The sequence below is a fragment of the Cheilinus undulatus genome, linkage group 13 (assembly GCF_018320785.1).
Source record: "Cheilinus undulatus linkage group 13, ASM1832078v1, whole genome shotgun sequence".
NCBI classification, from domain to species: Eukaryota; Metazoa; Chordata; class Actinopteri; order Labriformes; family Labridae; genus Cheilinus; species Cheilinus undulatus.
In genome coordinates, this window is record NC_054877.1 from 42,901,324 (window position 1) to 43,037,739 (window position 136,416).

General features: G+C 38.1%; 3 protein-coding genes across 6 annotated transcripts in view; all 3 read left to right on the top strand.

Annotated features, from left to right (window-relative positions):
• The window catches only part of LOC121520674 (proenkephalin-A-like), a 16,748-nt gene extending 4,174 nt beyond the window's left edge, over positions 1-12,574 (top strand). Inside the window, exon 3 of the mRNA XM_041804237.1 lies at positions 11,784-12,574. Coding sequence (XP_041660171.1) covers positions 11,784-12,383 — 600 coding nt within the window. The 3' untranslated portion in view covers positions 12,384-12,574. The remainder of the gene's footprint in view (positions 1-11,783) is intronic.
• A 19,790-nt stretch (positions 12,575-32,364) lies between these two features.
• LOC121520026 (epidermal retinol dehydrogenase 2-like) lies at positions 32,365-75,335 on the top strand. 3 transcript variants are annotated; one of them, XM_041803234.1, is made up of 7 exons: positions 32,365-32,479; positions 34,871-35,198; positions 41,028-41,159; positions 42,949-43,048; positions 44,952-45,096; positions 50,435-50,560; positions 53,559-55,255. In XM_041803234.1, the coding sequence occupies exons 2-7, from the start codon at positions 34,878-34,880 to the stop codon at positions 53,659-53,661; spliced, it is 927 nt and encodes a 308-aa protein (XP_041659168.1). In that variant the 5' UTR covers positions 32,365-32,479; positions 34,871-34,877; the 3' UTR covers positions 53,662-55,255. The 3 variants fall into 3 exon arrangements, with proteins under 3 accessions (XP_041659168.1, XP_041659167.1, XP_041659169.1); XM_041803233.1 differs by lacking the exon at positions 32,365-32,479 and adding an exon at positions 32,537-32,678 and having other exon boundaries at positions 53,559-55,258; XM_041803235.1 differs by lacking the exons at positions 32,365-32,479; positions 53,559-55,255 and adding exons at positions 32,539-32,678; positions 70,683-75,335.
• A 4,656-nt stretch (positions 75,336-79,991) lies between these two features.
• Positions 79,992-116,016, top strand: LOC121519666 (choline transporter-like protein 5-A). Of its 2 annotated transcripts, XM_041802468.1 has the most exons (22): positions 79,992-80,195; positions 91,855-91,903; positions 92,302-92,375; positions 98,383-98,467; positions 100,529-100,613; positions 101,794-101,922; positions 102,243-102,303; positions 103,308-103,431; positions 103,665-103,748; positions 104,071-104,183; positions 105,831-105,962; positions 106,187-106,286; positions 107,751-107,843; positions 108,066-108,153; positions 109,319-109,587; positions 111,073-111,167; positions 111,311-111,414; positions 111,500-111,573; positions 112,127-112,197; positions 113,168-113,256; positions 114,811-114,895; positions 115,218-116,016. In XM_041802468.1, the coding sequence occupies exons 1-22, from the start codon at positions 80,105-80,107 to the stop codon at positions 115,313-115,315; spliced, it is 2,193 nt and encodes a 730-aa protein (XP_041658402.1). In that variant the 5' UTR covers positions 79,992-80,104; the 3' UTR covers positions 115,316-116,016. The 2 variants fall into 2 exon arrangements, 1 of the variants encoding a protein (XP_041658402.1); XR_005992729.1 differs by lacking the exon at positions 115,218-116,016 and having other exon boundaries at positions 111,500-111,568; positions 114,811-114,861.
• The last annotated feature ends 20,400 nt before the right edge of the window (positions 116,017-136,416 follow it).

A 136,416-nucleotide genomic window follows, 5' to 3' on the forward strand; every position in this document is an offset into this window, starting at 1 on the left:
TATTGTGAAGAAACGTAGGAACTGGGGGACCGTCATTAGGAGTGAATGAGAATGGAGGAATATTGATACTTTACACAATCCTGACGTTTAACAAAAGTGGATTTTTTTCCGTAGTTTACGAAATTTATCTGGCGTGGTGGAGGTGGAGGAGGAGGTGATCAATTTCCTAAATTACTCAGTCCTACAGATCTTGTAGTGTCTAGCTAGATGAAGAGTCATGAGGAGTCTTGTATTGAGCTAAGAGTCTAGCTGAGCCCCTTTAATGTTTAAAAAGTTCCTTTTTTGTCACAAACATGCTTTTAATTGAAACGGTTATATACTGTCAACAGAATAAACCTTGTGGGGTGAACAACCAAGTACTGATGTGCTGTTCACAAACTGTCTTCTTTGTTTAGTCTCGAGTGCCAGTTTCCTTTCCTCTCCATCCTTTGTCATTTTTTAATTCACATTTAAAAAGGTAAGAGCTGAGCCAAATGATCTGGATCTCTTAAAAGGGAAAGGATTTCCTGGACGAGACTTGACAGACATCGACTGAGGAATCATGGGCTAGATCAGATTTTAATGTTAAACCATGGCAAAACGGTGCTGAACCAAACCGGACCACTTTGTGGAAACAGACTGTACGTGAGTGTTGTGTGACACTGCTCGTCCATGCTTCAGTGTATGCTGCCGTTTCTGCTTTAGCATGGTTTTTTTGTTTTTTTTTTACCAAGAAATTTCACCACTTTCAGAAAACAAAAGTAGCTTAAAATTGTTTTAAAAAAGTGTTTATTTTCGCACTCTGAAGGCTTGGCATAGTCATAAACAGCACAAAACATGGCCTTTTTGATAGCGTTTCTCTATGCAGAATTCACTACTTGCCCCCACCTGTTTTTATAGATCTACATAGATAAATAAATAGATATTGATAAACATGGTTTGACTGATTTTGTTTTCTTCTGGGCTCGTACTGATACCAATCATTGGTAGTTAATGAGACTGATAACAAACGTTAAGAACCAATATACGATCAAAGTTAAAATGAGATATGAGATTTACAACATGAATCAGGACATAAACGCGTCATTGAACAGCTGGTTTACTACAGCTGCAGACAAAGGCTTTAGATTGTGTGCTCTAGAGGTAATTTAAGCTTTGATACAAGAGAAGGAGAAAAACAAGCTATAAAGAGAGAGGCTAACTGTTACAAGCTAAGCTAAAAGGGAATGAGTCAGGAACTATAGCCAGAGAAGTCTTCAAGATAACCTACATCTAAACATTAAAATTCAATATGCTCACTGTGTCAGGCCTTGATGTTGATTGGCTAATACTCAAGCGATGTCTAGCCAATCAGATGATGTCAAGGATGGGACAATAGGTGAGACTGTAGGGAGTTACAACAAAGCCAGTCTGCCCAGTAGTCATACTAAATCAGTGCAATGGTGCATCCCTAGAACATATACATATAAAAAATGTTTTCTATTTTTATATGTTTTTACTCTGTCCTTTTTGTGTCCCATCCTTTCTAATCTTTCTTTCCTCTTTCATTCCACTACGTCCTCTTTCCCATTTCTCGCTGCGTATCTTCAATCATCAGAGGCTGTAATTATGATAATTCTGCTCTGCAGAAGGTATTTCACTCTTCATGGATTTTTTTGTTCCAGGGGTTTTCACTCCTCCTCCTCCTCCTTCTGCTCCATTGTCTCCTCTCTACTCTCTTCTTCTCCTCCATCTCCTGTCGATGTGATTGTGCTGATATTGTTCTGGTCAATACTCCAAACTGCTTTTATTTTCTCCTTTTATTTCTACAGCCTTCTGTCTTTTGCTACTTTTCCATCTCTCCTTTCCCGTCCTCGTCTTTTTCTTTCATATTTGTCGACCATTTTAAATTTTTGTACTTTATTTTTCAGTCTCAACTTTTGTGTTTTTCTTGAATGAGCATGGGTATAAATGAATGGGTTAAATGAAAAAAGTTCAAAGATGCTTTTTAAGCTGAGGACAGACAACATGATCTTTTTGTCATGGCGGTGACGTTGTAAAGACGACACGTAGAAAAACAATCAAACCGTATTTACTATGGATGCTGGATTTTTGCTGGTATCTCAGATATAGAGTCCCAACATTCTATCACATACACACACATTGTAAAAGTCAAAAAGTATCATAAAAGTTAACAGTAAATATTAAACATCTGTTACAGATAGGAAAATAGTAAATAACTAAATAATTTGTCTGCTTTTTAAACCAAAATTAAAGTTGGTAGTAATTTTTAAGTTAGACTTAAAGTGCTTGTAAGTCAACTGAGATGATGCGTGTGTATGTGTAAGAATGTTGCTTTGATCTTTTAGTGAGATCAGAGCAAATGCCACCTGGATGGCATGGCAACAACGGGCAGAGCTAACATGATTGGTCCGTCCAGGACTTGTCTCTTATTGGTTGGTTCAGCTTTCCAAGAGCAAACGTACATTTAGAGCGCACAGAGAAAGTTTCGTACGCAAAAAGAGTGTACGTTTCACAAACAAGCAGGATCCTGAATGAGAGGAGAAAGGTTTGAGCACAAGTGCAGGAAATTTGAACAAAAAGGGGGGGAAGAAAAGAAGGAAGATTTGAGAGCAAGCAGAAATTTAGAGCACAAACAGAGAAAACCCATGCATAAGGTTGCAGTTTTGAGCACAGAGGCAGGTTTCTATGGAAAGTTGAGGTTGTCTCATGGCCCTCTTTCACAGCTTCACTCTTCTTTAACTGCATCATTTGGTTTGTTTTACACTTGTGACTTTAGCACATGCAGAGCGTTGTGTGCTCTCATTGGTCAACATCTCTGATGTGATGGAACAAATCATAGAAGGTAGACTTTCTTTTGGGAGGTCAGGATCTTGATTTGTCCTAGATGAGTCCATAGCTGTCATTCACTATGACAAACTACAAAAGATAAAGCAAAGGATGTTCCTAGGGGGCTATTTCCCTATTGGGCTAAATGCACATATAAATCAGGTTTAACCGATGAAGAGAAGAAGAGAAAGAAGAAAGAAAGAAGAGAAAATGCCTAGAAAACAGTCAAATTCAACACCGGGTCATTGTGTCAGCGGGATGAGTAGAGCGTGGCTAAAGTTAGCAGTTAGCTCTGTCACACTTTGTTCCTCTTTAATGTGGTTCTCTTCACTTTGGTTGAGTAGTTATGCATGAGTATAACCCTCAACAGTCTACATACAAGTATATTTCCAAATTCTGGGGGGGAGCTCTGGCAGGAAGGCAGCAGCCATTAAGTGAAGCTACAGCGCCCACTAGTGGCAGGAGTCTTCATTACGGTTTTAAAAGAACATTTGACCTGGATTTCAGGCCCATGTTTTTGAAAAATGATAGACAATGAATTTAACCGACTTGTAAATCCAGCATGGGCTAATTTAACACCTGTATTTAGCTGTCTAACTGTGTGGTAAAGCCATTGGCTGACAGGTCCTGAAACCCTGGATCAGGATATAATCATAGTTATAGCGTGTGGTCTGACCAAGTGCTGCACCTTGGCAACTCAACCCTCCAGTGTCATTCTAGACATTTTCTGTCCAAGAGGCAGAATTTATTTGTGCTAATTTTGTGTGTGTTGATGCAAATGGCATGGATAGGCCTTATGCACGCATCACTTCCGTGTTTGACATTAGGCCGCTCACAAACTTCCGGTCGGAAGATTGAGCGCAGAAGAGAACGGATTACAGATTCGTTGTGGTTTACTGCAGTTTAACTGCTGTTTTCAGGAGTAAAACACAAAGAATAAACACAAATGACCAACGAAAAAAACAAACAAAAAACCTAACAAACGCAGTGTAGGATGGTTTATGATGACATTAGGTTTGGTTTTGGCTAAGCACGTATCGTTGGGCGGAAAGTTGTCAGGCCGCCTAATTTTTCACTGGAAATACATCACGGCCTGCCTAGTATGGAGCTCACTGTTTGTAGGAAAGTTGTTTACTTGATAAATGTTTCAATTTATTTTTTTTAAGGGCCTAAAGTGTTCTCTGTTCAAATTTACTGCTATAATAAGCCATGTAGGACAAAAATGTAACTGTTAAAACATTGATTAAAAATGATATGCAATGAAATTTTGAAATGTTTATGAATTAACTCTTTACATCTACTTCAGTCCTGTCCAAAACTATAAAATATGTGAATATTTTGGGATATTTTAACCCTTTAAACGCCAGTTTGACTACATGAAATCGCTGTTATTTTCAACAGAAAAAATAATCACAAATAAAGAGCTGTTTTCTAAAAACTATATGTTGGGATCATCAAATGTTTTAAATTGTCAATTTGGATTTTTAAGTAATATTTTTACCTTTAAACTCACAATTTTGATTTATTTTTCTCATGTTTTTGACCTGTTTAGCTCAGACCTTTCACTTTTGTGTCATAATTTGGCCTTTTGTATACACACTATTAAATTTTAAGTAACATTTTAACCTGTAAAACCCCAAATTTAATTTTTCTCTCAGCTTTTGACATTTTTTAACAGATGATTTGGAAGTTTATCTCACGTTTTGAACATTAAAAAATATGATTTAAACTCTCTTTCTTGTATATTTGCCTTTTAAAAACATGGTTTTGACTTTAAATGCCTTTTGAGCTGGTAAGTTTGAATTTTTATCTTAGATTTTGAGCCTTTAAACTTACCAGTTTTACTGTTTTAAATCTCAGAATCATTTATCATGAAAGCTAAGATTTTTTCCTCCCATAATTCATTGCTGGTGAAAATGAGGTTGACAGCCCCTGTTGTGGTGAAGTTTCACATCTCTGGGCTAGAGGCTTTCCTGCACTCTGTTTTGTAAACCTTTACAGTACCACTGAATGCAAACATGATTGCAGCCTTTTCTACAATTATGTCATTGCACGGCCTTACATTGAGATTGTGATTGGATTAATTGTGCAGCACTAGTCTGACCTCGGTGTTAAAAGCATCAACAGCCGGTAGGACGGCTGTTGACGGTACTATGGCAGCATAGCAGTAGCCATTACCTGGAACTACAGTGGCTTACACTTTAGACCGAGTGTTTGACCAGATTGACGTCCATAAATCCTCTGCTCTGGTTTTTTCTCACTGACAGCTTGGCGAAATATTTTAGATTGTGTATAAAACTACACTTGAAGATATCATCTTGAACTTATACCATTTTCTGACATTTCAAACATCAAAAATGTATAATTTGATCCAGAAATTATAGGCAGGTTGATCAAATGAACATGACTGACCACCAAAATCTCCTGAATGAATATCCTTGTTTGAAGATTTAGAAACTCCTGACACTATTAATGTCAATTTCACCCCCTGAAATCGTCACATTGTGTTTTAACGTCATGTAGAAGCTGTAACAGAGTGATAAACACATTTATTCCTCTTAGAAACCTTAAATTGAATATTCTGTTCAAAGTTGCTCCCTACTGTCCTCTTTTCCCTTTTTAAGGATCGTGGCTTCTGTATACTTCTCATTACAGCCACCAGAGGGGGCTAATGCTCCCCCATTTCAGCCCCTCGGGTGCCAATAAGTCCTCAATTCAATTTTCCTCTTCATTAATTCCGTCTCTATAAGCCAGCGGCAGTGAAAGCTCAGCAAGAATCTCCTCCTCCTCCTGTCTTTAAAGTGGGCCTCTGACTGCTGAATGACTGAAATCCAATGACACATATGAAGGGGGGGGGGGGGTTTATTATCCTGAGCCCACCGGGCTGTGCAGATGACTCCAGTCGGAGGTTATGTGGTCTCATATAGTTATATTAGGGCTGGGGTACACTGCAACTGCCGCTTCACTGTTAAGACAAAAATATGTTGCAGCCTGATGCTACAGCCATTTCAATGAATTTTTATTCTCATTAATCTTCACTCAGTTGCCCATAATGACCAATTGAAAACAGAATTTTACAATTTTTGGTAAATTTCTTGAAAGTAAAAAACTGAAATACCACACTGACGTCAGTATTCAGACCCTTTACTCACTACTTGGTTGATGCACCTATGTCAGCAATTACAGCCTCGTGTTCACCTGGACTGGGCAATTTTCTGCCATTCTGTGACTATGGACAGTCATTTTCAGGTCTCCCCAGAGATGTTCGATAGGGTTCAAGTCAGGGCTGTGGCTGGGCCGCTCTAGGACATTCACAGAGTCGTCCCTAAGCCAGAGGCCCAATCTGAGGTCCTGAGAGCTGTGGAACATGTTTTCATCAAGGATATCTTTGTACTTTGCTCCATTCAACTTTCCATCAATCCTGACCAGTCTCCCAGTCCCCTCCTGAAAAACACCCCCACAGCATGATGCTGCCACCACCATGCTTCACCGTTGGGATGCTACTGGATTCCTCCAGAAATAACATTTAGAACTAAGGCCAAACAGTTCAGTCATGGTTTCATTAGACCAGATAATCTTGTTTCTCACAGTCTGAGAGTCCTTCAGGTGCTTTTTTTGCAAACTCCAAGTGGATTTTCATGTGTTTTGTGCTGAATAGAGGCTTCTGTCTACCCACTCCTCCCAGATTGGTGGAGGGCTGCAGTGATGGTTGTGTTTTCGTTATTTAGTTAGTCTTAGTTAACTACACGAACTTTAGCTGAACAGTAATTTCCAATATTTATCTGGATATTTTTTGGCAAATTGGTGATAAACTTTATAAAGGCCGCCCCACAAGGGGGAATAAAGGGTAAGGCTTATGGGGCCCTGAGTCATGAAGGGGCCCATGCAGGCTAGTAAAGAAATGCACATCCTAATCGAATATGTATTATAACATTGTAAAACAAGTAAAATTCTGCATTTTAATTCTTGTTGCGGGTTTTAAAATGTAACTCCCTTTTCTTAACGTGGTGTGCGTTTTTATCTTTGTAATATTAGCAGCATTAATGGTCCCCTTGCACACACAGCAATTCCAGGATGCAAAGTCAGACCTGCAATGATTTTTGTGTCTCAGCTGATTGGAGCAAAGCCCAAGAGGCTAATGTTAGCCAGGGGGCATGCACTGACACTACAGATCCAATATGCATGCAGTCATAATAGGGATGCACTAAATTGGACTTTTGCCGATGTCCGATACACCCATATTTCCAGTCTTAATTACCTCCGCCAAGGAGGTTATGTGATCGGCAGGGTTTATTAGTTAGTTTGGTAGTTTGTTTGTTAGCAATGTAACTCAAAGAGTTATAGGCAGATTTTGATGAAATTTTCAGGAAATATCAGAAATGGCATAAGGAAGAACTGATTCGATTTTGGGAGTGATCCGGATCATCGTCTGGATCCAGGAATTTTTTGATTCTTTACAATTGGGAGATAGGGCTAATGGCGGAGGTCTGCGCTCTCCGAGTGCGTTTCTAGTTGTTACTGTTATTGATACCAATTCATCCACAACTTCTCTTTTATGTATAAACAGCAGGTAGAACTGTCCTGTTATTGAAATTAATGGTTTGCTTCATGATTCTCTAAGACAACCCTGAAAAAGCGCTTAAATTAACACAATTAAAAGAAATTCTTCTGAACTTCAAAAAGTACACCAGCTGTAGTTCTGATCTAGAAAGTCAGTTCTTAGAGCACAAATTGAAGTTTTAGTATTAAAGAGTTAAACAGAAACTAAAGTTGGTCTGTTTGCTTCTATTTCTAAAACCTGCTGATTTGTACAGCCAAAATATCTGCTGTAAATATCAGCAGGTAATGTCTGCCTGTACTGATATTTTGCTGATGATGTTGTCTATCCCTTAATTATAATATAAATGACATCTGGGTAGGGCCTGTTTACCTGTAGGCCTGCACAATACAGTGCCTATAAAATGTACTCACCAGTTTGGAGGTTTTACCCTTTATTGATTTTATAAATCAATTAAAACAATTTTGCTTTTTTTAGTACAAAAAACTCTTTATTGTCAAAGGGAAAAAGGTAATGTCAATCAAAAAAAGAGTAAGGTTAAAATAAGTGACTGCATAATTATTTATTTAGTTTCATAGAGTTAGCAGTGTTTTTAAATCATTTCTGTGTAGCTTTCTCTGTATGCTTCAGCTCACTGTCTCGTTGGAAAATAAATCTGCTCCTGCTTCTATATTTTGCCGCATTTATTTTACCCTCTACCTTTACCAGCCTTCCAGGGCTGGCTGCTGAGAAGCATCCCCACAGCATGATGCTGCCACCACCGTGCTTCACAGTGGGAACAGTGTGTTTGTGGTGATGTGCAGTGTTTGGTGTCCACCAAATATAGCATCTTGTCTGGTTGGCCAAAAAAACACCATTTTGGTCTCAACAGACCAAAGAACTTTCTTCCACTTGACCATGGAGTCTCCTGTCTCCTGAAGCTTAACTCCCTCAGAACAGTCATAGGTGTCTTGGTGGCCTCTCTCTCTCTCTAGCTCTTGCATGGTCACTGAGTTTGTGAGGACAGCCTGATCTAGGCAGATTTACACGTGTGCCATGGCCCTTCCAGTTCTTGATGATGGATTTAACTGTCTTTAAAATTGTTTTCTATCCTTCCCCTGACTTTGACTTTTTAATAACCTTTTCTCTGAGTTGCTTGCAGTGTTCTTTTGACTTCATGGTGTATTGGTAGCCAGGATTACTGATTAACCAGTGACTGGAGCTTCCAGACACAAGTGTCTTTATACTACAATCACTTGAGACACAATGACTGCACTCAGGTGATCCCCATTTCTCTAATTGTGAGACTACTAGTACCAATTGGCTGGACCTCTGTTGAGTGATCTGTTTTTGATTAGACATTAATGTGTTTTCTGTACTTTTTGTCCATCTAAAAAGCCAAATTATATTGACCATGAGTGATTAATAAAATCATTGAAAGGGTAAAACATTGGAGGCTATATGATAAAAAATGGTTTAAAGGAAGGCTGGGATGCACCACCATTGGAGTTTATATGGTTTGATATGGCTATAGGATGGCTGGAGTACATTGCAGTTGGAGGTTATATGGTCTTGTCTGCTTACAGAAGGGCTGGATTTTGTGGTATCATGCTCTAGATGATCAGTTTCCATATGTCGGTGTTGGATGGGGTCCAGGACAGATGGTTTAAAGAACCAAATGTGTTTTTCTTGGATTGTTGAGGGAGTCAGATGGAGAAATAAGGGCTAAAACAAGCTGATGTGATCTCTCTAAACATCTGCTCTCATCTCCCTATCCTACAGTTTCTCTGTTTTGTTTGGTCTTTGTTTTTCCATCTGTGAGCACAAAGCTGGAGACGAACTCTCACTGGAGGATGGTGATGATGGTGAAGGTGGTGATGTTAATGACAGTAATGATGGTGAAAATGGTGATTTATTGTTGGGCCAATTAAGCATGTTTTTCTCATTACAGCAGCTCTTTTTGAAAAAAAAAAAAAAGGTTAAAAAAGAGACAAGATACATATTTGATTCAGTGCACTGTTTATAAATACTCCCATCAGGCAGCTCTCAATCTAAACAATAAGAACTGAGGTAAAAGGTGTGGTCACCATGCTGGACATTTCATTATTATGTGTTTTGTAAGCTTTAAAGGATGGCATCATCAAAGGCAGAGGATTGAATGTTTTATAGACATTAGAGGATGGCATCATCAAAGGCAGAGGATTGAATGTTTTATAGACATTAGAGGATGGCATCATCAAAGGCAGAGGATTGAATGTTTTATAAGCGTTTAAGGATGACATCATCTTAAAAAGGCAGAGGATGGAATGTTTTATAAGCATTAAAGGATGATATCATCTTAAAAAGGCAGAGGATTGAATGTTTTATAAGCATTAAAGGATGACATCATCTTAAAAGGCAGAGGATTGAATGTTTTATAAGCATTAAAGGATGACATCATCTTAAAAGGCAGAGGATTGAATGTTTTATAAGCGTTTAAGGATGACATCATCTTAAAAAGGCAGAGGATGGAATGTTTTATAAGCATTAAAGGATGATATCATCTTAAAAAGGCAGAGGATGGAATGTTTTATTAGCATTTAAGGATGACATCATCTTCAAAGGCAGAGGATAGAATTTTTTATAAATGTTTGAGGATGACATCATCTTTATGGCACAGGAGAGAATGTTTAAAAGCGTTTAAAGATGACATCATCTGTTGCCATAGCAACTTTTGGACATAGTGGATGGTCCTGCGTTGCACTGTGATTGACTGGTGATCAGTCTGGGATGTAACCTGCTTCTTGCCTAGGGGTGTGAATCTTTCCTTCCACGGTTTTAATACAAAACGATTCGGTTTGATTCGATATTTAGTACAAAGTGATTATTGAATCCAAACAAACATTTTGTTTTAACAAAAATGAGAAAAAGGGTGAAACAAGATCATTTCATAACAGTCTGTGCCTTTGACCTTATTTCTAAAAGACACTAAATCCCAGCCCTCCTGTGCAAACAGTATGACTTTATGTTTAAGAAATAAAGTTTTCATTACAATTATGCCAAGGTGTCTCACTTTGATAGCTGGGAGATAAATATTAAAATGAGTTTTTGCTGGTGCATTTATCTTTGTCCTTCTGTAATTCCCTGGCTTTATTAATCCTGATTACAGTAAAAACTGAATATCAAATTTGCCCTAGAAGCACAAATTAATAGACAGAGCTCTGTGTTTCAGCTGGTACAGGAGAAAAATGAGTAGAAACAATACTGAAAACAGTAAAACAAAAACAGCTCCCTATATATTTGGTATTCTCTTTTCATTATTCCTCTCAGTGAATGTTTAATCTACATGTCGACATAAATTCATCTCCTCTCTCTCTGTATCTGATCTGGCTTTTTTCCCCATTCTTGAGTTACCTTACTGGAGATAGACTGGACTCTAGTTTAGTGAAGTCCTCTGTTTATTATCATATCAGTGGGCTCAGGCCTATTGATTCTGTCACCAAATCAGTCACTCCAAACAACATGTTGTAAAAAGGGTTGCGGTCATGGTAAAAACTGAAGATTTCCCAGAGTTTGAACTAAGAAAAGTGTTTATTTTGGGTCTAATTGTGCTACGCTTAGTGTTAGCATCTAAGCTAAACTTAAGCTCTGCCATCTCAACAGTTGAGATTTACGTGTCACCCTTGTCCTGAGTCGCTTTACTCCAAAGCGTACCGATGGACAGACATTTCTAAAGCTATCCTTCCTTTTTATAAAGTCCACATGACTTGATTCCTGAGGAAGAGAATCTTAACTGTGGCAAAGACTGGTGACACACATCCAGCTAGCAAGCAGCTACGGCTAATGTAACTTTAAGTTAAAGGTAAAAGGATACCGCGGGTCGCATGAGATTAAAGACGCTGAGCCAGAGCATGGCAGAAGGGGCTATGACAAGCTGCAGAGGCTGACTGGACCATTCTCTAACATTAAAACCTGTCCAACGGCCGATTCATGCTACATTTTTTCAGATCCAGGGCTCTTCAGGTTGATGCACTCGGACCGTTGGCATATCAGTTTATTTATGCCCCTACTCGCATCCTATTGCAGCTGGGATTGGCTCCAGCCCACCCTTATCCTGAATGGGATATGCGGTGTAGAACTTGGATGGATGGATGGTCCTGCATTACTTTGTATTTTTGTACATTCAATCAAATAAAAGACTATTAATACAGTTGTATACCTTATCAAATGTTATTTCTTTCTCTTAACCCGGTATCTTGTCTCACACCCATCGAGATACATTAGAAATGTCTGATTCCATACTGTATATATCCATCCTTAATGCTGTCTGCATTCAGTGCTTTAGGAGAATCCTTAGAAAGTTTATTTGAATACTTTTTATTGATTTTTACAGTTTAGTTTTTTATTGATATTTTTGCAGTCCTTGATGTGACCTGTTGATTTTGATTTGTTTTTTCAGACATGCTCACTGGAGTGTAAGGGTGGGTTGGACAGCCAGAAGCTCCGTCTGTGCCGGGACTTCCTGTTGGAGGAGGAGAACCCTCTCAATCTGGACGCCGACCCCCACGAACAGCAAGAACAAGATACCGCTGGCGCCCTCTCAAACAACGACGAAGGTGCAACATCACCCGAACACCTGCTGGCCAAGAAGTATGGTGGCTTCATGAAGCGCTACGGCGGTTTCATGTCCCGCCGCTCCTCCTCTCCTGAGGGGGCGCTTGAGGAGCCTGGAAACCAGGATGAGGAAGAAAACATTCGCCTGGAGATCCTGAAGTTCCTGAACGCGGCCACAGAGCACGGCGGGGAGGGCGAGGGACAAGGGGGTGAGGAGGTGAAGAGGTACGGGGGATTCATGCGTCGGGGTGAAGAGGGGACAGCGCACAGCGACCTGCTAGAGGCGGTGCTGGGTAGGGGGTTGAAGAAGCGCTACGGAGGATTCATGAGGCGCGTGGGCCGGCCCGAGTGGCTTGTGGACAGCAGCAAGAGTGGGGGGGTGCTGAAAAGGGCGTGGGAGAGCAGCAGCGAGCTACAGAAGAGGTACGGGGGTTTCATGGACTAGGACGCCACAATTATGATCTTTCACACCCCTCCCCCCAACAGTCAAGCCCTGCCCCCCTCTCTTCAACCAATCATGTTGTAGTCTGGACTTGTTGCTGTTTAAATCAACGTTCTGCCGATCACGACTCATCATGGCTTCTATGACATGCCGCAGCCTTGTCCATCTGTTCAGTTATTGATGATGGCGATAAACGTCACTGTTCACGTGTGCTCCAATCATGTTTACTGTTTTTGGTTCTTGTGACCAAGATGATGATGATGTTATTTATTAAATGAATCTGTTGATCCGTGTTTGTGGCTCCAGTCTCTCTACTGTGTTTTTGTTCATATACCAGTCTGCATCGACGATTGACACCCTCAAAGGGATTTTGCCGTGGTCATGATAACAGACCGTATGAACACCATCGACATGTTTGATGATGTTTTCAGAATGGCAGAGCCCATGAACTTCTGTTGGAGATCTTTAATGTTTGTTTATATCTAGATAACTCCTCATCCATCCAGGTCCTTACCAGTACCACTCTTGATCCTTCCCACGTTTAACAGAAGTGGTCCAGGCTGGGTAGAGCTCGAGTAAAAATGTTAAAAAGGTCATGATTACATTTGGGTCAGTGTATTTCAAAGCCAACGGATTTTGAATTCAAAATGAGAAACTGTTTCCCTGTAGAGCTCAGCAGTGTGGCTCTGGAAAATCCTATTCATTTTCTCAATAGTGGATTTTATTATCAGCTATATTATCTGAAATATACAAGACAAACTTACCACAACCTACCTACAAGTATAAAACAATGGCATATGCTTAAGTCAGATATTAATCTCTGTTCAAGGAAAACTCAGCCAACAATACTACAGTAGCCACAACCCTAGAGTGACAGCAGTGTATCTAGCTGTGTTTGCATTATTTTTTTTTTTGCAAAATAAAAGCGATATTTAAATTCAACTAAGTACAATTACACTTTGCATGTGTTTCCATTGACGGGAGTTCTGGGCATGAGCCTCGCAATTCTTGTAAAATCTCATCTCACGAGACTCCGCTGCAAGGAAGATAATGCTCAAAAAAACCTGTTGCATGTTGGTACGGTTATTATTACATCTATAGCGGTTACCTTGACAATTTTGAACAAAAGATGAAGGCAACAGATGACAGTTCAGAGGCAAAGTCCATATGTAGGGCAAAAGCCATGTATAAGGGTATATGTATGATTTTAAGAGAATTCTCAGTCTCCTCTTTTCTACACATACCGCGACATGTTGTCTCAGACTGAACTAGTCATGTGACACCGTACATTATGTCCTGTGACGTGTAAATGCACAAAAAGTGTTTCCATTGCACTTTTGCAATATATTCTCTATGGAAACGTCTGAAAAGCCTCCTCATGAGAATGTAAAAACTTTTAAGCGATTTGAGAGGTTTTTCGAAATTCGTGTGTTCCCGTTACCAGTTTTCCATTGCACTATTTAAAATTTTGCTCAATTGTAAGGGTAATGGAAATGCAGTTACTGATTGGTGAAGTCTTGGGTTAAAATTTAAATGTCCACTGTGCCCGTGAACAATAGCTGGGTTTCCATTACAGTTTTTCTCAAAATAAAAGCAATATTCCTCAAATTCCGATTAAGTACAATTGCGCTTTGAATGCATTTCTATTGAAGGGAGTTTTGGGCATAGGCCTTGCAATTCTTGTAAAATCTAATCTTGCATGAATCTGCTGCAGGAAAGCTTGATGCTCAAAACCTGTTGAGTGTTGAGTGTTGGTACGGTTTTGGTTATATCTACGGCGGTTGCCTTGATAATTTTGAACAAAAGACGAAGGCAACGATGATAGTTCAGAGGTAAAATCCGTATGTATGGCAAAAGCCACGCATAAGGGTAGAAGTATGATGTTAAGAAAAGTCTCATCTCTTCTTCTGTCTACGCGTATCGCGCCATGTTTTCTCGGAGTGACTGATCACGTGACACCGCACGTCACGTCTCGTGACTTGTTAATTCGGAAAAAGTGTTTCCATTGCACTTTTGCAATATATTTCTATATCGAAACGCCTGAAAAACCTCTTCCTGAAAGCGTAAAAACTTTTTAGCGATATTTTAGGGGTTTTTCGAAATTCAGGTGTTTTCATTACCAGTTTTTATTGCGCTATTTCGATTTTGCGCATTTCCAAGTGTAATGGAAACCCAGCTAATGGCTGTAGGCTAGTGGTCACATCTGTTCGTGCCATCAAAGTATGAAGTGATAAATACTAAAACTAAAATTACTAAGAGCATTGTTTAAATTGTAAACTACAATTAAGATATGTGTGAAAAACTGTACTGAACAATGGACAAAATGAATCGCAATGGATATTGGGATTGGGACATCTTCAACATCTTAGAGAAATATGTACACAGTCTCGTACCTTAAATGCTTAAACACAGGTTTTGCACTGAAACAGCTCCTTTCTTGATTTTAGATTTTTCTTTTAAATCATGAAATACACAGACCCATCTGCGGTCCTGAAGAGGTCAGACTGCAGATGGCGCTGTCATCCTGCCCCTACTGGTAGGAAGACAGCGCCAAAACCTGTATAAATCAGCTGACGAGACACGTCACAGCAACATCACGTGACCACTCTGAGGAAGACTGCAAGTGAGCAGTGGAAACTGTCAGGTAAAAAAAGATAACACTCTGGTCTGTTAAAAGAAATTAAACGGAATTAATTCCAGTAGTTCAGAGATAAATCCCAATTATAATTCTTTATCATTTAAGAGCCATTATTCAAACACAACATTTCATTTACATTCTCCTAATAGTCATAAAACCGAGCTGACCTTGAACACATAATTATACAACCATCTGTCAGCTTGGTAATGAGCTATTTAACTTTTATTCTGCTCATATCAACACTGGATTATTATTTTTAACTTAATGCTGGCCACACAATGGTAGTTTCAAGCCTGACTTTAAACCAGATCTGACTTTTCTACAACAATTTATAGTCCAACAACTCTCAAGTGTGTGGATTATTTTACTACCTAAATAAATGAGGGAGACCAAACCCATCAGGGCAGCTTCAGCTGATTTTTTAACATAATCCTCTGAATGGACACTCTAGATGATTCAGGTAAAAACCTCACAGTGGAGGTTCCACAGACATGTAATCTTGCAGAAACTCACAGGATCAAACATGACTTCAGAAGAAAAACAAACATGGAGGACGATCAAAATCCTTAATGTGCATAACAGTTGCAGCAAAAATCAAACCCATGAGAATAATCAGGCTGTCTGAGATAAGGGGGAAAAATTGTGTTTACGTGTTTGAGCCGTAAAAGTAGAACAAACATCTGGATGATGTCATTACTCGTATGCTCGCTCTTATTGGTTGTTGTGAGTATTCAGTCAGGAGCATCCTTAACTAGACTCTTAAATATCAAACGTGTTTGATATTGTGATTTGAGGTCAGGGAGGCTCTGGACAGACCCTGGACTGGGTAATGTCCCTTACCAGATGTGTATTGAATCATTAACAGCAGGTGTGTAGTGTTACGGTTTAGGTGAACTGACCAGTGTGTGCATTATGAGGCTTTCCTGTGGACCACAGAGGAAAGGAGCCCTCCAGCTTGTTATCCTGGAACAGTTCAAAAGCCTGCATCTCTGATCATTCATGTTCTATTGTGAATAATATATGGGTTTATGAGATTTGACAATCATTGACTTCTGTTTTTATTTTTGTTTTACAAGGCAGCCCAACTTTATTGGAATTGGGGTTGTAAATTTTTCTCAATTATCAGGAAAAAAAGAGATCAAATGGAGTGAAAAAATTCCCGCCTGCTCCTTTAATTGATTAGATTTGATTAAACTTCATAAAGTTTGTAGCACTTGGCCTGGTCGTATGCTGCGTGTTAATGAGCTGTAGGACTGCTTCATTTTTTAATCTCTGCCACGGTCACGATGTTAATATCATCTAATTAAAATCATAATGAGGTCCTCAAGTTTGTGATAAGTCGTGCTGAGAGACAGAGGAAAATTGAATCAAAGAAAATGATCCATCTATATTCAGAGGACGGATGAGTTTCACAGAGAAACAAAGAATTGGAACGAGAGCCAACAACACTGGGTTTCAATAAATGTGAAATTAAAGATGATCTGAAAACAGCTTCCTCTCACTGGAAAGCCTTGGAGGCAGTATTTCCATCCATCTATCCATTCATCCATCATCTACACTGCTTATCCTATTCAGGGTCATGGCAGTACTTCCTTAAAGTAAAACTAAAGTCCAGTTCCAGCTGAGCTTCAACTACCCGTGAATTAAAAAAACGTCCTATATAACATCATGTCTTAAATGTCTTTATGATGTTGTAAAGGCTGGGAGGAAGATGGAAGTGGGCGCACTTTATTCTTACTCCAACTATCCCTTGTCAGCCACATTATTCAGTCATGCTGCTTTTTAGATTCCATTATCAGCCATGAAAACCTGCAATTATCTGACAATAGCTGCATTACCATCACAGTTTTTTTGCAAAATAAAAGTGACTTAAATTTTGACTAAGTACAATTGCGCTTTGAATGTGTTTCCACTGAAGGGAGTTTTGAGCGTGAGCCTCACAACTCTTGTAAATTCAAGGAGGCTGGACGTCCAAAACCTGTTGCGTATGGGTACGGTTACTATTACATCTACAGCTGTTGCCTTGACAATTTTGAACGAAAGACAAAGGCAACGGATGATAGTTCAGAGGCAAAGTCCGTATGTATGGCAAAAGCTACGTATAAAGGATTAAGTCTGATGTTAAGAAGTCTTGTCTCTTCTTCTTTCCACACATACCCCGCCATGTTGTCTTGGAATGAACTGGTCATGTGACACCGTACGTTCCATCCTGTGACATGTAAATGCAGAAAAGGTGTTTCCATTGCACTTTTGCAATATATTTCTGTAGCGAAACGTCTGAAAAACATCCTCATGAAAGCATAAAAACTTTGTAACGATATTTAAGAGATTTTTTGAAATTCAGGTGTTTCCATGACCAGTTTTTATTGCGCTATTTAGATTTTGCGCATTTCCAAGGGTAATGGAAACTCAGCCAATGTCTACCTCCACTGGCTACAATCCCTATATTTCACATAAAAGTGATTTTTACCACAGGTTAACTGATGTTCCTGGAGAGGAGGGGACTGATATCACAAATGACTAAGGCCTCCTATTACACGTCGGTACGGATGAAGGGGGTCTGGAGTCTAAAGGGGTATACAACTGAGCAAAGAGGGTTGGTGGGTTGATTTCACAGCTTTTCTCCCATGTTTTGTCATAGACACGCTCTCAATGACAAAGCTGATAAAATATTAAGACAATAAACTTTGGTGGTACTGGTGAGATTGGAATGACAAATGAGGGCCTAGACTGGCCTGCAGGAGACAAGGATGGAATGTTTGATAAACTTCAAAGGATGACATCATCTTTCCAAAGTCTATTAAAGGCCTCAAAGGATGACATCATCTTTGCAAAATCTATTTAAGGCTTCAAAGGATGACATCATCTTTAGAAAATCTATTAAAGGCTTCAAAGGATGACATCATCTTTAAAAAATCTATTAAAGGCTTCAAAGGATGACATCATCTTTAAAAAATCTATTAAAGGTTTCAAAGGATGACATCATCTTTACAAAATCTATTAAAGGCTTCAAAGGATGACATCATCTTTAAAAAATCTATTAAAGGTTTCAAAGGATGACATCATCTTTGCAAAATCTATTTAAGGCTTCAAAGGATGACATCATCTTTAGAAAATCTATTAAAGGCTTCAAAGGATGACATCATCTTTAAAAAATCTATTAAAGGCTTCAAAGGATGACATCATCTTTAAAAAATCTATTAAAGGTTTCAAAGGATGACATCATCTTTACAAAATCTATTAAAGGCCTCAAAGGATGACATCATCTTTACAAAATCTATTAAAGGCCTCAAAGGATGACATCATCTTTACAAAATCTATTAAAGGCCTCAAAGGATGACATCATCAAAGGCAGAGATGGAATGTTGGTGAAGCTGGGTGCTTTTTCCGTCCACATTCTGATTCATTCTGATGTTTTGTTCATGAACGAATTGATTCTTTGAGTGGGCCTTTCATATGAATGACAGGAGCTGGCTCCTGTTTGAGATCTAGTTTCTTAAATACCATTTTAGTTATGTAACCCACATTAAAAACATTCAGCTAGCACCAAATGAGGAGCCGTTGAAGAGCCAAAAGATGTCTCTTATTACCAAGCTAAGCCAAAAGATCCCAATCACTAAAAAAGATGGATTTCCCATTACAACAAGCGAGCTGGATGGACATCAGCAGTGGAAACACAAGGAAGATCAGGGTTAAATGTGACAAATTGGACTGACCCAAACTGCACCACTTGGTGGAAACAGGCCATATGTGAGTGTTGTCTGATTCCGCCCTTCTAGACTTAAGACGGAGGCTTTTAATCTGTGTCTGCCACGGTTTCTTCATTAGCTTTTTAAACTTTTTTCTTTTTCTTTTCTTGCTTCAATATGTCACTGCTTTTCAGACTGACATTTTAATAGCTCTTCTCCGTGCAGACATCACATCCTGTCCTCATCTGAAGTTCTTCACCGCAACATGATGCCATCTGCAAACAATCTATCCTAACTACTGTTACATAAACTTGTCACAGTAGGAGCACTGCTCACATAACCTTATAAAGGAGCCACATTTTAACTATATGGATGCACACAGGAATGTATGCAATGAAATAAAAGTATCACTTCATCCCTGAGTATCAGACGGCTTATTACCTCACTTGTCAGTAAAACAAGTTTACCGATGAAGAGGACGTTGTTATAAAGCAATAGTAGAAATAATGTGTTCTCTGTTATGAGAAGATAGAGATCGGATGGCAGCAAACAAACTGATTAGAAATGACGAGGCTGATTTAATAACAAAGATGAAGGATGGATGGAGGAGACGATCTGCCTCAAGAAAGTGAGACGCTTTAATTAACAAGTCGTTTAAAGATGATATTTTTCATTGGATTACAGTTCAGGAGAGAAAAACTAGTAAAATATAAACTTTTAGACTGAGAAGTCAACTTGGCTCAAGAATTAGGATTTGTTTTTCCCCCCTCAGACAGTGTGAAAGAAAATGAAATGTAAGATTATCTTGAAACTCATGGTATAAGAAAAATGATTCATTCCTATATTAAGACATACTTTATTTTCACTTAAAACGAGGATTGAGTCTTGTATAATGGAGGGACAAATAAACCAGTATGAAATATGAGACATGTACCGTGTTTGCAGCCAGGGCAGCAACAACAGTCTGTGACTGCTTCACTGCATAAAGCATCTTTTTAAGATGTGTCAGTTGCAGCCAACCTTTCAGCAATTAAGAGCTCTTTTTTACCACCATGTTTTAAACCTTCAGATGCCAGAGTAAACTACAGCTTCCCGTGTGGTAACATGGCTCTCTAAAACTCTAATTCAAGGTCTTTACACACTGGGTCCGTTATTTTTGGATGTGTTTTTTTTTCGGATCTGTAATCTGAAAAAACGTCATAATAAATGAGCAAACTTCGGTGGTTAAAGGGAGGTTTCAGGGCGAGAGAGAGGTATGAGGGGTCTGTTGGGGTTGAGCAAGCGAGGAGGAAGCAGCGAGCACTGTTTTGAACCATCACTCACCCATTTAAATGATTTAAACTGATGTGAAATTTTGCATAAAATCAAGCCTGTTCCAAAAAAAGAAAAAGTTGGATGCAAATTTTGGCATCAGTGTGCAACCTTGATTAGAACAATATGAGCTTGATTTTCTTCTTTAACGTGTGAAAAATTCAGACCAAATAATCAGATGTGCAAAGCCCTTAAGTGTTCTTTCACAAGTAATTTTTTTCCAGTGAGTTCTTTTACTTTTCCGAGTTGTTTGGTGAATGGTTACAGATGGCACCACATACATCACAGAGCACCAGATCAGCCAGGAGAAATCTTAAAAGAAAAATTCTGTTGTAGTAGACGATTTTAACCTGCAGAGGGCAGATGTTTAACACAAAATGTTGAATTTGAATATTTGTTCCAAAATGTCAAAATTTGAACCCTCAACATCACTGTTAAATGCACAGTGTTCTTTGAACTGTCTGACAGATGGAAACTTCGCAGAGGCCTGTAATTACCCAGAGATCTGTGGATCTCCTCTGGTTGTAGATGGGATCTAATCCAGAGAACAGACCAGGTCATGTCTCAGGGTCCTTAAGGCCAAATGTTTAGGAATGACTCTTTGTCCTCCTGCCCTCCCCCCGTGCATACCTAACCCTTCAGCTGACCACGACCCCCATGGCTGGAGCAGACGGAGGGCTGAGAGGGAACGAGTGTTTGAGCTTTGTGATCACCTTCAAAATCCAGAATGATGGCCTCTATTTTCTCTGTTTTTATGGAAGCATAATCAGTAAGTCCTGCTCTCAAAACAATAAAATGAGCACTTGAGTACACCTCTATATGGGACCCACATTTCTTGAAGTGTCAACCTTCAGCAGCTGTTTTTAATGAAAAATGTGTCAGGTTTGACTTGAGATGGATTGGTTGAAACAAAGAGATGGAAAAATATCCTTCAAAATAAAAGGTTTGTAGTAGACATTTTGTTGCAGTTCTTCCAGGCACTCACTGAAAATGGCATAAGACCCACTTCTTGAGTCCTGACCCACCAGTTGAGAACCAAGGATCTCAATAAACAATAGCCACACTTTTTTGGTTTTATGAACGGCTACAAACTAAAGTCCATGACATCTACTGCTTCTGAAATGTCCCTTTGCTCTTATGCATGGCTTAAAACCGAAGTCCATGAGCTCTACTGGTTCTGAAATGTCCTTCTGGTCTTGTGCAAGGCCAAGAACTAAAGTCCATGAGCTCTACTGGGTCTTAAATGTCCTTTGGTCTTAAGCATCTCTATAAACTGAAGTCCATGGTTTCTACTGGTGCTGAAAAAATCTTTTTGGTCTTGTGCATGGCCAAGATTTGAAGTCCATGGTTTCTCCTGATTCTGAAATGTCCTTTGGGTCTTATGCATGGCTAGGAACTGAAATCTCAGCCTTATATGGTCTCCCCTCATGTGCATCTCAACATGATGCCATTAGAAGTCACCAAAAATAGAAGATTTTTTAACACCTGTCTTTCCCCCCTGCTATTCACTGCTGGCTCCTGGTGTTTTCTCATTAGCAGAGTTGCTGCTGTTATGTGGAATTTGTAGAATTATTAGGTTGTTTTATGATCATGACATAAAGATGTGATCAGGAAAGGCTTTGCAACATAGATACCAAGTGACATCTCCTTCTCTTCAAAGCTTTCATTAAATGTCAACACTATATTTTTTCTTTGTGTTTAAACACCCCACAGAGGATCACGAGACAAGATGACAAATGTGACGATCTGGATGAACACTCGCCATAGCTCCTCTTGATCTCTTATGTGGATACGTCCTGGAAACATCATCAAACATGTGACAACTCATGAACTAGAAGCTTTCAGAAAGACTAAATATAAATATATATGTGTACACACACATACACACACACACACACATATATATATATATATGATTTTGTCCAAGATCTAACTTTTCTTTAAAATTCTGATAGAAAGTCGGAACTTATTGTCAGTATTCTGTCTTTAATCTCAGAATTCAAACTTCGGTCTCAGGATTCAGACTCTAATCTCCAAACTCTGACTTTGATCAAAATATTTTTACTTTGATCTCAGACTTCTAACACTGATCGTAGAATTCCGACTTTGATCTCAGATTTCAGATTTTAATTTCAGAATTTCATCTTAAATATCAGAACTCAGACTTTGATCTCAGAATTCCAACTTTAATCTTAGAATTCTGACTAATCCTAGAAGTTCACCTTTGATCTAAATCCTGACTTTGATAGCAGAATTGTGACATAGTTCTCAGAACTCTCAGATCTCAAAATCCCAGCTCTGATCTCAGATTTCTGACTTTGATCTCAAAATTTCAACGTTGATCAACGAATTCTGATTTAGATCCCAGAATAACAATTTTAATCACAGAACTCTGACTTTGATCTCAGAACTCTGACTTTGATCTCAGAACTCTGACTTTGATCTCAGAATTGTGACTTTAGACTCAGAATTCAAACTTTGATCTAAGAATTCTGATTTAGAGCTCAGAATTACAAGTTTTAGCTCAGAATTCTGACTTTAGTCTAAAAATACTGACTTCAATCTCAGAATTCCACCTTCAATCTCAGAACTGTGACTGTGATCTCAGAATTCTGACTTTAGTCTTGGGATTTGAATCTGATCATAGAATTCTGACTCACCAGATAGCACTTTTGTCTTTGCCCCAATAATAAGAGTAAACAACATTTGTGAGGAAAACCCTTATATCACTGTAATAAGATTTTAAACATCATGAAAGAAACACATAAATGAGACAGTGATATGATACAGAGTGTTCATGTAAGTGATAAAAGTACAAAATAAAGAGAATGATTTGCCCCATAATTGAAGATTTAGCATATATATATATATATATATATATATATATATATATATATGTGTGTGTGTGTGTGTGTGTGGGGGTGTGTGTGTGGGTGTGTGTGTGTGTGTGTGGGGTTTATTATTTAAACATTTAAGTCTGCCAGACTTAAATGTTTAAATAATAAACTGTTTAAGCTTACTTTATTTCCTTTGCTAAAAAATGAAACCATGAAACCGTATTGTCTCAGCTCTGCAGTTTATCATGGGACATGTTCAGCCTGCTGTTGTGATCTTTGATTGTTCAGTATGCTGGTGATGACAGATTAAGAAATACTGTAAAGTAGTGGCTAATAGCCACTCTTTCAGCTGGCCTTTGGTGGTCTTTACATGTTTGAATTTGGGTAATAAGCTCAGTAAAGCATTTTATCTGGCTCATCAGGGTTAATGAGGGTCTTTTGCTGAAAATCAAAGTAAGACATAAACATCACTAAATAGTTACTGGATCAAAAAATCCTAAATCTGGTGGCTCAGATTGTCACTTTTTATTAACAGCTTGAGCAGGAGGTTCTTGGTGTGCTTACCTCTTTGATTTTTTTGATTAATGAGGGTCTTTAAAATCTTGATCATGTCTTCGTCAGTCACTTTTAGTCCTTTTCTTGCTTCATCATTTAATGTTGGGTACTCCACAGCGGTACTGCCACTTTAACCCAAATATTACACTTCTTGAATTCTTTCAGAGCTACATACATTGTGTTACATTGTCTCCACTGTTTCTTCCTTGAGATCTGAATTCAACATTAAAATTAGTCTGTATATTCTCTTATGTTTAAAAGGCCGAAACATCCTATGACTCAAAGGTACACTACTGATGATGTGTCCCAAAGTTACATCTGTCCATATCCGAGGTGCACCTCAGATGGGGCTCTTAACATCCAGGAACCACCAAGAGGAACTACTAGGAGGATTCTGCTCTAGGTATTTTTGCACTGTAATCATGAGTGGCATCGTCACCACCTGGAGCTCGCATCAATGGAGCCTGGGTCTGTTGAAGGTGGCATGCTGTTGAGGCTGTATGGGCCATGTGATAAGATAGGTAAGAGGATGTCTGCGTGTTGGCATGGTGGGTCGTGAGAGCCGGCGTGGAGAGGGGTGGCTCTGGGACGCTAGAGATCACTGTTCAGCCCTCTGGAGGTGTCCGCTCTTAACATCAGGGAACCACCAGGAGGAACTACTAGGAGGACTCCCAGTCACTCTTAACATCAAGGAAACCCTCAGGTAAGTTAGGTGCATCTCCGGTGACGCTCTTGATGTTGGGAGCGTCATTGGAGGTGCACCTCCAGTGATGATCTTGGCATCGAGGAACCACCAGGAGGAGCCACCAGGAGGAATCACCAGGAAGACCCCTAATCACTCTTAACATTAAGGAAACCCTCAGGTAAAGTGCATAACACCTATTGGCACAACGGACAGTTTACAGTTTTTTTTTTTCGATTGCTTAAACACGATTATGAAAACAGGGCTCATTTTGTCAAAACACTACACACAATTCACACAACCACACACACAAGTAGCAGGACACCTCAGATCTGTTGCAAAATGAAACACTCTTGTAAAAACTATACACTAATTTATAAAAAACACATTTTGTTACCATATGAAACACACACATTTCATATGACTTAATTCTGTTTGAACCAGTTACACACTGCTGTTGCTAACCTAAAACACTTTTAGCAATTCTACTTCTGAGTGATTAGAGTACTGTAAGTGAAGTGCACAGAGAAAGTGCAAATATACAATAAATTCACCAAACATGACACCAGACCAATGCTGCAGGCTGATGAAAGTATAATTTATGTCTCTCCATTTACCCAAATCAGTCAACATGTCAGCATGGAGAATAACTACAAAACATGCCCCAGTTTTCATGCATGCTACTACAGTAGTGCGCATAACACTGTAAGCTAAGCAAATATCAGAAAACATAAAATACTGTATCCAGCACAGGTTACAATTACAGTAAAAAGAAAAAAAATCTGCGAAAAAAAAAATACAGAACAGAAAATACTAGACATTATCTCGTCACCTAGCTGGATCTGGCCAGAGAATTTCATAAGCATCACAGGCGATATTCTCATTGGCAAGACAACATGAAAGAACCGTCTTGAATGTCGAATCCATCCTTGCACAGCTGCGTCGTCGATTTGGTCTCAGGCCTCCTCCATGGCCTGAATGGGGGACACCTGAGCCTGGGGCCAGAGAACTGAACCCTCCACCACCATGCCGAGAAAAAGTCGATTGGGTTTAGATTTTTCTGATGAATTTGGTCCTCTTCTTCTTTGAGCATGTTCTCTTTTTGCTTCAGGTCTTCCTCTTTATTTGTAATATATACTCTTCTGCTAAAAATGCATCACATTAGCTGGGTGAGTTCTCCATCAGATAGATTTATTTTTTCAATATTATTCTTGTTTTTACATGGTGCTATTTTTGTTTTATATGGTGCTAAGTATGCACAGTAGAATGTGTCAGGTATAGCTGCACCAGATACATTTATTGTTCAATAAACGAATAAAAAAAGGCATGAAAATTTCTCTATTTTTGTATCGAAAAAGTATCAAACCGTGACAAAAACGTATCGAACTGAACCGAACCGTAAATTTGGTGTATCATTGCACCCCTAATGGATAGATAGATACATAGATAGATAGATAGATAGACCTATATTGTCCCCGAAGGGATATTCATTCTCACAGGCACTGTCAGGTACATAAAAATACACACATTAACATGGCATGTGATGCAATTGATGTAGGTGCGATTCAGGGATGGATAAGGCACTCAAGGCGCGTCTTCCTTCGATGTCTGGCAAGGGAAGATATTGCCTGTGATGTGGACGAGGCCTTGTGGCCAGACCCAGCTGTGCAGCAAGGTGCTGCCTAAGTATCTTTCTTGCCTCTTTTTTTTCTCTGTATTTTTTCTGCACATTTTTCCCGCAATTTTCTATTTCAGTTCACTGTTTTTTTTGTGAGCATGTTTTTGTTCACTCCGATGTAAATAAATCTGCTGTGCATATGTTGCACTTGACTTGTTTGATGAAAAATAGAAAAGTAAATGTTTCAACAGTATGTGTGTATCTGCAAATATTCCTGTGCATGTGAACAATCTGAAGAATTTTCTACAATTTGAACTATTTTAGTATTAAGGCAAGCATGCTAAAGATGAGAGTGCTTTCCATTGTGCCCAACAGTGTGTAGTTGGTTAGACAAAAATCTGGTAATATGAGTGAAGTGTGTGCCATTTGGTGTAAAAGTTTGATTTTGATATTGCTATATGTAGTTTTGGTTGCAGCGCTTCATTTTGCAGGATATATGAGGTATTTTGCAGTTTGAGCGTGTGGTTTGGTGAATTGTGTTAAGTATTTTGATAAAACCACACTAGTTTGCAAAATTGTGTTTTAGCAATTGGAAAAAACTGTAAACCTGATTGGTGTGTTTACAATTAAGCAATTGTGTGTTTGCACACCTGATGGCTGTGTTTAACCAATGACTCATGGGTGTGGTAATTTAACTGTCACTGCTTTGGAATAGCAAGGAAGTGACATCGGGATATATTTCTGTCTAATGTATACAAGTGTGTTTAGTGTTTTGCAAATCACTGTGTGTATTGTTTTGCAAAAAGTGTGAGGCTGATATTGTGCTTATAGTGGTGCAAATATGAGGCGATGTTCTGCTCCTTGAGTGTAAGGTTTTGATAATTGTGTAAGACTTTTGATTTTAGTGTTTATGCAGTCGAAAAAAACTGTAACATCACGTCCCGTGTTTCATGATTCACTGCTTTCTATTGGTGCTATTGATCAATGTAAAGTATGGCAGTGTTTCATACTGTGCCCAAGCACAGTATACAGGCAGTAGACAGATCTGTACTTTATCAATGCTGTGCTGTTACAAACCTCATCATTAGTTCTTTATGTAATGAGGCCAGTTTGCATTAAAGGAGTGGTTTTTTTTCTCCAAATAGCTGCATAATGGCTCAGCATCTCTGCCCGCTAGTGCGTATGTGGGGTGAAAGACCAACAACACAGAAAGGAGAGCATCAACACTGGCCCTGTTGACTTATTTACAAAGTTTTAGAGGGCACACTTAACAAGGAATTACACTGTTTGACTGCATAGAGACGGACACTCCAACATGTTTTCCCAGCACCATGAACTACAACCAAGAAATTACATCAAATAAACCGTGATCTCTGACACCAATGTGTGGCACATCTCCTGTGTTATCTTGTGTTTGCTTTAAAGAGGGCTTACTTTAATCAGCAGGTGTATCATCACATCCAGGTGTGCCAAATATGTTTCCTTGTGGGCGTGTTTCAACAGAATCCAGTTGTTGTCCAGCTCTGTCACTTTGTCTCCAATCATAAAGAAAAACTAGACTCATGAGCCCGCAGTAGTTTCCATCTTTTGTGTGCGTTTAAGAGTGACGGTCATCTCCTCTTCAACATTGTGTGGAGTGAGCTATACAGTGGAATTGAAAGGGGGATGGGATGATGAGGGGTGGGGGTAACTAAAGTAAAAGGTGCAACCATTTTGGATTTTATGGAAAATCTGTACATATTTATGGTTTTGCTATGGCACCAGTTTCAAACTAGTACACCCGAGAAATCTTCTGAGAGGTATTAAAGACAATTAGAACCAATGGTGTGGCGTGCAAATCGATACAGACAGACACACCGCCAGTTATAGTAGTAAGATATCTGAAATTTATTTAAAGTTTTGGCACCTTTTGGCACTATTGGACAACAAGACAATATGATACTGTATTCTCAGTCAGAGTGGTTGCCTCTTCTTCTTTCTACTTCCTGGTGGATTTGTGAACTAACTGTGCATACCGCCACCTACTGTATCAGACTGTGAACGTACACCAGTGTGCCTGAGCATGGAGCATGATCTGAAACAATCATGTTGAATGTGAAAAAGCCTCTAAACTTGAGTTTTGTATGAGATTTACAAACCAGAATCAAGGGATCTTTGACTGATACATGCACTTTTTTCCTGCAGAATGCCACTGATTTCTTGGTTGATTTAATCTTTGTTATATGTGCTGCGCTCACAGCCAGGACTCCTTTTTAAAGACTTTTCTGCATCCTAATGGAAACACTTCCACTTACAGTAAAATTTTGTATCGTTCAGTTGTGACTGTCATGATGCTAAAAGGTCAGCTTCCCTCCTGTGCACGATTTCATTAGAGGAAATTATGAAACAAACCACAAACAAAAGTTCATTTTCTCAGAAAATGAAACCAGTTTGATGCCTTATCAAGGTGTTTCATTTTAGAATAATCCCTCGGACGTAGAAGCCTTTATCATAGTTACACACGGTGGTATGGTCTGATAGTATCATAAATCAATCAGCTCCCTGTGCAGACCATCTGCAGGTTGAACTAAAGATTAATTATTCTCATTAAAAATGAACCAGTTCATATCTCGGCATCAGCTCTCAATCACGATGATAACATCAAACTTTTTTATTAAATATTCAATCTGATCAGGTCAGAAAGTCTCTATCTCCTTAAATAAACTTTCTGCAGAGCTGACATTGAGTCTGCAGAGACTTTATCTTCTGGTTTGAGGACATCTCCATCACCCAGGTCTCAGTGCTGAATACACAGAAAGTTTCCAACTTTATAATGAGGCTGTCATGACTAATTAGACCTTTAACATGGGAAATTTACATCTAATTTACTCTCCGCATGTTTCAATAAAAAGTTTTTCTTGTGTATTTAAACCTGTAATCCGTTCAAAATCTGAAACCTTTGGCTGTGACTAAATTATTTTAGGCCCAATTAAAGGGGCCGAGGCTCGTTTCAGCCAAGCAGTACCCTCTGTGGTCAAAAGATAAATGCACGTTCTGCATTGAGTACAACAGCATGGCTTCACAGTGAAACCAAAACTGGCCTGCATGCTGCGGGCAAGGAAGGATTGTTTAATAGGGATCATATCATCTTTCAAAGGCAAGGCTGGAATGTTTTATAAGGCTTCAGAGGATGGTATCATTTCCAAAGGCAAGAATGGATTGTTAAATTAGATTTAAATAATGACTTCGTCTTTCAAATGCAGGGATGGAATGTTTAATAGACTTTAAGGGGTCATATCATTAAATTAGCTTTAAATAATGACTATATTTTTTAAAAGCAAGGATGGATTGTTTAAAGGGCTAAAAGAATAAAATCATATTTCATTGGCATGGACAGAATGATTTTAAAGGTTTTAGAGGGTTACATAATTTTTAAAAGCCAATGATAAAATGTTTTAAGGGTTTTACAGGATGAAATCATGTGTAATGTCAGAGATGGAATGTGTTCCACACTTTAAAGGATGATATGATATTTCCCAATGGAAGGATTAAATGTTTTAAAGGTTAAGAGGTTGACTTCATCTTTCAAGGCAAGGATGGAATGTTTCATAAGCTTTCATGGATGAAATCATTTTTCAAAGGCATAGATGGATGTTTTTTAGACTTAACAGGATGACATCAGCTTTCAGAGTTAAATTATGGAATTTTTGATTAGCTTTAAAGGGCAAAACCATCTTTCAAGGGCAAGGATGGAATGTTTGAAATCCTCTTTTTAAATGTGTGTTTTTAATGTTTACTAGGCTTTAGAGGATGACATCTTTTAACAGCAAGCTTGGAATAATTAATAGATTTTAAAAAATGATATCATCTTTAAAAGGCAAGGATGGAATGTTATGTAGGCTTTAAAGAACAACTCAAATGAGAGAAGACAGATTTTTTTTCCTTATTTGGAGGATGAAATCATTTTCAAAGGCAGTGGTATTTTTTATAGGCATTAAAGGTCTACATTATCTTTCAACAGCAAGGATGGAATATATATAAAGGATGATATCTTTATAAAAGGCAAGAATGGAATATTTACTTGGCTTTAAAGGTTAACATTGTCTTCAAAGGGAGAGGACGGGATGTTTAAAGGCTTGTGAAGATAAAATCACCTGTCAAAGGCAAGGATACAATTTTTATAGACTTAAAAAGGATGACATCTTTCAAAGGCAAGGATGAAATGTTGGTGAAGCTGGGGACCCAGACAGCAAAAGACATTAATTCAATGTTGAATTTTGGTCATATTGGTTATTTTGGTTGAGGCTGAAAAATCTATGTTGTTTCAGTTACGATTTCAACGTCTGAAAAACTGTTGTTGAATCAGTGGAGTATAGATGATGATTTTTCAATGTTGAAATGCCCTACAATGAATTGACATCGTTTCAATGGTGATGATGGGGGGGGGAGGCATGTAGGCAGCTCACGAGACCAGCGAGATCTCACGGTTGAAAAGCGTTGAAATGACCCCATGTTTGGGGGGGGGGCAGTGGCTCAGTCTGGAAGGAGCTCAGCTGGAAGGAATTGGGCTGGAGCTCCGGTGGGAGCAGAGCCGCATCTGGGGATGAATAATGTACAACTTTACTTTACTTCGTAATAACATTGTTTCAATGTATAATGCAATGCATATATCTAGTTGAATCAAAGTTTATGCAATTCTACATTCTTTCAATGTTGATCATATCATAGTTGAATCGAGGTTGATTTATTGTCTGAACTGATTGGAAATTCAACGTTATTTCCATGTTGATCATAGTGAGCACTTTCAATGTTTTTTTCAATGTCTGACATCAGTGTTGATTGCAATCTTCAGCCTGACAGTATGACAATGTTGATTCAATCACTTTCTGCAATCTGGAGTTGTTAGGTGCTTTGACCCTTTATTTGCCAAATAGGCCATAGATGGCAGCTTTTGGAAAAGTGGGTGTAACTGGCAAGGGCTGAAAGTGAAGTGGTGCTTCAACACTCTGAAACAGTCGACGGCTTGTACCGTACAGAATGCTGCTCAGATGGATAATGTAGGAAATGCAGTTAACATCTCACTGCTCCGTAGAAGGACTAGCATGTGAGCGTTTCATCCTGTCGCATGCTGTGTCATCAGCTCCTGGCTTGGCATGGATACAACAGAATTAATCAGTGATTTTACAGATCTGTGCAGCAGTGTTTTTAGAACGATGGTGTCTGAACGTGAAACTTTGTTTTCAGAGAATCAAACTGTCGCTGCTGCTGTGACTGAGGAGAGTTTGAAGATGATTACACATGGTGTAAATGTTTGATTCTCCCATACAGTCTTCATCATTTTTATTTATTGTACATCAGTCCTTGTACTGTATCCTCTTTGTGTGCAGATGTTTGCTGCATGTGCTTCCTGCTGTATTTCCTCTCTCTCTCTCTCATATGGTCAGCTGGTCAGCTGGATCTACTCCAGTGCGGTCTGTTAGCTGTGAAGTTAATGGATGGATAGATTTCATCTTTATAATGAACACTCTGATGGAGACGAGGAGTCTGACAGCACACCAGGAGGCAAGAAAGATGAGTGGGATCTATGTAGGGAAGGATGAAAATATCAAGACAGTTCTTAGGGTGAAAGTACAAGGGATTGACGGGTCCAAAAAATGAAAAAAATAACCTTGATTCTTTATACTAAGTATGATTAAAATCTATTTAATAGCAATGCCTGGCATTTTTTCATATTTTGTCCACTCAGGAAGCACTAAAGGGCAAACTTTGTCATGCTGTCCACTCAGACTGTATTGAAAGGATAACTTGTCATATTTTGTCCACTCAAAGGACATGAAAGATGACAGTTTGTCAAATTTGTCCACTCAGGGGGATTTAAAGTTGGCAGTGTGTTAAATATTGTTCTGTCAGAGGGCAACTGAGGGCAAACGTGCCAATATTGCCCTCTTAGATCATTTGGCACATTTTATCCACTCACATGACATGTAAAGAGGAACTTGTCAAATTCTGTCCACTCAGATGACATTAAAAATGGAATCTGACAAATTTCGTCCACTAAGAGGGCACTAAAGAATGCAGTTTTTCAATTTTTGTCCACTCAGATGATACTAAAGTTAACGATTTGTTATTTTTTTTCGACTCATATGGTACTTAAGTTAACAATTTGTAAAATTTTGTCCCCTCAAGGGCACTGAAGTGGGCATTTGAGGAGTTTTTTCAAATGTGGGAATAGTAGGGGTAGAAAAATCCTTCTTATTATAGGCTACCTGAAATAGGTTCCAGTAAATAGGAATTTAATGTAAGACTAACAGTACATCTTATTTCATTTTCTTTTACTGCTTTAAAACAAAAACGGCTTGCTTTTTACAGTATTTTTCTTAAGAATTGAAAGATTAAAAAAAAATCAATGTCTTTGTTGAAAAACAGGTGATCTTTTATTTCATGATTATGAGTTACAAAAAATCTAATGTATTTTTCGCTTCAAGTCATGATTTTTTTTTTCAAATCGTCATGCTTGGCCCTTTTTTTCTTTCCGAAGTTGTCAAATTAACTCGTATGGAGTTAAAGTAGGGAAAGGGCACATACACTACACGTCCCAGAATGCCACACCGCACTGAGCAGCCTCATTGGACCATGATTGGTTGATTACTCGTCACGTGACTCAGTGGCGTTTGTTTAATGTGACATCCTGCTTCGTTTTCTTCTCCCGAGGCTACACGAACTCTGCCCGACAGAGACCGAGCCCTGCCCCGAGAAAAAGGCACCACTCATCGGATAAACTCCCAACAAGGTACGGTAACAGCTCCTGGGGCCTTTTTTTTATCTTTTTTAATCGTTTGTTGTTTTTTTTATCTTCGTGACCGATAAGAGCCCAGCCCGCTGTGTCGTAACGTTAGCCCGTGCACGGAGCAAAGGTCTCGGTCAGAGCTGACACACGGACTCGCTGTTTGATTCTCGGTGCTCCGTCTCTCAGCTCCGGTCTGTACTCGGTAAGTTAGAAGTTATTAAATGTATAAAATGTTGAAATATCAGACCGAGGCTGCTATACATGTGCCCGTTATGTACCGGTTTAATTCATACAGCGTTTAACTTGTGAAATGATAGTATTTAAAGAATGTTAGGGGTTTTAAACAAGTTTATAGACAAAGATAATCTCTTAAATATTTAAACTAACATGAAGTCAGGATTTTTCCACGTGTTTCTGTCATTCATTCCCATTGTAACCAACTTAAATGATGCTTTTCCATCATGACTGTTTTAATTGTCACTCTGGTATGAACTTTCTGTTAAAAAAGTCCATATAGTAACTTACAATTGGATTTACGTGTTTTTAATGACATTACAGCTATTTGCAAGAGAATGCTGATTCCTAAATATCATGCTGTAAAGAACAACATTGGGGAAACACAATATAATCAGTTAAGGTTGGTATTGGCAGATAATAGCTAAAAAGTTAATAATCGTATCAGTAGAAACAAAAATATATGACGATATGGACTCAGGCCTGTTGCCAGGCTAGAAGTTATTCCCAAAACGTGGACCTTACTGCAGTTTTCCCTCCATCCATTCATCCATGAGAAGTTTTTTAGCTTAATGAGTTACACATGTGTGCATCCTCCCTCAGTTTTGAAGATTTTTAGTGAAGTGAAGAATTGAGGACTAGATTGAGAGCGCAATGCAAATGTTGCAGAAATGTGGGGTATCATACAGGTTTTTAAACTGAGATGAGAAATCCAGGAGAGACTTGATTTAAGTTTGGATTTGTTGCCCAGCCTTTTCAAAAAACACATCCTACAAGAAGCAGGTCAGACCAAGCACTTGCCTACACGCTTGTCCAAGCACAGCAAGCTAAGCACATGCCTCTACAGGTCTTTCATTCAGTCCTTTTACAAAATGCTCACAGTTAAAGAAACCAAACAAAGAACACTTATTTCAGATAGAAATTTTTGTAAATATTGTTTATAGTTGCGCTGTGCAACAGTGGTGGGCTCAGTCCAACCACTTATGCAGGAAGATTTTGAAAAGTAGCAGAAGGCATTATCTCCCAGACCACAGCATGATGCCTTAACATGAATATCTATTCACCGTTATACCAGCATGTTTTTTTTCTTTGTTTTTTGTTTTTTTTAATGTGTTGTGTTTTTTTTTTTGCTATTCTTGGGAGGGGGCTTTTTGCCTTTATTGGTCCCAGGACCAGAGCGTCTAGGACTACAGTCTCTGTACTAACTAACTGAACTGAACCAAACCAGTACCTGAGCATGCTTGTTGTTTGACATATTAGCCCTCCATCATCAGTTTTAAATCTTAAGTTGCAGGAAGTGGTTCTGCTGGGAACAGACACATATTTTGGATGTATTATAAACATGAATTGATCACACAGCTCTGTCCTCATGACAATAGTTAAATTAATACTGTGGCTTTTTTTTAATAAACTAGGGATGTTCCGATACCATTTTTTCCATCCTGATACAATTCCAATACCAAGGTGTTGGGTATCGGCCAAAACCAAGTAGTGATCCGACACCAGTGTTTTAGACCTATTTGACTCAGAACATGGCTCAACAAATAGAGTCATAAAGTACAGCATCTCTGTGACCCTGAAGTATTTTTTTCTGCTGACTATTGAGTTTTACTGCTGGGAAAACAACATTTCAAAAATGGTAAAAATGGTAGCCCATGCATACAGTACTTTCTGGCAGCGAAGAAAAATTTATTTCAGGTTATAGCATGGCTAAATGACACCAAATATAAAGCTAAACCAAACGGTATCAGATCGGTGCATAAATTCTTGTGCTCAGGATACCAATACCTGCATTTTAAATAGTATTGGACATAAGTCCAATATTGGTATTGGAATTCAAACAACCCTATTAAAAACCCTAGGGAAAAAGTATTACTGTATTATTGCCCATCCCTATTTGAGTTCCAGAAAACAGACCAGCCCCTCTCTTTGACCCTTTCACTTTCCAAATATTATACTTAACGTCATCTAACCAGCAGGCAGTAGTTCTAGCTGAGAAATAAGTGAAGTCTAGACCTTCATAAATGAAAATATCAGCAGCAAAAAACAATGAAACACAGTATCAGTTATAATGTTTACAATCATAACACTGGGATGATTGTTAAACGTTATAAAATAACGAGTGTTATTTATCCTCCATATTTCCATCTTTCTCCACAGTTCCATCATGAACTTCCTCCTGGAAACCCTGCAGGTCCTCCTGCTGTCCCTCTGGTACAACATCGAGTCCTTCATATTCTTCTTTGTGCCCATGAAGAAGAAGAATGTGGCGGGGGAAGTGGTGCTGATCACAGGGGCGGGCAGCGGGATTGGCCGCCTCATGGCTCAGGAGTTTGCGGCGTTGGGGACGACGCTTGTGCTGTGGGACATTAACCAGGACGGCATGAAGGAGACGGCCCGGCTGGCAAAAGAGAGCGGAGCCATCAGGGTCCATTACTACCTGTGTGACTGCAGCGACAAGACCGAGGTGTACAGGGTGGCCGACCAGGTGAGCTCGCAACATGGGGACGGGGTAGAACAAGATACAGATGAAAATATTACAGTTCAAAACAATATGATCAGAAAATTTAAAAACCATACACTGCATTTCAACGATAAAAAGTAGGGCTGGGCAGTTAATTGCAAATTAGATTAAATACAAATCGCAGAAGTTGCAATATTTCTTTAACTTGAAATTTGTCAAAATACCAGTTTAATAAATCAGTTTTTTGCAGCGGCAGAGACTTCATGCACATTAATGCAAACATTCAAGTGTCAATTTTTTATAATGGTTTACAAAAATCCTCCTTTTTGTTTCTTTTATGTATGTTTTTCTTAATCAAAATGAGTGGCTTAAAAATAATAATGCCCTTAAACAAAGCAAATGACATCACATTTGCAATACAAGCAAAAATAGTTAGCCCATTATAGCTAAAACTGATGAAACCTAGTGTTACTTCACAAAAGTCTTACCCCTGACTGTGATCAGCTGGAAGCCAGCCTCACCTCCTCCACCCCAGCCTCCTCCTTTATAGCGTAAAGCTTGTTGCACCCCCATGATCAGATTCATGCTACTGTGGATTAATTGCTTTGGAAATAATTTCATTTTTTTCAATACACATGGTCTTATTTATGGATTAATTTTTTGCTTGAATTTTTTGAAAAATACTTAAGATTAACCCAAGAATAATCGCATATTCAATCACAGTCGCAATTTTTGGGAAAAAATTGCCATTAGATTATTTTTTTGCAAATCGTTCAGTCCTAATAAAAAGCATCAGAGTACCAAAACTTTAAAAAGTTGGATGTATTTAGAACAATCAGCTTAGACAATTCCAGTGGTGATTCAGTGTTGTAGAAAGGTTTGTGTAAAGCATCTTTAAAATGAATGACCCTAATGAATGCTACAACCTTAAACGTGTCTGTCTGATAAAGTTGTTCTCTAAACTCCAAGTATTGTTGAATTTTTCTGTTTCTTTTTCATCCTCCACAAACCTTGAAAGTTGGTGAAATCATGACAAAAATATTTTATTTGATTCCATGCATTAAAATCTAAAATGCTGCAGTAAATCTCACCGTCCCTGCATCCCTTGAAAGCACTGAATCTCTTCCTTAACAATCCACTGTGAACAACAATGTGCAATGTCCCCCTGCACCCTGCAAGACATACGCTGCACAATTAGCGGAAAGTTGTCAGGACTTCTAAGTGAGTTGTGTGAGTCAAAATTTGTGCCTAAATTTTTGGAAAATTGCACAGTGTATGGGGAAACAGATAAACAGAAACAGAAAACATTTTAATTTTTTTTCTTTTTTGATTCTCAATTTAAGATGAATTAGATAAGGGCATGTTTTTTCCCTATTTGTAAACAGTAAATTGGGAACAGCTTTTTTCTTGATTTTTGTTTTTCTCATTTCAAACTAAAAATCCCTTTACAGTAAATACTCCCACCATTTTAGCCTGTTTTGTAACCTGTTTTGTCACCAGTGAGTTCTCGGTTTCCAGAAATCACTTGAGACTTTATGGGGACTTGATTTGGATTCCAGTCCAGTCATAGAGGGCTGGGCTTGGAGGGATGAGTGGACTAGTTGGGATTCGGTAATTTCTCTTATTACAAAAAAAAAAAAAGAAAAAAGATATTATCAGAAAAACATATGCACAAATAATAACTGGCCAAACATGTATGGACTTAAAGAATGTAATGTGTTAAAAAGAAAATAAAGTTGCATATAAAATGCTGAAAACTTGTGACTCCCTGAGGACGTCCCTTGTTTCTGCATCAGATAAAGTTCATAAAGACTGGAGCGTGGTGTTTTTGTTTTTGCTGGAATATTATCATAAATCAAATATCTGCTGATTAAAAACCAAATGTTCATAAACCAGAGACACTGATGAATCTCATTGTTCTCTGTGACTTTGCTTTTTTATTAAAAATAAAGTTGATATTTATTTTTCTGATTGAATTTCTCATTAAATAAAATGCCAGAGAAGAGTCTAAGACTATATTGCCTGTGTCCTCGTCCTGTGGCTGATAATAAAACTCATCTTTTAAATATTTAATGAGAGATTATTGAGCTAAAACATCTCTCCACTCTCACCACATCCTCTTCAATTTCATTCATTATTGAAACATGACAGTGCACGTTTGTAGACGAGGACTGGGACAGTAAAAAGACTGATTAAAAACAGCTGAATATGGAGAGGAGTTTACCTCACAAACTGTTTACTGCTCACTATCACACATCCACCTATGTGGACATACACGCAGGCTTACACAGCCGACGGACGGATATTAATGTTTGACCATAAATGTGTTTTATCATCCGTGTAAAAAACATGCATGTGGGGGACCTGAATTTAAGTCTGTGGCCCCTTTCCCACATGTCTCTGACTTTTTTGTTCAGCCAGTCTATGACTAGTCTTATACCAGATTCAAGCATAGTCAGTGTATTTTTATGCTCAATAGTTTTTTTATATAAAATAAGAAATCTAGAACTGAGAAATGGACTATTTCCCGATTGTTTTAAAAATAGGTACACAAAAAATGAAACCTGCCCTTGGACGTTTCAGGCAGTTCATATTAAATTGGGAATCAAAACATGGAGAACAAGAAAATGAACCAGTTTCTCTTTTTTTAACCCAAAGAAATTAATTAAAAGAAGTTCATTTTTCATCTTATTGCTTTTTTCTGATCAAATAAGGAAGATCACAGTAAGGAACATGAGTATGTAACATTCTTTTTTCCTGTATGTAGCATGGCAGCAGTTGCCATTAAAAAAAACAAAAAAAAAACAAAAAAAAAAAACGCTTAAAAATAGGTACACAAAACTTGGAAAAGACCTACCTATGGGTCAGTGTTCTTTAAAGCAGTTCCTGGTTGCAACAGGCCTCAAAACAGGATAAACTCTTGTTTTGTTTTTTTCTTCCTTTTTTTCTTTTTGTTTTGAAAACACTTTTTTAAAAACATTTAAAGAGCTGTGTTCTTGATTTTTCATATCAATCATAAAAAACAGAAAACTAATATTAAACAAATGGGTCAATTTTTAAAATTCTCTTATTTAAGGTTTTTTTGATATAAAGACAGACTTGAAGAACAGGAAAATGTGACCAAAGGGAAAGGTAAACTTTTCAAAATCAAAGCCCTCATGTCAAAATAAAAGCCTTCATTGTCATCTATTGTGTTTTGCAGTATTATTACATGCCTTTTTGACTCGTACAATGTAATATAATTAATGTTTTTGGTACATGTACTGATTATTTAATGAGCAATATTATTACTAGAGGAAAAATAAACTAATATGAATCATTAGCCTGAACTGCTGGATGCATTTGTTCTAGTTTACAGCACATGGAACATTTTCCATTATTATGCAATAATTTAGACATGGAGGCTTTTATTTTGAAATGTTCACATTTCCCATCAGGTCACATGTCATTTTACTTTAAGTCTTTTATTGAAACAAGATCATCAAAAATGGAATAAAAAAAACGACCTATTTCTAAAATGTTGTTTTCTGTTTTTCAACTATTGTGAGTGAAAAGAAAACAATGGGCTGACAGCAAATTAAAAATGATAATAATAATAATAATCTGGAGTTAGTCTGGATTTTGGAGGCTTTTTTTAACCAGAAAATGAAACTGCCCCCTACAGCCCTTTTAAGGCAGTTCATTTTAAAAATGTAATCAGAAAAAAAAGAAAAACAAAAAACAAAATGTTTTCCTTTTTATAATTTTTGTTTTCCTTTTCTTTCTTTGTTTTCCAAAAAGATTTGAAAAATGAAAAAGATTTGTTTTTCATTGCTTTGTTTTTTTGCTTCGGTCGAAAAAGAAAGATTAAAGATCAGAACACTGGTGATGTAACATTCTCTTGCTCCCCTGTGTGACCTGCTGCAGGTGTTGTGGAAGAAAAGAATGTTCCAGCTCCAGTGTTCTGTTCTTTGATTTTCCTTTTTTTGATCACAACATAAAAACAATGAAAACAGCCTGTTGACTGAACTTCCACAGAGCTGACTCCTGATGACTGAGCACTGCACCATGCTGAGATAATTAACCTCTAATACAGTAAAGCTCAGTGTTTATGACTGATGGCTTATCTGCAGGTAAAGGAGCAGGGTCCACCTCCATGTTAATGTAAATAAGGGAGTAACCTGGAAAAGGTGAGCGCCCCAGAGGCAGGGAGGATGGATATTGTGTAAACAAGAGTTATTAGCCTCAAACACAACCGTAACGATGGCTCCCACTACATGCTATCTGGAAAGCTGAGTGTCTTTTTACTTCCATGATCAGTAATATAAAAAAAAGAAGAAGCCTGCATTAAAATGTCAACATAGAATTTTTCACATGTAAGTCAGCAGCCAGTATGAGCTGAGGAATCTCTACTAACACTAAAACACACCAACAGTCACATCTTACTGAGCCTCACACACACGAAAGGAGGAGAACCTGAGGGTGAAGAGATGCAGATTTTAGTTGAAGCTACAAGTCTGAGGCAACGCCCTGAGGAGTCATGCTTTGTGATGCAAATCATGCAACAGAACTAACTGCACTAAAGTCACGTTTAAACCTCCCATTAACAGCTGTTTCACTCTGTGTGGACACACCTTAATGTGTGCTTATAACGTCCTTATTTCTGATAATTCAGATGGCCTACAGAGGTAGTCTGGGATGTCTCTCGCTTGGTCTGGACTGATTGTGTAGAAGCTACATGTTCTGGCATGCATTAAAGGTTGCCCTGTCAGCTGATGTGATTAGCTTTTCTGCTAGTAAACAAAAACCATGGCTTTTATCGATGTCTGTCCGGTCTTGCTCTGAATCCTGGGAGTTGTGGCTCTTTTTAGGGACTGGGGTTGTCTCGGCTCTTTATTTGGTGCCATTTTGCTTCTTAAATATACATTGAATTGCAGAAAAAATGTAAAAAAAAAAAAAAAGAAAAGTGCACTGGCTCTTTGAATCAACAATGAAAATAGAAAGGAGGAAATTCACCAGCTGAGCTATAAAAAGTGACTTTTCATTTTAATCTAACCAGTACCAGATTTACTTGCAAGTCGAAATGAACGACATAATCATATCAGCATATCAGTATAGATAATAGCTTAAAAACCTTCTGATATTCACAGATTTGTTAATTTTCCCTGATATTAACAACAGAATATTGAACATTCTGTTACATACACACACATCATCTCAGCCTTATCACTCCACCTCAGTCCCTCCTACAGACTTTATTTTTGCTCTATAAAGTAGTGAAATTATTCCACTGCTTCTACTGAATTCACCTTTTTGCTATCTTTTGCAGATTTTTAATAATTCTGTTAATGTTTGATGAAAATGTTTTGCTTTCAGACTTTTGCAACGTGTGTGTATGTGATAGAATGTTGTGACTCTAGAGCAAATGTGATTGGTTCACCCTCTACCTGTTTCCTATTGGTCGAAAATCAAAGACTGGAAATGTATCATGAGTGTGAAGAGAAAGTTTCATATGCATGCTGAGAAAAAAACAAAGAGTGGCAGTTTCACAAACGAGCAGAATCAACTGGAATTGTTTGAGTAAGAGTGCAGGAAGGTTCAGCAAGCAGCTAAAGGTTTGAGAGCATCTAAGCACAAGGAGACGATTTAGAGCAAAAAAGCAATCTAGAAGGGATTTCTGAGCCCACAATCAATAAGTCATGCCCTCAGATCATTAGAATACAGTGCCTTTAAAAAGTTTTCACCCCCTTGGATGTTTCACCCTTTTATTGATTTTATAGATCAACCTTCTTGATGATAAATTTATCAAAGTAAATAACTATAATTAGATTTAATGCAACCTTATAGACAAGTATTTGTTTTTTTTCTCTGCAGGTGAAGAGAGAGGTCGGAGATGTCACCATCCTGGTGAACAACGCCGGCATCGTGACTGGGAAGAAGTTCATGGACGCTCCGGACTCTCTGATCGAGAAGACGATGGAGGTCAACACCATGGCTCACTTCTGGGTCAGTCACACTCTGCCGTACACCACAGTACACTAAAAGAACCAGACACTGGATCCTTTTGTAGACTTTGGTAGGGATGTAACACTGACTATTGTGACTAGGTGACAGTTTATTAAGGAGCTATTTCAGGATCAAATCTGCAGGAAAATTATGTGGGGTCGGCTGAATGTTAGCAGTAAGGATCCTGCAATCCATCACTTTAACATCAGTATCAGCTCATATAAGCTGTCTATACAAACAGTTTTATCCTGGCATATGATATACACTATATGGACAGAAGTATTTGGCTACACCTGTTAATGATTGAATTCAGATGTTTTGATCAGACCTGTTACCACAGATGTATAAACTCATCACCTAGCCATGCAGTCTCCATATACAAACATTACTAAATCGATAGTTCTGAAAAGCTCACTGACTTCAAGCATGCTACTGCGATGGATGCTACTTTTGCAATAAGATTGCAATAATTTCATTCTTTCTGGATATTTCACAGTCAACTGTGAGTGATATTAGAAAGTTGAAGCTTTCAGGAACAACAGCAACTCAGCCATTAAGTGGAGGACCTCATAATTTTGGTAGAGGAGGGATAATGGAATGAGGCTGTTTTTTAGGGCCCCTTATCTCTAGTGAAGGCCAGTCTTAATGCTTCAGCATACCAAGACATTTAGGACAATGCTATGCTTCCACCTTTGTGGCAACAGATTAGGGAAGGCCTTTTTATATTCCAGCATGACTGTACCCCAATGCACAAAGCAGGGACTATGAAAACATGGTCTGATGGAAGATCTTGACTAGCCCGCGCAGAGCCCTGACCTCAACCCCACTGAGCACCTTTGGGATGGACTGAAACAGCGATAGCGTGCCTAACCTCATAAATGCTGTACAGGATGAATGGGCACAAGTTCCCTCAGAAACACCAAAATCTTGTGGAAAGCCTTCCAAGAAGAGGGAAGGCTGTGATAGCTGCACAACTTCATATTAAAGAACTCATATTTGAATACAATGTCATTACAGCTAGGGATGCACCGATCCACCTTTTCTGGTCCCGAAACCGATTCCAATACCTGGGCTTTGGGTATCGACTGATACCAATACTGGTCCTTTATCAGTGTTAAAAGAATAACCTGCATGCCCTACTGTAAGATAAGACTGGTAATTGTTTTGGGTAAAAGGCAAAAAATGTGTACATATAGATTACTGAAGTTGATATTTATTTAAGCTGTAAAGTGTTTAAATGTTTACAGCAGTTTAGTAAAAACAATGCTTAAGAACTTACAGAAATGACTATTCAATTGTAAACTTTTATACCCTGTAGACTGGTAATGCAGCAAAAAACAAAGAAAGTGCATCAGAGGTAACACCCCAGTACTAAACTGTTACACAAGTGTTTTTAACCACAAACTGTAAACAAAGTGACAATTCCGTGAGAAAATAGTGCACTGTGCAACAACTGTGTAAAAAAGGTTTAGAGCTGGTTGCCTGGATCGGCACCACGGATCAGCCCTTTCCCATCGATACCTGATCCAGCTTTGAGGGGCTGGATCAGGCCGATACCCGATACCAGTATCGGTATCGGTGCATCCCTAATTACAGCCCCTGTTGGTGTCATGGTCGGGCGGCCAAATACTTTTGTCCATATAGTTTATCTCACAGCTGGGTTAATTAAGTATTTATTATGTTGAAATGCTTCAAGTTTGACACTAGCAGAAGTAATGAAAAACATCAGCATTGCCTATACTATTGTGTTTTCTACTTCCGTAATGTTTTTCCATGTGTGTCCTCTCAGACGTACAAAGCCTTCCTCCCCGCCATGATGGCCAACAACCACGGTCATCTGGTCAGCATCGCCAGCTCAGCAGGACTCATTGGAGTCAACGGACTGGCAGGTTTGTGTGGTTGACATCTAAATATAGTGAATATTTATTGAATATAACTTCATTTAATGTATCTCTTCACTATATCCCCAATTTGACCAAAAATCATTACCCTGATTGTTTTGATTGAGATTAAGATCATCAGTCATCCCTACTTATTGATTTTATGGTTTCTGTATCACCAGCATTTATTTACCTGAACACTCATGACCTTAACAGTCTGATCACGTTAAAGACAGAAAACATCTATCATCAGCTTTCATCCCCCGTCTGCTGCTGGCGTTGAGGCATAAAAAACTAGTGAATGAGGATTCAGCAGATTGGTCAACAAGAGGACATCATCAGATGAGGTCAGCCTTTTAGTTGTTGTTTCCTATCACCTCGTAGCGGTCGGGTCTGAAACGTGTCTGGGTCATTTAAGCGAGAGTTCAGCGATGTTATTCCAGCTGGTAGGACCAAACATTCACCGACCATTCTACGGCTGACATTGAAGACAAAGTACAGCTGGTTATATAACATGAGCAGAGAGGCGAGTCTGTAGGTGAGAGGTGAACCTGTGGCGTTTATTTCATCCAAGTTCATTCAGACGTCCTGACATCCCACGCTCTCAGAGGACAAAATGAAGGCGTGAAGAAAATATATATCTTTGTATTTGATAAAAAGTGTTGTTGGAGTGTTTCTGCAGCTTCTATCAGCACTGAGCTGCTCATAAACTTCAGCCTTGAGATAAATCCATAGCTCTTATCGACAATCATGGACCATCCTGTCCTAGAGTCCTAGAGTTTACTCTGTGGTTGTATAACATTAATACAGGGCTGTTTAACTTAAACTCAGAAAGGAACATTGAGAATATCTGGTTGTTTACAAAGCTCCTGTACTTTAATGTGTTGAGGATTTTAATTATAACAGGAAAAAAGTCATCCATGTTTTGTTTTTTTTTTCAGTTAAATGCACAGAGTAAACCCAAAGATCTGGGCTTATCATCTATCCCCAACTATTTTCAATGTATTTATTTTTCTGTGAGTGCTGAACTCGACAAGATTGATAACTCTCAGCGGAAATGTTCAGGCTGTAGAGATAATGGCATTCAAAGTTCATGTAAATCTTTGAAAAATGACGTTTTAAGATAAGATAACATTGATTTGAGATTTCTGCATCAATATTTAAAGACACACCCTCTCTAACAGATTTAATACGAATATTTTAAAGTAGTTTAAAGATCACATTAAACTGGAACTTTTTATATAATTGTCCTAATAGGCTGGTGTCTAAATAAATTATTTTACATCTGAAACACAGAACATCACTGGGTTTAATCCATTTGTCTAAAGTCAAGAAAACAGCTTAAGTTGAGCTCTATTTACTGTATTTCTGCTAGGGCTGGGCAATTAACCGTAAATGAGATTAAACTGCAATATGGCATGCTGCAATTTACAAATCGCAGACATTACAATATTGCTTTAACTTGTAACATGTCTAAATACCAGTTTATTACATTCATTTTTTACAGCAGAGATTTTATGCACATTTTGCAAACATTCAACTGTCCTTTTTTTATGAAACGGTGGTCCATGTAAGGATGATGTACTGCTCTCTAATCCCTGCTTGCAACAATGCTGCTGCATCACACTGCTGCTGGCAAAACTAGATTAGATAGATTTAGCCTCTTAATTTTGCTTTCAATGTGAACTAGATTGATTAACTTTTAACAAATTTTTCTCCCCCCAGCATAGTCTCCTAAAAATCTGTGTCTAAAAATAAAAAATGGAGTACTTCAAAAAGTGTTTCCTGAGCTGGCTAAGGGCTCAGTCATGGGCACGATCAGAATGGGAACACCTCTACTTCAATGTGAGCCAGGAAAATCCCTGTTCTGATTGATTCATTGATCAAATGAATCCCATGTCTTCCTCTTTAGATTACTGTGGCAGTAAGTTTGCCGCTGTGGGTTTTGCCGAGTCTGTGGGTCTGGAGATGTTGGCGCTGGGGAAGGACGGCGTGAAGACCACCATCGTGTGCCCGTACTTCATCAACACTGGGATGTTCGACGGATGCCAGACCAAGTATGATTCTTGATTTCATTCTGCTTTATAAAGCTTCAACTTAAGCCAGCTCACCATGTACATTATCAGTTAAACCGATGCAAGAGGATGTAACATGGCACCATACAGTATGATATTGTGTCTTATAGAGTCCTGAGCTTTTTAAGTTTTTCTTACTTATTTGGGATCAGTAGGACCTGATAACCCAAGCCTCGTCTTTGAACAGGAAGTAGTTTTTCAGCCACCCCTAACCAATGCTCACAAGCAGAAACGGTTGCAGTGGGCTCAGAAATACATGAAGACTCATTTTCAAACAGTCTTGTTGACTGATGAGTGCCGTGCAACCCTGGATGGTCCAGATGGAGGAGTAGTGGATGGCCGGTGGATGGCCACCATGTCCCAACAAGGCTGTGACATCAGCAAGGAGGGGGCGTAGTCATGTTTTGGGCCGGAATCATGAGGAGAGAGCTGGTAGGCCTCTTTAGGGTCCCTGAAGGTGTGAAAATGACCTCGGCAAAGTATCTAGAGTTTTTGACTGACCACTCTCTTCCATGGTACAAAAAGAAGAACCATGCCTTCTGTAGCAAAATGGTCTTCATGCATGACAATGCACCATCTCATGCTGCAAAGAAAACCTCTGTATCATTGGCTGCTATGGTCATAAAAGGAGGCCTAGGCTATGGCCTCTCTGACTTCAGCCCTATTGAGAACTTTTGAAGCATCCTCAAGCTAAAGATCTATGAGGGTGGGAGGCAGTTCACATCAAAACAGCAGCTCTGGGAGGATATTCTGACATCCTACCAAGAAATTCAAGCAGAAACTCTCCAAAAACTCACAAGTTCAATGGATGCAAGAATAGTGAAGGTGATATCAAAGAAGGGCTCCTACGTTAACATGGAACTTTGCCTGTTAAGATGTTTTTGATTGAAATAGCTTTTGATTTCAGTAAATATGACCCCCTAATGCTGTAAATTCAACAAATGACCATTTTCAGTTCTTTACAACCTCTAAAATGATTTAAAACTCTTTTGTGCATAAAAAATTTGAACAGTGCATTTTGAGTTTTTTTATTTTGAAAATAATAGTTATCATTGGGAGGTTTGTTCAATAAAAATTAAATTATGCACTAACGGTCGGTGACTTTAAAATTATACTGTCATTTGCATCGACTATTAAGAAAAATCAGAGAAACATAATTTGCATAATAATTTGGAACATGATGTAGAAATGCATGTATTCAGGCTATTTATTTGAAGCTTCATCTGTAGAAATTCTATTTACAGTTCGTGCTTTACAATGAAGTTCAAGGTGTTAAAATGAGCCTTATAAACACTAAAGTAGAATTAGAAACACAAAAGGGGACACAACAATAATTATGTTTGAGTGGTGCAGAAATTGGTGTCATTAGATAGATCAGAGCACAGGAATATAAAAGTTTGGAACTTGAATATATTGTGGGCCAAGACCTTGAGACTCCCTTACCTAATGGTGCCAACAATGAAATTTTAAAGTAAAATAATTGTAAAAATTTTTAAAGATTTACCAACAGGTTGGTGCAAAAGAAAAAGAAAAAAAATCTGATTTTTTGACACAGTATATATGCATTTGAAAAATTATAAAGGGCGAAATGCTGTTTTTCTTGTCATTAACTCACAAATTTGTCTTGAAAATTGAATGAAAAAATTGTAATAAAATATAAAATAAAAACATTTTTTTTTCCATATCCCCCACCCCTACTCCACATTAACTTCTATTATTTATGTCATATGACATGAAAAAAGACCATCTTAAACAGATGAGTAATGTTGTATTTGTAGTGTACTGTTTCACTGGCACCAGCCTAAAAGAAACGACATCAACTGTGGATCAGCTTTACTAAATCACCTCATTATTGCAGTTTTAAACTAGGTCTGACTCCCCTGTTTTCCTCTGAAAGTTTTGAGACTAAAATCTTTGTCAGAGCATCCGTCTGACGCCAACACATAGATGATAGGTGTGTAATATCTGATCTCTGAACTTTTCCACCCATACACTTTTCCAGCCTTTAACATCCTCATGGATCAGCTGTCAGTTATGATGACGGACAGCTGCTCCATGTTTAGCTGTTGACCAGGGTGCTTCATCTGTAAGCGCCATCTTTAACTCATCATCAGCAGATAGAGTGCATGGGGATGTTTGACAGCAGCCTGAGGGAGGATTAAACACCTTTAACCACAGCTGATAAAAAGATATCATCTTAAAATAACCCACAGCAATAAAAACGGCTCATTCTTTACTTCAGTGATTTAGGGGTGGTCCTTTCAAGCAAAGTCATCGTTCAAAATGGCAGCTATTTTTAATTTTAGTCTTAGTTTTAGTCTTCAAATGAAATGCATTTTAGTCCATAAAAAGTCCTCACATTTTAGTCTTTACTTTTAGTCCAAGCATTTATTTTCTTGCCTAAATCTGGTACCAAGTCATGGTTGTGTGTTCTATGCACCCTGCTAAACCTGGGGTCCCTGCTTTCTACAGCAGAAAAGCAGCTAGCCAGCTAGCTAGCTATAGCTGCATTGTTTTTGACAAATTTACCCACAGTGGAGAAATATCATGGATTTTGAATGTCCGACGAAAACGTCATTACATTTTAGTCTAGTGTTAGTTTTTAGTTTTTTTTAGTTTTTGTCAGTTTTAGTCATCACAGATCTATTTTTGTTAGTTTTAGTCTAGTTTTTGTCATGAATAAAAGGCTGTTGACGAACAGTTTTAGTCATGGTTTTAGTCGACGAAATGAACACTGGTTAGCCTTTAAATACACTAAAAATAACAGAACGTGTTGCAGTAATAAGCTCTATTTTATTTCACAACCACAGTTGTGACATCAAAGAACAAATGATGCATTTTTAAACTGTATATGACCTCAAAACACAACAAAAGTTCAGTACATTTTAGAACCAGTGGATTTTTCATTTGAAATCTAATATCAAGAAACAAACTGATCCTCCTTTTTTGGTCAGAAAAAAATTATGGAAAATTAAGAACGGTTTATTTTTGGTTTCTCAGTTTTATATGAACTAGGGCTGGGTATTGTTAAGAACCTCACGATTCAATTCGATTTCGATTCTTTAGGTTGAGATTCGATTCGATATCGATTCGATTCGATATTGATTTAAAAGCTTCAATGTTGATTCAGTAAAAAGTAGAAATACACAAATAACCTGTTGACAATTTTTTAGTAATTATTTTCATGACCACGTGCACATATTTGGTAAGTCACCTCACATTTTTGAGCAATAAAACATCTGAAAATAAAAATTTGCACAATAATAACTTATTTGTGCATAAGGAGTACAAAAGTAAAAAACATGACAGTTCTGTATAAACACTGAAAAAGTAAAGTGCATGTAAACTTAATATTTCTGTCCTTTTGGAAATTGTGATAAACCTCACATAACATGGTTATGGTTAGTTGTTGTTTGGTCGAATGCGGCCTCCGTCCATACAACGCAAATCACACGCACAGCGACCCCCACTGGCCAGGAGCTGAATCGATTCCGAGGATTTGCTGAACCGATATTTAATTGGGGGAGGAAATGTTGCGATGCATCGATTTATCGATATTTTTTACCCACCCCTAATATGAACTGTCTGGGACAGTTTTTTCTTTCCATGTTCTCATTTTAAATCAAATCCATTTTAAATCCATAAAATACTCCTTCCATTATAATAGGCAGTGCCTGTTTGACAGTCTGATGTCTGGTGTGATCTTAACATGGTCTTATCACATAATGTGTGAGTATGTGCCTATCTATAGACTGTTCATTACTTTGACAATCATCCTATTATTTATCTGTTTGAATACCTCAGTATATAGAATTACCATTAAAGCACCTAGTCCTATTTTAGAGGCGATAGTTTCTCAATAGTCCATGTTTATTAGTAGGGAATTAGCCTAGTTCTGACATGATGATGTCCAATCGTGTTTCAAATTGAACTGAATTACTGAGTGGCTCATTTTTATTGTGAATGCAGATCATTTCCAATTATCAGTCTCATGAAAATCAATTGACCCCTTGTCAAATTCATTCAATACTGCCCTTGGAAGATGATATTTTATAGAAAAATATGACCAGTGGTGGAGCTGGTGGTGTTAGGAAAGGCTTCAAAGATTTAAAAGACAGAAACAAAGCTTTTTATAAATTTAATTCAGCAGAAGCAGAAGCATGGCCACAGGTCTGGATGGTGTCTGATTGTGTCTTTCTTTGTTATGCCTCCTCCTGTTGTTTTTACCTGGGTGGATGTCCTGCAGTCGTGTTTTTGAGGTGTTTGTTGGCTCGTGTCCGTCTTTATTTTTGTCTCCTTGTGTTAATTCATCCTTTTGGCTCCTGTGAAGCCCTGCGGACATACGGCGAACGTCAGCACCTAAACACCTATCCTGTCTCTTCATGCTCCTCACCTCTCTACCTGAGGTCTTTTAAACAAACGTGTCATGCTTTTATTCATTCTGATCATGGTAATTTCTCAGTTCAGGTCTTTAAAAGGTTTTTAAATTAATAAAATGATTTTTAAAAGTGTAGCAATGCTGTATAGATACTCAGGTTATCTGTGTCTTTTTGGTGCTCCGGTCCAAATTAACAGTCCTTTGATTTTTATCCAAAGAGAGAGGGAATCCCTCGCCACTCTCTGGTGTTGCCTGAGACAACCCTATGTCACAGTCATCATCACCTCATGTACTAAAAATACCAGTTCACAGTAAAATTTGATCCACAGCCGAAAAGAGACAGATGAACATTTACACGTTCTCCCATGTCAGCGTTGGACAGCCAGACTCTGATTGTCTGATTGTTAGTGCGTCAGAGATGGCTCAGCCCAAGGCGGCTTGTTTTCGGGTTGTCTCCTCTCCTCATGTAAAGGCCACATCTCAAAAACACCTCAAACTCCTCACAGAAAGCTGCAGATTTAGATCAGATGTCCAAGTGGACCCGAAGATGAGCTGATGGGATTTAAAAAGGTTAAAGGTAACTGAAGGATAAGCTCCATCATGCTCATTAAACAGATATTTATATTACAAGTCTATTCATAGGTAGCTTGCAGGATGATTTTGGGACCAGGAACTGGCATAAAAGTCACACCAGTGCACAATATGTAATGCTCATGACTGAATGTATTGAACACAGATATAAACAAGGCTTCAGGCATCCTCTGACATGTCAGTACTTGAACATTGATGATGTACCTGTAGCTCATCCCAGGTGAACGATGAGAGCTGAATGACTGTCAGCGTCTCAGTGGTTACTGCGGGTGCAGTGGTAAGTGTTTCAGAGCTGAAAATGTCCTTTATCTCCTTGTTTTTAATCCTCTTCCTCATCCTCATCCTCATCAGGTGGCCGACTCTGCTGCCCATCCTTGATCCAAAGTACGTGGCGAAGAAGATCATCAATGCCGTGCTCACAGACCAGGTGTACCTGTTGCTGCCAAGGAGCATGTACCTGATCGCAGCGCTTAAGAAGTGAGTGTTCACCTTTTTCTCCCAACCTTACAGCCTTTTTTTGTCATGCAGTTGATTTGCATGAAATTAGTATTTTGTGAACATATAGCCAGTCAATGTAAGGTTTCTCCCCAGAAATGTCATTTCAGACTGAGCTCAAATATAGACACACACCTCTAACACCACATATTCATTACCATGCAGTACATATGAGCTTCAAGCATCTGCCCCTTTTCTATTCTTCAGTTAGTTCTTATATTTACACACTCTGATGTGCACTTTCATGGCAAATGTTCACAGGATGTTTAGAACCTGTGTTTACGCCACACAAATAAGGAGTGACTTAAAAGACATTGAGAGATTTGGACATCTGTAAAATAACTAATTTCATACTGGAAGGGAAATTATCTTTTAAGTGGTAGATCTCTTGAGACTCTAGTTTCAATGTAGTAGTCAAATTTTCTATTATTTTTTTCTGACGCCTGGTTGTAACTCAGTAGTACCACCAGACGTCGATATATCGATATATATATATCGATATATTTTAAGCCAAACAGAAATTTAATTTGAAATGAAAAATCCTAAATCAAGAATCAAGCCGTTTCCATGTTATTGTGAAAAATGAACTGCTCCAAACTGAAGAAATGTGCTATTTGCTCTTTGGAGCAGTTCATATTAAATGAGGAATTAAAAAACACAAACATAGAAATCAAACTGTTATTTGTTCATTTATTTGTTTACCATTCCTCTGTTTTCTTTTCCTAAAGAAAAATTGTGCGTTTTTCATCTTTTTGCCTTTGTTTTTGGATTAAAAAAAGTTCAAAGAACAGAGCACTGGATATATAACTTTTTTTTTCTTGTATGTGTGAAAATGTTATTAAAAAAATAATGTAACATCAAAGGTGTTCCATTCTTTGATCTTGCCTTTTTGATCCAACCACAAAAGCAATAAGATGAAAAACTAATTATTTCTTATTTATTTCTTTTTGGAAATAAACAGAAAAGATAACAAAAACAAACATACAAAAAAAAAAACAGAAAAGGAAGGCAAACAAACAAAAAAGTATCATTCTTCTTCTACTGTTTCTTGTTTCCCAGTTTAATTTGAACTACCTAAAAGAGCCAAGAGCAGATTTTTCCACGTTTTGCTCTTCTGATTTTGAACAATAATTGGGAAAGAGCTTTTTTTTTCAAATTTTGCATGTCACATTTTAAATTAACAATCTGGTGGCTGTAAGATAAACTGACCACCAGACAGTGGTAGTAGCTGTTTGCTGACATTGTTAACAACAAATGAAGAAAAAAGCAGTTTATTTACGGTAAGTCAGAACATGAATCGCTCAAGTGAGAGGATCGAATGTTTGATTAATTTTCAAGGATGACATCATCAAAGGTAGAGGACAGAATGTTTGATTAACTTTATAGAATGACATCATCAAAGGTAGAGAGCAGAATGTTTGATTAATTTTAAAGGAAGACATCATCAAAGGTAGAGTGCAGAATGTTTGATTAACTTTATAGAATGACATCATCAAAGGTAGAGGGCAGAATGTTTGATTAATTTTCAAGGAAGACATCATCAAAGGTAGAGGACAGAATGTTTGATTAACTTTATAGAATGACATCATCAAAGGTAGAGAGCAGAATGTTTGATTAATTTTCAAGGAAGACATCATCAAAGGTAGAGTGCAGAATGTTTGATTAACTTTATAGAATGACATCATCAAAGGTAGAGAGCAGAATGTTTGATTAATTTTAAAGGAAGACATCATCAAAGGTAGAGTGCAGAATGTTTGATTAACTTTATAGAATGACATCATCAAAGGTAGAGGGCAGAATGTTTGATTAACTTTATAGAATGACATCATCTAGAGGTAGAGGCAGAATGTTTGATTAATTTATAGAATGACATCATCAAAGGTAGAGAGCAGAAAAATAGAATAATTTTCAAGGAAGACATCAACAAAGGTAGAGAGCAGAATGTTTGATTAACTTTATAGAATGACATCATCAAAGGTAGAGTGCAGAATGTTTGATTAACTTTATAGAATGACATCATCAAAGGTAGAGGGCAGAATGTTTGATTAACTTTATAGAATGACATCATCAAAGGTAGAGGACGGGCAGAATGTTTGATTAACTTTATAGAATGACATCATCAAAGGTAGAGAGCAGAATGTTTGATTAATTTTAAAGGAAGACATCATCAAAGGTAGAGTGCAGAATGTTTGATTAACTTTATAGAATGACATCATCAAAGGTAGAGTGCAGAATGTTTGATTAACTTTATAGAATGACATCATCAAAGGTAGAGGGCAGAATGTTTGATTAACTTTATAGAATGACATCATCAAAGGTAGAGGACGGGCAGAATGTTTGATTAATTTTCAAGGATGACATCATCAAAGGTAGAGTGCAGAATGTTTGATTAACTTTATAGAATGACATCATCAAAGGTAGAGGACGAGATGTTAGTGAAGCTTGGGATGTTGGGGGCTTTTCTTCTCTGTTTTTGCCCCTTGGAAAAGAGGTTGGAACTGGAGGGAGACAGTTTCACTAAGGAAAACCATATGAGGAAAACATTGCTGAAATAAATGGGTTCTAAAAATAATAGAGAGATGAAGTAGTGGTTAGAATGAAATGACAGTTTAAGTCAATTACATTTTTCTGCCCTTATATTGACGAGATATTTGACCTCCCTGTGCTCCAAGTTAACCCATGACTCACTTTGTAAGTAGGTTAACTGTAACCTAGTGTTTTGAAGCAATTCCACAATGCAAAGTGTGACCAGGATGCATGGAAATGTTCTCTACATATACATTACAGAAGCCCCTCACTGCTGTCTGCTTCATCCCGCTGTACAATATTTGTGTATGAACACAGGTCAAGTTAAATGAAAAATACATTGTTGAATCAGAACAAAACAAACAAGCTAAAGGTGTAAAAACATCCTCAATCATTGTTTTTCAGAATAGTATATCCTTAATATATTGAAAATTTGTTCCCTCGCCCTCCTCAGAATTCTGCAATGGAAGATGTTTGTCCTCCTCTGCTCGTACCTCGGACTGTTGATCCAAGTAGACTGCCACAATAACCTCAGCCTGCACCACAAACTACACTAACACAACCACAACAACCTCAGCCTGCACCACAAACTACTCTAACACAACCACAACAACCTCAGCCTGCACCACAAACTACACTATCACAACCACAATAACCTTAGCCTGCAACACAGGGATGCACTCGTCTTTTACATGTGTTTCTGTCTTGCATGGCTGCAGTGGTGTTCATAGAAAGTCTGATTGTTTTGTCTTTTTTTTTTTGGTCTTGTGTGTGTTTGGAGGTCGCACACACGTCCATCAGTAACAAAACAGGAGAGATTTGAGAGAAAGGCAACATCTGTTCATCATAAAATCATTAAAAGAGTTTCTTTTAAATCCACTTTCCAAATGAAACTTGTCGATGTTTTGGTCCAAACAAAGGGGAACAATCATATTTCCTGTCATTTTAACAACAGATCAACCAGTTGGTTGATGCTAATGTCATTAAAAACTAAGGCTGATCAGTACTTGGTTATACTGGAAAATACTGTCATTGGGGTATCTTGTATAATACAATGAAAATGAAATAATTCCAAACAATAAGCCTATTTTATCTCTGGCCTGAAAATGCTGTGCAATAATATTGATTGGTATTGATATGAGGATAGAAAGTAAATAAACTTATAAAACAAAAAAATGCTTGTTTCTTTTCAAATCCTATTATAACAGTGATTGAAAAAACATTTTATGGACTGTATTCTGGCTGTGGCTGTTTTCCTGTTGCGTCACCCTTAAACCGTCAGGCTCAGAAACTCAGATGTTGCAATGAGCTGGTCAAAAATGTTTCTGGTTAGGCTAAATGTTAACTTCCCCAGTGCCCTTGACAGGCCAACCAGAGGGCCGAGGACGGCGATGAACTGGAGTCCAGGACCCCAGATTGAATGGTTAATGTTTACAGCCAGATTTTTAATTTGAAATGATAAATCCAAAATCAAGAAACAAGCCATGTCCCAATTACTGTTTAAAAATAGGAAAACAAAACATGGAAAAACCTGTCCTCTGCCCTTTCTGGCAGTTCATAATAAATTGGGATATGAAAAAAAAAAACAGAAAAAAAGGTTTCATTTTTTAAATTCTTTTGGTGAAAAAAAGAGTGAGAAACCAAAAACTCATTCAGGGGCAGGTTAAGATTAGAAATCCAAAATCAAAAATTGAGCTGTTTCCCAATTACTGTAAAAAATAGAAAAACAAAACTGCAAAAAAAGCTGCTCTCAGCTCTTCAGGCGGTTCATATTAAATATGGAACTAAAAAAAGGAAAACAAAAATAACTGAACCCTTTCTCTTTTTATCCTGTTTTCCAAAAGAAATGAATAAAATATATACGGTTAGTTTTTCATTGTAATGTTTTTGTGTGGTGATCAAAAAAGGAAGATCAAAGAAGGAAACACCGTTGATGTAACATTCTTTTTTTTCCTTAATGTGAGACTCACAGAAGGCATTATAAGAAAAGAATGTTATTCCCAGTGTTTTGTTATTTAAACTAACCTTTGGGTCAGAACATGAAAGCAGTAAGATGAAAAAAAAAAAAAAAGGTTTTTTTTTGGAACACAAAAGACAAGAATCAAAAAATAGTTACGTTTCTTGTTTTCCATTTTTTTAAATTCTAATTTCATTATTAAAAAGAACAGCCTGGGCCAAAGGTAGTTTTTTCCATGCTTTGTTTACCTATTTTAAACAGTGATTAAGAAACTGTTTGTTGGTTGGTTTGGGATTTTTTGTTTCAAACAAAAAATTAGTTTGCTGTAAATGCAAAGACCATAAAAGTACGGCCAACGGATTTTAATATAAAACGAGAAATAGAAAAATCAGGAAACCAGCTGTTTCCCAATATCATTAAAAAACAGGCACAAAAAAGCATGACCTTGGTGCTTTCAGACAGTTCATTAAAAAAAAAAAAAAAAACAGAGACATGAGTAAATGAAAAACAATTTTTTTTTTTTTTTTAATCTTTTTGTTTTTGGGATCAGGATCTAAAAAACCCTGAAGATCAAAGGATGGAACACTAGTTATGTAACATTCTTTTTTTCACAACACCTGCACCAAGTCACATGTATAGAAAAACAAGAATGTTATAAACCAGTGTTCAGTCCTTTGATCTTTCTTTTTGTATCAGAAAACAAAAACGATAAGATGAAAAAAAGCTGTGATGTAACTATTTTTTGGGGAAATGAAAAAAGAGAAACTGAAGACCTAAAACGTTTTGTGTTTCCTTTTCTGTTTTTTTTTTTAATCTAAACTTAATATGACCCACCTACAAAAAGATGAAGGCGGGTTGTTTTTTTTTTTTTTTACTCGTTTTGCTTGACTTTTTTAAACAGTAATTGGGAAACAGCATTATTTTATGACGGGATCACAGCAGAAGAAAGTCAGAAAGTGGCTAATGTTAGCAGAGCTAGCACCGCCATCCTTCGATGCAGGACTAGGTCACAATCCTTTGCTGAATATCATCAGTCACATTAATAAATATGTGAGTATAACCCTGCACAGCCTACGTTTAACTTTATCCCCTTTTTCTGGATGAAAATGGAGCTAAACCAGTCCGTTCATATGAGATGCTATCAGTGCTATCAGTTCACTGTTGTGTACATAAAGAGCATTAAGGCAGCACGTCAGCAGCCGGTAACTGGAGCTACAGTTGGCACTAGTGGCGGTTGGCTGTGTTACAGTTTAGATAAAGCACTGAAAGGGCGTAGTGGGCCTAGAATTTGAGGGATGTTACCTAAATACTAAGACACCAGGCATTTAATCCTTAGACCACCTATTCTGGTGTATTCCTGTTTCTAACATGAATAGTTTCAGTAGTTTGTTAGCATTAATGCATAAAGATATTTCTCTCAAAGTGAATAAAAAAGGCCCATGTTGATTTGTTTTCAGTGATGTTGCTTTGCTCAAAGATCCCAGAGTGATTTACACCAGTATCGTGTTGTTGTTGATGGATGTGAGGAGAAAATAAGCTGCACTGATGCACTTTGGAGAGCACTTTATGCTGCTGTTTGTGTCTCTGCTGGGTTTATTTGTCTTCATTGATTCACTGAGATGATTTGTTCTTCGTGTCAAAGAAACTAAAGATAATTTGACTTTAAACGGAGAGTATTTTCTGCTTTGTTAAGCACTGAATGGTGATGTCTATGATGGTGTTTGGGCCACATTTTCTCACGGTGTTGGGTGGTGTTTGGACATGTTTGGTGTCCATTTGAATCGATGTGTAATCTCTACACGCTGCTCTTTCTCAGGTTTTTATTGTTATTGTTGTACTTTGCTGTTTGGTGTCTGTATTATTATGATTGTGCCAATAAAAATTGTGTATTTTGGTATAAATGTGAATGCTGTGTGGTTGTAATAAAGTCAAACCAGCATGAAGCTTGGAGAGGGAGTGTGGAGTCGTCAGATTTACCTTTTTTGTATACATTTATCTTTCTTTCTATTTGAATCCTATGAAATTGTAAAATCCGGGCGCTATGGTTGTGCAATAATGTGGTAATACAGATGTTTGTCAGATTCTAGCAGCATCACCACTGCTTCTGTTTACCTTCAGGCATCACTGGGGACATTTTTGTCCATTTGGGCAAATTATTCCTCTTTCTCTGCTCACCATTTTGGCTGTTAGTCCATATGGTGTAATTTTCTGTAACAAAGTTTCTTTCTTGGCAAATTTTCAAATTCAAATTTCAGTTGCTCTAATAGGTCAGGGAAACAATGAGAAACAAATTTACTACCCTTTAAAGCCAATAAGGACAAAAAATGTCCACTTTCAAAAAACTGCTATAAAAACTTAACAGATTAATCTTTTTTTTCTGCTTTTTTGCATAAATCTCTTAAACAACTTCAGCTGTGCTCAAAACTACCAAACATTCAATCATTTTGAGGATTTTAACCCTTTAAATGCCAGTTGGATTACTTAAAGTCAATGTTGTTTTTTGTGAAAAAAACAAAGAAAATGTGATATCTTCCTCAAACCAAATGTTGGATGGCTGCAGTATTATTTCTAAATCCAGCGTGGACATGTCAATGATTAGCCAAAATATTGACTTTGATGCATTATTAATTTTTGTGTAGCATCCGATTTAAAATTTACCACCCTTTTGAGTCAATAGGGACAAAAACATCCACTTCCAAAAATGGCAGTAAAAATAGTATACATTTTAGTCAGATCTTTTAATCAACTTCAGTTCTGATCAAAACAAATACTGAAAAATTTTCAGGATTTTAACCCTTTAACCACCAGTTTAATTACAGGATGGTAATATTTTTTCTAAAAACCCCCCACAAAACAGTAAATATTTTTCAGAAAACTAATGTTGGGGGTGGGGTGTGTTTTTTTAAAATCGGTCCTGAGTATGTCAAACATCAGTCAAAATATTGACTTTGATGCGTTATTAGTTTTTGTGTAGCATCTGATTTAAAATGTACAACCCTTTCGATTCAGTGATGGCTGAGGGTTAATAATCCACAGATGAGGGCGAAATTATCAGCCCCTCCAACATCTTTCGGCTGAATTTTTTTTAAGAGTGACTAAACCCTCAGAGCCCTTTTTCAGACGTAAACCGCTGTGTGTTTTTTTTTTTTTTTTTTTTTTTTTTTAGTTTTAGGGATAAGTACTGATCCTGGTACCAATGTGGCACCAATGCCAACACATCTGATGAGTGAAAGCACAGATTTCAGTGCTCCTTTTTGGGACCATCCCAACAAGACCCCTGCCGCTCAAATGACAGGCACAAAATACCATCTGGAGTTAATGCAGTTTATTTCAGCAGAGCATGAACGTCTTTTGTTCATTCTTCAGTTTTTGTTGACATACAGTTAAAAGAGATGTTTTTACTAGAGTCATGTTGAAGTTTTGAAATGCTCTACACGGTGAATACTCGGCTGACATCCAAAAGCCCACATTGTGCTTTAAACAAAGACGGTGACATGTGGGCAGCAGTGATAAAAACAGACCCTGATTGTTTCCCCATCACTGAATCACTGAGCCATTCTTAAAGCTTCGTCTGCTCTCACATCACTTTCAAACATCTCTACATGCACTATTTTTAAACACAAAACATTCACTGTGTTTATGATGTGATGTTACTCACAGATCTAGTCCATTATGATTATGAGAACCGGCTTTATTCACAAACTGAGGCTCACTAAGACAAGACGCTTAGAGAAGAGTAAAGACTCACTCAGAATGAATGAAAAATTAGAGGGACCAACAATAAGATCCTGATACTGAGGTCAAGGAATGGGCCGTAAATATGAACAATTAATGAGGGAACATTGGGAGGAACTAAAGGACATTCTGACCAAGGTTTCACAGGGCTGAGGCCAGGGTAGTCTGCTCAGAGCATATTGGTGCCCCTGTCACCCTTAAGCTGGCCTATGATATGCTACCTAAAGAAAGTATTCACCCCTTGAATGTTTAATCCTTCCATTAATTATATACAAATTTGATTTGGCTTTTTTGACAAAATAAAGATAAAAAAGCTCTTGAATGTCAAAGTGAAAACGGATTTCTACAAAGTAATGTCCGTTAAATAAAAATATGTCATGTAAAAGAATTGCCAGCATAAATAGTTACACCCCTCAAGTCAGTCTTTAGTAAAAGCAGCACTGAGTCCATGTGGATAGGTCTCAGTTAGGCTTTCACATCTGGAAACAGCAGTTTTACTCCATTCTTCTCTGCAAAACTGTTCAAGCTCTGTCAGGTTTTACAGGGACCAGGTATGAACAGCCCTTTTCAAGTCCAGCTACAAATTCTCTATTGGATTGAGGTCTGGGCTTTGACTCTGCCCCTCCAGAACATTCACCTTGTTGTCTTTGTAGCTTTCCCTGTATGTCTAGGGTCATAGTCTTGTTCGGAAATAAATGTTCTCCCAAGCCGTAGTTCTCTTGCGGACTGCAATAGATTGTCCTCCAAAATGTTCCTATAATTTGCTGCATTCATTTTACCCTCTATCTTTACAAGCCTGTCAGGGCCGGCTGCTGAAGCATGAAGAAGCATCCTGACAGCATGATACTGCCACCACCGTGCTTCACAGTGTGTTTGTGGCGATGTGCGTCTTGTCTGATGGTCAAAAAGCACCATTTTGGTCTCATCAGACCAAAGAACTTTCTTCCACTTGACCGTGGAGTCTCCCACATGACTTTTGGAGAACTCAACTCAGATTAAATCTCGACTATTCTTCAGCAGTGTCTTTCTCTTTGCCACTCTCCCATAAAGCTTTGACTGGTGAAGAACCTGGCCAACAGTTGTCTGCAGAGTCTCTCCCATCTCAGCTCCTGAAGCTTTTAACTCCTTCAGAATTGTCATAGGTGTCTTGGTGGTCTCTCTCACTAGTCTCCTTGCACGGTCACTCAGTTTGTGAGGATGTCCTGATGTGCCATATTCCTTCCATTCCTTGATGATGGATTTAACTGAACTCTGGGGGATGTTCAGTGCCTTGGAAATGTTTTTGTATTCATCCCCTGGCTTGTACTTTTCAATCATCTTTTCTCTGAGATGCTCTGAGTGTTCTTTTGTCTTCATGGTGTAATGGTGGACAGGAATACTGGTTAACCAGTGACTGGACCTTCCAGATACAGGTGTCTTTATACTACAGTCATTTGAGACACATTCACTGCTCTCAGGTAAAAACACCATGAGACTGCTAGCACCAGCTGGTTGGATCTCTGCTGAACTAGGTTAGTAACTTCAAAGGAGGTGAATATTTATGCAGTCGTGTATTTTTGAAATCGGTTTTCACTTTGACTGTGTTGATGACTATCAACATGTGTATCAGCTAAAATGAATCTGTAAATGTTTGCAAAAGTCCACCATCATGTATCCCTCATCACTTACATGAATTGTCTGACTGACTGAAATATTTTTGGGTATTGATGGAGGGAAGGTAGGAGTTGGAGCTGAATGTTCTGGTTGTTTTCTACATCTTAAATTTCACACATTAAACTCAACAGTAATCAGTAAAGACTCGTCATGCCTTAATGTTTTCACCCAATAGCAGAGAGAAATGTGATGAATGACTCCATAAAATCAGGGCCGCGTTTCAAAGAGCCAGGGAACTCGACAAACTGAGACGTAATAAAGAAGTAAATCAGGTGTCTGATACGTCCCTATGTGACTTTATGAGCTTCAGACAGAGCCAGAGGACGGCTTTGAGCTGCTCGTACATGCACGCCATTCATTTTATGGAATCGCAGTGATCGTACGAGGCAGCAGACACAGGAACATCGGAGCAGAAATGTAAGTGATGAGGTGTGAAAATGATGGTGTCAGGAGAGATATGATAACTCCACAAAGGAGAGACTGAATCTGCTGCTGAGTAGTTTTACATTTCATGGAGGATTAACCTTATAAAGAGCCTGTGAGGAGTAATTACTTCACTCCATGGACGTTTTACTGCTGATTATCGTCTGTTCATCTCCAAATAACATCTGTGAGAGAAAAGCATGGCCTTGTTTCAATATATAATATACATTCATTAAAACAACTCAAAAATACAAAAGTTTACAAATGCTTCCAGTAGGTTTATTTGGGCTTTAACATCTGCAACTTCATCCTTGATGGATAGACAAGCGGTCGCCAAAGTTCAGGAGAGGAATGAAGCCAAGGTGGGTTCTTAGTGAGTCGTGTGGCGACATTACAGAGAGGATCCTGCAGAGACGGAGCTTTTTGTTCAAGACGAAGGAGGAAGAAATAGAATCTAATGGTGGAGTCTTGTGCGTCTGTTTCATTCTGAGGTATCAGAACTTTTCTGTGACGTCCGTTAAAGACGTCTAACACTCCCGTAAGGTAAGCTTTTATTTTGGTAGCAAACGTAAGCGTGCGCCGTCACGTTAGGAGCTGTTGTGTTTGCAGGTTTCACTTTGTTAATGTATTTACTTCAACGTGTTGATATTAAGGACGACTGTGACGCGTGAGAGTTGTCAGGTTTGATTACCTGCAGCCAGAGATCATAACCAGAAATTAAAACACTACATGACAGAGAAATTATAACACAAGAGGAGAAACAGCACAGTACACACTGACGTTCAATGCAATAATGAGAAAGTATCTGCCCCTTCCTGATTTCTTACTTTTGTGCATATTTGTCACTCAAATGTTTTAGATCATTAAACAAAATTTAATGAAAATAGACAAGGATAACCAGAGTAAATACAAAATGCAGTTTTTAAAATGATGATTTCATTTATTAAGGGAAAAAGCCATCCAAACCTACCTTTTTGGAAAGCTTAGTTCATTTTTATCATCCACACTCAGATCTGATTACTTCCAAAACCTGTTGAATCCAGAAATCCTCTAAACAGAACCTGTTTGACGAAGTGAAGTAGGCTAGAAGATTGCAAAAAGTAACACATCGTGGCACCATCTACAGAAATTCATGAATACTGTCAGATAAGAAACAAAGTCACTGACATCTGCCCGCCTGGAAAGTGTTACCAAGACATTTCTAAGGCTTTTGGACTCCAACCAACTGTGTTGAGAGCCATTATCTACAAACGGAGAAAACTTGGAAAAGTGGTAAACCTTCTCAGGAGTGACAGGCCAACTAAAATGACTCCAAGAGTACATTGACTCATCCAGGAGGTCCCAAAGAACCTAGAACAACATCTAAAGAACGGCAGGCCTCACTTGACTCAGTTAAGGTCAGAGTTCATGCTTCAACCATAAGAAATGACAATGAGCAAAAATGGCATCCATAGGAGAGTTCTAAGATCAAAACCACTGCTGACAAAAAAGAACACAAAGGCTTGTCTCACATTGTTTTTTTTAAAGATTTATTTTTGGCCTTTATTTTGATAGGACAGTGGATAGAGTCGGAAACAGGGGAAAGAGCAGGGAGAGACATGCAGGAAATAGTGCCACGGGCCGGATTCGAACCCGGGTCGCCTGCGTATATGGCATGCACCTTAACCACTCGTCTACTGGCGTGCCAGGCTTGTCTCACATTTGCCAAGAAACAACACCTTGATGATCCCCAAGACTTTTGGAGAAATTTTCTGTGGACTGACGAGCCAAACATTGAACTTTCTGGAAGGTTTGCTGTCCGTTACACCTGGAGTAAAAATAGCATTTGATAGAAAGAACATCATGCTAACAGTCAAACATGGTGGTGGCAGTGTGATGGTCTGGGGCTGCTTTGCTGTTTCAGGACCTGGACCACTTGCTGTGATTGACGGAACAATGAATTCTGCTGTCTACCAGAAAATCCTGAAGGCGAATGTCCGGCCATCAGTTTGTGACCTCAAGCTCAAGCGCTCTTGGGTTATGCAGCAGGACAATGATCCCAAACACACCATGAAGTCCACCTCTGAATGTCTTAAAAAGCAAATGAAGTTTTTAGGGTGATCTAGTCACAGTCTGGACTTAAATCAGATAGAAGTGCTGTGGCATGAACTTAAACAGGCCATTCATGCTGGAAACCCTCCAATGTGGCTGAATTAAAACAATTCTGTGGACCAGAATTCCTCCAAGGTGATGTGAAAGACTCATTGCCAGTTTTTACAAAAACTTTTTTTGTGGTTGTAGCCTCCAAGGGTGGAACAACCAGTTATTAGGTTAAGGGGGGCAGTTACTTTTTCACATTTGACCAAGTAGGTTTGGATGTCTTTTTCCCGTAATAAATGATATCATCATTTCAAAACTGCTTTTTGCGTTTACTCACATTATCCTTGTCTAATATTAAAATGTGTTTGATGATCTGAAATATTAAAGTGTGATGAATGTGCAACAAAAGGAAACAGTATGGGACATGTCTCACATCCATCTGGGTAAAACCTCATAGACAAGTGATAATCAAGTGGAGGCCTGGGGGCCACATAAGGCCCCCCACAACTTCCCATCCGGCCTCCAGGAGTATTAAATACCTTAATACCCCTTAAAACCTTAAATAAAATTTCAAAGGCAAAAATATGGCATGCTATGGTGTAACTTTTTTTCTTTAATTTTAAAGAAAAAATTCAACCTAGCAGCTTATCAGACTAGAAGCACATCAGAATTTCTGTAATGTGGCATCATAAACAAACACTTATTATAGTTATCTTGACTAAAGTTGCAGTTTTCTGCAATAATATTCCACATAAGGCTATTTGAGAGAGTCTTCACAAATCTGTTTCCTGTTTGTGTTTTTGGCCAATCACAACACAGCATGTTAGCATCAAACTCAGTGATAAACATCTAGAGAAGAAAGAAATGCGTAAAATGCCTCAATCGCCCCCTTGTGGCTGGCTGCAGTATACGTGAAAGGAACTGATCTCACTGTTAAAGGCTTAAAGTTCCATTAATTTTGGAAGGAAATAATATTTTTATAAGAAAATTTTAATTAGACATAAGTATGGATTTTATTTCAGTTGATTTCAATGTCTGGTCCCCACGGCGTCAGTCAGGAAAAAGCAGGCCCTTGTGAAAATGGAGTTGATGACCCCTGCCATAGACGGTGTTTGGGAAGGGAAGAACCTTTCAAAATAAAACTTTGAAGGTGATGGGATGAATGTTTTTGCTACCACATCTATTACAGGCCAAGATGTCGTAGGTGTGCACAGCCCCCAAAAGTAAAAAACAACATAAGTTGATGTCGACATTAATCCAGGATTCTTCATTAGCTTGGAGCTTGTTGGGAAATTAAACTGTTGCTGAAGCCGGTCAGGAGAAGAGCAACAACGTCTCTTCCACCAGGAAAATCTTTTGGTGGTTCTTCGCACTTCTTTCAATAAAGAAATGTCCAGTTCTGATGAAATTGCTGCTATAGCTGCATCCATGCTATTCTCTAAACTGGCCGCCATTGTTTACAGGTTTGCAGTCACTTCAACTAAACCACGCTCTCAAATAATGCTGATTGGTCCTCTGATTGGGACAAGCCAATCAGTTGTAAGCTTTTAAGATGTATACCCCTGATGACGGACATGAGTCTGGATCAGCTCTGTGTCGCTAATCAAAAGTTTAAATCAGACTGAAGTTTAAAGAACAGTCCTAGTCAGGCAGTCGTCGTTATCTCTCAGGTAGAAACCTTTAACATCTGTATCATACATGTGACATGAATCATGTGAAAGCATGTCTCTGTGTGGTGTTGGAGTATCTCATTATCTCTGACACAATCATCCCTCCATCCGTCATGCTGCTCTCTCTGCAGGTGAAGGTGTTAGACATGATGTGTGTGTGTAACCTCCTCACCTCTTCATCATCAGAGCACAATTTCCTATTCATGAACGAAGAGCTGCTGATTTCTGGTCCAGTTTCAGACATCTGCTGGAGATCTATGATGGAGACGATCACAGATTGGCTCTTTTTAGTCTGCACATTCTCCTTACTCACCTCTGCTCTTCTTCATCATCTTTTTATTTTGCTCCTTTTTGTTTCCATATTCTGAATCCATTCAAAATGTTTAGAGTTATTAAAACATACTTGCATAAGTACATACTCAATAATTATTATTAGCATTGCTAGGACTATTAATGGACTTTTTCCCCTGTTTTTTAAGATGTATTTTTGGGCTTTTTGGTGCCTCTATGATAGAGATAGAGTTGGAAAAGTACAGGTACTTTGGTTAAAAATGACTTCAGTAAAGGTACTGGTCTATAAATCTACTCTAATAACTAACTAAAGATTGAATTTAAAATGTATTTTAAGTCCTGAGTAGATACTGAGGAGTTGTGCTGCGGAGTGGGGTTTTAATACACCTAGTGGTAATGTCTGTCTACTGTCTACTCTGGTAGACTTTGGGGAAGTTTGACTCTTCTTCACCTTCTCTGTTTAGAGCATAGACAGAATTGGACAAAGCCTGTGGGACCTTGATTATTATAGGCAGACTCAAACAGCTTTTGAAGCCGATCCGTGGCGGCCTCCATATTGAAATGGCTGCCTCAACCGAACTTTGGATCAACCTAACAGCAGACTAGAGCCTGCCCACTGAGCTTGACTTCCTGTCAGCTAAGCTAACACTAAGGCTAGCCTTCTGGTGGTAGCATCTGGCTGTCGAGCGACCTGTCAATCAAATGAGATGTGCCAATCAGTGTGCTGTGAGGTTTATCCTTGATATGTATGTGGTACAAAAAAATTCACCCCACTACCATGAGAGGACATGAAGACATTAGCTAATGAGACACGTTTGATTTTTCAACCGGGCTGTAAACCAGTTTATTTCTAGTGTAAAAACAGCTTTTTAACATATATTAGGGCTGTTAACATTAACGCGTTAACGCTTGTGATTAATAATGCAATTTAATCATATGACTAAGTTTGACCACAGTTTGCTCCTGTAGTCCTCCAGCGCAGATGTTTACGTGCCTGGAGGTGAAGAGGTGAGAGGGTCAGACACAGCCAGCAGCGATGAGTGAGGAGACAGACCCAGGTCTGCTTAACAGCAATTTTCTTTTTAAAAAGCCAGCGAATGCTAGTTAACATAAAACCATGCTGCAGTGATTAACTGTCTTTACACCGAAGCACGAGTCTGAAGTTCCACCTTCAGGCAAATGTTAGCGAAGACGCTAACAACAACACAGGATCAAGCCATGGTCATAACGCTCTCTTCAGCTGCTTCGGGACAGTTTTCTTCATCGGCTGCTCAGATAAATGCTGAAAAGTGCAGTTTGTTAACAATATTTATCCAGTGTAGAAATCTGCGGTGGAATTGGCAAAACTGAAGTTATTTGGCAAACTTTATTAACTAAAGACAGAAAATATGATGCGTTCAGGTAACCTCAGTAAATTAGACAACTGTATTCTATATATTATGATGTGTTCAAATATCACATAAAAATGGGAAAATGTTGTTTTTGATGAGAAGCTTCCATAATTACAGTGTGAATATGTGTTTATTTTTGAGGGATATAAGATAGTTGTGACAGACTGAATCATAGCTTTTTAACTTAAACACTACTCAGCTCAGACCACTTGTAGTTAAAATATTTGTCCTCATTTTGTCTTTCCACCAAACTAAAGAAAGTACTGATAGTGGTATCAATAAGGACTATATAACTTTATATATATATTAGAGCTGGGTAATTTATCGAAATTTAGATTAAATCCCAACATGGCCTCCTACAACTTTCAAATCACAGAAGGTGCATTATTTCTTTTACCTGAAATGTGTGTCAAAATACCAGTTTAAAACTTTTTTTTACAGCAGAGACATTATGCCCCACACATCAGGCATTCACTCTGGTTTTATGATTTTTAGAATAGCTTAAAAAAGTCCTACTTTCCTTTCCTACTTTAAGTTAATATACGTTTTTCTTAACCTAAATGAGAATGACATAAAAATGTTAATTCCCTGCAATACAGCAATTCATATTAAACTTGTTTTATTAGTCAAAATAATCACAATAAGATTTTTTTTGCAAAATTGTACACCCATAGTTTAATCTGTTGTGTTGGTTATATTATTAAATGATTATTGCTTATGTTTATTGACAAATACATAAAATGGGGAACTTACAAAATATCACAATTAGATTATTTTTCCAAATCCTGATACTTACCACATCGCCAGATACTTGCCAATGCACAGTTCTAATGCTTCTAATAAAAAGTGCAGAGAATCGAGATAGTTTTTGAGTATTTCTGAACTCAAAACATGCAAATATTAAGAAGCATAATTAATACAAACCCTGATTTTTTATTAGTGCTTTCAAAGTAACTTTAAAAAGTTTTTCCTCTTTTAGAAATAAAGGTACTTCTACAAAGTTCAATGGTGGCACTATTATGAACCTGAAGGCATTTCTGCAGCCATTTTAGTAAACCTGCATAGTACTACTGAATAGTAAAATAACTGCAGCTTTTATTGCAGTTATGTAAATACACAGTTCAACATTCTGATTGATAATAGATTAATTGTGCAGTCCTAATAGACAGTTATTACTTTATGATTCCCCTCCCAGACAGTTTGGATTCCTCCCAGCATACTCTCCTTAAATCCTGAGTGATTCACTTCTGACAGTTTCAAAGCAAACCATAAACAATACAAAAACTCCTTTAAATGAGTAATTGTGATTATTGTGATAACAACAACCCTAAGCTGTATTATCTCTGCTAGAAGGAGGCCAGCGTTCATCACTTGACCTAAATGACCAACAGCAGTCTGATATCAGTAATAAACTGATCTTTAAGTCTGATGAGTGAAAGCCTCCATGTTTTATCCTCCGACGCTCTGAGAATCGAACGAGCTGTTTGTCTGATTATTCTCTACCACAAAGCGTCTGCTCTGTCACCTCCATTTATCCGACACAAAAGCTTTTGTCCTCCATGTTGGAATAATGAGCCGGATTATCAGCTTTGTCTCTGCTCATTCTTTTGTCGGGCAGATGATTATTAGTCCTTCACGAGACGCCAACACGTGCTGAAGGCCTCATTCTGATTCATACTACTTTCAACAAAGCCTGTTTACGTTCGCACTAAGACGGCTCATCAGCTCACATTTAAGACCAGAAACCATGAAATGTTCGTCTACGTTTGAAGCTGTAATACAGCCGTCACTGTTGATTCAGAAGAAATTATGTCGAAGATTCTTTGGCCTGGCCAAGCTGTGTTGGAAAATTATCACATTTCCCATTTCAGTGTAACCTGACACGCCAGATGGATGTGTTTCACACATCCATCTGGGAAACCTTCAGTACTAAGCATTTGGGAAAGGGCAGAGGATTTGAAAAAAAAAAAAACTTGGGAGTGTGACTACCCGATGCGTAGCTCTAGTGAGACACGAAGAAGAGGTAACAATGGCGGACGTTTTTGAGGAAAAGTTGTGCTAATTGGCTTCCTACAATGCTGCCTCCATTTTTGTCTTTTATGCAAGAGGTACATTATCAATACCTCCTCCACAGTCGCTATGCTTGTTCTTTAAGTTTGTTGTTGTCATAAACTTTTGACTCTGGGCTGCTCCCAGAGCAGGGTTTAACTGTATTGATGATTATTGATTTATAAAAACTATATAAGGGTAAAACATCCAAGGGGGTGAATACTTTTTATTGGCGCTGTAGCACACAATGTAATGTGTCCAAAGTTTGTAAGTGTTTCAAGTTCTGGTACTTTTTAATCAGGTCATTAAAATAACAGAATGTATTGTTGTAAGTAGACTGAATCTGCCAGTGTTGGTCGTGATGCCGTAGTTTTGATATTTTCATCAGTTTGATTTAGTAGAAATCCAACAGTACTAAAAGCTGACTGAGACCACAGAGAAGAAAGCTTAAGTCCTAGATGCCTCATGCAGAGCATAAAGGGTCGTTTCTTCTTTTTAATCACCAGAAATGCAGGCAGACCTCCAACATGTCGACATTACACAAACACGGTACACTGACAACTTTTGTACACATGGCTGAAGCTGGAGAATAAGAGAGAGGGCTTCACACCGCTCTGCTGATGTTTGTGTAGAATTATGGTGGTTTCCTTGTTAGAAGATGAAGAGCAGAAACCGTTATCTCAGCTGGAGCTCGACATGGCAGATGGAAAATGTTTGAGGACAGAAACAACACAAAAGAACATCCACAAGACACCCACAAAATCAAGGAAGAAGTTGTTTCCCAATAATTGTTTGAAAACAGGAAAGCAAGATATGGAAATCCCTGTCCTTGACTCTGAGTAAGTTTGATTTTAAATTCAGAATCACGTTTTATTTTTCTTAGTTTCTCTGTTTTTGTTTTCCAAAAAGAAATAAGTGAGTGAAAAATGGTTAGTTTTCCATTTTCTTGTTTTTAATTTCAGATCAAAAGGGAAGATCAAAGAATGGAACGCTGGGGCTGTAACATTCTTTTTATCCTATTTGGGTGAATACGTTTTTTGCAGATGACACCACTCAGCAGTGGAGAACATTCTTAATTTTTAAGCTACTTTTGTGTCCTGAAAGTGGTGAAATATTCAGGCAAAAATAAAAAACTAAAACTTACAGGGAAACAGCAGGAGACAGGAGTTAGAAAGCCTCCATTTAAAGCCTTTTTACAAAGTGGCCTGGTTTGGTTCAGCCCAGTTTTGCCATGGTTTAGCACCTTAAACTCTTGATGTCTGCCCCACCAACCTCCAGCCTTGATTGTTGTGACAGGAAATCAGTCTCTTTTAAGAGATCTAGATCATTTGGCTCAGCTCAGCTGGTTGTTTGGCTCCCAAATGGCTCTTCATCTGGTACCAGTTTGGCTTTTTTAAATGTGGATTAGATAACAGCAAAGGATGGAGGAAAGGAAACTGGCACTCAAACAGGAGCTAGCTACCGTGGCTCACGTAGCACAGGCTCATTTGTGAACGGCCTTTCTTCACTCCATCTTATACTCTGTATTATGGCCATCTTATTTTAATATTTGTTCACCCACCAAACAAATGCAGATGTAAAAAAAGGCATATTAATATAACTTAACACTCAATGTATTAACATCTTCTGATGTACCTCACATACATAACATATCAAATTTGGATTTTGTTGTAGCCCCCATGAAGAAAAATGCACCGTCCGCCACTGGTATGTAGTATTTTTCTGATGATAGTTGCAGTATACATGCCCATTTAAAGCTTTAAAGTACTAACTTTCCTCTATTTCCATTCATTCCTAATGGTGGTCTCCAACTTCGTGACCCCTAACGGACATTTACGTATCATCAGAATCACATGACTGCAAAGAACCTAATGGAAAAGAATGTTACATCATCAGTCGTCCATTCTTTGATCTGAGCATTAAAACGATAGCATGAAAAATTAACTGTTTCTCACTTATTCTGTCTTTTATGGGGGAAAAAAAGAAAAACAAAAAAATAGAAATAGAAAATATAAAACAAGATTCTTAATCCAATATCAACAGCCTGAACGGACCAAGGAGAGGTTGTTCCATATTTTTCTTTCTAATTTTAAACAATAATTGAAAAACAGATTTTCTCTCGGTTTAATATTACTTATTTCAAAACAAAAATTGGTTGCCTGGACTTAAAAAGAAAAAAAAACACTGGACAACTATGAATATCACCAGTATCGCCCATTTGTTAAACACAGGACACACTTCATTACTTGTCTAACCCGTCAACAGCTGCAGGTATAAAGGTGTTGAGGAACCTGCATTAACATTCTACCTGTGTATTTTTGTCTCCTCAGCATACTCCCCATGAAACAGGGCATCCTGCTGGGTCAGTACCTCGGAGCCTTCAACCTCATGGACACATTCAGGGGACACTCCAGAGGGAAACAGGAGTGAAGATGACGACGTGGACAAGGAGTGAAGGATAACTGAAAGAAACCACACAAACACCTGTTCTAATCTTAAGTTTAAGCATAAATCAGTCTAATAAATATGTAGGGTCTAACAGTCGTAGCACAGGGTTGGTTTGTGCCACTGTGATGTAAGCTGCATTTCAGAGGTTCAGACTTGAATACTAATCAAAACAGGAGGGCACAGTTGATAAGAAATGTCTATGGTGCTAACTTCAGTAGCCATTAATCAGTTAATTCTATTCAAAACTACCTGAAAAACAATGTTAAAGACTCGTGAAAGTCTTCACTGTACGCCTCCGTCAGCCCACAAACAAGGATTAGTCCAGTCATTAAACTAGCTCTAACATTCTTTTAAAGAACCAACCAACATGAAAGAGATCCAATCATGTTAGCTCTTCCCGATGTCGCTGTGCTGTTCTCCATTTCCTTTGATCTCACTGAGACAGTCCCAACATTCTGTCACATACACACACATCTTCGTTGACTTACAAGTTCTATAAATCCAACTCATTTCCTTCTACATACTTAATTTCGCTTTAAGATGATTTTACAGATTGTTAAAGTTTGATGGGGATTTTTGGCTCTCAGACTTTTACAATGAGTGTGTATGAGATAGAATGTTGGGACTCTCTTAGTGAGATCAAAGCAAATGTCTTCCTGAGAGCAGCACAGCAACAACAGGCAGAGCTAACATGATTGGTCAATCCTCTCTACCTGTTTCCTATTGGTTGGTTCATCAAAAAGATCCAAGAGCAAAAAAATGTTTTTAATTGTGCAGAGAAAGTTTTATACGCGCACAGAGAAAGTTCTGTGTCAATTTCAAAACACTCAGAATCAACCTGGAAAAGAGGAGAATGAATAAGTGCAGGAAATTTGAGCAAGCAACTAAAGTTAAAGAGCAAGCGATTATTTAGAGCACAAACAGAGAAAATCTAAGAACAATGAGGCAGTTCAGAGCACAAAGGCATGTTTAAACTAAAGTTGTAGTCATGCGCTTAAAGCGTTGAACAGTGCTCTTGAGTTTTGCAGCAGTAACGCCTCTAAATAACATTCCTAATCATCATTGTAACATTATCTAAGCTTATATTAAAATGTAATCCATAAATAGAGCTAACACTGCTCTGTGTGGGTGCTGAGGCAGTAGAAGGACCCCTCCTGGTGGATCATGTTAACGCTTTAGCGTTGGTGTCATGAATATGAAACATGCTTATAAGGACCTCTCAGGACCGCCCACTGCCGCTCTTTGAGGACCAACAGTGATGATGTAACCATGTGTCATCAGTCCGAGACAAAACCATGAGTCAAACACTTAAAAACCCAGAAAATAGCACAAACCCAAATATAATGTTTTTATTATTCTGAGTTATATAATCTAGTATATATTCAGTATAAACACAAACGCTGTATCAGTCTTAGGCTGAGTTATGATTTCATACCAACTTGGTGCTGGTGTTTAAGAGTGTTTATTTTTTGACTTTGGCCCTTATTTTCCCATATTTTAGGATTTCACAACCATCAGAAATGTGAAGAAGGTCTCCAGTAGATTGATTGATCCTACAGCAATCATACAGGCTGTAATAGAGCCAACATCATGGTCACTGGCAACATTTGGACTGTGTTTTTGTGCAGTTAAGACAATACGCAGAAGTTTGTCTGCAATTTTTGTTGGTAAAAAAAAATTGTTTGGGATGCATGATATTGGCAGGACACTGGTATCAGCAGATATTTGGTTAAAATGTTAACTTTTGGTTCTGGCAGATATATGAACATTTCTGCCAATATTTACAACTGACATATTGGCTTAAAATATGAGCCTATATCAAGTATAAATATCGTCCTCAGCTACAATAAGCTGTAAATATTGGCCTATATTGGCTGTAAATATTATTCATTCTCAGAATCTACCCAGTATCATATTTTTTAATACGCTGGTATTCAAGGTATGATGGCAATTCTAAAGTAGGGGGGAACAGGAGACATAAATGTCCAAGAACAAAAAAAAATGTAGGAGAATCGGCCTAAAAGCCTTTAAAACACCAGGGATTTTCAGTCAGTCATATTTTAACAAACAGACTCCAAGAACACCGTCTAGATTGCACAAAAACATTGGCAATATTTGGAGAGTAAAGTGGAGCTAGGCCTTTTTATTTTTTATTTTTTTGTAGAAAAACAATTCTTATAATTGTTTTCACTGCAAAAACATGTGAAAATAAGAGCACAAGTACCTAAATTCTTCTATATGTTATCTTCCTCATTATGACAGCTGAATTATAATTTAGCTGTGATTTTATAGCACTCTGTGTAATGTTCACTTATGTTTTACATTCCTCGTTATTTCTTTTTAAAGAGTAACTGAAGCTCTGTTCTATCCGAATTGAAAGAAATGTCATTTTGACATTGCATATCTATGTTTTTATCATCTAGTCTATACTATATTTTAGTTTGTTCATTAGCCATCATGTCACAACCATTCCAGGTAGGCTTACCATGAGCAACAAGAGTGAAAAACAATAATATATACAGGATCCTGGTCAACAACACTGGTCACAGCAAGGTCTCTGACAGGTGGAGCCATGAATTTCAGCTGTGTGCTGCTACTAATAAAGTTAACAGTCGTTGAAAAAAGTGGGTGGTAACTGGTAAGCTCTGTGGTGATGACAGATGATGCCACATACATCACAGGGCACCAGATCAGCCAAAAAAATTCAGTTGTATTAGACCGTTTCCACCTGTAGAGGGCAGCTGTACGCACATTTTAAAAACAAATACAAATACACTAATATACACACAGATACATAGGTTTTCATCTGAAGAGAAGGGCTCTTGGGGTTAAGTAACTCTTTAAATACAGAAAGTGCCAGAGATAATGCTCACGCTCAGGGAAAATAAAACCACGTGTTTTTATTTCAAGTCCAGTTAAAAAAAATAATGTAAGGTCCAAATGAATTTTCATGTTGTGTTGTTAAAGGTACTCAATCACTTTTCCAGCCATCTTTACTAGCACTGACAATGTTAGTCACTGAAGTTGTTAGCTATTGCATCATGCTAGCCTGCTAGCTTTTTTCATTACTAGAATGAGTAGATCGATAGCATTAATATGTCTTAACAGCACAAGAGTGTATAATAATACGCAGCATCAGGCGCTCTCTGTTTACACTGCTTCCATTAAATCTGCACCTCTATTTTCTGATAAATTACTGAATATAGTCATTATATTCCTCAAGTAGACACTACATATATGAAAGTGATATTCAGAAAAAAATGAAGTTATTTTTATGAAGTAATCGTATGTTTAACTGAATGCGTTCATTTATTTAGATTTTAAGGTCAGATTATTATCACACAGAAAAAGCACATTTATCAGCATGAAACGGTCCGAGGCATTTCAGTTAAATGAATTGTTTATAGTCATGTGATCACAGTGTATATCAGATGGAGGACAGGAAGTGAAGAACAGCAGTTAGGAATCAATGTAAAGGAAGGAAAGTTAGTCTGTTAAAGCATTAAAGGATGACATCATCTTCAAAGGCAAAAATTGAATGTTTTATAATCTTCAAAGGATGACATCATCTTTCTGAAGTTTATTTAAGACATCAAAGGATGACCTCATCAAAGGCAGAGGATGGAATGATGGTAAAGCTCGGTGCTGTTTGCCTTCATTTATGCCAAATAGTCCTGGCGAGGAGTGAAACCCTCAATCCTTGCCAGGTCTGCCCACTTTTCCAAAAGTTGCCAACAAAGGATACTCAACAGAAGGGGACAGGGACCAAAGGAAGAGACGTATGGGTGCCAAAAGGCCGGCTCTTATTACTGAGCTGAGCAAAATGGTCCAAATCTCTTAAAAGGGACGCATTTCCCATCACGACAGTAAGGGTTTACTGGACTGGACAAACCAGACTGCTTGGTGGGAACAGACCATATGTGAGCGTTTCCTGACTCCACCCCTCCAGACTTTAGACTCCAGGCTTTTGATCCATGTATGCCACTATTTTGCCTGAGAGTGTCACGACTTTCAGGACTAATAAGCTGTTTTTTCCCCTTTTCATTTAGTCCGCACATTTCTTAACAGCACAAAACGTCATTTTGATAGCACTTCTCTATGCAGAATTCACTTCCTGCCTCCTTCTGAAGTTCAACCCTGTGATGGGACAAACATCCTGTAACCATGTACCTGAGAACATATGTAACACTGCTTTATATGGAGCAACAGAAGCCCTAAGTAGACATGTATCCATAGGTTTAGTTTAACTCAACAGTCCTGTAAATGTTTGAGGCTGGCAAAGGTCATTTATCTTAACCTGAAAAAAACACAGTTTTTCTTGTGAAATCATCTTTATTTCTTGAGCTCAAGCTAAATTTAAGTCATGATCACAGGTACACAGAGTAAATCAAACATTTGCATAGATGTCTGCATAGGGTGGTTTGTAAAAAAGTGTTATTAATTCATGTGTCATTTAATTTTGTAGCTGATCTTGTATGAGAATGTTCACTTGTTGCCTTAAACATATTGACTCATAAAGAAAGTTCTGGATAAGATCAGAGAGTTGTGTTTTTATTTCATTTAATTCTTGGTGTGATGTTTTATATTTTTACCATTTTCACATCAAGTATGATTTTTCTTTTTTTTTACCATGCAGAGTGTGATTGCCCACGGCTGCTCTGCGTTCATGTTAGTAACATCTTTCCATGCCTGGAATTCTGCTGCTTGTTGTCCAGTCCTATGTAACAGTATATAGTGTGACATATTGTTATATTCAATCATGTAAAAGTTCATTTTTTTCCTGCTGATTTACTTCAGAAAGCTAAACTTCTATAAATTCTACATTCATCTCGTACAAATGGAATTATTCCAAGACTTTTTTGTTTAAATCTTGATTCTTAGAGCTTACAGCTCATGAAAATCAAAAATCCAGAAGACATTCACTGACCCCTCCACAAGGATGGTAAGCCACAGAAGGTCACTGCTGAAAGGGCAGACTGTTCTCAGAGGCTCTATCAAAGTAGATTCATAGAAAGTTGACTGGAAGAGAGAACTGGTAAGAAAAAGTACTCAAGAAACAATTAGCTCATCCTTCAGAGGATTGTCAAACAAAGAATTTAATGAACTTAGGGGAGCTTCACAAGGAGTGGACTGAGACTGGAGTCAGTGGATCAAGAGACACCACACAGACGGGTCCAGGAAATGAATATTTGTGTTCTTAAAGTCACGCCAATCCTGAATCACAGGCTTAGAAATCAAGGTCCTAGAGCCGGAAGGAGGATCAGAGAGGCACAGAATCCAAGTTGCTTGAAGTCCAGTGTTTGCAAATTCCACGGTCAGTGATGGTTTTAGGTACCATGACATCTGCTGCTGTTGGTCCACCGTGCTTTCTCAAGTCCAGAGTCAACGCTGTCCGCCGTCAACCAGGAGACTTTAGAGTCCTTAATACTTCCATTTGCTGAGATTCTGATTTCCTTTTCCAGCAGGACTTGGCACCTGTTCACAGTGAAGCCAAACTACAAGAAACTGGTTTACTGACCATGGTCTGACCTGAATCCCATAGAGAATCTCTGGTGAAATGTCAAGAGGAAGATGAGCGACACCAGACTCAACAATACAGACGATCTGAAGGCTGCTATCAGAGCAACCTGAGCTTCATAACACCCCAGCAGTGCCACAGACTGATCGCCCCCATGACACGCCACATAAATGCAGTTATTTGTGTAAAAGGAGCTCCAACCAATTACTGAGTGCATAAATGAAAATAATTTTCCAGAAGGCCAATATTTCTGTATTATAAATCCTTTCTGGACTGATTTTTTGTGATGTTCTGATATTTCAAGATAGTGGATTTTTGACATTTTTTTCCTTTTTTTGTGAGCTGTAAACCGTAACAGTTAAGATTTGAAAAGAAATCTTTAAATATTAATAAAAAAATAAAAAAATAAATTTAGAACATATGGAAGTTTCACTTCTTGAAACAGGTCAGATTTTAGTATTAAGTATGAATCCTTAAAGACCAAATGTGCATCTACAAGCTCTCTGAACTATAAAGAAATGGTTAAAACTTCACTTTACAAAACAATTCAACATAAATGTAGTTTCACTGTACAGCCACTGTCTGAGCTCTTACTGCCATCTTGTGGGTGTTCTTTGACAACAACCAAGACACTTAAAGTGTTTTACCTTTTTACTGCTTTATAAATCAGTCATGGCCAATATATTTTGGCTTTTTTGATGCAAAAAAAAAAAAAAAGATTCAAAAACCCTCTACAATGTGAAAGTGAAACAGATTCCTACAAAGTAATGTCAATTAAGCAAAAATATGAAAGATAAATAAGTGATTGCATGGATATAAAGTGTGTTTCAAACAAATGCAGCAATGTTTATCCATGCAGTGAACCCTTTAAGCTTTAAGTTTGTACCTTTAAAATGTCATTTAACCTTTAATTAGCCTGAAGTATTGGCACTGAGGTACAGAAATCTCTTTCATGAAGGAGTTCTTGCAGCAGGTTCCTTCCATGTGATAAACAGTTATGTGTTAACTAACACAGGTTACATCAATCATCAAACCAGCAGCTTTCAGCTGAATAACGTGCATAAACTGGTAAAACATGATGAATCCATAAAATGGAAGGTTAAACCTACAAACATGTTTTGGAGTCTGTAGAGAACAGAAATAAGAAGAAAATTCATGGAAAAAAACTCATAAAGATAAAGCAATGACCCGTCCTTCTGTTGTATGACAGAAACCAACCACCTTCTCTAACAGACGTACAGTAATGATGGGGACCAAAGTTCAGACACAAGGCAGCAGGAAACACTGAGCCCAACATCATCAGAGAGAATGACTTAAAACTATTTGACTCTGTCCTGGTTTATTTTGGCTTAGTTTATTCTATTTGACTCTGTCCTGGTTTATTTTGGCTTAGTTTATTCTATTTGACTCTGTCCTGGTTTATTTTGGCTTAGTTTATTCTATTTGACTCTTATCTGGTTTATTTTGGCTTAGTTTATTCTATTTGACTCTGTCCTGGTTTATTTTGGCTTAGTTTATTCTATTAGACTCTGTCCTGGTTTATTTTGGCTTAGTTTATTCTATTTGACTCTGTCCTGGTTTATTTTGGCTTAGTTTATTCTATTTGACTCTGTCCTGGTTTATTTTGGCTTAGTTTATTCTATTTGACTCTTATCTGGTTTATTTTGGCTTAGTTTATTCTATTTGACTCTGTCCTGGTTTATTTTGGCTTAGTTTATTCTATTTGACTCTGTCCTGGTTTATTTTGGCTTAGTTTATTCTATTTGACTCTTATCTGGTTTATTTTGGCTTAGTTTATTCTATTTGACTCTGTCCTGGTTTATTTTGGCTTAGTTTATTCTATTTGACTCTTATCTGGTTTATTTTGGCTTAGTTTATTCTATTTGACTCTTATCTGGTTTATTTTGGCTTAGTTTATTCTATTTGACTCTGTCCTGGTTTATTTTGGCTTAGTTTATTCTATTTTACTCTGTCCTGGTTTATTTTCTATGACTTTACTTCACTTTGCTTTCTTTTCCTTTACTTTACATTTTTTTATTTCACTTTATTTTATTTCATTTTTGGATAATCTTATTTTGCCTTACTCTATTTTGTTTTATTTTACTGCATTTTTTCCACTTAACTTCCCTTTCCATAATTATCTTTTTTTAATTTCATTTACTTAATTTTACTTTTCTTATTTAACTTTACTACAGTTTATTCTAGTTTTCTAAACTTTATTTATTTATTTCACTCTCTTTATTCTTTTTCAAATTTCATTTAGCTTTCCTTTTTTATTTTAATCAGTTTTCTTCTTTAATTTTCTGTTGTTTTACTCTACCTCCCTCTTATTTAATTCACTTAATTTTATTTCTCTTTATCTATTATAATTTAATTTAATTTTGTTTCGCTTTATGTTATTTATCTTTATTTCATTTTATTTCACTTTGTTTTATTTCTTTTTACTTTACTCAATTTCATTTCCCTTCATTCAATTTAATTTAATTTTATTTCACTCTACTGAATTTCATATTACTTTATTCAGTTTTATTTCACTTAATTTTATTTCATTTCACTTCATTTTATTTTATTTTATTTTGACTAACTCCATTTTAATTTACTTCTACTTAATTTATTCGATTATATTTCATTTTATTTCTCTACTCTTTTTTAAAGTTCCTTTGTTTTATTTCCCTTTATTAAATTTTATTTCACTTCATGTTATTCTGTTTTATTTCACTCCTTCTATTTCAATGTACTCTGTGTTTTTCCATTTTATTTCACTTTTCTCTGCTTTATTTTACTTTAATATATCTTATTTAATTTAACTTCACTTTACACTCTTTTGTTCCTCTTTGTTCTTATTTATTTAATTTCATTTCTTTTTACTCTCTAATTCAATTCAATTTTATTTTATTTGCCCTATTTTTTTCTTTTTTTTACTTTGTTTTATTCCATTTTATTCTATTGTTGTGTATTTTCTTTTCTTTTCTTTTCTTTTCTTTTCTTTTCTTTTCTTTTCTTTTCTTTTCTTTTCTTTTCTTTTCTTTTCTTTTCTTTTCTCATGTTATTGTGAACAGGTCTTGACCCCGTCTCAGCTCGTCTGTCCTCGTTCTTCCGGTTTAAGCCCCGGTCAGAGCAGTGATTGGCTCTGGCTGTCAGTGACTGTGATTCATGTGTTCAGCCAGCAGGTGGCGGTGTTACAGCGTCAGTCAGACCCACAGAGCTCAGACAGGAAACTGTGATGATAACCAGACTTTGTGCAGAATTTATAAATTCAAACGTGAGAAACATTTTAGAAAATAAAGATTGAATCAAAAACGGAAGATGATGTTTGTAGTGAACATGAGGAAACAGGATTAAAATGACCAGATTAAACGATCAGATTACAATTTGAATAATCATTTTATGCTGGTTTGATGCCAAAATATGCATCTTAACACTTGATTATGTACATTTTATTCTCATATCGAGCTCCTAAATCCTCCAAACACGAGTGGTGGTTTAATAGTTCATTGTTAGTCCATGTCAGTGTTTTATACGTAAACAAAAGGCCAACATAAAGGCACCTGCAGGTTTTTACAGGTGTAGTCTGCTCAGCAAAATACGACCTGGAGTGACGTCACCCACAGAGCGCACGTGTCGCTCCACTTAAATCAGGAGAGAGAGAGAGAGAGAGAGAGAGAGCGCAGCGTAAATCTCCTCAGCCGTCTCGTCTTCATTCATCTTTTCTTTGTGCTCACACAGCTCTACTCCTCTCCTCCTCTTCTCCTTCCTCTCCTCCCCTCCTCCTCCTCCTCTTCCATCATGCTCTCCTACCGCCGGTACTCCCCACGCTCCTCCACCGCCGTTCGGAGTGAGACCTCCGGCTCTGCTGCTCCGCGTGCTTCGCTGTACGGTAAGAACCGGGACTGAACCGAACATGACCAAACATCCACACGCTGACAGGACAGCTAGTTTTTAACTTTGTTTTAACCTTTAAATGTCTGATAATGAGCACAGGATGAAGGCTATTTAGGATAATATAGAGCTATTTATCTTTATGAATATGTTAAAAGACCATCAATACAGGATATGACATATTTATTATAAACTGTTGATTCTCTGGTGATTGAATCTTCCACTCCTCCATACAGACTTAACTTCTGAATTATTTACCCTTTTCAATATTAGATACTAAAATATTCCAAAGCCATCCAGAAAACCTTGCTTATGCACCTAAAAGCAGACTAGGGCTGCTCTACTATGGGGAATATCATGTTAAGGATATTTTGATTGATGTTAAAATATTTCTGAGATTATTGATTACAATCTACATGTGTGCAGTCAAGATTGGGCTTCTCAAAGCCAAACTGGCTCCAAATTTCTGAGGTAATTTTTTTGTGGGCCATGGCCGCCTGTCTGCTCTCTTCAGAGTAACCAGAGTTTGTACCATGACTCCCTCTGCTCCTCACTTAAATAAAGTGAGAGCTGTTTTCAAACTGAACAGTATGATGTACCTGAGCTTATTATTATCACTGATTAGCCAATCAGAAACCCCCGATGTATTCAGTATATGATAGTGATAGAATTGATCAAATGTAGGGGAGACCAGGACCGGCTGGAACGTTACTGCTTTTTTTAACGACAGTCTGGCTGCACGCTGTGCTCTCAGGAGCTCCCTCTTGCAGGCTGCTCACGTGATTCACAGTCCCTGTCAAAACGAAAGTGACATAAAATGTATTTCCAGTGTTACATTTTCTTTAAAATTCAACTTTATTCATAAAAAAGTCTGGTAGTTACATTCATGAAACAACTACATAGCAAACATGACAGACTAAGCAACATCTATGAAATAAAACAGAAAAAAAAAACAAAAAATCAGAGGTCTAACCCAAGAGTAAATTATGTATGGACCCGTTTTAGCTTTGTTAGCTTACACAGATCTAGCTTTAGCATATGTAGCATAATCTAATGTAGTTTCATTTGCTTTTTCTTCTAGCTATTTTATGTACCTTTATTTACAGAGCCAACATAGCTTTAATAGCATTAGATTTAGCTACGCAGCTATTTAACCTATTTAGCTCATGTAGCTTCCTTAGCATTACATTCAGCTATGTTAGATATATAGCTACCTAAACTACATAGCCTAAGTAGCTAGATAACGCTAACCAAACCACACAGATAACATAAATAATGTAGCTACATGACTAAAGTATCTAAAACTAAAGCAACTAAACCTATGTTAGGTAATGCTATGTTTTCTAAAGCTAGGCCCCCCCACTGGCACACTAACAAAGGTGACGCACCCACAAAGCTAAAGCAACACCACATCCGTCAGAATGGAACAACACCCTAAAACTTAAAAATTAAAATTGGATAAACTTTCTGTTAGGTTAGAGTGAAGGTTAAGATTACAAAGTCTTGTAGCTAAATTCATGGAATAACCACATAGCAACCATTACAGACTAAGCCACCTCTATAAAATAAATCAGAAAAATAAACAGAAGTCTAAAATTGGGAGTAAATTATGTATAAACCTGTTTTAGCTTTGTTAGCTAAAATGGATCTAGCTTTAGCATATGTAGCATACTCTAACATAGTTTCATTTGCTTTAGCTTTAGCTATTTTATGTACCTTTGTTATTTACACAGCCAATGTAGCTTTGTTAGCTTTGGGTTTAGCTACATAGCTACTTAACCTTTTTAGCTTATGTAGCTAATCTAGCTTCCTTAGCATTTCATTCAACTATGTTCAATGTACAGCTTCATTAACTACATAGCTTTAGTAGCTACATAAAGCTAACCAAACCACACAGATAACGTAAGTAATGTAGCTACATAGCTTAACTGAAGTAGCCAAAAACAAAGCAAGCAAGCCCATTTAAGTTAATGCTATGTTTTCTGAAACTAGCACCCTAACAAAGGTTACACGCTCACAAAGCTAAAGCAACGCCACATCTGTCACAGTGGAACAACACCCTAAAACTTAAAAAAAAAAAATGCATAAACTTTCTGTTAGGTTAGAGTGAGGGTTAAGATAAGGGTCTGGATACCAAATGTTAAATACTAAAATCCTGACCAGCAAAACCTGAAATGTTTAATAAAGCTGAGTAAACATTGTGCTTGCAGGAAAAAAAGCTTTTTCTCCATGAAAACATTCTAAGGCTACATTCACACCGCAGGCCTTAATGCTCAATTCTGATCTTTTCTCAGATCAGATTTTTTTGTTTGCCTGTTCACACTGCAGTCAACTTCCAAAAGATCAGACACGTATCTGATTTTGAACCACATTCGAAAGTGGCCTGATTCTGATTTGAAAAGGTCAGGGTCATTGTGACTTGCGCTGTTCACACTGTCAGAAAAAAAATCAGATACGAGTCTCATGTGAGCAAGAAAATCTAATTCAGGTCACTTTTAACTGCAGTGTGAACGTAGCCTAATATAGCAAACGTAGCTTACGTAGTTTTGTTAGCTTGTGAAGCCATGTAGATAACATAGCTAAAGCTAAGGCTCACTAGGCTAATGTTAGCTACATAAGCTATGTTATCTACATGGCTTACTTAGCTCCATAAATTGTTTAAGATACATGGATTATAGCTATATTGTGTAAACCAACTTCACATTGGTAACCCACTGCTGATATAATCCCATCCTAAAAACATTCTTAGTTTTCTTTGTGTTTTCTTGACTTTGGTCAACTTGCAATTATGATTTGCGTATAACTGGATGTAAAGGTATTTTATCTTGAAATTACTGGTTAAAAGTAACTTTAGCTTAAGCGATAGAATATGCAGCTGATGTCAGATTAACCAGGTCCATCACAAATAAGCAGCACCAAACATGAATGAAGTACAGCAACAGAACAGCAGCTTCCAGTAGCAGTTCACACTTCCTATGTAGCGGTCTTTGACATGCAGCATATCCACTGCAACAATATCATGTTCTGTAATAACAGCTCTGTCGTGGCAGCCAACCCCATCAGATGCCTGGTATTACATTCCTGAAATGGAAAGATGTCTCTGGCTTTGAAAACTGTTGGAAATACTTCAGGTCATATCAGAGCTCATAGTTTCATCCCACAGCAACAACCTCACTGTGCCAAGTGCACTGTGCTCTGATTGGTCAACATCACTGATGTGAAGGAGCAGGCAGTAAGAAAAATCAAACCTGATAGACTTTCTGTCAGGATGTCATTAGGAGTCCCTAATAAGGCCCTAATTATCGTTCACTGTGACACTCTACACAGGATAAAACCATCGACATTCACCACCAGTGAGAGCTGAAACTCTACGACTGCTGGATCAGGACATAACCATGGTTATATGGTGCAGTCTGACCTTGCCATAAGGATGTCAGTTGTTGTTGTTTTGACTCCCGATTATTCCCTAGCAATGGACCAATCAGACTCATGTTTTTAAGTGTTGCAACAGTAAACCAATTTACTTGCGTGCAAGTCTGAAATACACTTAGTCTGATTAAAGACAGCCTAGTGGGGCTATCATGACAAGAGAATAAAGATCAAACCCTAATAGTACCTGTTTGTTACAACACTGACATAAATGTGAGTCCTGGATAACTCATAGGGAATCATTTATTGTCTTTTATAACCTAATATGATTCAGTCACAGCTCTCCTTCTCTACCGGTGACTGAATAACCAGACACTCGGTAAATTCGTCTTTATAATGATGGGACAAGCTGACGCTAGATAATCAATCATCAAGGTTAGTCTAAGAAACATCACAAGGTTCAATCTAGTAATACAATCATGACCTCCAAACTCCTCAGAATCATCAGGTCCAAAGTACTAAAACTCTCTCTTGGTAAAAAGCTGCTAAAACAGTCTTTGGGTCCAAACTAGTAAAACCATCATCAGGTCCAGAACTAGTAGAACCATCATCAGGTCCAGAACTAGTAGAACCATCATCAGGTCCAGAACAAGTAGAACCATCATCAGGGTCCAGAACAAGTAGAACCATCATCAGGTCCAGAACTAGTAGAACCATCATCAGGGTCCAGAACTAGTAGAACCATCATCAGGGTCCAGAACAAGTAGAACCATCATCAGGTCTAGAACTAGTAGAACCATCATCAGGGTCCAGAACTAGCAGAACCATCTTCAGGGTCCAGAACAAGTAGAACCATCATCAGGTCCAGAACAAGTAGAACCATCATCAGGTCCAGAATGAGTAGAACCATCATCAGGTCCAGAACTAGTAGAACCATCATCAGGTCCAGAATGAGTAGAACCATCATCAGATCCAGAACTAGTAGAACCATCATCAGGTCCAGAACTAGCAAAAACAAAATTGAAATGGATGACGGTTTTCGTAGTTTTGACCTCATGATGGTTTTGATGGTTTGGACATGATGATGCTTCTTGTAGCTCTGGACCTGATGATGGTTTTAATAGTTTGGACCTGGTGATGGTTTTGATGGTTTGGACCTGGTGATGGTTTGATAGACCGGATCTGATGATGGTTTTGATAGTTTGGACCTAATAATGGTTTTGATGGTTTGGACCTGATGATGGTTTTAATAGTTTGGACCTAATAATGGTTTTGATGGTTTGGACCTGATGATGGTTTTGGTCATCTGGACTTAGAGATGGTTTTAGAAGTTTGGACCTGATGAGGGCTAAAGTAGTTTATATCAGATGACCGTCTGCTGAATGGAGTCCTTTGGTCCAGTTGGCTGTTGAGGTGTTCCGTTGGAGTCTGGCGGGTCTCAGGATCTCCTGTCAGTGAAGGTGTTGTTTCTTTGTGTGAGCAGACTGAGGATATTCTGGTCTCAGAGGGATTAAGATTACCGAGCATTACTGTCCTCTAATACCATCAGCTGACCACTCACACATAAACACACACGGTTAGAGCGTCATTAACTTCATCAACAGACAACGGTTTAAAGGGACGATACGTGGAGTTTTCTCATTGACATTTCTAAATTAATTAAAACAATGGTAAACCTGTTTAATGCTGTTTTTTAGTGGAGTTCTTACATTACCTCAATTATTTCCACAAGTTATCAAATTTTTTGAGTATTTTCATCACAGTGATGTCATGACAGAGCCACAGTGATAAAACACAAATGGGGGCATGAAAGCCCAGTGTTACATCTTGGAAAAAAGGTTAAAAATATGCTTTGTTATGTGCAGAGGGAAATAGAAGTAAAAAAGCCACAGAATCCATCAAAACAAAGGACCAAACAACAAAACAACCAACAGCATCTCTGCATAATCTCTGCATGTACTGTTTCTGATGGCCATCCTCCAGGCCTCTCCAGGCCCACATCTCTCTGGGTATCCGTCCAGCTGACCCCTTCATGGTGAGCATGGCTGCCCAAAAGGCCTGGTTTCAGTATACCTTGTCTTAGGCACCCTGTATTTGGTGAGCTGGATCAGGACATGGAAGGTGCACCAGGTGCCCATAAAAGTGCCTTTTCCACCCTTCCCATTCCCGGTCCTCTGAGTTTGTTAGCGTTAGACACACGGCCTTACAACGCTATCAAAAAATGTGCAAAAGTCATCACAAAACGTCTCTGTCCATCATTCAGCATCCAGACCTCACAAGAGGATAGTCAGAACGGGAGGACCAAGGACCCAAAGACTCTGACCCTGGTCCACATGTTCGGATATCATGTTGCCCAGCAACCACAGCCTGTAGCTGACCTCAATCGTGGAAACAGCATAAAAAATACAAAAAAAGAAAACATTAAGAAGAGATAAAAACATTTGAAATACACATAGACATTCATCACTGAGAATCATTTTAAACATCCTCCTACCTGATGAACACATTTAATGATTAACTCGAGGAGCCTTGGACACAAGGCCCCAGGTACTTTCCCATGGTAAAACCAGCATGCATCAGTCAATACTTGTTTATCCTTGCTGGTATGAAGACTGTAGTTTATTTAAATATTGGTATAGACATATATCCATAGCTTGACTTCTCTGTGAAGGTAAACATACTGATTATTTTTTCTCGTCTGAGAACTCCTTCACTGCCTCAGGACTCCTCTAAAATCTGAATATATTTACATCTCATCTCCTCCTCTGTTTCATCTCTCTCTGACTCTGTGGAGTCTGACAGCGATCCTCCGGGCTCTCTGCGATGTTTCCGTCTCGTCTCCTTCCTCTGCGGAGAAAAACTCACTCTGATAAATAGATGTGTGTTTTTTTTTTACCTGATATGGTCCCAGTAAAATATCTGTGCGATTGGATGACTCCATGTTAGAACCATAACCTGTATGAACTTTTGGATGAAGTCTGAGTGGCAGGGTTAAGGACGTTTTGAGCATTTTTATTAAAAGTTTGACATCCCAAGCAAATAGTTGACATGATGATATGAATAAGAGGGGTTTTCGGCACTCTAACACTGAAGGTGTTACGGTCTAATTTATGACCATGTTAACTGATATTGAATTCAAATACTTATACTTTAATATGGAGTTTACCCCCCCCCCCCCCCGGCTCAGTGGGGTTGAGGTCAGGGCTCTGTGCTCATGTCTTATAGTCCTTGCTTTGTGCACTGGGGCACAGTCATGCTGGAATATAAAAGGGCCTCCCCAAACTGTTGCCAGTTTGTTATTGGAAGCATAGTATTGTCCAAGATGTCCTGTTAGGCTGAAGCATTAAGATTGGCCTTCACTGGAGATAAGGGGCCTAGTCCAAACCCTGATAAACAGCCCCATACCATTATCCCTCCAGCAAATTTAACATTTTACATGATGCAGACAGGCAGGTTACTTTCAGTTCCAGTACTTTACACCACTTCATCCGACTCTTGGCATTGGACCAAGTGCTGCACAGTTTTAGTGTTTACATTAATGCCAGTGGAAGTTCAGAACTCTTCAGATCAGCAGGGCGTTGGTGACTTTAACACACCATGCTCCTTAGCAGTCGTTGCCCCCGCTCTGTGATTTTACGTGGTCTTCTGCTTTGTGGCTGAGTTGCTGTTGTTCCTAAACGCTTCCACTTTCTAATAATGTCACTTACAGTTGACTGTTGAATATCCAGCAAGGATAAAACCTCGTAAACTGTCTTATTGCAAAGATAGCATCCATCACAGTACCATGTTTGAAGTCACTGCGCTCTTCAGAACGACCCCTTTAGTATCATAAATGTGTGTAAATGGAGACTGCATAGGTGCTTGATTTTATACACCTGTGGCAACAGGTCTGATAAAACAGCTGAATTCAATAATAAACCGGGATGACCAAATACTTTTGTCCATGTAAGATATCTATGATTTGATATTATAATGAATAATGAAAAACAAGGATCTTTGGGTACTCTTGGCGTTTTCAAGATCAGTAGGAGTGTAAATCACCAGTTTCATCACAGTAAGATAGGATGTTAATTCTAAGGACAAAAATTTCCCAAATCACAAAGTTTGAGAAAAAGGTGGTTTCAAATGAAGTCATTATTTTTGCAAAACTTAAAAGCACATTTTAACGTTTTGAGATCATGATTTTCGGGCTCAGATTTTCTCTGTGCTCTTAATGTCTGCTTGCTCTCAAATCTTTAGTTACTTGCACAAATTTCCAGCGCTCGCTTACCATCCTGAAGCCATTCAGAAACTCCTATTGGTGTACAAAACGTTCTCTGATCAATAAATAATCATGATTACGACATGTTTTCTGACCTTGGCATGAACATCTTTTTATCGTGTTTATGATAACACACTCTCTATGCCCATCTATTCAGTATCACTGGTGTTTGTTGCTCTGTTGGAGCTGTCTCAGTCTGTTGACATCTGTGTCATCTGCAGACACATTGTAATCCCTGTGGACTCGTCTGTGTCTCCCAGCCATCCCCCTTGAGGTCTTCAGCCCCCACCTCCAAACTTCCCCCACCATCTACTCCCTCCATATCCCTCTTCCTCCCAGCATCCTTCTGGTCCCACGTCTCCACCTCACCCATCTTTCCTTCTCCATATATGAACCAGAACATTTCTGTTGTTCCTCTGTCTGGTTGTATAACTGTGGGAGCTCTGCCCCTCCTTCTATTTATCTCTTTGTTCCTCTGTTTTTGTAAACCGTCACACTTTATTTTCTAAGGTCTGATATAGATGTCCACATGTTCTTTCCCTGTTCTACGTCTCCTGTTTTTGTCTGTTTCATGGTGGATTCATGTTTCTAAAATTGATGGAGTGTATGATTTATTCCTGATGTATTTTGAATGGAAAGAGTCTAGAAAGTAATGTTACAGCTAGGGTGATAGTGAGCTGGTCGGCTGTATTTTTTAATGCATTAATTGGCTTGTTGATTAGTTGGTTGGTTTGTTCATAAGTAAATCGATTGGCTGGTGGATTGCTGGTCTGGTGGATCAATAGTTGGCTTATCTAAATGATTGAGAAATGTGGATAAATAGTTGTACATTGGTTGATTTGTTGGGTGGTTTGTAAATTAACTTGATAGTTGTTGGGTGGATGTTCCTCGATTTTTAGGTTGGTTGGTTTATCGATTTGTTGGGTGGTAGTTTTGTTTGTTTGTTTGTTTGTTTTTTTAGGCTGGTTGTTTTTTAATTGATTTGTTGTGTGAATTGTTGATGGATTAGTTGTATAATGATTGGTTTGTTGATATGTTGATTTGATGTTTCATTGGTTAATGGATTTGTAGGTTGGTTGGTTGGTTGGTGTTTTTTGTTTGTTGGTTGGTTGCCTTCTTTATTTGTTGGTGGTTAGGTTTTTTGGTTATTTTGTTTGTGTTTGTGAGCTGATTAATAGATTTGTTAAATTATGACAAATATACATACACTTATAACTGATCAATTGGTTAAATAATTGATCTTTGCTTGTTTATCAAATAATCACAGAATTATCCAGCTTTCCTTGTTTTTGACTCCTTCAGTGTGTAGGTTTGTCGAGGATAACCGGATGACAAAACCTAAGGAACAGAATTCTGAAATATCTGAACCTTTAATAAATGATAAAACTTAAAAAAGAATCCAGAATGAGATTTGAAGCTGAGTTTGTTTCTGCTCAGTAGAAGACGAAGAAGACACAGCGGCCTCTGATTGGCTGTTACATTTAAAACACAACTTGAAAGTCTGACAGGAAGCTGGAGGATGAAAGAGGACGAGGAGACATCTGAATATTTACTGACATGTATGGGGGAATAATGTGTGGGGCGTACATGTGTGGGAGTTTTTCTCTATGGTGTGTATGACGGTGAAATGATGCAGATGATGCTTAGATATTGATGAGTGACCGACCACAGAGAGGTTAAAGGATGTAGTTATTTAAAAATTAAGCTAATTATTAAATGTTTGAAGTGGTTTTAGTTCTGTGAGACTTCCAGTGGTTCAAACATGTTGATAAAGATCAATAATAAAATTAAAACACTGTCAACTGTTGTGTAGAAATGTTACTGTGAGTTGTTTAAAGTCCAGGATTATTGATCAGAACCGATCAAATGCTGATATGAGTTTGATAAAATCATCAAACGTTCTATGTGTTCTCTGTTATATTTATTAAAGACTGGCTGTTTTAGAACCTGTTTGGAGCAGAACTAGAAACCTCTCTGTCAGCCCGTGTCATCTTTATTTCAGAAGATTTTGACTAAGATCAGAATACAAAGAGCTATGAGAGTATCAGACTGTTGAATAAGACATGACAGAGCCGGCGTGTCCCAGTTCTCCGCTCCTCAGAGCTTCAAACTTCAAACTTCAGACAGGACGCCAAACTGGAGACGTCTGGATGCAGAAGCGTTTGTAGCGATAAACGGAGCTCACAGAGATATTCCACACTGCTGCTGCTGTTAAAACCACAGATTTAGACTTAGAGGATACTCAGGAAAGTAAGTTACAAAACTGAATATAGGTTAAACAAACACATATAAAAATACGGATTTAAATACTGGTGATGTAAAAGTGGAAGGACGGAGAGGCTTGTCGTCTTAACAAAGGTTATATTGAGATGACTGCAGGAGCAGAGACTGAGACATTTTACCATTTCAAGATATATTTGCTCTTTTTGGATTTGATGTCAGCAACACATCCCAACATAAATCTAGAAAAGTAAAGAAACAGGCATTTGAAGCTGCTGGTGCCTCTGGAGTCCCACAAACCTCAAGGTGTAGGATCCTCCAGAGGCTTGCAGTCATGTATAAACCTACTATTCAGCCACCCCTAACCAATGCTCACAAGCAGAAACAGCTGCAGTGGGCCCAGAAATACATGAAGACTCATTTTCAAACAGTCTTGTTGACTGATGAGTGCTGTGCAACCCTGGATGGTCCAGATGGAGGAGTAGTGGATGGTTGGTGGATGGCCGCCATGTCCCAACAAGGCTGTGATGTCGGGGGGGGGGGCAAGTGGTCCATCTGAGGGAACCATCAGGCAGGAGGGCAGATTGACACAACCCCAGTCATGCGCTGGATGTCTTTGCACATTTTCAGGGGTTTGGTAAAAAAAAATTCACCATTTTTAGGGTGGAGTAAGGGGGGAGGTGGTGAATGAACCAGGCCTAGGGTTCTTCCTGTCTGAGACCCTGGTCATGCTGTGGATGTTCCATGGGCCTGTGAATCCCCAGCAGTCACTGCAGGTATTACCAGGGGTGAAAAGGCCCCGATTTAAAAAAAAAAAAAAAAAGCAGTTGAGCTTGACCTTGGCTGAAGAGCGACAAATGTGTATCGAGCTAGGATTTCCAAGTTCAGTCAGTAATCTCAGGTTTGTGATTTGTTCAAGCATTTATTATGACAGCATAGCATCGTTTGGCATCAGGCGCCGACTTAATCGCTCCTGGCAGATTAATTTTACATGCAGCAGTGAGGAGTGAAGAGATAACATCTTAAACCTCCAGTCCGAGCGATCAGGTGGATGCTGGGGTGGAGGTTGGTTGTAAGCGAGAGCACAGTGCTGATCCAGGGTAGAGCTGACAGATGCAGAGGAAGAGGCCAACAACCTTGCAGCTTGGGGTGCGCAGATGGTTGAGTGGTTTAAAGCGTGTCCCATGTACGCTGGCGGGCCTGGAACGAATCCGTCCTATGGCCATTAGCTGCATGTCTCTCCCCACTCTCGTCCCTGTTTCCAAGTCTATCCACTGTCCTCTTCTGTCTAATAAAGGCCCAAAAATAAATCTTAAAAAACAAAAGAAATCTTGCAGCTTAAGTACTGGGCGTGGCTTCAGCTACACCCTCCTTTAGCAGATTTTACTGCCTCATTTTTATTTTGAAGCTTAACTTTAAAAACTTAAAGATGTTGACCCATCATATAATAAAATTAAAATACAGACTTTCTATCACTTAAGAAGGACTTTAAATGTGAACTTGCCAAACCTATAGAACAGAAATAATTTAGATTAAATGCACGCTCAAACAGAGAGCATAATGATCACACTTTTGTGAAGATGCACATCTCTGCGTTTTAAATTAAATAATTTAATTGTCCTTATATACTATTTATATATTGATAGTGGAGTTTTGATTACCATAAGCTGTGGGATGTTATAGTCAAGATATAAACAAAAAAATATTTTAATATTCCATGATATGTGTAATCAGTATGAAAGTTTCATGTCTTTTAACAGGGTTTAACAGATTTATTTTATTAGTTTTCTTCCTGTTTTTTTTTCAGGAGTCCCTCACAAGTTTGATCCGTCCTTCAGAGGTCCGGTCCGCAGACGGTAACTCAGATCTTCTTTCATATCAATCAGAACAGATCATTTATTGTAATGGCTCAAACATTACACCCATAAAGAGCATTTGGTTTCATTTAAACATGGTCTCTTTATTTACGTTTCCAGAACACATTTTAATGCTTACATTCTTATTATGACAGACAAAATTAAAGCACCTCTCTTTAGTCTTTACATCCTTTAAAAAAAAGTTTAACATCCAACAGTCTCTTGGAGCAGACAGGACAAAACATATCTGACACCTTATGATTATATAGTTGTGTCTTATTTGATCAGACTTTATTTTTTATCTTTTTTTTCATATAAAAGGATACTTCACTCAAAATCGACTTTAAGAAAGTGTGCTGTTGTTGTGTGAACACTGCTTTGCTATTCTCTGTCTGCAGGAGCTGCACTGATGTCTTATGTTGTTTGATCTTCATCGTTGTCATCCTCGCTTACGTCGCCCTGGGGATCGTGGGTGAGTCACTGATACACTGCGCCGTGCTAATAAAATCCTCTTTGATCGGCTTCTTCCTGCACGGTTTTCTCTTGAAACTCTCGGAGCTACGAGTCAAACAGGCTGTGTTACCGTGGCTCTCTTTCATTGGCAACGCCGCCCATAAGAGGGGACAGAGCAGGGGTGTCAAACTCAGCCACAGCAGGGCCAGACTCTGGATTCAGGTCTAACCTGAGGGCCTAACAGGGTCGCGTTTTGAACCATAAACTGTCAACCTCATTTCACCAATAATAAAATATGAAAAAAAAAAAAAAAACTTTGTACTGATGATAAATGAGTTTGAGGTTAAAGTCTCATAATCTGAAAAAAATAAAAATAAAAATTATTAATTCAAAAATGTCAAAACATGAAATTGAAATTGAAAAATTATGTTTTTTAAAGGCAAATGTATTAGAAGGAAAGTCAAAATGATGAGTTTTAAAGCTCAAAATATGAACTAAAAATTGTAATCATGAAATTAAAAGTCAAAATATGATTAAGATTTTTAAATTCTGGTTCTAAAAGTTACTATAGGATTATGAAGTAAAAGTAAGGAGTTGAAAATATGAGATAATATACAAAATAATTAGTTATAAATGTCAAAATATGACTTAGAATTTTAAATTATGAATGAAGAATCTCAAAATATTATATAAGAAGTCAAAATTATGAGTTGAAATGCTCAAAGTACAAAATAAAAAGCCAAAATCTGAAGTTTGAGTCCTTGTTATGAGATGCAAAATTGAAAATGCGAAATTAAAAAACAAATCAATTTATTTTCCCATATAAATGACTTTTTATCTGAGTATTTTTACTCCTTACTTTTTCAGATTTTATGACTTAAGGATATCTTAAATCATCAAGCATACGTTCACATTTTTATACTTGAGGAAATCTTCAGATCTCATACTGATGGGCCAGTTATAACAGAAATATCATATGATCTTGCGGGCCGGATGCAACTGTTCCACGGGCCGGATTTGGCCCCCGGGCCTCGAGTTTGACACCCCTGGGATAGAGGAACTTTCTGGAGCAAAGACGGATTGGGGGTCCATGGAGGTCAGAAAGATATTGATCCGTTGTAAAGTTGTGGTAACCATTTTTTATATTTAACCTGAATAATACCCACTCTTACCAAGGCAACGAACAATACATTTTATTTATGATGTAGTACAGTATAGCCTTTTTCAAAATGTAAGCCCCTTTTCTTAAATCAGAATGACCTTTTATCATGATGTTATCCACACTAACTTCTAATTTAAGGTTTATTTATGAAATAACACATTTTTCTCTTTTTTTGATGTGAGTGCTGTTAAGTAAAATAGCCATGATCATTTGAACATGTGCATGTTGTCCCAAAATTTTAGGTTCATTGAAAATGATTATTGGTCCAAGTAATCCTCATGTCTGAGGCGTCCATACGGTTATTTTACCTCTGCCTTTGCATCAGAGCCTCACCAACGTACAATCATAAATATCAAACATGATTGAGAAGGTGTAAAAACCTCCTCAGTTTCCCTGCTCTGCTTCTGTGTTTCTGCTCTCTTTCTTACTCCATCACACGGATGTAAAAATGGGACGTGGTTCCTTCAGGAGAGGGAGTGAAATGAGGAGAGGATGGGAGGAAGGATGACTGCTGGGAGGATGATCAGAGTTAGCTCCCTCAGAGAGACGGCGGTGTGTGAGAAACAGCCAGGATAAAAGACAGAGAAACGTGGGTAAAACAGCGCTGATAGAAACATTCACACACTCCTGAAGTCACAGCAGGCGATCAGGACCGAGGCGGGTTCGAAATGTTTGATGTTAAAGCTGCAGAGAAGAGAAACAGCTGCATGAGAGGAAGTTTACAGCAGGAGGAGAGTCTCACCAGCTCAGTCAGGAAAACTATGGCGCTGTTTAATATCAGAGAGACAGTGATAGTAGAGAGGCTGTGAGAACTCAGTAGTACGGCCATCTTCTTCCATTCATCCAGGCTGTATTAAAGCAGCTTCTCCCTGTGAATCCTGAGGCATTCCCAGACCAGGTGGGGTACATAATCTGTCCAATGAGTTCTGGATCTGCCTGGAGACCTCCAAAGGATGACAGTCTAGTGAAGAATATAAGTCCAGGACACCAGATCATGGACAGTAACTGAGAAACTCCTACACAGTGTCTAAATACAACCTCAGTTCCATAAAAGTTGGGACACTGTGTAAAACGTAAATAAAACCGGATGTCAATGATGTTCAGATGTCATAAACCTTTATTTTATTCACACTGGAACACTAACAACATATAAGATGTTAAAACTGAGACACTTTACTATTTCATGAAAGATATAAGCTCATTTTAAATTTGATGGCTGCAACACATCTCAAAAAAGTTGGGACAGGTCCATGTTTACCACTTTGTAGCATCCTTTCTTCTTTTAACAACAGTCTGTAAACATCCAGGAGGCAATGAGACCAGTTGCTGGATGATAGTCCACATGTTTTCTATTGGTGAAAGGTCTGGACTACAGGCAGGCCAAATCAGGATTTTGTGAAGCCATGCTGTTGTGATGGATGTTTTTTAGCATTGTCTTGCTGAAATAGTCCAGGCCTTCCATTGAAGAGATGTTGTGTGGATGGGAGCATATGTTGCTCTAAAACCTCTGTTTATTTACTTTCCAGCATTGATATTGCCTTTACAGACATGTGTGACATAGTCACTAATGCGACCCCATACCATCAGAGATGGAGGCTTTAGAACTGTTCCAAGCTGGATGGTCCCTCTCCTCTTTAGTCTGCAGGACACGGCATGCATGGTTTCCAAACATGATTTAAAATCTGTGGCTGTCCGGGGTAGCTCAGTGAGTAGAGCAGGCATCCATAAGTAGAGGCTACAGTCCTCAACGAACTGGTCACACTGGTCTCTGCACATGTTTGGTGCATGTCTTCCCCAATCTCTCCTCCCATACCCTATCTGAATAAAGACAAAATGCCCCAAAAGTCATCTCTAAAAAAATAGTTTTACATTTTGACTAATCTGACCACAGAACAGTTTTCCATTCTGCCTCAGTCCATTTTAAATGAGAGAAGCAGTGCCGTTTCTCGATCCTGTAAGCATATTTATCTTGCATTTGTGGATGACATGGGGAACCATGTAGACAGACAGTCATTTCTGGAAGCGTTCCTGAGCCCATGCAGTGATTTCCAGTCCAGAATCATGCCTGTTTTTAATGCAGTGGCCCCTGAGGGCCCCACAATCACCAGCATCCAATACTGACCCTAAGCCTTACCTCTTGCTCACAGAGATCTCTCCAGATTCTCTTAATCTGTTGATATTATGGACTGTAGATGGTGGGATATTCAGTCTTCACAGTTTTGTTAAGGAACATTTTTCTGAAATGGTTCCATAATTTCTAGAAGCAATTTTTTGTCATATTGGTGAACATCTGCCTATCTTTACTTTTAGCAACTCTGCCTCTCTATAATTCTTCCTTTATACCCAGACATGTTACTGACATGTTCAGTTAACCTTAGTTCATGCAGGACGCAGTAGTCATATGATCCTCATTATTGCCTCCCAGCTCCCACTGCCAATCACAGCTCTTTCTCTCAACACAGCTGTCCATTTCAATATGAAATACTTGTCATCTATCCCTGCTTGCATTTATGCGGATGCATCACGCTGCTGCTGCTGCTGCTAGCAAAGCCTAGCCTCCTCCACCCCAGCCTCCTCCTTTATAGCATTGTTGCACCCTCACATACAGATTCATACTACTATGGATTAATTGCTTTAGAACGACTATTATTGTGTTCAATATGGATTGTCATAAATGCATAGGGGGTTTCCAGCCATGCAATAAAATGATTAAACGTTTGATGATAGAGTTCCTGACTGAACTACTTTTAATTACACTTTACAGTTGTGCTTGTATTGCAGATGAAGCAAATGGACTCTGAATTTGAGAAAACAAAAACTCTTCTCCCACCCTGGATGAAAACATTATATTTATTGAGTGAATATATTTCATAAAGATTTTTGAAAACGAGTCAAACATGATCAGCGGACAGGTAGAGTTCTGTCCGCAGGTACAAATAGCTTCATGTTTTTATCTGCCTCTGCAGACCTCTCTGCAGAAATACGGCTGATGTTTGTGAGCCCTCATATCCCAGTATGAGCTCATTCCTTGACTGATGGAGTGTGGGTGTTTGTACTGGGAGCCATGGTGACATCATCCCATCATACTCTGCATTTTCACGTGCACTAGTGGTACGGGTGAATGGATAAAGAGCATCACTGCAGAAATAAACTCACATGTGCCCCCGCTGCCGCGCTCAGCCACTCTCTAAAATGATGACATCATTCTGGATGACATCACCCCAGCCCCCCCACCCCTCAATACTTCCTCCTCTCCACCGCTCCTTTGTCTGAGTGCCATCATCATCTTTTTATCAATGCAAAGCTCTGAGCTTCTGCTTCCAGTCCTCATCTTTGCCTCTTTATTATTTCGCCTCATATTACCGAATGATTTTGACCACAGGTCTTATAAATCATGTGATGCCTTTTGATCAGCACGTTAAATCCCTGACCCGTTTATGTTTCCTTATCATAGAATCAGTTTGCAGGACTGTGGACTCAGACCAGCAGATCAGATCCTTAATGACTCCTGATCAGATTCTAAATACACTTTAAGATCTTTGTTTTTATTTCAAGAGCAGCCAGAACCAGAGCACTAGTGCAGCTCAAAAAATTCTATTAATGCCCTCTAAATTCACTAAAAAACAGCTTTTGCCCACTCCCTGATTTCTTATATTTTTGTGTATTTTTGTCCCACTTAATTATTTCAGATCATCAGTATTAGACAATAGCTGAAGTTGATACAGAATTCAGTTTTGAAATGATGATTTCATTTATTAAAGGGAGAAAGCCATCCAGACCTTCCTAACCCATGTGAAAGTATCCTAAACCTAATATCTGATTCTGCCATCTTTGGCAGCAACAGCGTCCCCACTGTGGAGGACTTTTGTTTCACTCTTCTTTGCAGAGTTCAGCCACATTGGAGGGTTTTCCAGCATAAGCAGCATCTCAATCAGATTTAAGTCCAGACTTTGACCAGGCCACTCCAAAATGTTAACTTTGATTTTTTTAACCTATTCAGAGGTGGACTTGCTGGTGTGTTATGGATCCTTGTCCTGCTCCATAACCCAAGAGCACTTGAGCTTGAGGTCATGAACTGATGGCCGGGCATTCTCCTTCAGGATTTTCTGGTAGAGAGCAGAATTCATAGCTCCATGGTCCAGATCCTGAAGCAGCAAAGCATCCCCAGACCATCACACTGCCATCACCATGTTTGACTGTTGGCATGATGTTCCTTTTATCAAATGCTGTCATTTTTACTCCAGATGTAACGGGACACACACCTTCCAAAAATCCAACTTTTGTCTCATCGGTCCACAGAATGTCTCCCCAAAAAGTCTTGGGAATGATCGAGATGTTTCTTCAGGTGTGGGTGTGGCGAGTGAACTCTGCTTAACAGAGAATGGGGTTAATCACAGTTAGTTTGTGATTTAACAAAGGGGGTAGTTACTTTTTGACATAGAGCCAGGCAGGTTTGGGTGGCTTTTTTTTACCTAAATAAATGAAATTAACATCTAAACCTAATTGTCTATTTACTCAGGTTATCTTTGTCTAATATTAAAATCTGTTTGATGATTTGGAACATTTAAGTGTATCAGAATGATACAGACACACAACCACAATCATGGGGAAGACTGCTGATTTGACAAATGTCCAGAAGACCAACACTGACAACGGGGTAAGCCACAGAAGGTCACTGCCTAAAGAGCAGGCTGTTCTTTAGAGGCCGTATCAAAGCAGATTCATGGTGTGGTAAGAAAAGGAGCACAAGCAACCGAGTCTGAAGAATGAGACCGTGTCCCTGCATATATCCTGGTCTACACCACTGCTCACATCCCTCATAAATGTGATTCCTGTTTAACAATCCTCTCTCTCTGTTTTTCAGCGTGGTTACACGGAGATCCAAAGAAGGTTCTTTATCCCACCGACAGCTACGGTCAGTTCTGTGGTCAGATAGGAACCATCAACGAGTAAGTCTCCATCATGACTCTGTTAATGTTGTTACTCTTCATACATAAACACATAAAATCTGTGAATGAAGCAGCTCCAGGTCCACAGAAAAGCTTTAACTGCTGATCATTTCTAACAGCTTATCTACAAATTTATAAAAACTGCCACAAGATTTAGACCAGTGTGCTGATGAAGGTTGTCAGGGTTACTCCACAAATAAAGAGGATCCATTCATCTTCAAAAAAATGTGAAATTTTAGAGTTTAAAAGTCATTAATTTTGAGTATTCAGACTTGAATATTCAAGTTCCTAAAGTTTTAAACTAAAAACCAACTAAAACAGTGTCCTGACAGCCCCAGTTTACAGAAATGACTCTTCTTAGTCCGGATGTTATTGATGGGATCATTATTGGCCCAGATCAAAAGTGTGTCCTTATTGATGTTTCCTAATTAAAAGTATAATTGATTAGGCTCTTAACTAATAGGCTTGTGTAAGGAAAACAGCTCCATCTGATATAATTTTCTTCTAGTCAGCTATTTTAGACTTCATAATGACTTTTATTTTAAGATATGATTCCTCTTCATTTCTGATGTTTGAAACTCAAAAATTTTGACCTCTTTTGGATAAATTTACTTCTTTTTAAACTCAAAATTCTGAGTGTGGTTAAAATTGGATGTCAGGATTAATCACATTAATTATGATTAATCAGAGTTCCGGATTAATGCACTCATTTTTTAATCAAAATTAGAAGAAAACCTGACATCAGACATCTGGAAACGCTTGTGTGGTTTTTACATTTTAAGAGTTAAAGATTTTTACAGTTTTAATTATAGACTGTAACGTTTGTGATCAATGTGGACATTTAAAACCAAGAAAGTGAACACCAGATATTATAAAATAACTCATTTTAAAGTACTTTTTATTATCTTTTAAATTTTCCAAATTAAAACTTGTTTTTCTGTCCAGCTTTTATTTGGGCAGTTATTAAATATATGACGTTATTATTCATGAATAAATTTCACATTTACGACTACCAAGGCCCACTTCTCTGTCTCCATCAGTCTCTTTCTTTTTTTGAAAAACTTTCTGTTGCTGTCATTCCTCCTCCAAAAGCTACAGCTGGAAGCACTGGATAGCAGTCAGTGATCCTATTGGAACATGCGCTTTCAGATATGTAAAGTATGCACGCATTTATGGATGTCTGCAGCCAGGGGCCTCTCAATAATTAACACATCCTCTTTATTTATTATTTTTTTATAGTCGGGTCCCATTATGCCGCCATGCAGGCATGTGTAAAAACAGAAAAACAGAAAAACATTTTTCCAACACAACTCTACTCAGACCTTTTCCTGCAGCCTTATTAAAAGGAGTTGATGATGTTGATAACCTACTAAATGTGATCGTTGCCTTACTACGCTTGGTCTCTGCTGTAAAATACACATCAGGATCAAAAAATCTGCTCATCCCTGAGCCGCACACGCCGCTCATCATCTGGTTCAAGAACCAGCCAAGTCTGATGACAGCAAAATTCAAACAAATCAGATCCATGTGAGTCCTGAAGAAAGCAGGCTCTGTCTTTGTCCACCATTCTTCTGTGTTCATGTCAAGCTCTAAAGCCTCCATGTATCCCACCTGTTCATCTGATAACTGATCGATCCTTATTGATCTGTATATGAGTTTATATCTGGTATTTCATGTGCCGGTTTGGAGTGAGGTTCAGACAAAGACTCATAAAAGATGAAGAATCAGCTCAGAAGCACATACAGCATGTTTCTGTGGTCTCTGCTGCCCCCTGCTGGTCATTCTCTATTTTACTGAAAAGTTCTTTAAAAATTTAAATTAAATTCAGTGATAGAGCCGTAGAGCTGCTAAGGCATTTTTATAACCAACCGTCAGTTTAGGAAACAGGATGAAAAATCCTCCAGGATCATGTTGTAGATATCCTGGATTTCATCTTTTAGTCATGTTGTAGAAACCAAATTAAGGTCATAATTTTACTACATCACTGTAAAGACTTGTCCAGCCAGAGTTTGTATAGCCCAGTTTATCATGGTGGATCTAACAGGAAGTTTTTATTTTCAGGGAGAAGCCGATTTTATTCTACTTCAACATCCTGAAATGTACAAACCCAGCGATCCTCATCAACCTGCAGTGTCCCACCACACAGGTATGGTAGACCTTTGACCCCAACTGCTCCATTCCCACTCCCAACTGTGTGAAATGTGACGGTCCTTTAAGTCCTGATAACAACAGACAAGACGACAATGCCGGACGTTATGGAAGAAGATAAGGGACTCTTATTCTTTTAATCAAGGCTTTTCTTAAATCCTGAAAGATAATATCAGATATCTGAGTTTAATCTCAGAGTTCAAACTCTGATCTCATTATTCTGATTATGAGCTCAGAATTCTGACTCTGTCTCAGAATTCCGACTTCGATCTCCGAATTCTGACTTTGATCTCAGAATTTTAAAAAATTGTCTTTTTGTAAAAATTCTAACTTTAATGTCAGAATTTTAACTATATTCTTAGGATTCTGAATTTGACCTCAGAATTTTAAAAGTGGTATTTTGTGGTATAAAAGTGGTAAATTGGTAGAGTTCTGAATTTGATTTCAGAATTCCAAATTTAATCTCAGAATTCAGAATTTGATCTTTGAATTCTGGCTTTAATCCCAGAATTCTCACTTTAATCTCTGATTTCCAAATTTAGTCTCAGAATTCAGACTTTAATCTTAGAATTCTTAATTTTATCTCAGAATTCCATCTCTGATCTCAGAATTCTGAATTTTTAATCTTAATATTCCAGATTTAATCTCAGAATTCTGAGTTTGATCTTTGAATTCTGATTTTAAACTCAGAGTCCTGACTTTAATCTCGGAATTCTGACTTTGATTTTGAAATTCCGACTTTTATCTCACAGTTCTATTTTTCCAGAATTTGAAAATAATAGGCTAAATGTAAAGCGGCCCTAATCCTCTTCACTAGGACTGTTCTAGAAGGGTTTTAAAAAAATGCTTGTTTGAAATTAAAAGGACCATGATGCATCTGGACAGCATCACATTTTGATATCAGATTGTTATTGTAAAATTTTAACCATGATGCATTCTGGGAGATTTCCCATAACACTCAGTTTTTAGTGTTCCCCTGAAAATCTGCTTTAAAGGCCTAGACCTTCACCTTACCCCTATATTCAACAAGACTAAGGACACCCTTAAACTCTACGAAAATGTGGAAAAAAAACAAAATAGGTGGAGCTAAGCAGGTTGGGATTGAGCCTAAATTTTTTAATGAAGGATCAAACCAGAAAATGTCCTAAAATGTTGTTAACTTTTCCTTTCTCTTCCAGATGTGCGTGTCGAAGTGCCCGGACCGTTTTCTGACCTACTCAGAGATGCAGCTGCAGCACAAACTCAACCGCAGTCACTTTGATTATTACCAACAGTTCTGTAAGCCGGGCTTCAACCATCCTCAAAAGGTGAATAGATCAACAATGGCATGTGTTGACATGTACCTCAGCATATGAATGCAGGATGAAGACAAAGCTGACCTGGAACTACAGAGAGATATAAACATGCAACCACACATGTGATTATTAGGATTATTATTATCTGCATTTAACAAATTAAACTTCTGGCAGCCTGACTGAATATGGAAACACGTTATTGATGCAGGGTAGAAAAATGATCTTTGCAAAACTTTGGCTAAAAGCAATCAATATGTTAACACAGATACAGGTGTAATTTTACATGTGTGTTTATTTGAAATGATATTAAAATGTTGCTGTGTTTGTGCCAGCCGGTGTCTCAGGTGCTCAGAGACGAAGACTGTCCATCCATGATCGTCCCCAGCAGACCCAGTGAGAATAAACCGCACACACAGACACCAGCATCATGTTATATGATTTTTAAACTATTAATATTGAACTTGCTCTAGGTTTAAAAACACTTTTTTGGCTTTTTTGCCAGAGAGATGTCAGTTAAGGTTAAATATGTTGGGTGAAATAAATGATTCCAGAGATATTCACTCCCTTTATGTCTGTGTTGCACCTTTGATTGATCTTTTGCTGCAGTTTTACTCCATTCTTCTTTGCAAAACTGCTCAAGCTCTGTCAGGTTGCAAGATTACTGCAGGTTACTGAGTAAGACTGTCCTTCAGGATTTTCCTATACTTTGCCCTTTTCATTGTTCTTTTTACCTTAACAAACCTTCCAGGGCTGGCTAGCAGTATCCCCACAGAATGATGCTGCCACCACCATGCTTCACAGTGGAGCTGGTGTCTTTGTGGTGATGTGCAGTGAAGCCAAAAAGCACCATTTTGGTCTCATCTCAAAAACAAACTTTCTCCCACTTGACCATGGAGTCTTCTTCATGCCTTTCTAGTCTTTTTAGTCTTAATGACCCACTTAATGAAATGAGAAGGAAATTTCTCCTGGAGAACAGCACAGCAACAAGGGGCAGAGCAAACATGATTGGTCCATCCTCTACCTGTTTCCTATTGGTTGTTTAATCACAAAATCAAAGAGCAGAAATACGTTATGAGCGCAGACAAAGTTTCGTACACACACAAAGAAAAATCTGTGTTGGCTCACAAGCATGGTTTGGGAATGGTTTGAGTACAGTGTAGGATATTTGAGTAAAGAACTAAAGATTTGAGAGCAAGCTGACACACAAACAGAGAGAATGTAAGCCAAATCTGAGCCAAAAATGATTAAATCATGCTCTCAAAATGTGAAAATGCAATGAGCTTTGCATTAATAATGACTCCAAACTCCTTCATTGACAAACCAGACATTTTTACATTTTTACATTTTTACTTGGCATTCTAAAAAGAACAGATTTCACTGATGTTGTCTGACTTCAGTCCTGCAGAGGTGTCTCCCAGAATTCATCACTCAGAATGGGACGGTGACAGTTGCAAACAGGACGAGGTTTAAAGACGCTCTGGAGGTGGCTCACAGTATCACTGACCTACAACACGCTGCCAAGTATGTCCACTCTCTTAACTGATATTTGATCTGTAATATAGAAAAAGGTTGACATCGTATCACACAAAGAACTCAGAAAAGGGAACAGTTTGGTGGTTTGTGTTAAAAATATGAGGATTTAATAAAAAAACACTAATTTTATCTGATTAATATGGGATTTAGAACCTTGTATATTTAACATCTTCAGTTAGCTTCCTTCTTCATGTTCATATTAACCCATTCATCTCTCTCAGAGGTATGACAGGATTTGTGGACACGAGAGAACTCGGCTTGAAGATCGTGCAGGATTACACCAAGTCATGGGACTGGATACTCATGTAAGCACGCAAATACACAGCAGGACAGCAGCATTAATGGAAACCATTAAACTCAGAGCAAAAAACAAAAGAGACTTATAAATACACTGCTGGATTTACAGCATTAAACTTTTTGAAAGTCAGATTGTTTGTGTTTTCTCCTCATTGCTTTGTTCAAATGTCATGCTTTACATCACTAGAACTTTCTGATTCTTGTGTTTGCTGCCATTTTAAGATCCAACCAACAGAGTAGCCCCCGTCTATGACACTACTATTTAATCTGAAGATACAACAGCATATTTTTAACCTAAACCATGTTTGTGAATATTTTGTGTGCTCTCAGAGGTCTGCTGCTGTCCCTGCTCATCAGTCTGATCTTCATCCTCCTGCTGAGGTTCACTGCTGGATTACTGCTCTGGACCACCATCATCTTCGTCCTCCTGCTGCTCTCCTACGGTCAGTACACCAAGTTAACATCATCATCGTTCTCACATTTTCTCAGTATATGGTGTTGACGTCGTCCTTAAGGTGCATTTTTAGTGAGAAGATGAACCAACGGAAATCCTTGCTCCTTGCCTGTTTCACACACTTTTCCAAAAAACTATGACAAAGAAATAAGGAAAAAGCTCCCAACATCCCCAGCGTCACCAACTTTTCGGCCTCTGACTTTGAGCCAATTAAACATTCCATTCTTGCCTTTGAATCTTAATGCCATTCTTTAAAGCCAATGAAACATTCCATCTTTGTATTTAAAATGATATCATCTAAACACTATAAAACATCCCATGTTTGCCTTTTAAGATGATTTAATCCTGTAAAGCTTACAAAGCATTCCATCCTCACCTTTTAAGGAGGATGATGTAATCCTTTTAAAGCCTAAAAAAATGTTTTGTTCTGTGCCTTTCTTGTTCTCAAACTTTCCATCCATGCCTTTAAAAATGAATTCACCCTCTTAAGCTTATCAAATGTTTCATTTTTGCCATTGAATTTTAATGTCTTCCTTAAGAGCAACTGAAACAATCCATTATTGCCTTTAAAAGATATCATTTAAAGCCTATAAAATTCCATTCTTGCCTTTAAAAGGTTGTCTTCCTTCAAAAACCATTGCAAATTTCTTTCTTGCCTTTGAAAGATGATTTAATCCTTTCAAACCTATAACACATTTCATTATCACCTTTGCATCTGAATGTCATCATGTAAATGATGAATTGCAATGAAACATTCCATCCTTGCCTTTAAAGATGATGGCAACCTTTAAAGTCTATCAAACATTCCATACTTGCCTCTTAAAGGGGATGTCATCCTTCAAACACCATCAAACATTCCACCCTTCCATTTAAAAGAGGATGTCATTCTTTAAAGCCAATGCAACATTCCATCCTTGCCTTTAAAAATGATGTCATCTTTTAGAGTCCATCAAACATTCTCTCACTGCCTTTAAAGATAATGTTAAACTTAAAAGCTGATCAAACATCCCATCTTTGTCTTTCAAGAGGATGCCATTCTTTAAAGCTTACCAAACATTCCATTCTTGCCATTGAATTTTAATGTCTTCTTTAAGAGCAAATGAAACATTCCATCCTTACATCTGAAAGATAATGTCATCATCTAAACCCAGTGAAACATTCCATCCTTACCTTTGAAAGATGATGTCATTATCTAAACCTACTGAAACATCCCATCTTTCCTTTTAAAGACAATATTCTGTAAAGCCTATAAAAAATTCCTTCCCTGCCTTTAAAAGATGATGTCATCATCTAAACCCAATGAAACATTCCATCATTACCTTTGAAAGATTTCATTATCCAAAGCCTATTAAGCATTCTATTTTTTCTTTTAAAGATGTTATCCTAAGCCTATTTACAATTCCATCCTTGTCTTTTGCATACAGTCCTTATGTGAACACAGACCAAACCCAAGGTAGTGATCAGTAGAACAAACTGATCCCTGTTTCGGAGCAGAGGAAGCAATCAGAAGGCGTGCAGGTGCCCTAAAAAGACTCTCATTTGATGGTCAGGACTGTAAATGATTTGTCTGAAGAAAAGAATGTTCCAGCAGTACTGAATAGTGTACAAACTTTATTGAGCAGCCATGTTTTGACAGGTTCCTGGTTCTGCTGGATGGAGCTGGGCCGGCTCAGGGACCATCCAGGATCTGATGTGGGTATCATGGAGGTTGGGCTCCAGTCAGATCTACAGGTGTATCTACACCTATCACAGACCTGGATCATCCTCCGTGAGTAAAAACCATAAACCATGTGCAACAAATCCCTACAATCACTGCTGTATGTAGGGTTAAAGGTCATTAATGACACATTGTAACTGAATAACAGAACACAAAGTCACACATTAAGGACGACACATATGTTTCAGTGCTCAAGATCAATGACATATTTATCGATGGACGGTTTATCTATGTTTTTCTCATGTGTGCTTGTGTGTGTGTGTGTGTGTGTATAGTTGTGTCGTTGGCAGCGTCCGAGGTATCAATCTTGTTGATGTTGATCTTCTTGAGGAAGAGAGTGAGGATCGCCATCGCTCTGCTCCGAGAGGCCAGCAAGTAAGAAACGCATGGAAAATATGAACCAAAGTAGCACTAGATTTACAGCCTATTCAGTATTTAGACCTCCTTCGCTTTTTAAAAATTTGTCAGCCTGATGCTACAGTCGTTTAAATTCATCCTTATTGTCATTAATCTACATTCAGTACCTCATCATGACAAAGCGACAGCAAAATTATAGAATTTTTGCAAATTTGCACAGTGGCCTCCATGATTATCAAATGAAAGAAGTCTGGCACAACCAGGACTTTTCCAAGAGCTGAGCGGTCGGGGGAGAAGGGCCTTAGTAAGAGAGGCCACTAGGAACATCCTATTGAGCAAATTAAGCATTCCATTCTGCCGTTGAATCCTAATTCCATTCTTTTAAGCCAATGAAACGTTCCATCATTGCCTTTAAAAGATGATGTCATCATCTAAAGCCTATAAAACATTCCATTCTCGCCTTTAAAGGAGGATGATGTCATCCTTTTAAAGCCTCAAAAAACTTCTGTCTCTGCTTTTTTTTTGTTCTCAAACATTCCATCCTTGCTTTTATAGAGGATGTCATCCTTCAAAGCCCATCAAACATTTAATAGTTGCCTTTGAATTTTAGTGTCTTCCTTAAGAGCAACTGAACATTCCATCATTGCCTTTAAAAGATGACATCATCTAAAACCTATAAAACATTCCATTCTTGTCCTTAAGACTGTAATCAGCTTAATTCTACAAAACATTCCATTCTTTCCTTTAAAGATGATGTCATTTTCTAAAGCTGTTAAACATTCCATCCTCACCTTTAAAGGAGGATGTCATCCTCTAAAAGCCTAAAAAAATCTTCCATTCTCTGCTTTTCTCATTCTCAAATATTCCATCCTTGCTTATATAGAGGATGCCATCCTTCAAAGTCCATCAAACATTGGATTCTTGCCTTTAAAAGATGATGTCATCCTTTAAAGCCAATGAAACATTCCATCCTTGCCTGTAAAGATGGAATGTTTACCTTTAAAGCCTATAGAAAATTCCATCCTTGCCTTTAATAGATGATGTCACCCTATTAATACCATGAAACATTCCGTCTTTGCCTCAAAGTAAAGGATCTCATTCTCTTAAGTCAATGAAACATTCCATCCTTGCCTTTGATTGTCACTCTGACTGAGCTCCAGAGGTCCTGTGTGGAGATGGGACAAAGATTCAGAAGGACAACCATCACTGCAGCCCTCCTCTGATCTGGACTTTATGGAGGAGAGGCTAGACTGAAGCCTCTTGCTTGGCATTCATGTGGAGGTTTTTGTAAAGTCCAGGCAGGCTTTCATGTGCCTTGCTCTTTGTTTCAGTCTTGCCACTATTCAATAAAGCCCCGATCTGTGGAGGGCAACTACGGTAGCATCAGGCTGCAGCACAACAGAACTGAAAAAACTAAAGAAGGTCTGAATACTCCCTGATTGCCATGTATAATTATAACAGTCGTGTTTGTTTGTGTTTCAGAGCGATGGGCCACATCCCGTCTACGCTCTTCTACCCCGTGGTCACCTTCCTCCTGATCACTGTCTGTATCTCCTACTGGGCCGTTACTGCTGTGTATCCTTTTATTAGCAAAATAGAAATTAAACAAATATTTAGATTCAATTAATGTTCTTAGAGCAGAAATTAGATTAACAGAAGGAGACAAGGATGACCCCTTAAGTATTTTGCATTCACAGTTGAAATAAATTCAGAGAACAATGCACTTTCTAAGGCTAGGAAAAGTTTGACAAAAGTAAAAACTATCCTTTTCAGTGCTGTGGTCTTTAACATGAACAGTTACCTGGCCTCTTCAGGTGAGCCTGTCTACAAAGTGATGTCTCCCAACGTCAGCTGTCCACACGCCAACTCCACCTGCAGCCCCGAGGTAAACCATCATTTAAAGAGTTTGATTCTAGTACAGACTAGGGCTCAATGATTTACCACATTTTCATTTTCATCTGGATATGGAAATGCACAGCGTACAGCGTACTCATTGCAAAGAATGAAAAAGAGCTGACGGATTGATAAAAAACAAATTTTATGTTCACAAACCATGCATTAATGGGTCTTTGTCTTGCTGGAAAATAAATCTTCCGGGCTGGCTGCTGAGAAGCATCCCCACAGCATGATGCTGCTGGTTTGTTTGTGGTGATGTGCAGTGTTTGGTGCATCATGACCCTGAGGAAGGCTACATGGAGATTTCTGTTCACTTAAAGACTCTCTGCATCCTCCATGCACCATTTTTTTTCCTACAAATTTTCCAAAAGTTGCCAACTATGGCCTATTTGGCAAAGATGGAAGGAAATGCCCCAGCCTTCACCAACATTCCATCCTCTGACTTTGATGACATCATCCTTTGAAGTCTTTAAAGGCTTCAGAAAGATGACTTCATCAAAGCTTATAAAACATTCCATGAAGGTCAGTCTAGGCCACCAGTTGCCATTCCAATCTAACCAGAATGTAATAGTATATCAGCGTTTCTTTTCAAATCTTGTTTTTGACAAAATGAGTGAGAAAAGCGGTTAAAAAGGCTCAGCTAGCCTCTTCATCTGTCTAGACGTGAAGTAGGAGATCTGCAGGACTCAGTCATAAGTGGTATTGGTCACCTCCTGTCCAGGTAAATCAGGTAACCTGTGGTAAAAATACCTTTTCATTCCAGTCCCACAAACTCTGCCGCCAGTGAACGCCAAACCAAATTATTGCATATAAATCTTTTTATTTTTGGGCTTTTTTGTGCCTTTATTAGAGAGGAGGACAGTGGTTAGAGTCAGAAACAGGGAGAGACATGCAGGAAATAGCACCATGGGCCGGATTCGAACCTGGGTTGCCTGCGTAGATGGTGCGTGCCTTAGCCACTCGACTACCGGCGCGTCCCACATATAAATCTTTAAGTGCAACCTCTCTGGCTAACGCTTGGTCTTTCATATGCTGTGATTGGCTGGATAAGCAGGATTCATGAATAACACAGAAGGTCTTTGTTCACTGATTTTTGCTGACGAATCCTCGCTGCTGTGATAAACGTGGACTCCCTGCCCTCTCCTCTGTGTCAGACGTTTAACAGGTCACACATCTCCTCGTCTCCTCTGTGTGCCGGCTCTCAGTGTCTCTTCGCTTTCTACGGAGGAGAGACGCCGTTCCACCGTAACCTGTTCTACCTGCAGCTGTCCAACCTGCTCGTCTTCCTCTGGCTCGTCAACTTCAGTCTGGCTTTGGAGCAGTGCACATTAGCTGGGACGTTTGCCTCCTACTACTGGTCCAGGAGGAAACCCCAGGATATCCCACCATGCCCACTGTTCTCATCATTCACCAGGACGGTCAGGTGAGGACGAAGGTCTGGTTCCTAAAGGAATGTGCTGCAGAGCAAAGAGTGTCTACATGCTCCAAAATGTAACTAAGACCCTTTTCTTTGAGTAAAATGTCATTTTTCATTGAAATAATTATGCAAAATTAGTATTCACAGAGCTCTTATGTCTTTGTAAGAGCTCTCTGCAAATGTCTATTTGACTGATCAGGCATGTTGCAATGGCTGTAATAAGTTTTTAGGTGAAAATGTCACAGCCCCCAACATTTATATTTTTAAAAACGAAATATTGAAGCATTAGAAGACTGCAAAAATACATTAGAAATGAAGTATATAAGACTAGCAGGTCAAAAGAAATACCGAAAATTACATTTTATAGTTTAAATCTGGAGTATTTTTGTTTAACTGTTTATACGTTTTACTATTTTTAATCCATTCCCAGATCTCCTTACATCATTGCTGTGTGACTGATTAAAAACAGAACAAGAAGGTCTTTCTCTGATAGATAAGGAATTCAAAAGGGGAGAACAATGAATGAGGAGGGCTCCAATGCCTGTGTTCACTTTGGGACACTAAATTTTGTTGTCTGGCAAAGCATGCATTCAGCAATATTTGACTTCTTAACCTAAAATATCTTTTTTCACATAAATGTAGAAATTTTTAAACAAAACAAAAAAAGAGTTTTTACATGAGAAAAAAGTTTTTTTTCTTGTAGATTTGAGACTCAGTAAAGTTTAAAAATTTGGAGATTTTTACCTCATTGATTTACAACTTTATAAACTAACATTTTTTCATTTTTAAACAGAAATTCACACATTTTTTTAAAACAAAAATATTTTTTTTCTTGTAAATTTAAGACTCATTAAAGTTTAGAAATTGGTTTGTTCCCCATAGATTTATAAACTTTTTTTTTTTTTTTTTTTAGTTTTTGCACATAAATTCACATTTTTTTAAAAAACAAAAAAATTAAAATTTGTTTTTTTTCCCCCCCATGGACATACAACTTTGTTAACTAAAAAATCTCCAGTTTTTATACAGAAATTCATATAATTTTTAAGCAAAAAATAAAGAATTTTTTTATTATAAATTTAAGACTCAATAAAGCTTAAATCTTTTTTGTTTTTAACCAATAAAATAAAAACTTTATAAACTTTGTTTAAAAAATGTAATTGATAAGATCTTATTTAATTTTTTTGTATTTTCTTATTTTTATTTTACTTTTTTAGAGTGGCTCTAATCTGCTGTAGTTCATCCATGATTCCAAGAGTTACAAAAGTATTTTAGCATCAAGCATTTGTTTTTTTTTCTTTCTCTTTTGTGACAGCTTTTTCAAAAGTGATGACTAAAGATCTTATTTACTAAATATTGTGTAATTTAGTTTAATTTTTGGGTTTGTTTCCAGTGAGATAGATTGCAGCCATATTTCCCCTATGTGTGCGGAGACAGTGTAGAGATGTTATCATGATAATGATGTGAGCGCTGGTTTTTCTTTCCCTCTTGTAGGTATCACACAGGCTCACTGGCGTTCGGAGCTCTGATCCTCTCTGTGGTTCAGCTCGTCAGGATCGTTCTGGAATATCTGGAGCAGAGACTGAGAGGTTAATACATCAGACATGCACATGTAGACGTCCAGGTGTCTTTTTTCGTCATGTGTGATGTCGTTAATGTCTACCTGTCCAGGTGTAAATAACGGCATGTCTTGGTAGATCATGTGTAATGCGGTCTCTGTCTACCTGTCCAGGTGTGAACAACAGTGTGCCCCGGTTCATCATGATCTGCCTGAAGTGCTGCTTCTGGTGTTTGGAGCGATTCCTCCGTTACCTGAACAGGAACGCGTATATCATGGTGAGAGACAGAAACATGGAATAATTTCATCTTGTCTTCATATATATTTTTTATTAATGCCTGTGTTTTGTGGCTTCTCCACCAGCTGGCCATCTATGGTAAAAGTCTGTGTGAGTCAGCCAGAGAAGCCTTCTTCCTGATGATGAGGAACATGGTGAGGTGAGGACGAACCGTCAGACACATGCTCAGTCTTTAACAACAAAGTTTTTTATACTCTGATGTGATATTATGGTCTTCAAGTCAACAGAGAAGGGGTTGGAGGTTGGAAAAATATCCAATGCTAAGAGCTGTAGTTTTGTTGATGATGAGGAGGAGACATGTAGTTACAATATTCTGACAGCAGAGGGCAGACTGGCTGCATGTTTAAACATATTGACTGTGGTGAATTATTGTTAGTCTCTTCTAAATGTCTAATTGCATTAAAACACTCTGGGCTTTTACATTTTGGACAAAAAAGTAGATTAACCTGTAGGCTGTCATTTTTGTGCAGTGCATTCTGGGTAGTGATGTCACCTGGCTGCAGTGTTCTTCCCTTGTCTTTTGGATTGTACTCCCCTCAGTCTACATTACAATGACTGCTCCCTCAGTGTCCTCTTTGCTAAAACTGGACTTGGTTTTAGAATTTAAAGGTTTAAAGGATTAAACTTAATAAGGAGATTTTTTTTATTGTGCAGAAATATTTTTTCGGCAATGTCTGTGTGTTTCTGTGCAGGGTTGCTGTTCTGGACAAAGTCATGGACTTCTTGTTGTTTCTTGGTAAAGTTATGATTGCCGGAGGAGTCGGTGAGTCACTGTAGCAACATTTACATGATGAGTATTTAGATTTAGATTTCAGTGCAAAAATGTTATATAAAGAAATCATCCATCCATCCATCCATCCATCCATCCATCTATTCATCCATCCATCTATTCATCCATCCATCCATCCATCCATCCATCTATTCATCCATCCATCCATCCATCCATCCATCCATCCATCTATCCATCTGTCCATCCATCTATTCATTCATCCATCCATCCATCTATTCATCCATCCATCCATCCTCCATCCATCCATCCATCCATCTATCCATCTGTCCATCCATCTATTCATTCATCCATCCATCCATCTATTCATCCATCCATCCATCTATTCATCCATCCTCCATCCATCCATCCATCCATCTATTCATCCATCCATCCATCTATTCATCCATCCTCCATCCATCCATCCATCCATCCATCTATTCATCCATCCTCCATCCATCCATCCATCCATCCATCCATTTAAGCAAACGTCCCTGCATTTTTCCATCCAGCCAAATCGCCATGATAGCTGTACATCTCCTCCACTCGTTTCCTTGCTGTGCATCAGAGATTAAATTCTCTTCCTCTTTCCTGTCTGTGAATCCAGGCAGAACAAACTTCTCCTGTTGTAGATAAAGTTAGGGACATTCGTGGTCTGCAGGATGCCCTAGAGTAATGCTCTTTTAGGGCGGTTGAATCCTGACCAGGATACATCAAGTGTTTACATGAACACCAGTCAGAATAACAGTTAATAAACACCACCTCTGTAGTCCAGGATAAAATCCTATCCTGAATGGACCACTTCAGATCAGAATCTTCTGATTGGTGTATTTACATGACAGATTATTCATGTCAATGTGAACATAGCTAAAGAAAACATCATCCTCTCCATATTATCTGATTTACATGAAACCTACAGGATAATCCCAGGCTGAAGATATAAAATGTGCCTCATGTTGTGTTTCAGGTGTTGTTGGGTTCCTCTTCTTCACCAGGAGGATCCCTGTTTTACAAGATGAAGTCCCTGAACTTAACTACTACTGGGTCCCTCTGCTGGTGAGATGCTTTAAAACACACTCTAGCACACTTCAGAGGCTGGGTAGGTGTGAGGATTTAAGAGACACTTAAAATAAAAGTTTTTCCTGAAAAAAATACAAGTTATTACATTTAGTTTGAGTAAACAATGGAAATGTGTTTTTAACTTCTTATAATGAACTTATTTGATGAAGTGTGATGTACAACTGTACATTTTTTATCTTGAAAAAAACAATTTACAACATGGCCATGATATCTGATCAGTGTTTTTTTAACAGCAAAAAAAAAATTAATTTGAAATAAGAAATCCAAAATAAAGAAAGAAGCTGTCTCCCAATTACATGCGGCAAAGGGCCACAGGCAGATTGAAACCTGGGCCGCCCACATACATGGGTAGTGCCTTAGACTGCTAGGCTATCTGTTCACCCCCCATTATGGCACTGTTCCTTCCATAACATAACTGATACTGGAAAATAAAACAAGAAAAAATAAAGGTCGCACAATATATATTTAACTGTGATTTAAAAAATTGGAAAACAAAAATAAATTGGTACGAAAAATATATTAAATGAATAAAATTCATTCTTTGTTATTTGTTTCCCAAAATTACAAATCAGTTGCAAATTAAATGTAAAGTACACTAACCTTGTAACATTCTTTTTCACCATAAATATGTGACCTGCTGCAGATGTTGTGAAAAAGAATGTTACATCACCACTGTTCTGTTCTCTGATCAAGTCATGAAAACAAAAAGATGAAAAACAAACCAATTTATTTGTTCTTAAAAAAAATGGAAAAAGAGAAAAGGAAAACAAAAAATAGAAACAAACTTTTTTTATTCCCAATGTGAAATGAATCACCTGAAATGGCCAATAATGATTTTTTTCATTGTTTGATTTCCTTTATTTTATGTTAAAGCTTGTTTCTTGAGCTCTTATTAGATTGAAAATCAAAAAACGGAAAAAAAGTTTCTCAATTTCTGTTTCTTTTTTAAATGAAATGAATACATTAAAAACATTTTTTTTTTTTTGTATGATCTGATCAAAAAGGAAGATCAAAGAACACTGGTGATATAACATTCTTTTTTCACAACACCTTCAGTGGGTCACATATATAGGAAAAAAGAATGTTATAGTCCCAGTCTTCTGCTCTTCGATCCTCCTTTTTGATGAGAACACAAAAACAACTGTTTTTCATTTATGAATTTAGTTTGAAAATAAAAAAGAGAAACAGAAAATCAAAATTAAGGAAAGTAAAATAAACTTTTCTTTTCTTTTTAAAAAGTAATTGGGTAACAGCTTGTTTCTTGATTTTAGATTTCTCATTACAAAATAAAAATCTGTTGACTGTAAAATACTCTGACTGTAAACAAAGAGTGGAAAGGAACACAACAGTGAGCAGAGAGGAGCATGATCTCCTCCATTACCATCAGATCAGCTGATTGTGTTCATGTTAAAACATTTAAGTGTGTGTCAGGTGTCGTATTGATTACCATGTGCTTCCTCTGTTCAGTCTTTGGTCTCCATCTGCTTTTTTTTTTAAACCTTGCTGTGTGTAATTTCTGTTTCTGATCAGACGATGGTGATTGGCTCGTACCTGATCGCTCACGGATTCTTCAGCGTCTACGCCATGTGTGTGGACACGCTCTTCATCTGCTTTTGTGAGTATGGCTGCACTAAATATACAATCAGAACTTTGTTTAAGAACATTTTCATATCTCTGATCATGAATTTATTATATTTTCTTTATAATGTGGAGCCTGTGAACGGCGACAGGTTCATGCCTCTGTAAATAAAGCATTTAAAAAATCTTATGACAACATCAATCAATACAATAACCAGTGATTAAGAGGGATATTTACAGAATCATCATAGTGTTCAATATTTCAGTGGAAGAAAAACTTACTTCAAAATAATCCATCCACCTATCCTTTTTTAATTCATCCATCCATCCATCCATCCATCCATCCTTTTCTTTTTTAGGTGATGACTTGGAGAGGAATGATGGGACTTCACAGAAACCCTTCATCATGTCTCCAGAGTTGCACATGATTCTGTGTAAACACTCAGAGAATCGATGATGTTTTCCAATCGTCCAATCAGCTCTCAGATCACAGAACCATGCCCAGGAATGTATTGATGCAAGAACTCTGTGGAACCAAGGAGAACATTTTTTTTTTTTAAATCAGTGCCATTGTTGGTCTGAGCATCTGCTGGGACAGATGAACTTTATTATTATTACCATAATTAAAGCCTTCAACTATAAATCACACAGCAAAAAGAGCATTTAACAATGAGTCATGTTCACTGTTTTGCTTTGGAATAAGATGTTCTCTTCTCTGTGTTTTTAGATGACTGAATAAGTGAACACCAGTTTACAAATGGCTAATATTTACTGATTATTGTAGAAGAACATTCACTGATCAGCTGTTATATTTGAGAGAGACGACCATGTTTACATAGACACCATCCACCAAAAAGACTGCAGAACCTAAACGTCAGGTAAATACCCGAAACACAACAAAAGGTGAAGTTTCAGGAAGAAATCATAGCAGTGAACATGGCTTTATCTCAGCTGGAATACGAGGAAATCACTGCATGTATGAGGCCACAAATGTTCATAGAAAGGTTCTTTTTTTAACTTAAAGCCAATTTTTAAACACCGTTTTGTTGTATTTATACTGTCTGTTACTTCTTTTTATAAAGTTTTTATTGTGAGTTTAAGTTTTTTTAATATGGAGCTGTTTACAACCTGATTAAGTAAATTATTGAATAAAAATGAAAGTCCTCTCAGATTTTTTACTGTTTTTTTTCTGAGTTTGTTGGATTTTTTTTTTTTTATATAATCACATTTGTTAAGAGTTTTCTGAGGGGGCTAGTAGTGAGCTAAGATGCCAGCTGAACTCCCTTTAACAGCTTTTCTCCCCAATTTTTGTGGAGAAGTTGTTAGATCAGAATGACAACTGGGACCTGGACTGCCCTGCATGCAAAAGACAAGGATGGAATATTTTTTATTTTTAGCTTTGGTGACATCATCTTCAAAGGCAAAGAGAAGGAATGCTTTATAAGCTTTAAAATATGAAAATATTAAAGGCAAGGATGGAGCATTTCAGAGGCTCTGGTGACATCTTAAGGTAAGGGTGGAATGTTTTACAGACATTCAGTGTAGCAGTATCAAAGGCGAGGATGGAATGTTTCATAAGCCTAGGTGACATCTTCAATGGCAAATATGACAAATGTTTTATAAGCTTTAAAGATGACAATATTAAGGACAAGGGTGGAATGTTTTACAAACATTCAGTGTAGCAGTATCAAAGGCGAGGATGGAATGTTTCATAAGCCTAGGTGACATCTTCAATGGCAAATATGACAAATGTTTTATAAGCTTTAAAGATGACAATATTAAGGACAAGGGTGGAATGTTTTATATGATTTAAAAGATGACAGTACCAAAGGCAAGGGTGGAATGTTCCATATGCTTTTAAGGATGACAATATCAAATGCATTGAAAAGAATGTTTTATAAACCTCAAGGAAGACTGTATCAAAGTCCAGGATGAAATGCTTTACAAAATTTAAAGGATGACAATATCAAAGTCAAGGATGAAATGTTTTTTTTTTTTCAAAATTAGAAGGATGCCAATGTGAAAGTCAAGGATGAAATGTTTTAGAAGCTTAAATGCTGACAATATCAAAGGCAGAGAGGATGGAATGTTTTAAATATTTTGAGGAAGACACCAACAAAGGCTGAGGACAGAATGTGTTATAAACTTCACATTGTGACATGATCAAAGGCAAAGGACAGAATGTTTTATTAACTTCAAAGAATGACATGATCAAAGTCAAGAATGGAATGTTTTATAAAATGTAAAGGATGACAATATCTAAGTCAAGGATGGAATGTTTTGTAAGCTTTGATGACGTCATCTTAAAGGATAGACAACAAAATATCTTATAGACTCCAAAGGAACACATCAAAGGCAAAGGATGGAATTTTTGTCAAGCTGGGAATGTTTGGGGCTTTTTTCCTCCATCTTGCCATGTAGTCAGCCATAGCTGGCAGCTTTTGGAAAAGTGGGTTTTTGCCAATGTTTTGGAAAGGGACTTGTCATGTAAAAGATACATTTTTCATTAAAAACCGTTGGGAATTACCTCAGGGCATTGTAAACGTTTAGGGATCAAACCGTTTGACCAAAAAGAAAAAAAAAAAAAAAAAAAAAAAAAAGATTCTGAAGTAAACTTTTACTACTGTTAACTTTATAAACTGTTAAAATTTTTTGTTTTTTGGTAAATATGTGTTGTGATGTGAAGTCCATCTTACTCGATATTATTTAATAGATAGATATTATTTAATAATATTATTTATTGTGAATAATCACAGCTTTATTAACCTGGTATTAGATCAAACAGACACAGTGGTACTGTATGAGCCCGCGGACAGTCAGAGCTGCTGAGTCTGCAACAGGAGGGAACATGTTTATATACTCGGTGAATGGGCCAATCAGAGCAGGGGATTTAGAAAATGGGCAGAGCTGAGGAGGAGAGAGAGACGGAGAGAAATGTGACCAGAATCAACGAACACTAACTAAAACAGACGGAGGGAAAGTACCGGAGGAACGGAGGAGATTGGATCGAGTTAAGTCCTGGTTTTGGTTCTGGTTTTTGTCCGTGTTTCTGTTCCGGATCATGCCTGTGAGAAGAGGCCATGTGGCTCCTCAGAACACCTTCCTGGACACCATCATCAGAAAGTTCGAGGGCCAGAGTGAGTAAATACACAATTTAATAAAGTTCTGCCATTGTGTGATAGTGATCGATATTTAATGATTTATAGCGCTGTTATTGATTTTTTAGGGGGGCAAACAAAAAAAAAATACACAATATTTAGTTAAGCTCCATACTGATCGATACTTAATGATTTATGGGATAATTATTTTTATGTTTGGGGCCAGAATGAAGGCTCACTATTTAACAAAGCTCCATACTGTGTCATAATAGCATTTAATCATTTATGGGATTTGTTAAGGGGCACAAACTGTAAATACACAATATTTGTTGAAGCTGTGTCTGTTCCATAATTATTGATATTTAACGGTTTAAAGGATGATTGTTTCTAAACGTTGTGGACAGATTGAGAATGTCAAGTAGCTGGTTAAATAAACTTTTCGACATTTTTTTTTTACAATAATCAGCAGGATTTCATTCAAATGAAAGTGCAAATGATAAATATGGCAGGTATTTATTTATAGTTATCATAAAACTGTGTTAACATAGTGCAAAGGCACTCATAACGTTCTATATTTAATGATTATTGTGGTAAATGTAAAGTTAGTAAGGTTTAATGGTCTATTATTATTATTATTATTATGATTATTGTTATTATTGTTTCAATTTTAAAACACTGTTATTCACTTAAAGAATGGTGACTGAGTGACAAGTAATGTTGAGCAGACTCTAAAAGTTCTTTATGAAGAAAATAGACAATATGACCGTTTTAGAGGAAATTCAACTTTTGTTGTTGATGATGCTCCACAGCCATAGACTGATAATTAAAATAAGAAAACCAGAGTTACAGAACTCTTTAAAATGATTCTATAATATGCTGCTGTTTAAGTCCCAATGATTTCAGTCTTTCCTGTCAGTTCTATCTGGTTGTACTTATCCCGTTGAATTTGTTAAAAACCTCCGTCTGATCTCTTCCCTCCTCCTCCTCAGATCGTAAGTTCATCATCGCCAACGCTCAGGTGGAGAACTGCGCCATCATCTTTTGTAACGATGCGTTCTGTGGGATGTGCGGCTACAGTCGAGCCGAGGTGATGCAGAAACCATGTACTTGCAGCTTCCTGTACGGCCCTCATACCAAGAGGCCCGCCGTGGCTCAGATGGCGAAAGCTCTGCTTGGTGCCGAGGAGAGGAAGGTGGAGATTTCACTCTACACAAAAGACGGTATGAGACACGATCACAACAGACACTACGATACCAGAACAATAATACACATTTTATAAAACTGACCTGTAGATAGTATGAGACATGATACGCCATAGACTACGATACCAGATAAATTATACCCATTATATAAGACTGACCCATAGCTAGTATGAGACATGATCCGCCAAAAATTCTACGATACCAGATAAATAAAAGTTGTTAGCTTAGTAAAGGTCATTTTTATGCTTATTCATACGCTCTGAAGGCTAGGACCCATTGCTTCACACCAGTCATGTTGATACCATGCTGTAATTTGATTGGTTGGAAACAGCTTCTCTTGGCAGAGTTCTGACCAATCGTAGTTCAGTGTGCCATGACCATAGCCTCATCTGCAGAGATGGAAAAACACGACTATTGTACTTAGGTAAAACTACAGTTACTTTGGTTAAAATTTACGTAAGTAGAAGTAAAAATACTGGTTGATATATAAAGTATTTAATTTAAAGAGTACTAAGCAGCTACTGATATGATCTTTCCTTATTGGTGAGAACAACAAGAGAACAGATCTTAAACCAGGTTGTTCAGGTGGAGTCACACCTCTATAATGAAGTTATATACACAGTAGAATTGGCAGTGTTAATTAAACTCACATAGAGTTACATTTAACACTTAAAATATGTCTGTATTGATCTACACTTCATATAGTTCACATTTTCAAATATCACAGTGCAGCAGTAAAATCCTTGGCAAGGTGTATCTCTTCTGCCAAGAACAAAGCAGAGAGGCAACCTAATACAGAGCAATGCATACTGATGAAGACTAGTCACTCTTCGTCTTTACGGAGCAGAAACTCTTAACTCAGTGGAAAACTTCACTCGTGGTGCAAATAAGTCTCACATCAACAACAACATTAACCAGGATCATGAGCAAAGGAATCCCAACAGGGATCACATCCAAACACAACCAAGCCCACATATCCCCCAGATTTGAAATGGCAGTGGGCGGAGCTTAGATCAGCTGACTTTTTACAGAGTTCAACAAACACTGGTGGATCAGCGCCGTCAAATAACTCCAACACTGAAGACCGTTTCACTCAGAATGGAGTTAAAATTACACATTGGGTCTCAAAATCCACTCTGAACTCTCTAACCCTGAGATCTCAACACTCCAGGTTTTTTCTGTGTCAAACAGCTGTTTAGGAATGGCTTTCTCTATGTGCTACCGAAGTCAACAGAGACAGAAAAAGTACAAGAGTATTATACTGAGGTGAAAGTACTGTTGCTCTGTTACTCTGGTTAAACGTGACTTAAGTAGAAGTAAACATACTGATTTCAAAATCTACACAGAAAAGTACAAGTACCCAAAAAAAACTAGTTAGTTACAGTAATTTGAGTAAATGTAATTAGTTACTTTCCACCCCTTAATTGGGTAATACTCAACAGCTAAATTCTAAGAAGTTATCAGTCTGTCCTCAGTAGTACTCCATGTTTGTATTTTTTTAGTCCTGTTTGTTCCTGTGAGGAGATGACACTTTTAATCTCAGAGTCAGTATGGTAAACCAGTTAAATCAGTAATTTAAAGGAAAATCAAGATCTGATTTTTATGATTTTGAAGTCAAAATAAAAGATTAACTTAAAATGAACTCAATTAGGGAAGGGAAAACAGTAAAACAGTGGATTGATGATAAATAACAGCTGTTCATTTCTCCAAATAATGTAATGATAAGATAAAAAATAAGTGATGTAACCGTGTGTGTGGTATCAAAGTGTTTCCTGTCTGTCAGGGGAAGAAACAGCATGCAGACAGTATGGATATGAAGGATAATAATAATTATCAAATGACTGATTAAATTTAGACATCAAACCAGTGAGAAATGGGTCACCATCTAAAATAAGCCGACCTTTAAAGAACGGCTCACTTATACTGAGACGGGACTGAACGTTAATCTACACAAAACTGAAAAACAGCTGCAACACGGGGGTCAAAACGGCAGGTCACCACCTTCACCTGCTGGCTGCCCATTAACAGGGGACAAAAGAGTACTGCTTTGAAGGGCCCTGGGTCTTGGAGGGGCCCATGTAGGTCAGCAAAGACATGGCCGTCCTAAATGTAAGCCTTTTTACCTGAAATATTCTCATGGTGGGAGGGCCAATTGGACTAAGACAGAAATGTTTATAGCCATGCTAAAACCTGCAACAGTTTTTGCTTTTAGTCCACCCCAAAGACGAATGTTAGGGGCAGCCCTAAAGCTACAGATCCAGCGTGTATGCATTCATGTTTTCAAGTGACATCTGGGAGGGTCCATTTACTGAGTCTTTTAGGGGCCGAACCACTTCTATAAGCAGTGGGCCCACAGGATGGTGGCTCCAGTTAGGGCTGAACGATTTTGGAAAATAACCCAAGTGCAATTTTTTTCTCCAATATTGCAATTGCGATTTGATATCGATTATTCCTAAACTTTCTTTTATACCTAAACCAGGGCTGAACAATACTTTAAAAGTGTCTAATTCTGATGATTTTGACTTATACTGCAAATTTGATATGAAGAAAAAAAAGTACAAAAATTAAGAAGTTAGGATTTTTTTGTTGACCATTATAAAAAAATGGTACCTGAATGATTGCATGATATACCACAGCACTTTTAAGAACAAGGGTTTACAAAGTGCTTTGACATGCATTAAAACAAAGCAGTAGAACCCAAGACAAGCAGTGAAGACAAAAAAAAGTTCAAATTTAGGAAATCAAAACAATAAGAAGAGTAAAATTTATTAAAACATGCTTAAAGACCCTGTAAAGTGAAATCCAAAGTTTTTGACTTAGCACACTAGATATAATGGAATATCTTTGCTGTAAACATGTGAAAACACTGAGATCTACATGTGACTGAGTTAACACAGTGACCTGTCATACAACAAACCTAAATACAGATTCATTTTCACTTTACAGGGTCTTTAAAATGATTATGAATAATAATTTTAGTAACAACTAGAAAAGCACTTGGAGAGTGCAGACCTCTGCCATTAGCCTTATCTCCCAATAGTAAATCCTTTAAACAATTCCTGGATCTAGACAGTGATCCAGATCACTCCCAAAATCTAATCAGTTCTTCCTTATGCCATTTGTGACATTTCCTGAAAATTTCATCAAAATCCATCCATAACTTTTTGAGCTATGTTGCTAACAAACTAACAAACAAACCTGCCGATCACATAACCTCCTTGGTGAAGGTAATAATGGTAATAGTGATAGTTATAAAAATAGAAAAGATGTTTTAAAAAAAGGCAAAGAGATGATTATAATAAGAAGAAATAATAAGAACTTATATAAGAGTGAGTTTTAAGAAATGATATAAAAGACATGACTGATAATGCACGCCTTATCTCCTCAGGCAGGCTGTTCCAAAGTCGAGGGCCCTTAAAACCTTTTGACTTAAGTCTTGACTTTGATTGTGTTAATTTCTACAGAGTATAAACACTTATTTGCTCATCTGTAGAGTAAACCCACTTGTTATTTTTGATCATATTTTTACTCTTCTTGGTGGCTGTGAATGAAGCAGAACATTTCTAAAGCATAAAAATGTCTGCCCTCAGTTATTCAGTATCTCTTCGCTTCTCTTGCCCTATGTGTCTCTGCTGAATATCATAAAATCCACATTAAAATTTAATCTTTAATCTGACATGAGCTGCTGATGGTCACCTCTGTTATTGTGTTTTTTATTTTATTTTTCATTGAATCAGCAGTTTGCAGATTTATGACTTCTTTCTGCAGACGATGAGATGGAGAGAGCGATGGAGAAAGCTGACGCAGCTCTTTTTCTGCTCTCTGTTATGAGTTTGTTCAAAGATTCATGCCAGACAGACCAAATTATTCCCATTAACACCGAGATGAGAATGTGGGAGATGGTTCTGGGTTATCACTGAGGATATTCAAATGATTATTTTTAGGGCTGTACTGAGATTCCTGAAAAGAGCCAGAATCTGGAGAGGGAAAGAGAGGAATGACCTCTTTGCTTGAAAAATTGAACTTAAAATTTAAAGAAATGTCCACTAAAAACACCACGAAACACACCACAACTTGTAAATGTGAAGCTCTAAGGAAAATTTGTACACATGACCCCATTAGAAGAATACTGATGACCATATGGACACAGAGTGGTGTAGTAACATGCTTAGTTTCTGGTTCTCATTTATCGTAAGGACTCACAAGATAACGGCAAACACTCACTGAAGAGGTGACTAAAGGTTACCTTCACACCAAACCAACAAACACCCAAAAAATTAGTCTCTAAGGGTTTTAAGTCTCTGAGATTTTATGAGTGAAAACTGTGGCAGAAGGCAGCAAGATGTATTTAATATGGCTGTGGTTCAGTGGTAGAGTGGGTCAACTCTTGGGCTGATTTCCATCAGTGCAAAATACTAGCTGGGATTCCATGACAATTTTTTGTAAAAAAAAAAAAAAAATCGATATTTCTTGAATTTTGATTTGTATGTGTTTCCACTGAAGGGACTTTTGGACATGAGCCTCACAATACTCGTAGAATACCGTCTTGCGTGACTCCGTTGCGAGGACGTTTGAAACCTTTTGCGTGTTGGTACGGTTACGATTGCATCTACAGCAGTTGCCTTGATAATTCTGAATAAAAGATGGAGAAAACAGATGATAGTTCAGAGGCAAAGTCCATATGTATGGCAAAAGCCACGAACAAGGGTATAAGTATGATGTTAAGGAAAGTCTCGTCTTCTCTTCTGTCCACACGTACCACGCCATGTTGTCTCAGAGTGAACTGGTCATGTGACACCATACGTTACGTCTTGTGACTTGTAAATGCGTAAAAAGTGTTTCCATTGCACTTTTTCGATATATCTCTACATCAGAAAAAGAATGTTGCATCATCAGTGTTCCATTCTTTGATCTTCTTTATTTAATAGCAGAACAAAAACAATATGATGAAAATCAAACTGCTGTAACATTCTTTTTTTCTGTCTGTGTGACCCACTGAAGGTGTTTGGGAAAAACAAATGTTGCATTATCAGTGTTCCATTCTTTTATTGATCAGAGAACATAAACCATATCCTGGAAAACAAACTGCTGTAACATTCTTTTTTCTATCCGTGTGACCCACTGCAGGTGTTTGAGAAAAAAGAATGTTGCATCATCAGTGTTCCATTCCTTGATCTTCTTTATTTGATAGCAGAACATGAACTATAACCTGAAAAAGAAACTGCTGTAACATTCTTTTTTCTATACACATGACCCACTGCAGGTGTTCCAAAAAAAATGTTGCATTATTAGTGTTTCATTCTTTGGTCTACTTAATTTGATCAGAGAACCAACAAGATGAAAAACAAACTGCTGTAACATTTTTTTTTTTTCTATATGTGTGACCCACTGCAAGTGTTTGGGGAAAAAAAATGTTGCATTATCAATTTTCCAATTGTTTATTGATCAGAAAACATAAACTATAACCTGAAAAAGAAACTGCTGTAACATTCCTTTTTCTATAAGTGTGACTCACTCTTGGTGTTTGGGAAAAAGAATGTTGCATTATCAATTTTCCATTCTTTTATTGATCAGAGAACATAAACCATATCCTGGAAAACAAACTGCTGTAACATTCCGTTTTCTATACCTGTGACCCACTGCAGGTGTTTGAGAAAACGAATGTTGCATCATCAGTGTTCCATTCTTGATCTTCTTTATTTTTTCAGTGAACTAAACATCAAGTTGAAAATCAAACTGCTGTAACATTCTTTTTTTGTGGTGAAACATTGGCAGCATAAGGAAAGCTGCAGATGAAAACTAAGGTTGTAATGTCATCTCCCGAGGTGTGTATCATCTGTATGGACGTCCATCTTTAAATCATTTCAGGTTTAATTAATCTCCTGGGTTGTTTCCTTGTGTAGGTTTGATTTTTAAAGTGTTGGATCAATACGTCAGTGGTTCCTCATGTTAATAATAACCACTCTAATGTCTAACATTACCTACGGGTCACAGCTAAACTCTCCTCTGAGACGTGGCTCTGCGTTATGAGGCTTTGGGTTCATTATTTAGTGGAAATGCTCGCCTCTGAGATGCTGACAGAAACCATCCTGCCCAGTGTTCAGCCAAAACTCATACTGGTTTCTGTGTGTCATTGATGGTGGTTTAATGAGTCTTTACTAGGTGACCTTTGCACTCATCTGGAGCCCCGTCCATACTCTCATTAAAGGATGCGCGTGTGCAGACTGAAGTCTCAGACTGAAGTTATGCTCTTAGCTAAATGCTGAATGCGGTGGTGATCACCATAAGGTTTGGGGTTCATCTCATCCATGTCATGTATGTAGTTGTACAATCGTTCATGTTTTTGCTGCTTCACATGCAACCAGTTAGCCTGCTATCCCCTGTGATAATGCATCTCCTGCATGTAATGTCTGTTTCTGCATACTGGAGAGTGAGACTGGACCATGAATGAAGAGGTTTGGCATCTTTGGCACTGGTCTTAGTTGGTGGTACTGAAATCAAGCATCAAACTGTGCAGTAATTCAGCTCTGTAGGTGTGGATCGTGTTGGTGTCAGAACCATATTGGTTCCAGATTTTGGTACCCAGCCCATGTTAGCACACGTGATGTAAAGACATTTTTGATAGTAAATCCCCGTCTCTCTGTGTGTTTAAAAAGAAGGTCATTTGAACCACTAGAGGCTTTAATCCTTACACAAACGCTCGTATACATCGCAGTGTCCTTATAATCTACTCAGCAGTATATCACATACTAATGTCATGCTACTGATAGATGCTAATTAAAGTTAAATTAACCCTACACTTGACTAAGGTCAGGTTATAATACAGACATGTATAACAGAGGACAGGCCACAGTAATTTTAATACAACTTAATGTTGAAACTGCATTTTTTAGTTTCTACACTTGTTAAACTTTTTACCACAAAAAAAGGAGGGGGCCACACCCTGAGTTTCTCTCCTTTTATGCCCATAGCAGCCAATGACACAGAGGTATTCTTTGCAGCATGAGATGGTGCATTGTCATGCATGAAGAAAACTTTGCTACAGTAGGCACAGTTCTTCTTTTTGTACCATGGAAGAAAGTGGTTGGTCAGAAACTCTAGATACTTTGCTGAGGTCATTTTCACCACTTCAGGGACCCTAAAGGAGACTACCAGCTCTCTCCTCATGAATCCAGCCCAAAACATGACTCCACAACCTTCTTGCTGATGTCGCAGCCTTGTTGGGACATGGTGGCCATCCACCAACCATCCACTACTCCTCCATCTGGACCATCCAGGGTTGCACGGCACTCACCAATCAACAAGACTGTTTCAAAATGAGTCTTCATGTATTCCTGGGCCCACTGCAACCGTTTCTGCTTGTGAGCATTGGTTAGGGGTGGCTGAATAGTAGGTTTATACACGACTGCAAGCCTCTGGAGGATCCTACACCTTGAGGTTGTGGGACTCCTGAGGCACCAGCAGCTTCAAATACCTGTTTGCTGCTTTTTAATGGCATTTTAGCAGCTGCTCTCTTAATCTGAGAATTTTATTCTATAATCTTACTGAATATTTTATTTTATTGTAGTTCTTCTAGAAGTCCTGCATATCTGCTGTGGAGGGTTCTGGGCTGACAGAGACATCTCCCATGTACTGTGAGTTTAAAGAAACAATAGAGGTTAACCCCAGAGACATTACAATAACCTTAAGATTATCTGCATTAAATACACTTTATGAATAGTTGGATAAATTTATCTTTTCAACAAAAGACTCCATGTATAAAATAATTTGTGGTTTTGTATTTCTGGCCTTATGAACTCACCACTTTGAATGCCAGCTACGCTAGGAGGGGAGTGAGAGGGTATAGGACCATGGTGTGGATCACAAAATTATAATTTATATTTGCTACACCATCCCAACTTTTTAGGAAATGAAGCAGTAGAAAAATCAAAGAAGAGTTGGCGTATATGTGTGTGTGTCTCTGTGTGTATTAATCCCTAATCCGTTCGTTTATCATCTCTCTCTCTGATTCGGTTCTTATGCTCTAATGAAAACGATGATCCTATTTCCCTCCGCGTCCCTGCAGACCGTAGCCACCTTCACTCTGACCTCTCACAGACAAACAGGCGCTGTAAGTGAACTAATGAGATAGAATAGAGACAGATGAATGTGAGATGTAAGAGAAATAAATAATCCTCACAGGAAGTAATGAGCTCAGTGAACCTTCACGGTAAAGCTGCTGAGTTTATTCTGTAAAAACCATCGAAATAAAACCCCCTGACAATGTAGCTGAAACCAGACCAATTTAAGATTAGACCTTGTAGAAAATACATCCTTTCTGTGGCTATTACTGTGGATTGGTATCTCTGCATGCTGTGTGCTGTGAATCTGCTGCTGTTAAGAATGAAAGGGGGGAATTAGCCATGAGCTAAGAGGCTAGCTTGCCTCTTCAACGGCTTTTCTCCCTGATTATATTTGACATGCTTTTAAAGGACATGGACATTTCTTTTTTCATATTGGACACACTAGAATGTTCCAGATCAGAGTAAATACAAAGTGCAGTTTTTACATTATGATTTAATTTATTGAGGGAAAAATCTGTCCTAACCCACCTGGCCCGATGGGAAAGAGTAGTTGTTCCTCTTGTTAAGTCATGAATTAACTGATTAACAGTGTTAATTTTAGTCTTAGTTTTAGTCTTTTAACGAATGCATTTTAGTTTTAGTCACAGTTTAGTCATTTCTGTCATTTTTAGTTTTAGTCTTTTTCACTCTCTTTTTTCATTTATGCGGGTCTTATTTTGTTTTGTTGTTCCCCCTCCTCTTGTTTCTTTTCTTTTTCCTTCAACAATTCTTCTTTCATATCTAAATTTTCTTTTAAAATTTATTTTTAAAAATGATTCCGTCTTTTTCTTTTTCCCCGCTTTTTATTTGTTTTTCTTCAGTTTTCCTTCTTACTCTAATTTTCCTTTTTTTCTTTTCCCTTTCTGTATTTCTACATCATTTTGTGTATTTTTTTCTCTTTACTGTATTCCTGCTTTTTCATTCCTTTCTTTTTCTTTCACTTTCTTTACCTTGTTTCTGTTTTTTCTTTTTTCTTTTATCTATTTATCTTTTCTTTTTCCTATTACCATTTCTTTTTCTATCTTCTTCCCCTGTCTTTCCATATTTTGTTTCTTTTTTCTTTTCTCTTCTCTTTTGTTTTTGCCTACTTCTTTTCCCTTTCTTTTGACTCATGTTTCTTTTTCCTTTTTCTTTGTCTCCTTTTCTTTTCCCTTCTTTTCCATTTTATTTTTTCCCAATCTTGTATTTATTTTCTAGTTTTAGTTGACAAAAACTCAAAACATTTTAGTCTAGTCTTAGTCCATAAAAAAGTTCTCACACTTTAGTCTAGGTTTAGTCCAGCCATTTATTCTCTTGCCTAAATCCGGTACCAAGTCATGGTTGTGTGTTCTGTTCACCCTGGTAAACCAGTCATCTTGACGAAATCTAAACTTAGTTTTTGTCAGTTTTAGTTATCACAGATCTGTTTTTGTTAGTTTTAGTCTAGTTTTTGTCATGGAAAAAAGGCTGTTGATGAACATTTTTAGTCATAGTTTTAGTCAACAAAATGAACACTGCTGATTAACCACATTTTCTTGAAATCTGAGCTCGATTTTACTCGCTACACCCAGGCCTGATTACTGCCAGACCTGTTGAATCCAGAAACCACTTAAATAGAACCTGTCTGACAAAGTGAAGTAGACTAAAAGATCAACACATCATGGTGCCAACTGAAGAAATTCAAGAATAGATGAGAAACAGAGTCATTGACCATATTTAAGGCACTAGGACTCCAGCCAACTGTGTTGAGAGCCATTATCCACAAATTGGGTAAACTTGGGACAGGGTTGAACCTGGAAAATCAAAATGACTCCAACAGCGTGCCAACGACTGATCCAGGAGGTCAGAAAAGAACCCAGAACATCTAAAGACCTGCAGGGTCAGTGTTCATGATTCAACAAATCACGGTCAGAGCCATTATCCACAAATGGAGAAAACTTGGAACAGTGGTGAACCTTCCCAGGAGTGGTCGGTCTACCAAAATTACTCCAAGAGTGCATCAACAACTCATCCAGGAGGTCATAAAAGAATCCAAAGGCCTCACTGGCCGCAGTTGAGGTCAGAGTTCATTACTCAACCATAAGAAAGACACTGGGCAAAAACGTTCTGTTCTCCATGTGGGAGATTTGGGTATCAGATGTGGTGCTTACTTGTTTGAAGGGAAGCCACAGTGAATAGCTATGCAGACCTAAAAATAGTTCACTAGTTTAAAAATACCCAGATTACCCCCAGATAAAGAAGATAAATATCATGGCAGGTGTGAGGAGTGTTATTGTGCGGAGCTAGATCAGCAGCCAGACTGGATTAGCGTAGCTACATGTGAGCATATTCTACCTGAATAATGAAATCAAAATGACTCAACCAGGGGACCATCTGTTATAGACACCCCCCAACACAGAGTCAATAGAGGTGTGATTCAGGTGAGGCTCTGACCCTCTGAAGGGATTTTAATCTGCAGAGATGATTTCATGATGTGAATTTTATAACACTGAGTGACTCCATGTTGGATTAATAATGAGGAGAAAAGACTGGTACACAACTTATATTAAACCGCCATCCTGATATCAGTTTTTTTTTAATATTATTTTTTAAAAGACTGCATCAGGCTGCATCATAACAAACAGAAAAAAGTGAAGGGGGTCTGAAGGCACTTTACACACACACACACACCCATATATACACTATATTGCCAAAAGTATTTGCTCACCTGCCTTGACTCGCATATGAATTTAAGTGACATCCCATAGGGTTTAATATGACGTCGGTCCACCCTTTGCAGCTATAACAGCTTCAACTCTTCTGGGAAGGCTTTCCACAAGATTTAGGAGTGTGTTTATGGGAATTTTGCCCATCCTTCCAGAAGTGCATTTGTGAGGTCACACAAAGATGTTGGACGAGAAGGCCTGGCTCTCAGTCTCTGCCCTAATTCATCCCAAAGGTGTTCTATCGGGTTGAGGTCAGGACTCTGTGCAGGCCAGTCAAGTTCATCCACACCAAACTCTCTCATCCATGTCCTTATGGACCTTGCTTTGTGCACTGGTGCACAGTCATGTTGGAACAGGAAGGGGTCATCCCCAAGCTGTTCCCACAAAGTTGGGAGCATGGAATTGTCCAAAATCTCTTGGTATGCTGAAGCATTCAGAGTTCCTTTCACTGGGACTAAGGGGCCAAGCCCAGCTCCTGAAAAACAAGTCCACACCATAATCCCCCCTCCACCAAACTTTACACTTGGCACAATGCAGTCAGACAAGTACCGTTCTCCTGGCAACCGCCAAACCCAGACTCGTCCATCAGATTGCTAGATGGAGAAGCCTGATTCATCACTCAAGAGAACGCGTCTCCACTGCTCTAGAGTCCAGTGGTGGCGTGCTTTACACCACTGCATCCGACGCTTTGCATTGCACTTGGTGATGTATGGCTTGGATGCAGCTGCTCGGCCATGGAAACCAATTCCATAAAGCTCTCTACACACTGTTCTTGAGCTAATCTGAAGGCCACATGAAGTTTGGAGGTCTGTAGCAATTGACTCTGCAGAAAGTTGGCGACCTCTGCGTACTATGCGCCTCAGTATCTGCTGACCCCACTCTGTCATTTCACGTGGCCTACCACTTTGTGGCTGAGTTGCTGTCGTTCCCAATCACTTCCACTGTTTTATAATACCTCTGAATGTTGACTGTGGAGTATTTAGGAGTGAGGAAATTTCACCACTGGACTTGTTGCACAGGTGGCATCCTATCACATTACCTAGCTGGAATTCACTGAGCTCCTAAGAGCGAGCCATTCTTTCACAAATGTTTGTAGAAACAGTCTGCATGCCTAGGTGCTTGATTTTAAACATGGAAGTGACTGGAACACCTGATTTCAATTATTTGGATGAGTGAGTGAATACTTTTGGCAATACAGTGTATATGTATATTGGAGACTTAATCTGTAGGCCATGTGTGACCCTGCATATTTGTTTTAAAATGATAAATTTACTTGATTAAAAAAAAAGTTTTAATTTTTTTTTAAAATTTTTTCTATTTTATAATAAATATATTATAACACAATAGAAGACAATATGTTTTAAAAGTTTAAAATCCAGGCCCTGGACATCTAGATAATCATTTAAAAAAATCATGATCAGTGAGGTGTCACCATCTAGAGGAAACATCCAGAATTACAGAAGCCTGAGTTTAAATTCTGTCAGTTTGTCATCCTTTAACCTCTGTGTTTGTGTTTTATTCAGGCGTTTGCTTCCACTGTGTGATCGACGTGGTTCCTGTAAAGAACGAGGACGGTCTGGTCATCATGTTCATCCTGAACTTTGAGCTGCCATCGGACCGCCGACCCTCCAACAGCTCGCCATCCAGAGAGCTGCACCGAGTCCTAAGGATCCCCTGGCTCAATCTTGGTACACTCACCCCTCTCTTTGTCTGTTTATACTGATGGCACAAAGCTTTAAGGACGACCACCTGAGATGCTCGTTCCTACCTGAGATTTTAACAGGATTTATTTTATGGTAGTTTAAGCAGCATGAGTCACATGGAGTCTGGTCTTTTCAGGTCTGGTTTGAGCCTCTTTCAGATGCGAATTTCAATAGGACTTTAAAGTTTGACATCTTCATGTTCCTCCTGCAGCTCGGCGTCAGCGTCTGCGCCTCCTCCTGCGCTCCATTAGTCCCTCCTCCTCCGTCCTGTCCGGAGATACGGAGCTGGGTGCTCCCCTCCCCCCATTAGGACACGAGTCTGTGGCCCTGGAAAAACTCCTGTCACTCCCTGAGAGACAGCAGCTGGAGGAGGCCGGGGCTGGACTCCTGCTGTGGGACAAAGAGGAGGAGGAGGAAGAAGAGGAGGAGGAGGAGGAGGAGGAGGAGAGGAGAGGAGCAGAGCGGGATGGTCTGGTGAAGCCCAGGAGGAGGAGTGAGGGAGACAGGAGGAGGAGAGAAGGAGGTGAGGGACTAATGATGGAGGTGAGCGCAGGAGGGGGGAGGAGAGGGAGGGAGCTGCCACCGACGCCAACGTCAGCCCCTCCCACAGCCGCTCTGACGGTGACCTCCTCACATCCTCAGACCAGGTCAACCAATAGAACTATTTCCTTTTTTCTCTTTGTTTTCATAATCTTTTCCCCAGTGCATCGTCTTTTATTTTTGCCTTTTTTTATTTGTTTTTCTTCTGACTTTTTCATTTTCTTGAAATTCTCTTATTTGAAAGAATTCCTTTTATTGCTTTTCACTTTCTGTTTTATTCCTTCTTCTTTTTCCAGTATTTTTCTTGCCTTTTTACTTTTTTTTCTGGTCATCATCTTTTTCTCTCTGGTTTCTTGTTTTTTCTTTTTCTTTCTTTACTTTCTTTGAGTTTGTTTCTGTTTTTTATTTTTTTATTTTATGTATTTATTTTTCTTTTTCCTATTATCATTTCTTTTTCTCTCTTCTTCCCTTTTCTTTCTATATTTTTGTTCTTTTTCCTTTTTTCTCTTTGTTTTTGCTTTCTTCTTTTTCCTATTTTGTCATCTTTCTTTTGATGTTTTTGTTTCTTCTTCCTTTTTGTCTTCTTTTTTTCCTCCTTTTCTTTTCTTTCACTCAGATTTATTTTTCTTTATTTTAAATCAAATAAGAGACAGATGTTAAAAAGCTGTTGCTGGTACTGTTCTGACTTTGATAGTTTACAGTGGTGTGTTATAAATGCATGAATCTCTGCAGTGCTCTCTCTCTCTCTAAAAGTTGTATACTGTGGAACTCTGAGTTTTATTATGATCCAGAGGTTTCTAACTCCTCACTGTTCTCTGTTTTAAAGAGCTGGTTCACAGAATAAATCATTAATATAACCTTACTGATAAGGCCTTACTGAGCCTGCTCCATCATATTTTGATTATATTCATGTAAAAAACAGTGATTTAGATTGTGTTAAAGCTTTTTGTGAATCAGGCTGTCACTGTTTCTTCTTCGGTCACAGGAAGGAGGAGAGAGGAAGAGGAGGAGATGAAGAGGAGTGTCTCCTCCACATCGGTCGTCCCTACAGCCGGCTGGACGGCAGCTGTATGAGTCTGAAACACTCGTCCTCAGTGGACGACATCAAGAGTGGACAGAGCTACTGGGACAAGAGGCTGCAGCTGAGACACAGCTGTACAGGTCAGGAAGGCTGTTATATATTCATACAATATATATGATTATATATACTATATATATTTATATTACAGCAGAAAGCACCGGTGTTTTCATATAAAAATACAACAAAACAATGATTTATTAATATACAGATTAAAACAGTGATAACAAGCAGATCAACTTCCTGTTTTTAAGACCAGTGGTTCTCATCTAGTGTATCATGACCCAAAGTCCATGTGTAGTAGTGTAGACCAGTAGAGACACTGTTAAATAAACTCTGTAGTAAATAAATTAACACCGTTTTGCTGTGAAGGACGACTTGTTTCATCCAATAAATAACAACAACTAGAGAAGGAAGAAAACAAAATATAGTGCAGGAGAAGGAAAGTTATAGCTTCGGTTCACATACACTGAGTCTGCTGTATAAAGAATACAACAAAATGAACTGTTGATATTTATCAGGACAAATTTAACAAGTTTTTTCTACCAGTAAAAATAAAAGAAAAGATAAAAGTGTTTACAATCTCACTTTCTTCTACCTTTCATCATTTCTTGATAAATCATACTGCTCTGAGGTGATCAGCAGATGGCGCCATAGTTAAAATATCAGAGTGCACATGTACCAAGGGTTAAGGAAGTGCTCAGGAGGACCCCTGAGCACTGTCTTCAGGACACGTCTAACTGGGAGGAGACTGGCAGACCCAAAACTCACTGGAGGGATTTTATGTCCCATCTGACTTGGGAACACCTCAGGATCCCTCAGGAGGAGCAAAGATGGGGAGAGGATGTCAACCTGGCTCAGATGAACAGAGAGAATGGACGGATGGATGAATGGAGACGTAAAATTAATAAATAAAACACATATAAAATCAAGATTTAATGAGATTCTTAAAATGTTGTTCATCAGGTATGGTGTCCATCAGGAAGAGCAGCACATCGGACGCAGATTTACGCTGTCGAACCAACAGCATGGTAACACAACGACACACACACTCACAGCCTGATGCACACACATTAGCATGAATGCATTGGAATCCATTTTTGGTTTCTCCTACTTATTTGTGATTAGGAAGATTTGATAAGCCAAAACATTAACCTTGTCTTTGGATGGGAATTTCTTGGAAATTTTCCTCCCCAGAATCCATACAAATCCTCAAAAAATTCAAAGGAATAACTTCAAATGCTTCTGAAACTTCAGGAACATTTTTTTAAGTATCCACTAAAAATGTACCCCCACATGTCTTAAAATATTCCCCAAATGTTTAAGTGAAACACTGTCATATAATTTAAACAGGCTGATAAAAAAAATCCCCCCAAAGAGTTAAATTTAAATTCATGAACATGTCAGACAAATCTCCCTAAAATTTCCAAACATTTCCAATAGTCTCCAAAATTTTAGACAGCAAATTCCCTAAACATTAAAGCAAAAATTAAAAAAAAATTAGAATTTTTAGGGACAAACAACCCCCATTCCCAATCAAATTACAAAAAATTACAAATACATTTCCCAAATTTCCATGGAAATACCTAAAATACTTCATAACAAATTCCCCCAAACCCCCATACAAATTTCTCAAATTCCCGCGGAAATACCAGGAAAACTTCCAAACAAATTTCTGCATAACTTCAAATTAATCTCTCCAAAATAAACCAATATTTCCCCAAATATTTCCATGAAAGCCCTTAAAATTTCCAAGCCATTTGCCAAAAATATCCAAATGACAAATTTTCCAAAATTCCAACCAAATGAGTTAAACTTCCATGGGCTTTCTGGATAACAATCATAAAAATTCTAATCACAGATGATACTATTTTGTAAGAAAGCTTAAATGTAAGATCATCTTCCATTCTCGGTCTCAGGAAGATAAGAATATCTTGAATAATGTACCAATGAAATATTCAACATGTGTATATATTTTCAAATAATCCATATTTCAGACATTACAGCCTTTCACTGCTGCAGCCTAAAATAAAGTTATAAAGTTTCTTAATAAAGTTTAAGTAGAAAAATAAAATAACCTTACAATATCCAACTGAATTTAAATGAATAACACTATATCATCTGCATACAGTGTAACTTTTTTTACTGTTGACCCTGGCAAGATTTGGTTTCTCTCTTTTAGCAGATGACCCCGAGCGTGTTGGAAACAAAGACAGACGGCTTTGTGGCACTACCTCCTGGTGAGATCAGACCTCCCATTAAACTGATGGACCGGACACACCATGTCACTGAGAAAGTCACCCAGGTTGGTACGGACTTATCATTACTGTAAGTGTCCTTTGCAAATGCAAACACTGCGTGGGTATACTGTGACTTTTTAACCACTTTTCCCCCCTACAATTGACTTAAAACACACTTCAGTTAAAGACAAAAAGTGTAGTACAGCGATAAAGATAAGGGTCAAGAGATGGGGGAGTAAGGGCTTTGGTTAAGGGTTGAGAGATAAAGGAGTCAAAAGGATTGTGGTAACTGCTGAGACATAGAGGAATAGTTGTTAGAGATGGATTATTCAAGGGATGGGATGGGTAAAGGGGAAGGGGGACCGGTCAAGAGATGGAGGAGTTAAAGGATGAGTGTAAGGGTCAAAAGATGTTGAACTACATGGAAGGGGGTAAGGGTTGAGAAATGTAGGACTTAAAGGATGGGGGTTTAGGTCAACAGATGCAACAGTAAAGGGATGGGGTTAGGGTCAAGAGTTGTAGGACTAAAGGGGTTGGGCAAATGTAAAGAGATGGATGAGTAAAGGAATGGGGCTAAGATAAGGAGAGGAAGGAGTAAAGGGATTTTAGGAGGGTATGAGAGATGGAGGAGTAAAAAAAGTTGAGGGTTAAGAGTTGTAAGAGTAAAGGGATTAAGTTAAGGGTTGAGATATGGAGGGATGGGAATAGATCGTGTTCTGAAGGAACTGGGTAAGGGCCAAGAGATGGAAGAGTAAAGGGATGGTTAAGGGTCGAGAGATGGAAGAGTAAAGGGATGGTATAGGGCTGAGAGATGCAGGAGTAAGGGGATGGGGGTGTGGGTCAAGGGATGGAGGAGTAAAGGGATGGTTAAGGGTCGAGAGATGGAGGAGTAAAGGGATGGTTAAGGGTTG

What these genes read in the sequence shown, in the direction of transcription:
- LOC121520026 (XM_041803234.1), top strand. Translation starts at nt 34,878, where the DNA reads ATGAACTTCCTCCTGGAAACCCTGCAGGTCCTCCTGCTGTCCCTCTGG. An exon ending in TGGAGTCAACGGACTGGCAG is followed by an intron (nt 43,049 to 44,951) that starts GTTTGTGTGGTT and finishes CTTCCTCTTTAG; the next exon opens with ATTACTGTGGCAGTAAGTTT. An exon ending in TTCGACGGATGCCAGACCAA is followed by an intron (nt 45,097 to 50,434) that starts GTATGATTCTTG and finishes CATCCTCATCAG; the next exon opens with GTGGCCGACTCTGCTGCCCA.
- LOC121519666 (XM_041802468.1), top strand. Translation starts at nt 80,105, where the DNA reads ATGCTCTCCTACCGCCGGTACTCCCCACGCTCCTCCACCGCCGTTCGG. An exon ending in CGTCGCCCTGGGGATCGTGG is followed by an intron (nt 92,376 to 98,382) that starts GTGAGTCACTGA and finishes TCTGTTTTTCAG; the next exon opens with CGTGGTTACACGGAGATCCA. An exon ending in TCATGGGACTGGATACTCAT is followed by an intron (nt 103,749 to 104,070) that starts GTAAGCACGCAA and finishes GTGTGCTCTCAG; the next exon opens with AGGTCTGCTGCTGTCCCTGC.